The sequence below is a fragment of the Alligator mississippiensis genome, chromosome 5 (assembly GCF_030867095.1).
Source record: "Alligator mississippiensis isolate rAllMis1 chromosome 5, rAllMis1, whole genome shotgun sequence".
Taxonomy (NCBI): Eukaryota; Metazoa; Chordata; order Crocodylia; family Alligatoridae; genus Alligator; species Alligator mississippiensis.
The window spans coordinates 156,632,005-156,748,570 of record NC_081828.1 but is presented as its reverse complement, the minus strand read 5'-3'; the positions used below and the strand labels follow the sequence as shown (position 1 = coordinate 156,748,570).

General features: G+C 43.5%; 1 protein-coding gene and 3 long non-coding RNA genes across 4 annotated transcripts; 2 read left to right on the top strand and 2 right to left on the bottom strand.

Moving 5' to 3' along the window:
* Nucleotides 1–8,487: 8,487 nt before the first annotated feature.
* On the bottom strand, nucleotides 8,488–25,869 carry LOC109285831 (uncharacterized). Its single transcript, XR_002093707.2, has 3 exons — nucleotides 25,721–25,869; nucleotides 25,069–25,145; nucleotides 8,488–10,345 (listed from the first exon to the last, which is right to left on the bottom strand). It is a non-coding gene; the product is annotated as an uncharacterized LOC109285831 (long non-coding RNA).
* A 71-nt stretch (nucleotides 25,870–25,940) lies between these two features.
* Nucleotides 25,941–98,688, top strand: SNX10 (sorting nexin 10). The gene is made up of 7 exons (XM_006265355.4): nucleotides 25,941–26,012; nucleotides 61,415–61,467; nucleotides 82,442–82,528; nucleotides 84,865–84,965; nucleotides 86,067–86,165; nucleotides 95,518–95,733; nucleotides 96,174–98,688. Exons 2-7 carry the CDS (start codon nucleotides 61,444–61,446, stop codon nucleotides 96,253–96,255), a joined length of 609 nt encoding a protein of 202 aa, XP_006265417.1. The 5' UTR covers nucleotides 25,941–26,012; nucleotides 61,415–61,443; the 3' UTR covers nucleotides 96,256–98,688.
* LOC106739569 (uncharacterized) lies at nucleotides 92,589–100,673 on the bottom strand. The gene is made up of 2 exons (XR_001372844.3): nucleotides 100,578–100,673; nucleotides 92,589–95,675 (listed from the first exon to the last, which is right to left on the bottom strand). It is a non-coding gene; the product is annotated as an uncharacterized LOC106739569 (long non-coding RNA).
* Nucleotides 100,674–100,730: 57 nt separating this feature from the next.
* On the top strand, nucleotides 100,731–115,005 carry LOC109285836 (uncharacterized). Its single transcript, XR_009462618.1, has 3 exons — nucleotides 100,731–100,802; nucleotides 105,399–105,572; nucleotides 114,912–115,005. It is a non-coding gene; the product is annotated as an uncharacterized LOC109285836 (long non-coding RNA).
* Nucleotides 115,006–116,566: the final 1,561 nt, after the last annotated feature.

Sequence of the window (116,566 nt, the reverse complement as noted above, 5' to 3'; positions counted from 1 at the left end):
AGAATAGATTTTTATTCCTTTTTCTTGTTAAACAAATGCTGAGTATTGTGGAAGTTTAGTGTTTCCTATATAATCAAGTGTTTTGCTGAGCAAGATACCAAGTCCTGAAATGAGAAACTAAAGGGGGAGGGTTTCCCACTGGCTGGTTAGAGCTGGAAAATGGTTTTTCTCACTTCCAAAGGCTGCCATCCTTTTTCCAACTCCTTTCTCCTGTTTCAGCACTCTTCTACCGTATTTTCAATTATCTATATTCAGTGTATTCAAGCCCCACCTACATGTGTTCTCTGAAGAGCCACTCTGCATGCACATCAGTATATTCCTACTACTTCCTTTTTGGTCCCTTTCCACATTTACCTGTTTCTTATACCAGGCTGTCTCCTGAAAGCACAAGTAGTCCCTAAGCTTCCCTGAGCCAGCTTGGTTTCTCTCTCTGTATGGGAACAGTGGGAAATAGTAGTCATTCTTGTCTAAGTGTCCCTCCTCACTGACTAAAGGGGAAAGGTTTCATGTATTCTTTTGACCAAAGGTAACCTTTGTTTGGCTTTCACCTTACTGAGGAAAAATGGGAAACAGTAGCTATTTTGAAAATGCAGGCTTTTTTGTTTCATTTACTTGGAAACTCTTTTGTAGTTTTTGCTGGAGTAAATTTAAAAGTTATGAAAGTTTTTTTTTATTGATTTAAGCAAAAGGCTATTTGTACCAAACTCCTTACCACTTCGATGTAGACCATAGGTGAAAATGTACCATAGATTGGTTTTAGATGGGTCGAATTTCAAATCCTTTCTCTTCCTTATGAAAAGATAAAGAGCTACACAGAATATAAATTAGTAGCTCTAATAACATCATAGCAAAATGCCACCTATGCCACTTGTATTATGATGTCCCAAATCAAACCTTTTAAGTTTCAACCATAATTTATGTAAAATAATTACCAGGACATTGAAACGAGGCCCAGCATATCTTAAAAGACTTCAGACATTATACAGCAGAGAAGGATCCTGGTGATACAGTGGGCGGTAAGCTGAACATGAGCAAATTGTGTGCTGTTTTTTGCACAAAAAAGCAGCAGCCAACAGCATGCTGGTTTGTACGAAAGGGTACTGCTTGCAAGTCAAGGGAAAGGATTCTTCCCCTCTAGCATTGGTGAGGCCTCATCTGGAGTACAGCATCCAGTTTTGGGCTACTGTGGACAGATAGGAAAAGAGTTCAGTGCAGAGCAATAAAAAATGATCAGAAACCAGGAAGCATGACTTATGGGGAAAGGCCAAAAGTACTAAGGTTATTTAGTCTGGAGAAGAGAAGACAAATGGGATTTGATAATTAGAGAGAGGATTGGAGATGGGCTTTTCTCTGTAGGTATAGAGGAGAGGACTAGGAGCAATGGCTTCACACTGAAGCAGGGAAAATTTAGGTTGGAGATTAGGAGAAACTTTCTGACTATAAGGGAGGTCAAGGATTGGAACAGGGTACGTAGAGAAATTGTGAAATTTGTGTTAAACGTTTTCAGGAGCAGGTTGGACAGACATTTAGCTTCAGTGTTTTAATTTGAGACAGTCCTGCTTTGAGGTAGAGGTTGGACTAAATGACCTTGCAAGGTCCTTTCCACCCTGCCTACCTATGATCCTCAATTATCTAAGTTTGGAAATACCTAGGAAAAGTAAGTCTTTATGGTATGCAGTGGTATGCAGACAACCTGTCAGTGTTAACAGATTTATTATAATTACTTTATATGATGAAAATTTGCTGGAGGTACTTAAGGTTGTATTGTTTTAAATTGATGGTGCAGAGTCTGTCAGAGTTTGGGAACCGGTGGAATATTATGAAAGTCACCAAATGGGCTCTTGTGAATTAAGTATGAAAAGAACCAAATGTGTGTTTAAAGGGGGTTTTTTTTGGATTTGTTTTTGTTCTCTTACCTAGGTGGTCTCACAGGTGTTTTTCTTTTTATTTATTTTTTTAATAAAATAAAATAAACCTGGACTTAATTCTAACTATAGGAGTTAGGAGTCATTTACACCAGTGTACACAGAGTTTGTTAACATTTAAATAAAACTAATATTTCTGTGGTTATGCTAATCCTTTAAATTGTATTTCTATTCTGTAATATGCTTCCATGCAAATCTTTAGCACTTTGTCGTTTTTTCATTTGTTTTTGTTCCTTCTGTCACAGATGGTTGAGATCCTGCTGGTGGAGACTTGCCTGACTGCTCTGAGGGGATCCATTCACTGAATCCCATGTGATCATACAATGCTGTGTCTGGGGAAAGTTTAGGTTCTTCCTGGCTCTGGGCAGCAGGGGGCCCCTTGCTCTTATTTGCACTAGTTTCAGAATATAGCCATCTGCCCTAGCCCTGATTGGGCCTCTTGCCCATTTTCAAGATTCCTGCCAGGATGCAAGTGTTTTGCTTCACTGTTTTGGTCCTTACTTGATTGCTTTAATGTAGGGATGTCAAACTAACCTCAGTCCTCCAGGCTGCTCCCACTGTGGTTATGTCCAGATGTAGCCCATGAAGAACCTTGTGGATTAGATTTGGATCACAGACCAGATGCTGACATGGCAGCAGTGCTGTGTCCAGATATTAACACAGCTGTCAGTGACCCCTTGCTGCTGACATACATCCCCAGTGGGGCTCCATAGCCCAGACTTCAGTGGCAGGCCCTGCCTCTGAATTTCCTGCTCCTCTGGGGCCAGGTAAATTCCCACACCTCAGATGACGTAGCTCTGCAAGCCAAATCTGGCTTTCAGGTCATACGTTTGACATGTCTTCTTGTTTAACACACAGAATATATAGGCTTCTGAAATACCAAATATAAGAAGTAAAGATCTGGGCAGAAATAGTAAACTTACATGCATTTCCCTGCCTCAATTTCATCGCTGTTTCGGAATGTTCCCTAGGCTGGGTTCAGGCTTCTTTCATGTTTGGGATCCTTCTATAGGTCATGGTTTGTCTTTGGACCAGGGAGAATATCCATCATAGCTCACCACCTCTGACCTTGATACTGTCAGACTGGTATTAAAATCTAGTCAAATATTTAATTATCAAGCAAGCTGCCTTGACTTAAAATAATTTTGTTATTTTTTTTGTTTTACAGTCCTTCCTAGCAAGATGTTGATCCTTGCTGGTCAGTAACCATTACAATAGGTGGATTTGATTCTATGCTGAGCTTTCCTATTAAATTACATATTATTCTTTCTACCCAGGAAGACATGCTGCCCATATTTTAAGCAGATACACAATTCAACAAACATGTTTATTCACATTCTTAATTCTATTTTTATATTTTATGATTGGTCAGTAGAACATGATAACTGACATAGGATCATAGGGAACATAGAACTGGAAGAGATTTCATGAGGTCATTAGTCCAGTTCCCTGCTTAGAGCAGGATGACTGTAAATTAAACCATCCTGGTCAAGTGTCTGTCTTGCCTCCTTGGAAATTTCGCAACTTCCCAAGGTAGCCTTTTCAAGTGATTGGGATAAAACTCCTCAGATCCCATTGTATGTCTGCTGGCACTTGAAGAATCCAACAATGGGGAGAAGCTCCCTCATGCTGGGTTGTCCACACGCCCTTTAAACTTGCTGGCATATGGGGACTTAGGATCAGGAAGAGATTTCCTGATCCTAGGTTCCCCATACACCCAGACTTCTAAAAGCAGCCCAATTGCAGCCCAGTTGCACACGTCCCCTCTAAACTGCAGCACATGGGAATCTCCATATCTGGGAAGCAGCTCCTCCTGTGCCCTGTACACCAGGAACTTTAAGAGGGTGTATGGGGGAGCAGCTCCTTGCATGCCCTTTAAATGAAGTGATGTGCCACACATTAAAATTGTTGTGAGGTGCTTCCACATCAGAAAGTAGTTGCTGATTTTAATAGGGAACTTCTCTGAAGCAGATCTGCCTAACTCCTCATCAAAAGTAAACTTGTTTGATCAGCAAGCACTTAATCTGACCCAGCCCTTCCTTAATAATAAATGCAAACCCTCTCAACAGATCTTTACTGCCACAACAATCAACATTCCCCACAACAAAACCATGGATCATGCATGTGTCTGGCCCAGAATGTGGTATACCTCATTCAGTGCACTAAATGATCATGTGGTGACTTATGTGGGCAAAGCTAGACAAAAACTATGCACTAGACTCATCAAAAAAAGATAAGATGGAGACACTAGAACACAGGTAGGAGAACATTTTTCATAGAGGATTTACTCCCTGTTTGACTTCACAGATCTTGTGTTCAATCCAACATAGGAATAGAAATGCATCAGCCTATTAGATACTAAGTATCAGAGACTTAACCTAGACAATGACTTCGTGGTTCATTATAGTCAACCTCTGCACTTCTGAATGACCCTCCTGGGCAATCTTTTACACAGTATTTTTGTTCTATTTGCTACTTAGCTCGGCTTCCCTTGCAGAGGCCTGATGAAAGGTAATGTGATATCTGAAAACTTTCCTATCTATCCCAGCCATGCAGTTGGGCCAATTAAAGATATCACTCAAAAGAATTCTTGCTTCTGTGTTTTATATATGCTTATGTTTACATATTACATGGGCTGCATGCCATACCACTGGCGTCACTCCCTCTTGCAGGAATCCCCCCTCCCCACTGCATTATACCACCTGCATCTCCCACCCCCATACCATACCATGCTTTCCTGAGTTCTCATGAGCCAGGGCAGGGGCAGGTGGTGGAATTGGGAGGAGGTAGAGGGAGGGAGTCTGATGACTCCAATAACAGGAGCAGGAACATGATGGGGAGAGGTTCCCAGGCTGATATCCCACAAGTTAACCTCTTGGGGACTGCATGTGGCCCATGGGGTTCTCAGTTGGACATCCCTCCTGTAAGCCAATTATTTGTTGTGAATATATGGACTGACTTGAACATTTTTTTTATTCTTATCTCTGCATCACTGAATAAGCTGGTCATTCATGGATTTATAGATGTTAGGGTTGGAAGGGACCTCAATAGATCATTGAGTCCAACCCCCTGCATAGGCAGGAAAGAGTGCTGGGTCTAGATGACCCCAGCTAGATGGTTATCTAACCTCCTCTTGAAGACCCCCAGGGTAGGGGAGTGCACCACCTCCCTTGGGAGCCCGTTCCAGACCTTGGCCACTTGAACTGTGAAGAAGTTCCTCCTAATGTCCAATTTAAATCTGCTCTCTGCTAGCTTGTGGCCATTATTTCTTGTAACCCCCCGGGGGCGCCTTGGTGAATAAATACTCACCAATTCCCTTCTATGCCCCCATGATGAACTTAGATCTTAGATGAACTTGGATAGCCCAAGATACAATAATTGCTGGATTTAAACACCTAAGCAACTGTGTTCATGTACCTCAAATATTATATTGTTCCAATTATAATTCAGCCTTGCATGTGTGATGACACCATATTTTCTGGATCCATTTTACAAAGCAGCTTGTTCCCTGAATGTAAGTTGATAATTACAGATAAAGTCTTTGAATGGTTATGGCCCTTATAAAAGCTCACAGGAGAATCAAATAAACATAGGAAGACCCAAAGAGTTAAATACATTAAAGATGCTAAAAAAAAGCCCTGGAAAAATTTCTGACTTGGTATTTTTATTGCAGACACAGAACTATCTCAAATACAAAAGTCAAGACTGTTGGGACCATAATTATAGGTTGACTGCATATAAATTAAGTGTAATTTTTATGATTATTTTGAAGGAAATAAAAAAGGTAGATTTAGAACAATACAGTATAGTTCTTGATTTAAAAGTTCAAATTTCAAAAACTTTTAGCCAAATAATTGTGATGATTCAGTAGATGGCGCTCTACCTTAGGGTCATAGAATTTTCTGTTCCCGGAGCTCAGTTGTTTCTGTCTCCAGTAGGTGGAGTATCTACACTTATCGGCTAACGAGAAAGGCTTGAATAAAGTATAAAATGGAACAAGCCACAGGGTTTTTATCACATAAATCTGTGCTGTATCTCCTTATACAACAGAATAAGATATATCAAGAATTTGCAGATTCTTGGTTTCACTTGCAATGAGTCAACCCATAAAGTGCCATAACATGGATGACTTTCAGGACCTGTAAACCCGCTCACAGTCAGACTTCACAGAAAGTAAGTCTCTATAGCTCATTGCTCTCCTTCCTTAGGCAGATAGAAAGTTTGGAGATATAAAAGGGAAACATCCATACATAATTTGTTCTGTGAAGAAAATAGAGAACCCTGTCCTGTGAAGAACTACTAACGTTTCTCCCCATCCCCAAAATAAAATCGCTGTTAGAATGGTTCCATGCTTTACTGAAGATAACAGCACCCTTTCATCTGAATCCTGATACAGGATTGCTTCTCTTCTTCCCCAAACTCAGCAATAACACAGAAACAAGATTTTCGAGTCTGAATTGTGTAAGGATACCACAAATCTCTTGAATTAACTACTTAGAACAGATTCTAGAACTAACTGCCACATCCAGATCCATTCTTTCTAATTACGTAAAGCTTCTAATCAAAGGAATTTGTATTCAGTTACACTAAGTTTTCTCAGTGTTTTCAAAGTCCTGATGTGAGACAAGTAGCTGTGTCGTGGGTGTCATGCAAATCAACCATCTAGAATACTACTTCAAGTATGTGTCAGTGTGGGACCCAGTGTAGTGCATTCAACCCTATGCATGTGAGACTGAAATCTTTTGAGCAGCAGTGTATCTCATGGCCATGTATGTGCCCTGTTCCTCTTTCTCCTTCCATCAGGGCATAAAAGCCAGGTACACCATATTTTTACCAGTATGTGTGATCAGAAACCAGCCTATTCTTAGAACAGAAGTTCTGCACAAAACTGGTCTATAACAGAACAGAAGTTCAGCACACACAAACTGATTTAAAAATGGCCCCCATTTGCCCCACCCCCACCGCCACCAAAGGGCAAATGTATGTTCTGTTCACTACTGATCTAAACTGCACCACTTACAGAAAATCACATGACTGAGATCAATTCCACCTCAGGCTTTTTGAATGTCTGTACCTAGCCAAAGAGCTGAGACCATTCCTCAGTTCCCTTGTAACATCTGTGAAGTAAAATGGAAACTTGATAGTGTTGGACCTTCTGTTTGTTCTCAACTTTTTCACCTTAGTATTTTTCAATTTCTTTGGAGAAGAAATTCTTCATTTAATGATTTAAAAAATGGACATTAAAAAAGAATACAGTAATCACCTATAAAGCCTCCTGTACAGTGAGGGGAGGCACCTCTGCCATCACGGCAGAGTCTAAACTAAAGGTTTTAAACCTTGTTGCCTAGGCAGTTGGCAGTTAACTCTTCTGCCTTGCGAAAGGATGCATCTCTGACGTCCTTAATCTGTTGAGTCTCCCTTCCTGTACCCAAAAATCAAGAAAGACAAAGCCAAAATTATATTTACTTGAGCATTCATTGAAAGTCATGTTTGAATCTGAAGAGGTGAGAACCAGAACTGAGGAAGCTATCCATGGCAAGTTATTCAGCACCTATGCCGTGTATTAACAGGGAGAAGAGGACATAGAAACATTATCAAAGCCACTGACACCAGGTTGCCTGCTGTTGATCAGTTTGGCACTGGACTATTAGCATTAGACTTGGTGCTGATAACATAGGCAGCAACTCCAAGGTACACAGCCTGTAAGAAGAGAAATCTTCCAAGCCCCAGTAGATTTCAAGGGTTGGGGACACGGCACCAATTGGGAAGAAGCTTCAAAAGAATGCAGCAATGTTACCAACTTTTATGACAAGTCCTGTACTGGTCCTGATCAACCACCCCTCCCTCTCTGATACTGAAATATATAACAAAAAAAGAACCATCCTCCCTTCTCATTTTGGACCTAGGATAGATATCAGCAAAGGCACCCATGGCACCAGCAGTGCCAGGCCGTCAAGCAACAGGTCTAGGACCAGCAGTTCCAGAGATACATTTCTCATCACTGTTCTCTAGTCAGGCCTTCTCTCCTACATCAAGTAGCAACTCTCCTCAGTCTGGCCAGGAAAGGACCCCTGAGGAAGTTCCAAAGTGCAACAGGGCACTGTTTGTCAATTATTCTTATAATGATTCTATATCTGGGAAGTCAAAGGCATCTAGATTTGCACAGACAATGAAAGAGGAGATGAGAAATTTTCTTGTAATTTTAATTTTTCCAAGTATAGTATGCTCATCCAAGTTCCCAACCTTCAAGATTACTGATATGGTTTATTACATTTCAGACTTGGTGATATTACATGTTTAGTTCCCAGTTCTTCAAGTGAGAGTTTTAAGGTCTCAGAGCTTTAATATATTTTTAGTAAACATTATATGACTTGCTTATGAAGATGCATCTCAGCTTCAGACACCTGTGAGACCTCTGTAAGCAAGGACTGACATCATCAACAGATTAAAATATAGCATGTACACTCTCTGCCACAAAGGAACAGTATCAAGTATGTGAACTATTGTAGAAAAACAGGAAGAAAGAAAATATGCAAAGAAAACTGAGGTTTTGGGGGGGGGGGGGTTTGCCTAATGACGTTTGTCAAATTGTGTGGCATAACCTATATGTTGAACCTAGCAATCTTCTGAAAAAAAACTCCTGAGGCCCGTTTTTCTGGCTCCCTGACCTCTACCATCACTGTCATTCTTCACAGAGTCCTCAAATTTTATTTTTTTTCATACATGCATAACAATGAGCATAATGCATGATCTTCCATTAAACCTCCACCTTCTAAATTCCCTCTCTTTGCTACTGTTTGCTGTAGTTGGGTCTAATTTGTTGATGTAACTACAGCAGGAAACCTTCCTAACACAGAGGAAGTTATACTTGCTGCTGGTCTTTCTATCCAGCTACCATAGTTACAGATTTTTCCATTATTAGGCACATAATATGGCCTGGTCTCTTGCCCAACAATGTCTTCTACTGTGCACAGTTTTTCCAGGACATGGCAGGCTAACAGGTGTGTCCATGTTCAGTGTTTGACTGCAGTCACATGTGCCTTGGTCTTCAGAATAAGCCCACCTCTGCATATTATCTTTTAAGATGCTGACTCTTGTTCAAAGGCAATTTAAACATCTTCATATTGACCAATCCTTCTCTGTGCCTGCAGGGCACAGTGATGTCTGTGCATTTTGGTGCCCTCATTAAGTGTGTTGAGCTGTGCAAGCTATGCAGCCATTGTTGACTTTAAGGAGTTCCCTTGAGGCAAGAAAGCTTTTCCATGATCTCAGGTGGCTAACAGCTGCATTTGGTCACATAGTGTATGCTTGGTGTCTTTGACCTGTCATGATTATTCCACCCTTCTGGAGTCCAGTGGATAGATTCCAGCAAGCACATAAAGGTATTTTCACTAGTTGGTTTTAGACATAAAGAATAAGCTATACATATACAGTATGAGGCACCTTTACACCAGTATAGCCATGTCAATACTAAAAACTGTACTAATATAACTATTTCAGTAAAAAATTAACCTCCTAAATATAAAATAAATATGTTATTCTTTATATTGTAAATCACTATAGAGTAACCCCATTTTTCCCCAGGGAAAGAACAGTAGCCTTTACAATTGTGTTAAGTACTCAAATTACTTGTCAGTCAAGCAGCCAATCAAGGTAAGAAACCTAACAACGACAAGCCCCTGTGTGGTGCTATATAATTAACAAAATACTACTAATAAGCATTTATAGCAACTTTAAGGATGCTTTAAGGATGGGTAGATGTGTCCGCTGTGTTGAATAATTATAGCTTAATATGCTATGCTGAAGAGATTCTTATTCAGAAGGGCACTTGTAGAATAAATTTACAGTTTCCTTTTCTTCAGACTAGTAGATATCATCCTACTAGATACCAAATTGTATGTAGAATTATAGTCATCCAGGAACAATTTATAGTCATCAGGTCATCAACATTTAAGTCATTTAAGTCATCAACAATTATAGTCATCCAGGATTTATAAAACTGGATTTTTTAATGTAAAAAAAACAAACAAACCCTAATAAGATTTTTTCAAAATATAAGACAAATGTCTTTCATGATGCCTTTATAAAGTATAAAAAAGCAAAATAGGATACAAACCTTTTTTTTCCACTGCATCTTTAAGGATGCATGTACATGGGCATTTCATGTGAAAAACGAATTTGGATTCTGAAGCTTTTGTTCCAGTTCAGGGTATCTTAAAAGACCTGCTTATTCTGTTTCTTAGTCTAAACTCCTTCCAGTATTCTTACAGGCAAGAACAAACCAAGGCCAGAAGTTTCATGCCTCTGACAATTTTAGATACAGGATTGTCTGTCAAAAAGTTTGATGGCATTTGTAACTTGTGGTTAGCAATACTTAAATATTATCCAATTGCTTTTTCTTTCTGCTCCTTTATATATTTCTGAAAAAAAGCGATAAGAAATACAATAGGATGTGAGCAAGGAGTAAACTAAATATGCTCAGCTAATTTAACACTTCCTTGTAAACAAAAAGCAACAACAGGCTGTTTGCCAAATGCAAAAGGGCAATATAGTAGAGGGAAAATGGTTGTTTCCAACCACTGAAAAGGACTAAGCAGTAAAAATTATTTGACAACATCCCTTTGAATAAATCAAATTGCTATATTCTCCTCTTTTCAGATATTTTTTACTATCCTCATCATATAGTATCTGAATGCCTTCAGGAACTGCATTAGACAATGTGAGTATAATTACTGCTTGTATTGCTGTAGTACCCAAATGCATCATTCATGGACTAAGGCCACATTGTGTTAGACTCTCTAAAAATAAAGACTAATGGTATTAACATTTTAATTATTGTGTACATATTCACTTGGTAATCTTAAAGTGTGCGTATTCTACTTCTGCAATGCTGGCTAATCTTTCCTACTGCCAAACCCAAAAATGAGGCTGTAAAATTTCTAAGGACATCACCAAGTGCCACTGCCAAGAGTGTTAGTGGCTGTCAGACTACCGCTAGGGTAATGTCCCAGCCTCATTTCCAGCTTTGGTACACATGGAACAGAAGTGGATGGGTAAGACAGGTTTCTTGGCCACACAATCAATACTGCCCTGGAAGCAGCATAGACATAATCTGACTATACCCAGTGGCGTAAATCCACATCTGCTGTAAATAGCATGAAGGTAAGCTAATTAGGGATGTCACTCAGCAATCCTACTCAGCTCACCTTAAACACTGCATAGACATAGCTATGTTGTAGTGCTCTTAGTTTATGAAGGGACTCAGATGGAGCACCTCAGTATGCATGAGGGCATCACTAATTAGGCTTGGGAAGCTTACCATGTAAATATGGTGGAAGTAACTTTATTCTGGAATAAATACTCTGAAAGTAATTCTATGTGGCAGTGTGAACGGTTAGCCAGTCTCACAGAAGCAATAAATGAACATCCTAAGATTAACACGTAAATATAACCGCAGTTAGTTAAAATGTAAGGAATTCTCCTTAGGCCAGCGTGTTAGATAACTGAGGGTAAAAATGTCACCAGCTGTTCTACACCATTTGTACTGGTGCATGTGTGAGATAATGTCACAAAAACTTCAAGGAAAACAGTCATGGGCATCATAACCACACAAAAACTGTGTCTCTGGTGTTGCCAAGTTGGATAAAAATAACATCAAAATTACAGTAAGTTTAAAGCTGCTTCCTCTATGCAAACTTTAAACATATCTACAAAATCACCTCATACCACTTTCTTTTTCTGTCAACCCCCAACTTCCCCCTTCTGACTTTACTTTTCTCTCTCAGTCACAGTCAGTTAATTTACCCTCCTCTTTCAGTCCATGAGTCCTTCTCCCACGCTATAGTTTTAATTCTCATATCTACCACATCCTCCATAAGCTCATACTTCAGACACAGCGTGAGTTGAGGTTCTTGCTTAGTTAGAAGCTGCAGCTATTTCTACCTTTCTCACTCCTGTCACAGTCCAGTGACTCCTGCTCTGAGCCCCCCTGAGAGAGCCACTAGAGAGAGCCAGCCCTGACTAGAGAGCAGGAAGGAAGCCTGACTGATTGACAAGAGAAGGAAGAGAGGGGATTTGAACCAACAAGTAAATCAATTTGAGCCCCATTCCCTGGGAGATGGTCAAACACCCATGGCTGAGCAGCTGATGGTTTGAGAACAGAACATAAAAGTGGGAAGCACTGATGACTAGGAAATGGTATTTAGAGTACAGCTGTATAAACAAAGTCAGTGCTGAGAAGTTACTCTGAGCAGGAGGAGATAGCCTGAGAAAAAAAAAACACAGGTCTTATCAGAGGTGCCTACTTTTTTCTGCAGGCACATGCTTTTGAAGTTCTTTTTAGGACTGAAAGGTTTTCCAGAAAAACTGTGTGTGGTTTGTGACAGGCTATAGAAGGGTAGCGGCTTTGCTGTCAGACAGTCTCAAAGCTATGCTGGATTGGAAAGCAAAGCCAGCACAGATTGTGAAGCCTGCAGCCCAGAAAGGATATGGTTAAAGCAGTGCCATTAGAGTTGTAAGGGTCTATCAAAGGAAAGAGCAAGGCCCAGCCAAAGTTTGTGAGAGCATAGAAAGTCAGGAATTCACAGCTTGAAAGGTGTGTGAAGCAGAGTCAGTGACTTGTGGCCCAGGAGGGGCCAGAAGAGACTGAAACCAGATGGGTCTAGAGGCTCAGAGTGAAGCCGAGAGGGAGGGAGAGAGAGAGAGAGAGAGAGAGAGAGAGATCTGATGAGAAGTCTGATAGCCCAAAAGGCTCTGAGTATCAGTGGGGCTAGAGAGCCAAGGGTCTGCAGACCAGAAGAGACGAGTGTTAGCAGGGCCAGGTGCCAAGGTCTTACTGGCCCAGCAGCAGGGCCAGGACCCAGAGAGGGGTCAAAGTCTGGGGGACACAGCTGGAGACCCAGGGGGTCCAGGAGCTTGTAACCCAGAGGGGTCTGGAAGAACCCTGAAAGACCAAGTAGTCTGGTAATCCAGGGGTGGAGTCAAAAGGGGATGATTTAGTCAGCGACCTGAGAATTGAGGGGAAGCTAGGAGACAGTGACCATGAGTTGATCACTTTCTCTATTCACCGCAAAGGTGGCAAGTCAGTGAGCAATACAGAAGCCCTCGACTTCGGAAAGACCGACTTCCACAAGCTTAGGAGGCTAGTTGTTCAAGCCTTGAGAAACCACAATCTGGCAGGGAGGAATGTCCATGATGAATAGTCGCTCCTCAAGAATGCAATCCTTGAAGCACAAGGGAAGTCCATTGCAACCCACAGAAAAAGTAGCACAAGGGCTGGATGACCCCCTTGGCTCAATAGGGAAGCTTATAAAGGATGGAAGATGGGAAACATCACTAAGGAGGAATACTCATGCTGGCCTGGACCTGTAGGGAGCAAACTAGGAAAGCCAAGGCTGAAATGAAGCTCAAACTGGCCACTCAAATTAAAGACAACCAAAAGTCCTTCTTCAAATATGTGGGAAGTTGGAAAAAGAACAAGGGTAACATTGGACCCTTACTAAATCAGGTGGGGCAGCTGCTAACTGACACTCAGGAAAAAGCCAATCTTCTTAATGACTACTTTGTGTCGGTCTTCCATCAGCCCAGCGGGATCACCCTGCCTGACAAAAGGCAAGATCACCAGGGGAAGGATGAACCTGCACCCACCATTACCACTGATCTTGTAAAGGAACATCTTAAGAGGCTGGACATCCACAAATCAGCTGGCCCAGATGGAATGTACCCAAGAGTGCTAAAGAAACTAGGTAACATTATAGCACAGCTTATGGCGAGGATTTTCAAGAACTCATGGCACTCGGGCGAGGTGCCTGACAATTGGAAGAGGGCCAATGTGATGCCTATCTTCAAGACAGTGAGAAGGGAAGATCCAGGGAACTACAGGCCAACTAGCTTGACCTCAGTCCCTGGAAAGATCCTGGAAAAAATCATTAAGGAAACCATTACCAACAGCCTAACAGAAGGTAATATTCTGAGAGAGAGCCAACATGGCTTTATGGCAGGTAGATTTTGTCTGACCAACCTGATCTCCTTCTATGACCAGGTGACACATCACCTGGACAAGGAGAAGAGATGGATATCATATTCTTGGACTTCAAGAAAGCCTTTGACCTGGTGTCCCATGATGTCCTTATGGAAAAATTAGGGAATTGCGGCCTAGACAATTTCACGGTCTGATGCCTGGGGAACTGGCTCTGCAGACGGACCCAGAGAGTGACAGTTGATGGAACCAAATCAACTTGGTGCACTATAACCAGTGGTGTCCCTCAGGGCTCCGTTCTTGGAACTGTACTCTTCAATGTATTTATAAATTATCTGGACTTGGGTGTTACAAGCAGACTGGCTAAATTTGCTGATAACACTAAACTATAGAGAAGTGCAGCCAGCCCAGAGGATAGACTGGCAATCCAGGCCAACCTTGACAGGCTTACAAGGTGGCCGGATCAAAACCTCATGGCATTCAATGCCAAGAAATGCAAGGTGCTCTACCTTGGGAGGAAGAACCCACACTACACATATAGCCTTGGCAGTGCTACACTAGCTAGCACTGCATCTGAAAGAGACTTGGGGATCATGATTGACCATAAAATGAACATGAGCCACCAATTTGTTGCTGCAGCCAGAAAAGCGAACAAAACTCTGGCCTGTATCTTTTGATGCATCTGAAACAAGACCCAGGAAGTCATTTTCCCACTTTACTCGGCCCTGGTGAGACCACAGCTGGAATACTATGTCCAGTTCTGGGCTCCGCAATTCAGAAAGGATGTGGAGAAGCTCGAGAGAGTCCAGAGGAGAGCCATGCAAATAATTAGAGGACAAGAGGGCAGGCTTCATGAGGAGAGGCTGAGAGGCATGGGACTCTTCAGCCTGATGAAGCATAGGCTCAGGGGTGATGTGGTGGAGCCTATAAGTATATAAGGGGTGTACACCAGGAACTGGGAGAATGACTGTTCATCAGAGCACCCCATGGGAAGACTAGGTCCAATGGTCATGAGCTCTTGGAAGACCGTTTTAAGCTGGACATAAGGAAAAACTTCTTTACTGTCCAAGTCCCCAGGGCCTGGAATAAACTCCCCCCAGAGGTAGTGCAAGCAGCTACTCTGGATTCCTTTAAGAAACACTTGGATGCCTATCTTGCTGGGATCATTTGACCTCTGCTGACTGCCTGCCCTTTGGGCAGGGGGCTGGACCTGATGATCTTGCGAGGTCCCTCCCTGCCCTAATGTCTATAAAATCTATGAAATTCTGCACCGCAGTGTTGTAATGGGGAAATGACTGGAATCCAGGTCCTTTCATAGCATATGAGTATGAAGGAGCACAAAACAGTCTTATAGGAAAGTTTGTGAGATTTACAAGTATATTCCGTAGCTCACTTTGTAGTCATCTGAGTTAGTCCTGATGTTTCCAGTCTCCTTTCCACCCTGAAAAATGTCTGCAAGCCATGTTTTAATGGAAAGATATAGCACATATGGTTCTTCCAATTCAGCATGATAATGCAACAATATAAAGAGCTGAATGAGGAAGAAGAGAAATAACATTAAAATCCTGTAAATGCTTAAAATATTTTGAAAGTGGCATTGAAGAACAATTGCTCCAAGTAAAAAAGTCCTTTTCTTAAAAGCATTGCAAGGGTTTCTCTTTCCTCAAATGGCTTAAATCACTGAGAAGATGGAGGAGTTTTACACTTGAGCTTTGGGCTTGTGCACGCTGCAGTGATACAGTTAAAGAAGTAGAACTCTGTTAGCATGGATTCAGTCATACTGTTAGAAAATGCTTTATACTTGACTCTGTTTACACTTAAAGTTCTTTACTGCTATGGGAATATGGATAAATAATACCAGTAAAACATTATTAGTATGGATGCAGCTATCCGAGCAGAGCTGCATTTTGTACTGATATATTAAAAGCTACTACCCCTGTGACCAAGACATACTACACTCAACAAGAGCAGTTTTGAGGGTGAAGTGTGTCTACTATGTTTGCCAACATAGTTATGCTGGTTCAGCATCACCCTTTTTTATCCTTCTGATCAGCAAATTGTGTTAACAGAAATCTAATACATAGACTTGGCCCTAGTATACCTTTTTGCACATACTTCAGTAGAAGAGAAATGCTTTGCTGGTATAGTATATTGGTTTTCCTATGCTGGTTTTCCTATATCCTCCCAAGGATTGCAACCTTGACATGGTGGAGAGGTTTGTGTGCTACCAGTGACGTCAAGAGATGCCAACTGGAGTTTCTCATCATCACAAACTCCCTATTCTGTCAAAGCAACAAATGGAAATCATGGATGCACCCCTGCTCAAAACACTGGCACCTAACTAAGTCACAGTGTGTGTCCAGAATTGTCAGAGCTATAACCAGTGCAGATGACTGCTGGACGGATCATTATTTGGTATGTTCTGTTACGTCCATTTGTATCACCTCAAAACAATGTAAACAAAAGAAGCAACCAAAGAGCTTCAATATTCAGTGCTTGAAAGCCCCTGCAGTGCTAAAGTTTTAGTAAGAAACTCTCTGACCTCCCTGATGATCTTGATACCACTGATAACTGGGAGAACCTCAAGAAAAGCATCCATGAGGTGTGTGAAAAATCTGTAGCCTTCTCCACAAAGAAATATCAGAACTGGTTCAATGAGAAAGATAGAGAAATTCAAGCTCTCACTGACAGAAAAAGGAGAGCCTTCAATGACTTCATTAAAGCCAAGACCCAGAGGAACATTTCAGAGCAAAAAAACAAACTGTGGAAGGACAAAGCAAAAGAGATACAAAAGTTTGCCAACAGTCATGACATGTAGTTTCTTCAGAGTAACCAAAGCTATCTGAGGTCCAGAGATGGAGCAACACTCTTATAGACAGCTCCACCATCAATGTATGGTGGGAAGAATATTTTCAAGAGCTCCTAAACTACGATTCTAATGTTGAAGGCAATACCACTGAAGCCATTTCACAATACCCCATTAAGTACTACCTTGCAGATCCACCAACTAATTAAGAGGCCTTGGAAGTCATTAAGCAGACAATGACGCGTGTGGTCCTGATGGAATACCAGCTGAAATTTACAAGCACGGTGGAAAAAAGCTCTCTCACCAATTACATGCCATTATTCTGAAAATCTGGAAACATAAGCAGATTCCAAGTAATTTGAAAGATGCCAGAATCATAACCATATTCTAGAAAGGTGATAGATTAGATTGTGGCAATTACTGTGGTATTGCACTCCTGTCCATAGCTGGGAAGATCCTTGCTGGCATTTTCCTCAATCGACTCACTCTTCTTGCCAAGTGCCAGTGTGATTTCAGACCACTCACAGGTACAATAGATATGATCTTTGTTGCTAGATAGCTGCGGAAATGCCATGAGCAATACCAAGATCTTTACATGGCCTTCATTGACCTGCCTAAGTACTTTGATCCAATCTGCGCGGGCCGGGAGCGGTCTGAGGCTTTCGGGGGCGCGCAGCGGGCTGTGGCCAGCAGCCCTGGCACGTGGGTCGGGGAATGCAGGCCGGCGGACTGGAATTAGGCACGGACGCGTAGTGGTTGATTAAAGATTATTTTAATTACACCGTAGATGGTTGCGGTGCAGGCAGGAGAAAATTTTGCTTAAGTTGCAGTTACAAAACTCGTATGAACAAGACCCGTAGAAAAACTCAAGCCTCTTGAAATAACTCGGGCAGAGCTCTGGATACACACACACACAAAGTTTGCTAGGCTCCGTGGAACAAAAGCGCGCAGGGAAGGGTTTGTCGAGGGATTAGGCGGTGACGGGGAGAGGATAGAGGTTGATCAGGCCCCTATATCCTTCTTAAGGCACACGCTGGGTCTGTTAGGCTCCGCAGCGCTCAGAGTTCTTCACAAGATGTGAAGTCCTCCTTCTCCTCCTCCAGATGGTTGTGGAGTCCTCCCTTGCGGGGTTCTCCTTGGAGTTCTCCAACTTGGGCGGAAACCGCTCAAGCCTCTTATATGGCTAGCAAGCCAATCGCTAGCCGCCACGTGGGAATAATTTAGAAACAGCCAATAGTGGGGAAAAAATTTGCATGCGAATGGCGGGAACTCCTTTTCCCCGGGGTTTTCTCTTTGCAACTGAGAATTGCACCGTGCAAAGAAAGCTCCTCGTGGCGGGAAATAATTCTGCAGTGCCGAAGCACACACAAAATCATACCCTTGGGTTATGACACAGTCAACAAAGAGGTCCTATGGAAGATCCTGATGAGATTTGGATGCCTGCCAAAATGTGTTACCATCATCAAACTTCTTCATGATGACACGATAGCAATTGTCCCAAGCAGTGGTTCAGAAACGAATCCCTTCACTATTAGAACTGGAAGGGATTTAACAGCAGCCTTCAACTACCTGAAGAGGGGTTTGAAAGAGGATAGAGCTGGACTGTTCTTAGTGGTGGCAGATGACAGAGCAAGGAGCAAAAATAGTCTCAAGTTGCAGCAAGGGAATTTTAAGTTAGATATTAGGAAGAATTTTCTTACTAGGAGGGTAGTAAAACACTGGAACAGGTTACCCAGAGAGGTGATGGAATCTCCATCCTTGGAGGTTTTTAAGACCTGGCTAGATAAAGCTTTGGCTGGGATGATCTAGTTGGGGATGGTCCTGCTTTGAGCAGGGTGTTGGCCTAGACCAGTTTCTCAACCTGTGGGGTTTCTCAACCTGTGGGCAGTTTCTCAACCTCTGGGGGTACGCAAGACACAGGCAGGGGGTATGTGGGTGCAGAAAACCCCTGCAGCAAGGGGGCACCACTGCTCCCCCTGCTGCTGCCAGGTTCACGTCCAGCTGCTTGCCCCCAGCTCCAAGCCGGCCAAAGGCTGCTGCAAGAGGAGGAGGGCGAGCACACAGATACCCGTGCACTCCCTGCCAACAAGCAGGTAAGTTTTCTTTCTTTTTTATCCTGCCTGGGCTTTGGCAGGGAGAGGCAGACTGAGACCCCCAGAGTGCGGGAGGGGCAGGGCACTGCCCCGCTCCCTCCTGCACTGTGGGGTTTGGCCCCATGACCCAGCCCACCCAAGCTCCAGTTCACTGAGGGCAGGAGGCTGGCAGTGGCACCAGGCTCTTCTCGGTGCTTGGGGCAGGCTGCAGTGAGGGGAGGGGGGCTGCTGCCTGCCCCACAAGTGCCACTGCTGCTGAACACAGGGAAAAGCCCTGTGCTGCTGCCAGCCCCAGCCTGTAGCCAGCTTAGGCTCTGGGGCAGCTGCAGCAGGCAGCAGTCAGGCTGCAAACAGTTGCATCGGGCTCTACAGCCCCAGCATCAGCTCCATGCTGATGTGCATGCGCATCCATGGCTGCACGTGCCCCTCAGAGTGGAGCAGGTTTATCCCTGCTCTCTGCTCTGAGGCACGTGTGCAGTTGCCACCAGCGTGGAGCTGATGCCAGGGCTGGAGTCCGGTGCAGCTGTTTGCAGCCTGCTTGCTGCAGTTGCCCCAGAGCCCAGCTGGCTACAAGCAGCTGCACTTGGCTCTGGAGCCCCGTCATCAGCTCTGTGCTGGCAGTGACTGCACTTGTGCCTCAGAACAGAGAGCAGGGATAAACCTTCTTTGTGCTTTGAGCCGCCTGTGCAGTTGCCGGCATGGAGCTGATGCTGGGGCTGCGGAGCCCAGTGCCACTGTTTGCAACCTCCCTGTTGCAGCTGCCCAGGGCCCAGGCTGGATACAGGTGGTGCAGGCAGTGGCACAGGGCTTTTCTGGGCTGCACTGCCTCAGGGCCCCACCCCCACTGTCTGCTCAGAACTGCAGGATGCTGGAGCCTGGAGCAGTTCCTTTGCAGCCCCCTGGCTGCAGCCAGCCCAGCCTCTGGGTAGCTGCTGCCAGCCACAGAGCCTGGGCTACTTGCAGCAGGGCTTGCAGCCTCCCAGCCGCCTGCTGGGAACAGCCCAGGCTCCATGGCTGGCAGCACCTACCTAGAGCCTGGGCTGGCAGTGGAGTGCCAAGCAAACTGGCCTTGCTTGCCATGCTTGGCACGCAGGTTCCAGGTGTTGCCAACCCCTACCCTACAGACTTATCATGCCAAGCAAAATGGCCTCGCATACCTTGCTCGGCATGTGTGCCCCGGGGGTTGTTGACGCCTGCCCTACAGACTTACCTCACCACCGTGCGGGCCTCTGCTTCTCCCCATCACCCCAACCCCTGCTGCAGTGGCCCCAGAAGCAGCTGACACTACTTGCCTGCACCACCTGCCTTGCTACCTGTTCCCTCTCTCCCCCCTTCCCTCTCTCTCTTCTCCCTCCCCCCTTCCCTGTGTCTCTCTCTTTTGCCCTATATCCTTGTCTGTCTTTCTCTCCCTCTTTTCCTCCCTCTCTTTTGCTCTTGCCCTCTTTCCCTGTCTCTCTCTCCCCTTCCTCCTCTCAAAACTATGGCAAAAAATTTGGTGTGCTGCGCATTGCGCAGCACTTTAAACTCCCCAGGATTAATTTGGTGTGCCACGCTTTGTGCAACACTGGGTTCAGCCCTCCTAGCTTTGGCCAACATCAACTGTAGTCCAGGTACATTCTTGAACACCCCTGGTGTAAAAGGTAGCAACCCTACCCACCTCAGCTCAGACATCTGTCATATCACGTCCTTATATACACAGCCCTTCTTCCAACATATGGCACGCATTAGTCTGTAAATATAAAATCTCCCGGAAAATTGAGTGTTGGGGTACTTATTAAAATTTTCAGAAGTTAGGGGGTACTTGCTACTTAAAAGGCTGAGAAACACTGGCCTAGATGACCTCCTGAGGTCCCTTCCAACCCTAATTTTCTATGATTCTATGATTTCCACAACTTGGGTAGCCATTTTTCCCAAAAAATAAATAAAGATAGTGATATTCAACACTGGATAAAATCTGCCAGCGCTGTCTTTGGACATCTACAAAATCATGTCTTTGATAATCATGACATCAGGACCCGAAACAAACTTCTTGTCTACCAAGCTATTGCCATTCCTACCCCCTGTAAGAATGTGAAATTTGGATGACATCAGAAACACCTGAAAGCTTTGGAATGTTACCATCAGCAATGTCTTCAGAAAATCTTCTGTCAACTGGAAGGAGAGAAGAAACACCAGCATTCTGGCTCAAGCAAACACCACCAGCAAAAAAGCCATGTTTATATGGCATCAGCTCCGTTGGATAAGACATGTCATAATCATGCCTGACAACCAGCTCCTAAGTGGTCCTAGGCTCCCAACTCACTGATGCTCACCACCCCAGAGGTGGGCAAAAGAAGAGATTTAAGTAGATCTTGAAAGCCAATTTAAAGAAATGCCTGGGAGACTCAAGCACTGAGTCATCCCCAGTGATGATGTACAACAAAGCATTAGTTCACTATGGGGGTGGATAGATGAGAGAGACAAAGGGAAAGAGCTGTGATCTGACATCATCAGGGTCTACATCTTCCTCCCAGAACTATTTTCCATGTCCGCAGTAGGACATGCAGGTCTCAGATTGGCCTTCTCAGTCATCTCCACACTCACCCATGACTTCCCTATTCCCTGGAAGACTGTCATCCTCATATCAAGTGGCTGCTGCCCCCATCACTGCCTGATAAAACACTTGTAAGGTAAATGCAGTTGTTTCAATATGAGGTATAAGTCCCCTACCTTACCTGATGCTCTGCTTCCTGCTCCCTGCCCTATCTCTCACTGTGCTGCCTGTCTCCTCCCTAATCTCCTGCCTTCCACACACAGAGGTTGCCTGTGTCCTTTGTAGCACCCATGCTGCAGTTTGGCCACCCCTGCTATAAGTCACCCCTACTCAGGTATAGCTATGTCCCACTATGACATTTACTAGCATGCCTATGTTGGTTAAAGAAAATAATCACACTCTAACCTATATAAATACAAGAACATTTTGGCACTTAGAAGTGTAGTAGGTTGGGACTATACTAAAAACTTACACAAGTATACTAGCAAGGTGCTCCTCACATGACATATGGATGTCACTTATATTTGCAATGCCATGCTTCTACTAATGTAGCTTATACCTGCTCCACTCTGCAATTGAAATAAGATATACTGGCAAAAGCAGAGTTTTGCCTGTGTAACTGTGTCTATACTAGGGGCTTCTGTACTGGTCACAAATTATACCTTTTTATCTCTGCAGCCAACAGGTTATGCCAGGAAACATTTGTAGAGTAGACCTGGTTTAGACAGGGTTTACTGGAAGATTGGCAGGCTCATCTAGTGAAGACATGGCTCCCCAATGAAATGATCTATCCCAGCAAAAGGACATTTTTGTCTGTATAACTGTATTTACACTGGCTGGCAAAGCTATGCAAGGAAAGGGTGTAATTTCTCTACCCCCCTTTTCCCCCCAAGCTACATAGATAGGTATGATAAATGGTATGAAATTAAGAGTCACTATTTCTACTACTATTCGTGCAATACATATTCAAAAGGATCCACAGGGATGACTGAAACTGAGTCAACCCTGTTTTTATTTATTAGGACCTGATCCTGAGTAAAGCCAGACATTTGCCTAAAACTCTGGTCTTCAAAGATTTACGTCTTTAAGACCCTGGTACTAGTTTCATTGGTTTTGATGGGGCTACTAATGGGAATAAAATTAAGCTCCTTCAGTATGTTTTGCAAAATCAGTGTGGACTACTTATTTATAAATTGCCCATCCCTGTAGTGTGTGGGTCCTATTACCTAAGTTTATAATTACCCCAAATCCCTCTAGAAGGAGAAATTTACTTCTCAGCCCCTTCTTGACAAAACAGTCACAAACTCTCCAGGACTATAACACAGGTGATGTCTATTTTATCGCATGCAGATGTGGCCATTTTGCAACTAAGTTCTTAGGAAAAGGTATGCTGGACTTTCATCCCAGAACTGACAAGACTGGGACTGCAGAGTGTATAAATTCTCCAGCAGAGAATGCTGAGCCCCATAGCCTAGCATTCATCTTAGCTGTGCTGAACCTTTTGAAACACGTGCTGTACCAGTGTGGAGGGGAAAAACAGGCATTTAGGCAGCAAGGTTCCTGTAGTGGTTCTAGACTCAAGGCACCCTTTGGAAATGCCAGGTCCTAGCTGTCGCTCATTATTTGACTATAGAAAATTAACAGAGTAGATCTTCTGTTGCGAAGAACCCTGAAAGACCACAGCAGGTCAGCATGTTGTTGACATTGTGGGTGTTTTTAAGCCGTCCTGGGTGTTTTTCAGCTTGGGGTGTGCCAATGCTCCTTCTGGGACCAAAGCCAGAAGTTCCTGGCTAGAGAGTTTTCCCCCTCTGCTCAGGGTCAGACCAATCACCATATTTGGGGTCAGGAAGGAATTTTACCCCACAGTCAGATTGGTATGGATTGTGAGGGGTTTTGCCTTCCTATGTAGGGGGGAGGGCTTGTGTCCCTGGATCTTTTGAGTGTAGATTAACCACCTTTTTATAGAACCAGGACATTGGCTGCTGTGGCCCCCCTGCTTTTCCTGTGGCAGGTTAGGGCATTATGTCTTGTCTCAGGGTTGGTGACACTTTTATGTACAGTTTAAATGATGGATTGTATAGGACCTTTTTATTATTAATATATTTTGTGTTCCAGGTTGAATCAGCCAAATCAGTTTTAAATCATATTGATTGAGTACAACTCAATTGTTCCAAAAACCATATCGACTGGGCAGGCAGAACTCAGTTGTTTTAAACACCATGTATGGCAGTACAACTGGCAAGCATCCTCTGTCTCAGGCTCTCACCCTTACTTCAAATACTCCAAAATCCATTGGCAGGCACCCTACTGAAGGCCCAAGCCCAGAGGTCTTGGGATTCAGATACCCCTATTTGATCTTAGCCAGAACTGGATTAACCCTTTAGTGAGCCCTAGGCAAACAAACTTCTGGGCCCCTACCAGTGACGACATGTAGAGGGTGCACAGGAGTGCACATGCACCCCCTGAGAGCACCGGTGCAGCCCTTGTCAGGCCACGCTCTGTGTTTAGCCAGTGGGCAGGGGGGCAGGTGGGAACACCAGTGCCCCCCCTGTAAGCGCTGGCCAGGGAGCAGGGCTGCCAGCAAAAGCGGCCATGCCACTTCCAGAAGTGGCCACAGAACTTCCAGAAGCAGTGCGGCTGATTTTTGGTGAGTGAGATCTGCCGTGGGACCCCTCCCCACCAGCCAGTGAGATCGGCCACCAGGGGACCACCCCGCCCTCCCAGTTGCTGACTCAAGAGGCACCAGTCACCCATGGAACCTTCTCTCTCTCTCTCTCTAAATCCACACGCACACTGGTAGGCTGGGGAAGTGTTGGACTTAGCCAGGTGCTGCCTCTAAGCCTGGGCAGCCCCTGGCCTGCTAGCCACCTGCCCAGGGGGTACTGCTGCCACGGAGAGAAGGACCAAGACACTGGGCACCTCAGGGCCCTAGGCATGTGCCTAGTTTGTCTATGCATTAATCTGGCCCTGATCTTAGCCCACAAATCACCAAGACACTTGATCTGAGCCGAAATGGACTGTAGAGGATGGTTTGGATAGGGATGATGCCGGGGTTGGACTAGATGTAACCTTTGTAAAGGTCCTTTCCAGCCCAACTTCTTTATGATTTCTGTGATTCCTATTGGAAATTGCTGGGTTCATCTTGTGAATGGTGTGTAGGTGTTTGCAGGCCTAGCATTGCTTCTTGTATGTGGCACCCCACAGCACTGCTAACAGGAGCTCGCGGCACCCCGATTGAGACTCAGTTCCAGGTGAGGAGTTCTGCACCCCAGATGCAGGGCCTTCCCCTTTTCTACTGTCTCCTGGCCCATCATGCAGCCTTATCATCAGGGATCCTGATTTTCTCTAATAACCCCCCCCTAATTTTCAGCTAAAAAAGTAACCCCAAATACACACACACACACAGAGGTACTCCTCACTTAATGTCTCCTTGGTTAAGGTCGCTTTATTATAATGTTGCTGAACTATCAGAGAACATACTTGTTTAAAGTCGTGCAATGTTTGGTTATAACGTTGTTTGGCTGCTGCCTGCTAGTAGGTAAGTACTGTGACAACTGGATTTGCTTAACATTGTTTAGCTTAAAGTCACATTTTTCAAGAACATAATTACGATGTTAAGTGAGGAGTAGCTGTGTGTGTGTGTGTGTGTGTGTGTGTGTGTGTGTGTGTGTGTGTGTGTGTGTGTGTGTGTGTGTGTGTAAAAGCACTCACTTTCTTTACTGAAGATGACAAACCTTTATTACGAAGTGTAGTTAGTGTTATTCAGCAGGCTGGTTGTCCTGTGCCAGACTATATAAAACAGTTCTGTAAACTGCAAAGCAAACAAAAGAAGAAATGTATTAAGAAGCCACTGGAGAGGGAGCACATTCGTACCATGCCTCAGTACTTCTTAGAAAAAGCAGATGATCCAGAAAAATACTAAGAAAAAGAAGAATGCTACACACACACACAGGTTTCCCTCACTTTATGCTGTGGAAAACACTGTATAACTTGAATTTGCATAAAGGGAACCTACTTTACAATGTAACAAAGACCTTGACTGTACTGATCCCCAGACCCATTTCTACTACTTTTACAAGACAATTTTGGTACTTGCCAACAACAGACAGTACACACAAGCACAGGGCCTGCATAAAGTGAGGGAAACCTGTATGTGGATTCGGGGTTACTTTTTTTAAACATACAGGATAGATAGCTAGAGCACTGTCTGTCTGTTTGTGTATGTGTGTGTAGATAGTGCCATTTCTATCTATATATATAGGTATATATTAGCGGAGTTTCATTTTGACCACGGAAAAAATGTGGATTTGGGGTTACTTTTTTTAATCCGAAAATTGGGATTTGTATTTATTTTTTATATCAGAGAAAACCAGGATCCCTGCTTACCATCCAGGCTCCGACCTGCAAAGGGCACTGCCACTGGTCGCCCAGGGACAAGCTCGAAGCCGCTAGCCCAGCCCGGCGGCAACGCCGGACCGCCCGCCCTGTTGCAGCTGCGGCGGGTCCGGGACTCGCGCCGGCTCCTGGGCCGCTCCGGGCTGTTGGGACCGCGCTCCGCCCCAGCTGAGGTGCAGCTCCTCCCTCGCCGCGTCACAGGAGCGCCGGGGCCGGGCTGGGCTGCAGGCGGCGCACGCTGAGCCTGTGCTGAGGAGCCGGCGGGGGACTGTGCTCGGCTGCTGTGAGTACCGGGGCCGGGCGTGTGTTCTCGCGGCTCCCCTGAGCCCCCCTGGGCGCTCGGGCTCCCCGGGCAGGGGTCTCCACTCCCGCCTCCCCGCCCCGCGGAGGGGAGCGGGCGCCGAGACCCTCCCTCGTCCGCCGCCTGGCCCGGGGGTGGCCGGGGAGGACACATCTGGAGCATCCGCTCCGCCCCGGTGAAGCCCCGCGGCTCTGAAGTGTCCGGACCGGTAGCGCCCCTGTCTGGGGGAGGCTGCACTCCCAGCTGCGGGCATGGCAGCCACTGCCCCGCTGCCACCGGAGAGAAATGTACCGGGGGGCATCAAAGACGCCTCTTCCCCCCTCCCCTCCCCTCCCCCACCCCCCTCATAATTAGATCCTGTCCGTGGGGAGTGAGAAGAGAGGCATCCATGCATGTGTTCATCTTTTGTCCCGCTAGGGTGTCATCCGTGGAGGGGCCACTTGAATTCCACCCTCCCTAAGCTGCAGGGGGTAGGTGGTGTGGGGGGTGGGGATTAGGTATTGGGGGAGTCAAGTGGCCTAACCTTCACCTTTGCCCCCCACTTTGTCCCCCTTGTCACCTGCCCCCACCCCCACACCTGCTCCCCACTTGTGGTACTTGCCACCTGCCCCTCAGCCCCTTTACCCGCAGCCACCTGTGTTCCCCCCAGTGCCTTTTCTTGTGGTGCTTGCAACCCCCAATGCCTGTCCTCCTTGCCATTTGCCGACCCTCCCCCCTACTTGGCTTCCTCTGGTGCCTGTCTCCTCTTTGCCATTTTTCCTCAGGGGTCTGGCCCTGCTGTAGCCCAGGGCGATGGAGCACATGGTGGCCCCTTCCAGCCCCTTTCTGGCTTGGCAGCAGTGTTGGCAGCTCAAGCCCTAGGACCAGAGCTGGAGTTGCAGCAGTTACCTGTTCCCCACCTTGTACTCAATTCCAAGACAAGGGATTTTATCCCTCTGTGTTGAATGGTGGGGGGCACCTTGTCTTGGATCCAAGGAAATAGGGTAATTGTCAAAATTAAGTCAGTTGCATGGTTCACATCATAGTCTAGTATTCTGGACTCAAGCCTTATGTCCACGCTGGCAATTTTAGATAACTCTCCAGACATTGTACATGCAATGATAAGAGCAAAAGGGTAACTTGGTAGTGAGTACTCGCCACTAATCCATGTTAGGAAGGAACCTCTTAACCACTGATGGGGATTACTACTCTTATCTGTACAGTTTTATCAGTGTGTGTGCAGTGGGCAGGTTTTCATAGATTTCATAGATTCATAGTTGGTAGGGTTGGAAGGGACCTCAATAGATCATTGAGTCCAACCCCCTGCATAGGCAGGAAAGAGTGCTGGGTTCAGATGACTCCAGCCAGATGCCTATCTAACCTCCTCTTGAAGACCCCCAGGGTAGGGGAGAGTACCACCTCCCTTGGGAGCTCATTCCAGATTTTGGCCACTCTAACTGTGAAGAAGTTTTTCCTAATGTCCAGTCTAAATCTGGTGTCTGATAGTTTATGGCCACTATTTCTTGTGACCCCCAGGGGCACCTTGGTCAGTAGAGCCTCACCAATTCCCTTCTGTGCCCCCATGATTAATTTATAGGCATCCACAAGGTCGCCTCTCCACCTTCTCTTGCGGAGGCTGAAGGGGTCCAGGTGCCCTAGTCTCTCCTCGTAGGGCTTGGCCTGCAAGCCCTTAACCATACGAGTCGCCCTTCTCTGGACCCTCTCCAGGTTATCCACATCCCTCTTGAAGTGTGGCACCCAGAGGTTATTTTAAATAAAAACACAGACATGGCTGGAAGAGACTGAATGAAATGTCACATTTGGCATAATTACTGAATTGTAATTATAATAGGATTTGGTCTTTTTAGTGCAGGCAAACCCAAGCCCTGTTATAACAGTTAAGTCACTACCCTGTATAAACACCTCTGTTGGGAGGTTCAGGTGCATCTTCACTGGGGATTTGCATTCCCTGTTGGAGCAGGTTGGACTTCTGGCTAACTGGAGCGAGGGGAATGTAGGATTTTGTATCGGAAAACTTACTGGGTGGGTGCCAAGTAAGCTTAGGTGCCTAAGACCAGTTGAAATCAATGGCAGCTTGGCACCCAACCTACTTCGGTACTTTTGAAATGCACCTACCTGCATTTTTATGTGCCTAAACCTTTGTGAAAAATCTAGCACTGCATCTTTCATGTTTTTAAAATTAGTAGATTTCAGCCTCTCACTTCTTTCTTTTCCTTTTCAATTAAACAACAATACAAGTTCCCAGTTGCTTTTGCACCTTTGAACTTGTCCAAATCAAAACAATAGTCATACTGAATCTACTACCTAAAGAGAAATAAAAAAGAATTAAGGCAAAAACCTTATGTTTAAAAAAACAGACATGCTAGGACTTGCCACATCGTAAAGGCTGATAATAATGTACATAAAACAGTGAGTGACGTTGTGACATATTTTAAAGTTTCAGATGGCTTCAAGGCTAGGAGCGGAAATTACACACAAACTGATATAAGTGATTGGAAACCAGGTCAAATCTGTAACACAGAAGTTCAGTGCACATAAACTACTTTTAAAATGGCCAAAACTAGATTAAGATAAACCTGGATGGCTGCAGTATCAGACTTAAAGATTTAGGTTAAATTGGTTTATTGAACTTCTGTGCCAGATCTCCTCCAGATTCAAATTAACTCAGTCCTCCAGCATCCCAGGATGGTTTGCATCTCCCTGCAACCCCCTCTCTCCCCCACCCCCAACAGGGTGGGCAGGCTAGCCTTGGCCCAAGCTGTCTGCTCTAGCAGAGCAAGGAGGCATGCTCTAGAACAGGGGTGGGCAAAATATGGCCCATGAGCTGGATGTGGCCTGTGAGGCCATTCTATCTGGCCTGCAGAGCCCCTAAAAAAAAGTTGAAAATTAAAATGTATTTGTCCTTGGTTCCTGTCAAAAATGATAGGAACCAGGTGCAGTAGGACCCAGGGGAATCCTTGGCAGGCTTCTGCAACAGTAGGGCCCCCCTGGCCCCGCCCTGCCCCCCCCCAGCCAGAAGCCCCAGGAGGGGTTTCTGGTCTGGGATTAAGTGGCTGCCCTGGCACAGGAAGCTCGGGAAAGGGCAGGGGAGGAGCTGGTGCAGAGCATGGGGAAAAGCGGCCTCTCCTTTGCCCCATGGCCCACGCTTCCTGCTGCAGCCACTCGCAGCCTGTGTGGAGCTGTCCTGAGCAGACACAGGCAGCCCCACACGGGTTGTGAGCGACTGCAGCAGGGAGCGTGGGCCATGGGGCCGATGTTTCCCCCCACTCAGAACCAGCTTGTAATCCAGCCACGCCAGCTCTGGGCTCACCCATCGGGGTGGTGCTGCGGCAGCAGCAGCTGCGGCCCCCCCCCCCCCCCCCCCCCCCCCCCCCCCCCCCGCTTGCTGCACTGGGCAGCATTTGCTGCTGCTGCCCGCCCAGAGCTTGTGCCACGGTAGGCTGCAGTGAGGCTGCCACTGCTGCTTCTGGGCTGCCCAGCGCGAGGCAGGTTACAAGCCGGTGCTGAGTGCAGGGGGGGAAAGCGGCGCTCCCCTGCTCCGTGCCCGGTGCCCTGTGCTGCAGCTGCTCACAGCCCATGTGGGGCTGCCTGTGCCTGCCCAGGACAGCACCACATGGGCTGTGAGCAGCTGCAGCAGGGAGCACCGGCCATGAAGCGTGGGAGGGGCCGCTTTTTCCTGTGCTCTGCACCAGCTCCTTCCCTGCCGGTGAGCAGGGGGTCGGGGCTGTATGCTGCCCCTGGCCTGTACTGCAGGGCTGGGGGGCCGTGGGAGTGAGCGGGCGTGGGAGCACAGGGCCCGCACTGGTGTCCGAGGGCCAGTGCCAGCAGGGCCTTGAGCAGGCTGGCAGGGGCTCTATGGATCTGGGCCAGCTCCCTGCTCTCCCTGCTGGTGCAGCCCAGCCCATTGCCACAGACCCCTTCCAGCCTGCGCCCTGCTTTGGGCCCCACCGGTGCTGGCCATGAGACATCGGTCCCGAGACATTGGGACATTGGTCCCAAGATGGTGACGAAGGGGCAGGGCACCTGTCAAGGGGCGGGGCTAACCATGCGGCCTTCGACAGCTTGCCAAAACTGGGTAAGTGACCCTCCGCCCAAAATAATTGCCCACCCCTGCTCTAGAATCCCCCAGCATCTGGCCCGGGCCACTGCAGGCATGTGGTTGCATTTCTGGAATCAAAAGTGAATTTCTATTCACTTGCTTATCAGTTCAGTCTACAAAGCTTAGACTAACTTGCAAAGACTGAATCGATTCAGCCTTGGGCTTTCTGACTGTCTGTATTTAGCCCAAAAGTTAAAGAAGTTGACTCCAAATTTGTATAAAGTAACAACTTTTAATCATTGCAACTCAAGAAGGACTTCTTGATGCAGCATATTTTTATTTATTTAAATATATTATAATTTAGGTTTTAAGATGGATTTTCATTATTTCAGAGGGTAGAATAATTTAGTCATAATAAAATATCTTATTCACTTTTCTTAAGCTTTGTCCACGCTAAAGCACAGATCAGAATAACAAAAATATTTTCCCCTTTTGCTAGACTGTTTTTATTGCCATAACACTCAGAGTCTTAGTCATGGACCAACATTCTATGGTCCTTGCCCTAAGGAGTTTGGGAGGAGAAGATATAATATGGCTATAGAAGAAAATATGTTCATTGCTTACTATAACTTAGTCTCCCCTCCATGAGTGTTTTATCTCAGCATACAGGTTTCTGATATCTTTTATTTTTTTAACAAATATGTACATTTATATAAATTCATAAAACTATTACTTACTGGTCTGTCCATTTGTTGTCAGTCCAGTACTGAGCAATCATAGTAATTGATTTTATTTATCTATGGTGTATTATATGGCTATAGATAAATGGCATATTGTATTTTAAGGGTTCATAAGTCTGACATTTTCTTCTGTGACGGAGTTTTTTAGGTGGCTGGCATCTGATAAATTACTAGTTAGAGATTTATGTTTGTATGAGAATTCAAAAGAGCAGTTCCCAGCTTTCAGGTGTTAAAGGACTGCTTTTCAAATCAGGATGTTTTGAGATTGAATCAGCTGTAATTATGAAGGGTCTGTTTTAACAAAATAATTTAAATAGTGTGAGTTGTTTCCCCCTTAATATACCCTGCCTTCTGACTTCAGACTAACTTGGTTAATTCTCTCTCTTCTAGGGCTTGAGGGCAATATTCCAGGGCAATGTGTCAAGGCTATCCTGTGGAATAATATTATTTCACTGTAGACCTTGTGGTTCATTAAATATTAGCTAGATTCCTTCTCTTTAGATATTCTTTTCCCTGGTCCATCCTTGCTTTACTCTGAGGCATGACTAGGTGAATACTATTTTTGCCAATCAGGGTTTCTCTCTCAGAGCTTGTCTGTACCAGAAAATTGTCTTAAATGACCATATTTACTTGAATATAAGATGACCCTCCAATAATTAGATTCTATATAGAGATAAATTACAAATGTATTATAATTTTCCAGGTTTACCATGTAATTATTGGAGGTTTGCCTTGAATTTGTTCCTTTCCTTCTGCTATAGCAGGGAAAATAAATTTGGGGGATCAGGTGGTCCCCTTGTTCTCTGCCTCCCAACTTGATCCATGTGCTAAGCAGCCCCCCACTCATGGCTGGAACTTGGTGCTCTTGTCACAAGTCCTGGGATCCTCCAAAAATTTATATGCAGATGAGGCACAGGGAAACAATCTGGCATGGAGGATGGGGCTACACTAATCATATCTAACAGGCTGAGAGAGGAGAGAGTGGAGGGATTCTGGATGAACTGTGTGTTTCCCTGTTTGGTGATGGTTGCCAGACATTTCAGGATGGTGAAGAAACTGGAATCGTTGGAAATAGAAAAGAAAGGTGCAGCTTAGCTGTGGGAATGAAGAGGAAGTCAAAATGTGTTTAATATAGTGGCTCACCATGAGTCAGCACTGGGAGGGAATGAGTACAATGGGCACTACCATATGTCTTATTCAGGTGGGCTGCACTCATTGGTGATGCGTCGGGGGTGCATGCGGGTGCATGTGCACCTCTGAGATTGACTGTGCACTCCCTGGAAGCACCAGCTGCAAATCCGGAAGTGCCAGTGGAAGTGCACTTCTGGTTTCACTGCTGACAGTTTCAGGATTGGCAATCAGCCGCTGGGGGGGACCCCACGCGTCAGCCAGCTGGTGCCTCCCCAGACTTGGGAGGTGTGGGGGCTGAGGGGGAATTGAGGATCAGGAGCCCTCGGGAACGCTAGCTGGGGTTGCGGCTGCGATCCCGTGACGGGCAGATGGGTACTCTCTATCACCGGAGTGGAATTAGCCATAGACGAGACACGTATCAATTGGGAAAACAGAGATGGCTTTACTTACACTGTAGAGTCGTATACAGCGCAGGCAATCGTAGTTGCAACAATTCTAATCTCTAGTCACTAATCGAGGAGCTCTTGTAGACCGGGTAGCTCGGGTCTAACTCGGGCATGCAACACGGAGGATACGTCGCAAGGCTTTGCTGACGGGGAATCATTGGCAGGTGATCAAACTGCCGGAGTTCCACTCCAGGGGGAATCGCGGAGTTCTCCAACTAGGGCGGAAACGCCCCTAACCTTTTATACGGCTAGCGAGCCAATTGCCAGCCACCACGTGGGAATAATTTAACATCAGCCAATCGTGTTAAGCAAACCTGCATTTCCTCAGCGGGAACTCTATCTACGCCGGAACTCTTCACCATGCCGAGACTTCCCCTGCCTTACCGTGCCTTGTGCTGGAAAGTTCCACTGTGTCGAGGCACTAATTCAAATCAGCTCTGACAGGAGGCACCAGTTGGCCATGGCTGCACTAACTTATCCTTATGGTAGGTTCCCATGGTCATACCATGAACATCTCAGCCTTGAATGACTCAGTGTAGTTAGAGGTTGAAGGCCTGTCCCTTGCACTGCAGGCAGACTGATCCCTGTGTGAGTCTACAAATGCCTCCAAATGCAAGGATCACAGCTACACAATTTATGGTGACGGGGGATTGTTCTTGGGCATTCCCTCTTGTTTGCCTTTTCAGCCTTTTGGCTAGGGGCAAGTGAGACTAGGGGCAAGTGTAGCCAGGCTTGGGGCTTGCACGTAGAATGCCTGCCATGGATTTGGAAGTATCTGAAGCCCCAGATTGAAAAGCGTGGGAGGTAGGATACTTGCCAGTGTTAGAGCCACACAGACTTGAATGATTGAGCTCTGCTTAATTGAAATTTGGAACTTAATTCAGAACTGATTTGGCCTTGGAAACAATTATTTAAAAAATAAATCAGCATTTTCAGTATCAGGGAGGGTGTTGGAGCTTGCTCTTGCCTCTCTGAGTGCCAGCCTGTTATTGCAGTACCTCCAGGCCCTCCTGGTGGAGCAACTGACCATTTTTTAAGGGATGGATACACACACATGTTCACATACACACACAAAAAAGGTTCCCATGAGCACATTTGCCCAATGTGGGCCATGTGTTTTATAGTTGTGCTTAGTGTTGGCTTTATTTAATCAGCTTTATAGTTGATTTCCATTATTGAGCACGTGCTGCTTTTGGCATCAGTTTAATGATAGACAATGTATTTAATGCAGTTTTCTTTTATACTGATGTAAGACAAGGAGCTTCCTCACACAGATTGGTGGAGGGAGACCTTGTTTTTTATTAGAGTAAATACAGTGTGTTTGTCTGCAGTAGGTTATCATGCACAACTATTCCAAGGTAGGTAGACAAGGTTCTTGGGTAAATCTGATATCTTTTATTAGACCAACTAATAATTTACCCAAAGGACCTTGTCTGCCTATGATTTAGACCAACACAGCTACAACCTACACCCCTATTCTAAGGTAGTGCATTCATACTACTTTGTTAGGCTGGCTAAGCTGTTTCCTTCTGGGATCATTGCTTTATTTTGTTTTTCTGAGTAAGTGCACACGTTCTGAGCAGACATTTGATGGTGCAATGCTCTGTTGCTAGGTGCTAAGCATTCTAGGATTTTTCTCACTGTGTATTGTGAAATACCTACTAAAAGCCACTAGAACCATTGGAATTCTAAGTCTCAGGATCAAACTAAGTACTTTTTCCCATTTCATCCCATCATTCATCCCTTATTGTTTTGGAAGCCAGCAGCATTTTCTAATTAACAAAGAGTAAACACTGTTGAGTTTACTGATTCTGACAGTCATTAATCTGAACAGATACATGTATTAGCAGTTGTGCAGCTACATAGATGCAGTTTTGGATGATTTGAGAGACAGCAATAGTTGGTGACATGGGACTATTGGCATGGGAGGAGGCAGCTGAAACCTAGCAGTATTCTGCAGGAAGGATTCACTCAGTGAGTCCTTCCTTCTGGACTTCGCTATCTAGCACTGGCTTGTAGTACAGGATAGGCCTGTAAGCGGGGGGTGAGTGGCAGTGATCCCGGAACTTCAGGATGACAGCAACTGCTTTCTTAGAAATCTATGCAGAATGTACCCTAGAGATGCAATGATGAAATTCTTACACAGAGTTTTCCTTGGGATGAAGTCTGTGACCACTACATGGAAGTTTAATGTTAGTAGAAGAGCTGGCAGAGCTGCCGCTATAGATGGTGTGGTTCTATCAAATAGAAGCTGGTTTCTTTTAGGAGCCGTGAGTATCACCTTAATTCTTTCTCTGGTTACCTGACTGAGATACCACAAACTCTTATGTTTAAATCATGTATCTTTGTAATTTTTCCGTATTTGGGGGAAAGAAGAAAACATTTCCTCAACAGGTTGATTTTTCTTTTTCTTTTTTCATTAAAGACCGTTAAGAGTTGCTCTGAATGTGGATTGTTAAAAACAGTCCTGGCCCACTTGCAATAATCAGAGGAGGGCAGGTGACAAATTCAATTTGTTACATCTCTGCAATGCCACATGCACACAGGAAATTATAATCATGTGACATGTGTAACATGCACAGGCTCTTAGTTTTGTAGTCTATGAAAGGTGACACATAGTTAATCTAAGATTAGTTGTTTTATTTTCCCTACTTTAGCATTCTAATAAACCTCTTTTTATCTCAGGAAAATAATTCCTCCACTTGGGTTTTTCTGAATTTTAAAACATGAAGAAAAACAATAAGCAAGGCATTCCTAGCTTCTGGGCAGAGCAACTCTTAACAGTGATAGCTAAATCCTGCTCATCTTACTCAAAAGAGCCCCAATAAAGATAAATGGAAACTTGTGTAAGCAGGATGAAGAGTATTTAGCTCTGAACCTGTATATTAAGGTATTTACATGCCCTGATCAACAGTGTCTGAACAGAGTGGATGTTATTCTGGACTGTTTTGAACAAATACTTACCTATAGAGGAGACTGGGCTCAAATGTTCCAGGAAGCACCTTCCAGTGCTTTGTCCTTACTTGTCCTAGCTAAGAACAAACAAACTGTTTTTTGGTTGTGGAGATCATATCAGAAGTTCTCTTGACTTACTCTGAGTGTAAATTGAGATGAGCAAGGTGCTGTTTATGCCGGGTAGTTTGAAGGAAATTCTGTGTTTCAATATTTTGTTTTTTTCTGGGTTAAAGAAGTGAGGGGTGGGGGTGAGTTCTGCCTACCTGAGAGTTGACTACCAGAGCATGTTCATTCTTAAGTGGTCTAGATCAGGGGTCAGCAACCCCCTGGCCAGCATGCCAAAGTGTGGCATGCAAAAGCGTTTTGCTCCTCACGTGTGCCTTGGGCAGATGGTGGGGAAGAGGCTGGGTCTGCTCTGCCACAACACGGGCCAGGCCCCTCGTAGCTTCCCTGCTATCCACACCCAACATACCAACATTTTACAAGTCAAGGCTGTGGGTGTTTTTGGCACTTGGCCAAAAAAATTGCTGTACCCTGGTCTAGATGTAGAAGGAGATGAGAAGGAGAGAGCAAGAGATTGAGTAATTTATGGGAAAAATTCTGTGACCTTTTATATGCCTGTACAGGCAACCAGTTTTTGAAATCCAACTTCCTTCTGCTCTTTTGCTTCAAGGTCCAAATTCCAGGTCATCTTCTCTGTATGCACAATAACAGTAATTATGTTATGATTTGGTGCCTATTTGGTGCCTCCTGTAACAAAAGGTTTATTGTTTTCAATTGTGCAATAGAAGGTTATGTTTTTGGATTAGTCATAACTTTGGTATTTGCTGTAACAAACTCTTGATCATCTACTGAGAGTGGAAGGCTTCCTTTTACCACCCATGTTTTATTTGGACAAGGAAGAAAGAATCAGGCGGAAGTTGGTTGCTTATTCCCAGTTCCTCATTCCCGGTTCCTGGTTCCTTTTTCAAAGCTAATCTAGACTTAATAAAACCTTGTTATTAATAAATTACACATCCTAAAAGGAGATAATTTTATTAGCTATGCATATATACTAATTATTATGTAAAATAATATCCATGAGCGATTTATGACCCCGGCGGTTTTGGGGGGGCACGACAGTGGCAGGAGTGTGGAGGTGGAAGCATGGCGGTAGTAAGCGGGGGAGCTCCTGCAGACACCGCTGACGCTGTCAGCAGTGGTGGGGGGTGGCGATGGGGGGAGGGACGGATGGTGTGTGCCAACCAAAGGTTGGCAACCACTCACAGCTGCCACTGGGAGTGGTGCTGGCGGTAAGCAGAGATTGTGGACTGCCCGCAGGTGCTGCCATCGGTGTTGGCGGTGGGGTGCCAAGTAGCCACTGCCCACAGGCGCCACTGATAGTGTCGGTGGAGCCATTTAGTAGGGGGTGAACTGCCATGTTCAGGGGGAGCATGTGCACCCACGTGCACCCCCTACGTGTCGCCCCTGATAATATCCCACATCAAGTACACAGCCCTAAATGAAGGTCAGAATTGGATGGGATTATGGGGCAAAATACATTTTAGGCCACCCCAAACTTCCTGTTGATGCCACTGGGGGACTGTCCCAAAGAATCCTGACCACAGTGCCGCCCGGCCCAAAGCACGGTTTGGCCGTGCCAGGCTGCCAATTTACAACCCCCGCGCCCACTATACTAAGTATAATGGTTTGAATAAGGAACTCACTTTTGGGCTGGGATTATGGCTAGAAATTCTGCTTGGGTCACCCATCAGAATACCTCTGCACCACTGGAGGACTCTCCCAGACGTATCTGACCAGAGTCTTGCCCAGCGCAAACCATGGTTGGGCCACGCCAGGCTGACAACTGGCAGAACCCTTGCCATTGTGCCGAGTATCTGGATCCGAATAAGGAAGTGGATTTTAGTCTGGGATTATAGCTAGAAATCCTTCTTGGGCCACCCCACGCCATGCCTCTGTGGCACTGGGGGACTCTCCTGGACATCTCTGACTAGAGACTTGCCTGGCCTAAACTGCAATTTGGCCATGCCAGGCTGCCAACTGACAGCTCCTCATACCCACTATACTGAGTGCATAGGCTTGAATAAGGAATTGGCTTTTGAACTGCGATAATAGCTAGAAATCCTTTCTGGGCCACCCTGTGGCACACCTCTGTGCCACCAGGAGACTCTGCTGGACATCTCTGATCAAAGGCTTGCCCAATCCAAAATGTGGTTTGGCCATGCCAGGGTGCCAACTAACAGCACCACTGTCACTGTGCTAAGTATATGGACCTGAATAAGGAACTGTATATTGGGCTGGGATTCTAGCAACAATTCCTTCTTGGGCCACACCACGCCATGCCTCTGTGGTGCCGCAGGACTGTCCTGGGCATCTCAGGCCAGAGACTTCCCCAGCCCAAAGCGTGGTTTGGCTGTGCCAGGCTGCCTAATGACAGCAGCCCAACCACAGTGCAAAGTATATGGACGCATATAAGGAACTGGATTTTGGGATAATACCCAGAAATCCTTCTTGGGCCACCCCAGACCATGTCTCTGTGGACCCCAGGGGGATGCTCCTGGACATCTCTGATGATAGACTTGCCCGGCCCAAAGCGCAGTTTGGCCATACCAGGCTGCCAACTGACAGCACCTCAGCCACTGTACTAAGTATATGGAACTGAATAAAGAACTGGATTTTGACTGGGATTATAGTTACAAATGCTTCTTGGGCAACCCCACGCCATTCCTCTGTGGCCATGAGGGACAGTCCTGGACATCTCTGACCTAAAGACTTGCCTGGCCCAAAGCACTGTTTGGTTGTGCCAAGCTGACTACTGACAGCAGCCCAGCCACAGTGCAAAGTATATGGACCCGTATAAAGAACTGGAATTTGGGCGGGGATCATAGCTAGAAATCCTTCTTGGGCTACCCCATGTCATGCCTCTGTGGCACTGGGGGACTCTGTTGCACATCGCTGAGGACAGATTTGCCCGGCCCAAAGCGCAGCTTCAATGTGCCAGGCTCCCAGTTGACAGCACCCCAGCCACTGTGCTAAGTACATGAACCCAAATAAGGAACTGGATTTTGGGCTGGGATTATGGCTACAAACACTTCTTGGGGCACCCCACACCATGCCCCTGTGGGCCTGGGGAACTGTGCCAGCAGGGGCGGACAATTATTTTGGGCAGAGGGCCGCTTACTGAGTTTTGGCAAGCCATTGAGGGCCGCATGACAGGCAGCCCAGGGCAGAAAAATATTAATTTTCTAAATTTTTTAGGGGCCCTGTGGGCCGGATAGAATGGCCTGGCGGGCCGCATCTGGCTCCCAGGCCGCGTTTTGCCCACCCCTGCGTGCCAGGCTGCCAACTAATACCATCCCTCAGACACTGTGCAGATATGTCCAGAAGAGTCCCCTGTGCCACAGAAGCATCGTGTGGGGTGACCCAACAAGGATTTCTGCATATAATCCCAGACCAAAATCCAGTTCCTTATTTGATTCTATATACTTAGCACAGTGGCTGGGGTGCTGTCAGTTGGCAGCCTGATATAGCCAAACCATGCTTTGGGCTGGGCAAGTCTCTGGTCTGAGCTGTGCAGCAGAGTCCCCCTGTAGGACAGAGATGTGGTCTGGGGTGGCCCAGGAAGGATTTGTAGCTATAATCCCAGCCCAAAATCCAGTTCCTTATTCAGGTCTATATGTTTAGCACAGAGGCTGGGCTGCTGTAAGTAGGTAGCCTGGCATAGCCAAATGGTGCTTTGGGCTGGGCAAGTCTGTAGTGAGATGTCCAGAACAGTCCCCCAGTGCCATGGAGGCATGGAATGGGGTGGCCCAAGAAGGATTTGTAGCTATTATCTCAGATCAAATTCCAGTTGCTTATTTGAGTCCATATATTTAGCACAGTGGCTGGGAGGGTGTTGTTAGCTATCAGTCTGGCATGTCCAGAGCGCCCTTTGGCCAGAGATGTCCACGAGAGTCCCCCAGTAGCAAAGAGACATGGTCTGGGGTGGCCTAAAAAGCATTTGTAGCTTTTGGGCTGGGCTACAATCCCAGCCCAAAATCCAGTTCATTATTTGGGTCCATATACTTAGCACAGTGGCTGGGGTGCTGTTAGTTGGCACCTTGGCACAGCCAAACCACATTTTGGACCGGGCAAATCTCTGGTCAGAGATGTCCAGGAGAGTTCCCCAGTGGCACAGAGGTGTGCCATGGGGTGGTCCAAAAAGGATTTCTAGCTATAATCCTAGCTCAAAAACCAATTCCCTATTGAAGCCTATGCATTTAGTACAGTGGTAATGTGGGGCTGTCAGTTGGCACCCTGGTGTGGCCAAACAGCACTTTAGGCCAGGCAAGTCCCTAGTCAGAGATGTCCAGCAGAGTGCCCTGGTGGCACAGAGATGTGGTCTGGGGTGGCCTAAGAAGGATTTCTCGGTATAATCCCAGCCCAAATTCCAGTTCCATATTCGGTTCCATATATTTAGCACGTAGGATGGGGTGCTGTCAGTTGGCAGCCTGGCACAGCCAAACTGCACTTTGGGCCTGGCATATCTCTGGTTGGAGATGTCCAGGACAGTCCCCCAGTGTCAGAGAGGCATGGCGTGGGGTGGCCCAAGAAGGATTTCTAGCTATAATCCCAGCCCAAATTCCAGTTCATTATTCGGGTCCAGATACTTAGCACAATGCAAGGGTTCTGCCAGTTGTCAGCCTGGCATGGCCCAACCATGGTTTGCACTGGGCAAGACTCTGGTCAGATACGTCTGGGTGAGCCCTCCAGTGGTGCAGAGGTATTTCTGATGGGTGGCCCAAGCAGAATTTCTAGCCATAATCCCAGCCCAAAAGTGAGTTCCTTATTCAAACTATTATACTTAGTATAGTGGGCATGGGGGCTGTTAGTTGGCAGCCTGGCACGGCCAAATCGTGCTTTGGGCCGGGCGGCACTGTGGTCAGGGTTCTTTGGGACAGTCCCCCAGTGGCATTGACAGGAAGTTTGGGGCAGCTGAAGAAGTATTTTGCCCTATAATCCCATCTTAATCTGACCTTCATTTAGGGCTCTACTTGATGTGGTATATTATTTTACATATTTATTAGTACATATGCATAGCTAATGAAATGCTCTCTCTTTAGGATGTGTAATTCATTAATAATAAGCTTTTATTGGGTCTAGATTAGCTTTGAAAAAGGAACCGGGAACCAGGAATATGGAATAAGGAACTGGGAATAAGGAACCAACTTCAGCCTCATGAAGAAAGAGGTGTAAATTTAGGGATGAATAGAAGGGGGACTACTTCCATGGGGACAGAAAATAGCTGGAAAACCTACACATATTCTTCAGTCTTGTCTATGAAATGCATTTTAGCAATGTCAGCATCCCTGGTATGCGTGTGACATGTTGGTCATCCACCCACACAAGCGATTGCAACAGTGCACAAGCATTCATTGTGCCATTGTGATTGTTCGTTTTAAACAAGGCTAAATATTCTAACTTTATCCGTGTTAGGAAAAAATGGTGCCGTTCTGCCTTACATTCCATCCGTTTATTGTTGCAAGGGTTGATGACTGTAGGATTGTTTCGGGTTAAATCAACAGGACTTTTGGGAAAACAAACAGGGAGGCAAAATAATGACTCTAGATAAGGAACTTTCCAGAAGGAGGTTGTGTACAAGATGATAGGAGAGTAGTTGGCCAAGGAGGAAATTGACTCAACCAATCTCCCTCCCTTTCCTAGAGCTGAAGCTGTCTTTGGGGAGCAGGGTAAAATCCTGTATGTTAGGGAGAAAGGAATTCTGTCATAATAGGCGACTTCCTCTTTAGGATTTCTTGGGAAGCCATTTGTGAGGCCAGTTGGAGACACAGATATGTTGGGGTGCCTGAGACCGTTAGGCTTTCCTAGATTTCCACTAGGGGAACAGGAACATTTAGATATGCATGTAGGCCTAAGTAAAAGAATGGACTTCATCCCTTTCTTTAAGATTAATAAAATTTGTTATGACCTTCTGGTCTCTGATAATTTCTCATTTTTAATTTGTATCATGTTTCACCTGGGTTTCTTAATTTTAAGAACAGTAGCCTGTCAGATCTCAAGTTTTTGAAACCCTTCAAAGCCCTGTCAGCAGTGCAGGATTTTCCCTAGTGAGCAGCAATCTGGCCCTTGGGTTAATAGTTGACTAGTCCTCAATTGCTTGTGAAATAGAAGACCATAATCTATATCCAGAGTGATACAGATACTGGGATTAGCATCCAAAATAGCCATTCTCTTGCTTTCTGTCAGGCTGTAACTGTACATTGCACTATCTTTTCCCCTAAAAGCCCAGCTAGGCTTGATAATACTTTGCAGATCTTCATCTTGCTGAGCTCTACTTCATTCTCTCTTTAACAGATAATAGTACAGTTTAAAGCAGGTAGCTGGTAGTAGCCAGTTTATAAATTACATAGACTGTGGAGCTTCTAGAGATAACAATGCTCTCTCCCCCCCCCAGTTCTCCCTCTAATCAAACATTATCTTAATGCTAAATACAATAGCTGCTGGCTCTTGAGGTACATCAACATGTTCTGCTGGTACTGACAAGTAATCCTTTAAGTGTCTTCTGTTCCTCCTGTAGACATTACCGCTGGGGGGTTTTACTACATAGGTCAGGGGTAGGCAACGTTTTTTGGCTGGAGTGCCGAAAAAAACCACAATGCCTACCTTGGAAGGTGCCGGAGCGCCAGCATGCCAGAAAAACAAAATGAGGGCAGGGGGTACATGGCAGGATGCCCTGCTTGTGCCCCTTGCCCTTCACCCAAAGATCCTGCCCCCCAGCCCTGCTGTCCCTTGTCCCCCACCCAAACCCCCTGCCCCCAGCCCTGCTCATGACCCTGCCCCCCCCAACCCAGGCTCTGTGGCTATCAGCAGCTACCCCAGAGCCTGGGTCGGCTGCAGCCGGGAAGCAGCAAGCAGTTGTTGCCTCCCGACCCCAGCCGTGGCCCCAGCTGCATCCCAGCCCCAGATCCGGCCCCGGGGAGGCAGCAGATACCAGCGATGCTCCCCACTGTGCTGGCCTCGCTGTCGCTTCTGCAGAGCAACGTGTGAAACCTGGTGTGGCAGGACACAGTGAGGGGTGCAGAAAGCTGCCTGCTGCTCTGAGCTCCCTGCTGCCCTGACCACACTTCTTCTGCAGGCGGGGGCAGCAGCGAGGGGCACAACCCTGCATGCTGTCCACCCTGCTCCCGTGCGCACAGGGGAAGTGTGACGCGGGCAGCGCGGAGCTTGCTGCTCTGGGTCACACATGCTGTGCTCTGGAGGTTCATCCCTTTTTGCCGTAATGGACTCCGGTGTCCAGCATGTACTTGTCTGCATTCTTATTTTCTCCCCTTCTCCTGGAGGTGTCAGGAATGCAGCCGTGTGGTCATAGTGCTTCTTTTGGCACCTTTGAAGGTTCCGCAACTTGTGGGAGGCGTTCAGTGGTAGCCCAGGAGTTAGCACCGCCGTTGTAGCAGAGAGGGTACTGCGCAAAAGTCTCCCCATCAGAAGCTGTGCTGGGTGTGTTCCTCAGATGGATTAAAGCCAGATATAGATCAGAGCCGTCCTGCAAAGTCTTCTTAAAAATTGATTTGATGGTCTGAACTGTGCATTCAGCCTGACAGTTGGATTGTGGGAAACCTGGGCTACAATGGGTGATAGTTATGCCCTGGTCAGTCACAAATTGTTTCATCGTGTGACTTGCAAATGGCAGGTGATCACGGACAGTTTTTTAGGTATGCCATGGCAAGCAAACACAGACTTCATTTTGGCTACTACAGTGCCAGCTGTTTTGTCTGGCAGGTGCAAAACTTCAGGGTACTTGGAGTAATAGTCGACTATGATCAAATAAGACTGTCCCTGTAGGTCAAAAATGTCCACTGCCAGTTTTAGCCAAGGCAGGTCTGGGATCTCATGTGAGATCATGGGCTCTGTTTGATTACTGGGTTGGAGCTCTTGACAAGGTGCACAGTTCGCAATCCATTGCTTGGTGTGGGCATTCATTTTAGGCCAATACATTGATTTGTCGAGCTCGTACTTTTAGCCTTTGTATGCCTTGAAGGGGCAAGTGAAGCAATGTCAACATGTTGGTCCTCACACCACTTGGAATGATTCTTTTTGGGCCAATCATAAGCAAATTATCCATAAAAATCCAGACTTGGGTTCTGAGAGGCCAGTAGGGCTTTAGTTCAGGTTTGACTTGTTTTTGCCTGCTTGGCCATCCATTAAGATGCTGCACTCTAAGGGCTTATAGTTCCTTGTCAGACTTCATGTGCTCCTGTAACTGCTGGAGTAACTGGTCACTGAGTGGCTTTGTTTCCGTCAGACCGTGAATCACCTTTTCTGAGCGGAAAAGATCAGGTTCAGGAAGAGGAGTGAGTGTTGTGACTCTAGAAAGTGTGTCAGCCACTAACATGTCTTTGCCTTTGGTACAGTGAAGAGGAAATTGGCTCAAACCTTCAAAAACGTCTGGGTATAGTTTGAGAAGGTCCGCCTTGGTGGCAGCTGCTGTCAGAACCATTTCATTGACTCGTCTGATAAGGTCTAAGGTGGTGCAGTATTGGTGGGTCACTACTGTCTGTTATATAAAATGTTAAATCAGATTTATTTGCACCAGATTTGCCGTGTGCAATGATCGCACCTTGTGGTTTGATGCATGCACCACCAAATGCAACCAATGTAACATGAGCTGGAGTCTTCCGTACTTTGCCTTGCAAAGCCTTTGCTACAGCTGCTGGAATACTGTTTGCTTCTGCTCCAGTATCTAACTTAAAAGCAACTGCAAGCCAGCAATCATTACTGTGCTATACCAGGCGTTCTGGTTATCAAAGGTCTGACAGTGCTGCTTTGGAGACAATGCGCCCATATATAGGGTACTCCTTTTGCAGAAGTTCGAGCCTCTCCCTTGGATTAGCAGATTTTTGCAAAGTGGTTCACTCCTGAGCATTTTTAACAAGTTTCTCCAAAATCTGGGCAGGACCAAGGCTTGTGTGTGCTTCCACACCTTCTGTAATCTGCCTTTGTTAGTTTGATTGCCCACCTGTGGAGCAAACTTCAATGATGGCTTGCTTTGTTTTTGCGAAGTGCTCTGGCAGATTTGCTTTTGCTCAACTGTATGCAAGCTTGCTTCTGCAAACATAACTTGGGCACCTGAGCACTTATGAGAGCCTTTGCTCTACAGATATCCATAGCCTGTGCTATGGCAAGGGAGGGATTTTCCAGAAGCCTTTCTTTGAGTTTGCAGTCAGTTACGCTGAAGACAATTTTGTCCTTCAACATAACATCCTCAGCAAGTCCAAATTCACTATGCTGTGCTCTGCTTCTGAGCTCTATAACACCATCTCTATTCCTGCAGCCTCACTGTTGCCAGAACTGATACCTTTCAAAGACACGGTTCTTTCTGGGTTCGCAATAGTTGTTTGAATGCTGCAAGCATCTCTGTAAGGGTTTTGTTATTAGGTTCTTCAATCACTCCTTGCATGTTGTTGTACATTTCTAAGGCTTTATCCCCAATGCAGTAAAGCATGACTGCAATTTTATAATGATCTGCCTCTTTCTCAGCCTTTGTGACTGCAAGGTGTAATTGAAACTTCTGTTCACATCTCCAATTCTCCCCAAAATTTCCAGTAAAGGATAATGCTGGTGGAGGTTTGAAATGCTCCATTTTTTTTCTTTGAACTTTCATTTTTTTGCTGTAACCCCCTTAATCAGGCTGCCTGCCAGTGACTCCAGTGAGAGACAGGTCACTTCTGACACCATATAGTGTTTACTCTATGCCATTGGGTTCCAGGGCCCAGACCTCCATGCCTTTGGGGTTCTGTCCTCGAGTTACCATTCAGCAGAGACCGATGGGGTGGTAAACACCTTTATCTTTATTAGGAACAGGATTCAGCAACTCACATGCTCACAGTTTGCAGGCAGAACTCCCACTACCCACTGTGCGGGCCGGGAGCAGTCCGAGGCCCTCGGGGGTTTTTTCACGTGGTGGGCTGTGGCCAGCAGCCCGGACACGCCGGGTCGGGGAAGACAGGTCGCACGCTAGAATTAGGCACGGATGCTTAGTGGTTGTTTAAGATTGTTTACTTACACCGTAGATGGTCGCGGTGTAGGCTGGAAAGACTTCCAGGAAAAGCTTCGCTTAAGTCCCAGTTTCAAGGACTCGGACCCGGGTAGAGCTCTGGATTCACTCACACGAAGTTTGCTAGGCTCCGTGGAACTTGCGCGCAGGGAAGGCGTTTGTCGAGGGATCGTTCAGCGACAGGGAGAGGCCAGAGGTTGATCAGACCTCTATAGCCAGCTCTAAGGCACATGCGTTGGGTCCGATAGGCTCCACAGCACACCTAGAGTTCTCCTCAAGATGTTTACGGAGTCCCCCCCTTGCACGGTTATCCTCTGGAGATCTCCAACTTGGGCGGAAACCACTCAAGCCTCTTATACGGCTAGCAAGCCAATCGCTAGCCGCCTCTTAGGAATAATTTAGAACTGACCAATAGTGGGGCACGAATCTGAATACAAATGGCGGGAACTCCTTGCAACGTGCATTTCTATGTTGCAATGAAGAAATGTACCCTGCAAAGAAAGCTACAAGTGGTGGGAAATAATTTAGCAGTGCCGAAGCACACACAAAGAAAAATCACACCCTTGGGTTGTGACACCCACCACCACAAACCACACCCACAGGGCATCAGGTGGGGAGACTGGGTCATCCCACTGCTGGCCCCTTAAAGGTACATTCCATATACCACAGCTATGGCTAAATCAGAAGCTTACTATGCCTGATGGTGCTGCCTTCCATCATGCTATGTGGTTTAGTGTGTGCTAGCTCCCAGGTTGGAAGCACTGTAGCCCAGTGGTGGGCAAAATGTGGCCTGCCAGGTCATTCTATCTGGCCCGCAGGCCCCTAAAAAATTTAGAAAATTAATATAAATTTGCCCCTGGCTGCCTGTCATGTGGCCTTCGATGGCTTGGCAAAACTCGGTAAGCGGCCCTCTGCCCAAAATAATTGCCCACCCCTGCTGTAGTCACATCTATATGGTGCTGACCATAGCCTAATTCAGGGGTGGGCAAAATGCGGCCCACGGGGCCCCTAAAAAATTTAGAAAATGAATATTTATCTGCAGTAGGACCCAGGGGAAGCCCAGCCGGCTGCCACAGCAGCAGGGCCCACCCAGCCTCACTCCCCCAGTCGGAAGCCCCAGCAGGGGCTTCTGGCCTGGGAGCAGGTTGCTGCCCCAGTGGCACTGGAACCTCAGGTAAGGGAGAAGGTGGGGGGGGGAAGGGCAGGGGAGGACCCCGGGCAGGGAAGGAGCCCGGGGAAAAGTGGCTCGGGGAAAAGCTGAACATTGGGGGGGAGGCTAAAGCAGCCCCACACCCACCTTGTGGCCAGCACCCCATGCTGCAGCCGCTCACAGCCTGCATGGGGCTGCCTGTTCCTGCTCTGGACAGCCCCACAGAGTGCAGGCAGCTGCAGCAGGGGGTGTCGGCCATGGGATGGGGGAGAGGCCGCTTTTCCCCATGTTCAGCTTTTCCCTAGCCTCCTTCCTGGAGCAGAGGAAAGCGGCCCCTCCCCCACCCTGTGGGCAGCGCCCTGCACTGCAGCTGCTTGCAGCCTGTACGGGGTTGTCCGGAGCAAGAACAGGCAGCCTCACGTGGGCTGTGAATGGTTGCTGCGCGGGGCACGAGGCGGGCGAGGGGCTGCTCCCCCCCCATGCTCAGCACCACCTTGTAACCTGGCCTCACTGCCAGCCTGGGTCCCGTGCCGGCTCTGGCCTCGCCCATTAGGGCTGCGTGTGACAACAGCGTCTGCGGCCCCCCGCTGGCCTCCCTGGCAGTGTTTGCCGCCACTACCGCCTGTGGGCTGCCCAGCGTGCGAGCTCCGGGCGGGCAGCAGCAGCCAGCACTGCCTGGCACGGCAAGTGGGGGCACCACAGCTGCTGTTGCTGGTGGGCGAGCCCAGAGCCGGCTTGGAGCCCAGGCTGGCAGCAGGGCTGGGTTACAAGCTGGTGCTGAGCACGGGGAAAAGCGGCCCCTTGCTTGCCCCATGGCCAGCACCCTGTGCTGTAGCTGCTTGCAGCCCACGTGGGGCTGCCTGTTCCTGCTCCAGACAGCCCTGCGTGGGCTGTGAGTGCCTGCAACAGGGAGTGCCAGTCATGGGGCGGGCGAGGGACTGCTTTTCCCCGTGCTTAGCACCAGCTTCTTCCCTGCCAGCGAGTAGGGGGTCAGGGCTGTGCACTGCCCCCCGCCTGTACTACAGGGTTGGGGGGGCACTGGGTGTGAGTGGGCGGGGAGCCAGTCGGACCACGGGGCCCTCACCAGTGTCCTGGGGCCAGCGCCGGCGGGGCCAGGAGCAGGGTGGCAGGAGTGCAGGGTCCCAGCCAGCAGGGGCTCTATGGAGCTGGACCAGCTCCCCTCTCATGCTGGTGCAGCCCCACCCGGCTCCACAGACCCCTGCCAGCCTGTGGCCTACTTTGGGCCCCACCGGTGCTGGCCCTGGGACATTGGTCCCAAGATGGTGATGAGGGGGCGGGGCACCTGTCAAGGGGCGGGGCTACCCATGCGGCCCTCGACAGCCTGCCAAAACTGGGTAAGTGGCCCTCTGACCGAAATAATTGCCCACCTCTGACCTAATTGGTTCTGTCTTTCTGACTTTGAGATAAACCCCTAACCTGGAGTTCAGGATTCTTTAAACCTGGGCTAGCAGTATGTTTGAAGGTATAGATTTGAGGCTGGGTTTTGCTTCAGTCCAGGCTGGCAGCAAATCTGTTCTGCAGCAAGCAGAACTGAGGCTAATCAAGCATGAGTGCTGTTAAGTTTTCTGGGGTTTGGGTTGTAGCCGTGTTGGTCTAAGGACATAGGCAGACAAGGTTCCTTGGGTGAATTTGATATCTTTTATTAGACCAACCTAAATGGTTGGAGAATAGTTATTAAGCAAGCTTTCGGGTTCAAACCCTTCGTCAGGCTAAGGAAGCTGCAGCAGTTGGTGTGTGCTCTTCCTGGATGGAATATATGAGAATTTCGTAAGCCAATGGCTTTTAGAATATTTTTTCTTTTTTCTTTGTTTGATAAAACAGTTCCCAATAGTTCAGATGAATGCAGGATGATAAAATGGCAGTCTTGCTTGATTGGGAAAACTAAAGCATCATAATCTTTAAAGAGAACTCTTTGTAACTGTTGACCATAAACTGAGCATTTAGTAAGTAGCTGAAGTAAAATCTTGCCTGAAAGAGAGTGATTGTAAGTCAGCGTCTTTACAGGTGCAGGGCAAAGTTGAAATTTCAGGTGGGGATGTATAGCTTTTTTTTTTAGCACATTTTACTACAAAAGCAGTTTGGAAGTGTCTCATATAGGTTTATTTTCTGGCTGTTCAAAAAAATGCTAGATGAGAATGCTCTTGAGATTCCCTATTTTTTAAATCACTCCAGTGGAGTGAGTCTCATAGTGGTGCAAGCTGCTGTTGGAAAGTGCATATGCACAGCCTGGGGCACAAGAACAGATGGTTCTCATGGGTTTGTTATTTTTGTTAAATTTGCTAAACACAGAATTAAGACAAAGATGCATTTGTTTTTTCTTTAATTTTGCCCCCCTCCCTTCCTTAGTTAGTTGCAAGAGTTAACCTTATAGTTTGCATTACACTTCACAAAGATATAAGTGACTGGGGTAATTTTATGATGCAGGCTCTGTCCTTCTAGCAGAGCTAGCACTCCAAAGGAACATCCTGATTTAGGCTGAGAGGTCAAAGTATCATCTTAGTCTCATGCCAGTATTTTAGGCCATAAGAGAAGAGTAATTAGTGAATCTACTTAAGTGCAGGTGGTTGGTCAAGTTTAACTATCTATAACCAGCACCGTACCTACACTCTTGGCAGCCCCGGGCAAACTTTTAGTATTGGGCCCCCCTTTGCCAGAGATAAGGATGATAATAATTGGACAACAGAAAAAAATGACCATTTTTGGGCTCACTTTCTGTTCAGGCCCCAGGTGGCTGCCCAATTCACCATTCCTGTGGCTGGTCCTGTTTATAACATATATTGAAGTTAAGAGTTGCTATCTGATTAGACCCATGATGAAGATGGGTTCTAAATTGTCTAGAGAGGTCTGCTGTAGAAGAGCAGAAATATGACTGAGAAAGGATATGAAACTGAAATAGGAAAGCTCATTATAGCATGACAGGCTGGTTAGAACTGTGTGTATGGCATTAAAATATGTAGTACATCTAAGAAGTGTTAGATTGACATAATTGGAGTTTCTATTAATCTCTTCAATAAACAGAGATAGCTCTTTAGCTATTAGCATTCAGTTTTTTCCATAATTTCCCTCCAAACCCTTTTCTCTTAAAAGTCTCCAAGGTCCACATCCTTTGTGTCTCTACTGAAGCTAGTTGTGATATGAACAAAGACCTCCATACTGTTTTAGGACTGGGTGCCTCCAGTTTTCACATGTACAGTACTTTGTAATGAATTTCCAGGGGAAAAAAGTGGAATCCATTTTCTTCAAATGTTTGCTGCAACTCCAGCATGGTCCTGGGTTTTTGTCTGTGAATAATAAATGATAGTTCTGTCGTAGTCCATATATTCCAATTAAAGAATTAATAGTAATGTGATTAGTTCAGCCTTATAAACTGGCTCATTTTTTAAACCTAAGTACATTTAGGTACCTACATTTAAAAAAAATTGGACACTAAATAGCTGTGCTTGATAAATTAGTGAAGATGTTTCCCATTTCCTCAGATGGAACATCTGATCTATACACCTCACTGATCTATGATACTTTACAAATAGCCCTGAGTCTATGGCAGAAGTGATAGTCACTTCCAGAAAGAAGCTCATGATACCCTGTATTCTATGTGCATTACCTCTGACTCCTTCCAATAAGGAAGGAGTCAGAGGTAATACACATTGAGTATCAGTCTGTTAAATACCATTATTTGAGAAATGCCCGAATTAGTTGTCCTTTTATTGATTTTATTTTTTTTAACTTTTCCTCTCCCTTTCTTCCTTTCTTTCCCACATACTTACATTTTCTTTACTAAGGTCCACATAAGATCCTACATTCTGGAACCTAGTGAACTCAGTATGCATTTGTGAGTTCTAGATGTTGTTTGTAATCCATATGCTGTACAATTCAACTTTTTATAGATTATAAAAACATTCTGAAGACTGTATTTTCAGGAGCTCAAAATAACTTATTTTCCACCTTATAAGTTTTGAACTCTGGCAAAAAGGAAAATAGCATACTTTTTTGTTTGTTTAAATACTTTTAGAATTGTGATTATTACTCTGTCACATGAAACCCTTGAAGGATTATTTCATGCAAAATAAATAATAGCAGCAGCAACTCTGAAAAGGTTTGAGGGCTTTACTTGCGATTTAATAGAATTTTTCAAATATTAATGTTTGAAAGTGAATGCTAAAGAGATCCAAAGGTGGATGATTAGTTGTTGAACAGAAGATTGGTTTATATTGTTCGAGTGACACAATTTTATTGTACAATAATTCCAGAATAGAAGAATGCAGTAGGAGGTGCCACCAGCTAACAGATGTCTATCATACAGACTAAGTACAGACAGTCAAAAAGCCTGAGACTGAATTGATTCAGTCTTTGCAGAGTAGTCTAAACAGAAGAGATTAAACTGAAACAGAAGTGAACAGACATTTACAGCCACATGCCTGCAGTGGTTCCGGCCAGAAGCTGGGGGGCACTAAAGCACGGCTCTCTGGTACATAGCCAGCATGGGCTGTGTGTTTGCTTCTTCTTCCTGCTGCCCCTGAGGGCTCTGGGATTTGCAGTCCATAATCACAGCAGCAGGACTCCACAGGGTTGCTTATCACTTCCTCTTCCAGCTTCAGGTGCCTCTGGGATTTGTAATCCACAGTCGCAGCCAGCAGTAAGTTTGAGTGCAGGAAGGAGTGTTTAACCCCCTTCCCTGGCCTCAGACCCCAGCTGGGATTTGCTTGTGGGGGTCAGTCCCCCCTCCTCTGCAGACTGGGCTGCATACCCAGCCAGGCATGACCCCCTGCCCCCTTGTCAGCCAGCCCTCATTGCTCTAGCTAGGGAGTAGCGGGGCGGGGCCAGCACTGCTCTCAGGAGCAGACAGCCCAGCCCAGCCCAGGGCTGGAAAGCAAGTAGGGGACTGTGGTTTAACTTGAACCAGGAAGGAGTCTGGGACAGAAGTTTCATAAACCGATTTGATCCAGATCAGTTAAGTCTGATACTATACTCAACCACGTTTATCTTAAACCAGTTTCAGCCATTTTGGAACTCATTTATGTGCACTGAGCTTCTGTTTTGTTACAGGTTTAAACCAGTTTCTGATTATTTAAACCTGTTTATGTGTAACTTCTGTCCCTAGCCACAATATTAGTACAACCTTAGCTTTTGGAAAGATCAAAAGAGTTATTTGTATTCCATATTCTTTAGCTACTAGTGTATATAGAGCTGGTCTTTGAGGTCCCTGGCAATCCTTACTCTTATGATTAATGATAAGTAGTAACTCTTCCACACACTGAAGGAATTAATGAGTTGATAAAATGAGAACCCAACCATACAAGTGTTCCTCGTTAAATGAGTTGTGGGGAGATCAGGATTTGTGGGGCAAGTAAGTTAATCAGCAGGGCTTGTCTCTGCCTAACTGGGCTCCTGGGTGTGGTGGGGGAGGATTAAACTCCTTGGCAGGGGGAGCCCCTTGGCCTCCCTGGATGGGAATCTTGCTAACTCCCAACTGGGTTGCAAGGTTCCTGTTGGCATGATTGGGATTGGTTCTCAATGCCAAGAATCACATATCCTGCCATGCATGTGTGGCATACCAGGATGCATGATTGTTGGGATTGGGGATCAGATCCTATTGCACCATTGTTTAAATTTTGCTAGGGTGTGAGTTGCTGAGTTTGGATGGAGTGCATGAGCAAAAAACAATTGGTTCTTTGCTCAAAGCAATCTTGAGTCAACGTAGTGGTAGTTTTTGCATATATAGCATTGCTTTATGTTAAACTCACCCCCAACCAGACACAGATCCTAGGGGCTACTGCTGAGCCAAGTCAGTGGGGCCCCATTTGAGTGGCATTGTGGGTCCAGGGGGCATGTGGCTGCATGGAGCCACATTCAGGCAGTATTGGGTAGAGCCAGGGTCATTCATTGGCAGGGAGCCAGGGATGTGTGGTGGCCCAGGGCTCCATGCAGCTACACAGAGCTGTGGTTGGGCAAAGAAACAGAGTTGAGCCAAGGGTGTGTAGTGGTGTGGACCTGGATGTGACTATGGGTGCATGCCTCTAGCTCCATGCCGTTGCCTGCCCAGAGCTCTGCATTGCTGCGCACCCCAGCTCCTTGCTGGCACATGGCCCACACTCCACAGTGCCTGAACACAGCTCTGCGGCACCACATACCCTTGGTTGTGCACTGCCATGTACCCCTGGCATTGCCAACCAGCCAGAGTCCCATACAGCTGCATGGCCTCAGATCCGTGCTGTTGCCTAGAGGTGCAGAGCTCTGGCCAGCATGCCAGAAGCATGCTGTAGCGTGGAGCTAAGTGTGTGCACTTCTGGTAGCTTACCAGACTACCGATGGGCTGAATACAATGGTTCCATGGGCTGAATCTGGCTTTTGGGCTGTATGTTTTACGCCCCAGCTTTACATTTAACTATCATTGGTAATGTAAGGTAGTTGTTAGATACCCAATTAATAGCAAAGCATTTAATTTTCAAGATACAAGCCTAGCCCTAAGAATTTTCAATAGGATACAGGTACAAAATGTAAGGGCGCTTTTCCCTGTGCTCCAGGGGGGACAGCACTGTAATGAGAGCTGGTCCTAAAACCACTCTAATTAAAGCACTGCAGCGTCTCGTGTATTAGCATTCCCACGCTTCAAAATGGTGGTGGGGACATTTAAACTAAAGTTTGTCAAGTGCCCCACTACCATTTTGAAGCATGGGGATGTTGATACACGATATGCAGGAGACTGCCGGAGCGTAGTAATTACCACACTCCAACAGACTCAATTAATCCAGTCTGCTCTTACACATGTTGGAGCAGGCTCCATGATCATGTACAGGCACTAAGCATCTGGACTGGCATCTCTCCAAGAGAGCGTGTCAGCTTTGGACCTTGCTTTTAGAACTTAGTCAGGCAAATTGCGAGGCCTGTTTGTTTCCCACAACTGTAAGAGACTGGGAAGTCTTTTGTAAGTCTCAGATTAGTTTTTGCTGCTGGTTTTTGTGGAGAGTTGATTAATTGTTAAAAGTTGTGTATTTATTAATTGTCAAGTGGCACCCATAGCACTGATTCTCTATCAGGGTGCCATGAGATCCTTTTAAGGGTGCCGAGGGGGGAGGGCGCACACAATATTAACACTGTCAGAGGTGCACGACAAACCCAGAGATTTCTAATTATTTTTGATGCTATGGATTCCTTTCTAATCTGTGGTGGTCTTTACGTTCTTTGCAACAGAAAAATTGCTGTAAAAAATTACTAAAAGCTAAGAGCTGACATTTTCTGAGGGGTGCTGTGAATCTTGCAAGGGGTGCCTTGAGTTTAGAAAGGTTGAGAAGCATTGACCTAGAGCAAGGGTCTAGGTACCCCTATATAATGGATGCCCACTTGAATTCTAAATATATTTAAAGCAAGAAAAATTAAATGGAAACAAAGCCTTCAATTTTAAATCACTAGGGTTTTTTTTTCCTCCCACGTTAGAAACCATTTATCAAAGCTGCTGTTCTGCCACTGTCTCTCTTGATTCTTCTTCCCAGCACCTGAACCCATTCTCTTTTGTGCCCTACTGTATCATTTGAAACTTTCTATAATGAGGAAGAGAATTAGCAGCCTTCTGCTTTTAATGAGGAAGAGTATTAGCTTTCTGCTCTTTTTTCTGCAGGCCATTTTTCTCTCCAACATCTGTGAAGGGGTTTTTTTTTTTTAGAGGATGTTTGCTTAAGTAAACATTTGAAAGGCTGATCTGCTTCATTGACTCATGCGCCTGCTAGAAAATTAGAAGCTAATTTCTGTATCTAGTTACAAAGAAGAATTACAGATGTGTTTAGTAAGTGGCTAAACTTTTATAGATACAGTCTGGGCCCAACTGAAGTCAATAGGAATGTGGCTAATTTCAGTTAAGAAAGAATCTTGCCGTACAAGAAGGAGCTGCCTTGATAGCCTGAATATGTAATTTGTGAAATAGGAAGTACCATTTGCTATTTTACAGTAAGATATATTTTTAAAATTGAGGCAAGATTTAGTATCTAAAGTTTCTAAAATGTAAAAGCAATTACTGTAAAATTAATTAGTAATAGTATTTGTATTGCAACAATCTGGGAAGTTTCAGTTTGTTTCTCATGCACTCAAATGCCAAAAGCTTAGCTTTGCTTTGTAAAGTCAAATGCTCTGACTTTATAACTTTATGTGATTTTTTTTCTCTTCATGTCAGATTAGTTTTTCTGGTAATAACATATTAGTGTATGCAGTGAAAGAGCAAAAGTAATATAGTTACTCTTGTAAATTTATTGTTGACTTAAAGATTTCTAATTCCTTAACATTGTCGGATGGGTATCAGCTACTTTTCAGGACCCCTGGGCCAAATTAATGGAATTCAGTCTGAAAGTGGGCTTCCAGTTCCTCTGCCTGCCACTGAAATGCTGCTGATGTTCTGGTGTTGTGGGCCAGGTAAAATCACTTGGTGGGCTGGATCTAGGCCCCTATTGCCAACCCCTGTTTTAGGGGGATTTTTGTAGGTGTCAAAATGTTGAACTATTGTCAGTGCTGAAGTACCAAGGGTGTACCACCTGGCATTGTAACTTCCTAGTCTTGCAAACAAATTTTTTGCTCCACTTCCAGTCCTGTTAGTCCATATATTTAAACCTGAGTTTAAAAAGCAGAGACTGAGGAAGGAACAGCTTTCTCAGGTTCCAGGTTTTTTGAAATCTAAACTATAAACTGCTTGTCAGGAATCTGGTCTTGGAGTAGGGAATGAATTCCTATCAGAACAACTCCAGAATACCATAAAATAAATCCTACCAGTTTTTTACCCAGGGGCAAGTTCACTTTTTTGGCTATTTGTTTTCTCTAATATAAATACATGGTAGTGTGTACCTGTTTATGTAGGTGTAAAATCCAGCCAGTGTCAGCCAAACACTACATTGTACATGCAGCTTCCCCTGCCTTAAGTAAGGATGTGAGGGGGAAAAATAAGTGTGCATGACAAAATCTAGTCCTATTTCTTAATACTATTTTCAAGTTGTTCTGATATTATGGGGATGAGGGTCATATGTAAGACTAAAATATAATTCAACTTACTGATTTAACCAACAGAAAACTGAGGAAGAAATTTAGTAACATTTTTCACCATGTTTCCCACTCCCACCTTTATTACTTGAAAAATTTTGCCCTGGTTCTCATCTTAAACAATTAGGCCATTTCAGCTTAATGAAATAATATACAGTTTCCTCTCAGTTAAGTTGGACACATTGGTAGGCAGTTAGATGTGTTACTTTGTCTGCTTTAAGGACAACTTTTTTCCTTGAGAATGGTACAATACTGTTTTCTATGCAGATGCTGATAAACCTGTACACCAAATCATGCTCTTGTATGTTCTGTGTCTACCACATCTTACAGAGAATATTTTTGAAATGTTATTGAGAATGTATTTTTATCTCTCTCTGCTTTATTAATGTGAATCCAATTATACAGGACTCAGAGAGGTAAAGGGTCTTATCTTCTTGAAAACTGGAATTGAAATAATTAATTGTAATTTTCAAGGGAAACTTGTATGTTGACATTCTTATTTTGTGGTAAGTGGGTTCTAAGTTTGACGTGACTTAAATCAGTCTAAAAAAAAATCATTGTGTATCAAACTACGGAATTCATTCCAAAACAGGCTACTAATCTAACAAAGACTTGTGTACATTATTTTAATTTGAACTATGATTTAGTCTCATTGGAATCTACTGACTCTACGTGGTAGTTAAGGAAGGATGTAGGTTGTATCAGAATTAAGAATGTTCCGCATGCAGATTTGTAACTGTATAATTTAAAGTATAATTAATTATTATATGCAGTTCATTTATTTTGACTTCAACGTTTGCATAGATAAGGTCGAATAAATGTCAAGTACTTATGAAAATGAACATAAGTATCTTTCCTAGACACACATACATCACAACTTTACAGTCTGATAGCTCAAGAGATTCCAGATTTAGATGCAAATTCTGAGCACTCCATTTGGAAACTGGAAGCCTACTTTCTCAAGCGGTATAGGTTCCTAGTTTTGTACTTTAAGGGTGGGAGACTTGGACTTTAAATTAAACCTTTCACTAGGGTACAACTAAATGTTGCCCACTGCAGGCCTTCAGTCTGTGTAATCCTCAGAAGGTAAACTGGTGGTGAAAGGAGGACACCTCTATCTGTTTGTTGGGTTAGGAAAGAGATGGCTAATACTTTGGAGGTAATTTAGACTGAACCTTTTTAGACTGCTCAGGAAGTTGGAATATCATTCTGGAAGAGACTTGCTGCTGAGTGGAGTGCTGGTAAGTTAGTCAGAGATGCATGATACATGGCAAATCCATGTGACTGTGACAGAGTGCTTGGCATGCACCTGTCAATTTAAGAGGAGGCTGAGGGAGAAAAGCTTGCCGATGTGACAAGGGCCAATTAAGGAGACAGCTGACGAGAAGGGGGCTGGGCTTAAACCATATAAATCCAGGGCCTGAGCTGGTCTGGCAGTTTAGCCCTGGAAGCCAGCAAGAGAGGAGGTCCTGGCAGCAGGGCTTCTACCAAAACAGCTGAACTGGGGTAAGAAGCAGAGAGCCTGGGAACAGGGTGGAGAGGCCCAGAGGTTTGGGAGCAAGGCCAGAGCCCAGAAACAGCCCAGGTCTAGGAACAAATAGGCCTGGAAACGGGTGGGTGAGCCCATAGCTTGGAGAGGGGCAGCAGAGAGTGGAGGGTCAGGATGCCCAAAGCCCAGTTAGTGAATAGAGCAGAGCCCATAGAAGGGCAGAATGTGGGGCCCAGAGAACAGCGTGTGTCCGCAGGGCCAGAAAGGCCAGGGGTCTGGAGCTCCAAAAGGAGAGAGCATAGTAGGGCCAAGGGAGCCCAAAGGTCTCAGCTGGCCTAGGAGCTGGGGCAGGAGTGGGCAAATTCCAGCCCATGGGTTGGATCGGGCCCACCATGTACTCCATTTCCCAGCAGCCCCTGCCCACGCTGCTCCAGCTGGTTTCCTTGGAGACCCCAGGAGTGGTGGGGCTGTGACAGTGCGGCCCCAGGGTCTCTATGGAGACTGGCCCGAGCAGTGCTGGCAGAGCATGTGGCTGGGTGGGGAGCTGCTCCAGGGCCAGGGCTGGGATCTTGCGGCAGTGACAGCATGGGCCAGAGCCAAGGCAGAGATGTGATCTGCTCCCAGCTCCGGCCTGTGCTGTCACCATGATAAGATCCTGGCCCGGGCCTTGGAGCAGCTCCCCACCCAGCCACATTCCCTGCCAGCACTGCTCAGGCCAGTCTCCGTTGAGACCCTTTTGCTGCACTGTCATGGCCCTGCTGCTCCTAGAGTCTCCATGGAAACCAAATGAAGCGATACAGGCAGGGGCTGCTGGGAAATGGAGTCCAGCCACCAGCCAGATCTGCCATTATGCCCACCCCTGGTTTTGGGGGACCGAAGGTCAGGGACCACTGCTGGAGACTGCTGGGGCCAGGAAGCCTGGAGGTCTCAACTGGCCTAGAAGTGGGGTCAGGGTCTAGGGAGACCACAGATCAAGGACCGCAGCCAGAGACCGAGGGGACCAAGGAACCCATAACCTAGGAGGGCCAAGGACTGGGGCTGAGAGTCCATAGACCAGGAAGGGCATGTGTCAGCATGTCATCTGCAAAGCATTGGTGTGGGTATTGGGAGAGGATGGCGCCCATGTAAATAGCCATTAAGACAATGACCACAGACACCTGCAATCTTAAAATTGAGATCAGGCTTGGGAAACCCTGGATCAGTCCCCCTTTCCTCAAAAGTTAATAACATCAAGGCTTGGTGGGCAAGTGAAGCGGAGAGTGCCTAAAGGGATCCAGGTTGACAAGGGTTGAGCGGCCACTATGGAGCATTGTGACTACCTTTGGGAGGAGCACTTGCTACAATGGTAAATTTATTTTTTAGATGAGCATCATTTCCCCGATAGGTAGTATGTGCATGTACATGTGTATAAACCAGCCTGCCTTTTCAGGGACGGTTCTCTATCCTGAATCCATTCACTGCTTTATTTAACTTGAAAGGATGCTTAAGAAACAAACAAAAAACAATAAAACAAACAGAAACCCCCCTGAGTACTCACTCTGCAGTTTAAACAATGGGTTTAAATCAGGTTGGCAGCATTTTTGGATGAGTGCCAAAAAACCCTGCAACCTGGAATTTAAAGATGTTGGTGTGGAGAAGCTGCGAGCGGCTTAACCCTTGTCATGGCAGTGCAGCCCTGGCCCCTTCCCCACCATGCTCCCCAAGGCACTTGTGCAGCTGCTACCAGCAATGAGCCAGGCCATTGCTCTAGACCTCACAAGCAGCCTCATGGCTGCCTGCTGCAAGCCGCCCAGGCTCTGGCTGTATCACCACCTTCATGTGTAGAGGAAAGGGAGCTTCTCTAGGGGCTGGTTGTCTCCTCTGGAGGGCTCATCCGGGCAACAGCTGCAGAAGCCTTCAGTGTTCCTCTCTCCCTTGATTGCAAGGCATCAGCTGAGCAAAGGGGCAAGGCACACAAAAAATGGCATGAGCTGGGGGTGGGGATTTGCAGTCACTTCCCCTCACAGAGTAAAGATTTACAATCCAGAGCCACCATTTAAATTAATGTAACCCCCTCTCTACCTCACCCCACCCCCAGCCCCAAATGCACAGGGGTAGCATGTTACAAGGGAGAGCTGCTGCTGTCATGGGCACTGCAAGGCAGGGAGCATGGGGCATCCCCCCAAGGGAAGCCCATGCAGTGGGCACATAACCCCCCACTGCAGAGAAATGGCAGGGGAGCAAGGCTGGGCTGCACAAATAGCCTGGGCTGCTCATAGCAGGCAGCCACAAACCTGCAAGCGGCTGCACTGGAGTCCAGAGCCCCAGCCCACTTGTTGCTGTGAGTGGCTGCACACACACCTTGGAGAATGGTGGGAAGGGGCTGGGACTGCACTTCCCCCGGCCCCTTTCCCACCTGCCATGTGCCCCGAGGTGCACATACAGCCACTATCACCATGGAGCCCATGTTGCTTGCAGCAGGTGGCAGGCAGGCTGCAAATGGATGTACTGGGGTTCAGACCCCTGGCCCAGATCCATGGTGGCAGTGGCTGCACATATACTTCAGGCATCATGCTTTGGATAGCACAACCCTGGCCTCTTTTCCACTGTGTGCCCCAGAACATGATTATAAAGAAGTCCTCCTATGATACAATGGATTGAACAGCATACTAACTTTCAGTGCAGCTGAAATATATAGATTATCTATACATATTTGTATGAGATAATTAATTGGCATTAGCTGTGCTCTAGGTTAACTGTAGCACAATTCTGTAAATTCACAAGAAGGGGGAAAAAGTCTTACCACCATTTAAACATTTTTGTTTGCACAAAAATTACTGGAATTTTATCTGCTTTGAAAAGAATTAGAGATACCATGGCTAGAAGTGGGTGAGTGAAATCTTATTTATTACTTGTCATGGAACCTGCACTGCTACCTGACTCTTGTTTGTATGATTTCACCTGTAGCATGGGCAGGATCTTGCTACCCTACTAGTACAGTAAGATTGGGCATGTTATGGTTTGATTCACTAAGTAACGCTTCAGACACTTATGAAACAAGCTATCCCAATGAGCTTTGTACTTTCTCTTTGTTATTTCAAGTAGACATGAAATCCTAGTGAAATGTTATGCAAAGAGAGTGGATAAGGCAGATACACATTTTGCATTCAGTTTATGGTGGGTGAAACAGGGGTAAGCCATCAAGAGCTGTTCTCACTGCTTGGCATCTGCTAGCAGGAACAACTACTATACAGTACACTCTAGTCCAGGGGTTGTCAACCAGGGGTACGTGGGAAGGCCCCAGGAGGTACGCGGCAGCAGTGCGGAGAAGTGGGGGGGCACTTCCGGTTTCACTGCCGGCACGTTCGTTTACCCCCTGGCACTTCTGGTTTCGCCACTGCATGCGGAGGAGACCACCCCCACCCCGGCTCGTGGATTGACTGCTGGGAGACCTCTCCCCCTCCACCCTCCCTGCTCATTGGCTGGGGGACTCCCTGCTTCTTGACCAGCTGCTGGGGATACACTAACTAAAAAAGTTTGAAAACCCCTGCTCTAGTCCCTCCAACCCCCAAATACACTCATACAGGACTAATGCTGGAGCTTTGAAAAGGCACAGACAGCCCCCACACTGGAACATGGGACTAGAAAGACCACTTGGGTCAAGGTGTCCAGTCCTTGCATTTTCAAAGAGTCCTAAAAATCATCCACTCCACCCCTTGCATACACCAGAGTCCTCAGACCATCTAGCTTAAAGTTTCTAAGTACCATCAGGAGCACCAAAGCACCCCAGTCAAAGCTCCTTCCTTTAACTGTGGCCAATGTCTGCATGCCTTCAGAGAAAGACACCCCCTGCCCCACACCCCAAGAAGCCACTAAAGGAGACAGAAAGGGATAAAAATCTGTCCTGGCCTCTACAGGCAGCTGTCAGAAACTATGATGCGTGGGATTACCAGACACCATCCACACAGTTACATCACAAACCCTACAGGGGATTACAGACACTTGAATTTTGTGTATCATGTGTACTGTTCCCATAAAGGACTAGTCTGTGCCAGAGGAATCCCCAGGAAGAGACATGCATGGTGCTTCTGGTAGAAGCAGGTCAGAGTATTTTTCTCACTATGAATCTAAATGTTGCTGTTAATTTATACAGAAACTGGCTTTTTTTATCTGAATCATAAGGTTCTAAGCGGAAGTCCAGAACAGCAATTTTATTTTCCCAGGGACCACAAGCGGTAACCACCAGTACCACACCACAGCATGTTGAGCCTACCCTGACTCTTTCTTCTGTTTATTGCATGACAGGAAAGATGCATATCCTTTAACTCCTACATGGCTAACACATTTATCCATTTTGTTTTTCAGATTGGCTATTTTTATATGTACTTTTAAAGATGACGCCAAAACATGAAAAACAAGTAAGTAACATTTTAATTTTATTAGGGAGGGAGCCAGGTTTGATGACAGATGTGCATAAAATTTTACTGTGCAAAGGACCTACAGGCTGAGAACTTGGAAAATCATTAGATAAGAGCTTGTTGCTGTTGTTGGGTAGTTATAATGGTTGTATGACTTTGTATGAAAAAGGGGGTGCATTTTTCCCCACTGTTTCATATTACATAGAGAAGTTGTGGAATCTCCCTCTCTGGAAACTTTCAAAAGCAGCCTCTGACACTTGGCTTGGATGATTTAGTCAGGGATGATCCTGTCTTGAGCACAGGGCTGGACTAGATGACCTTAAGAGGTCCCTTGCAGCCCTGCTTTCATATGATCCTATGTAGCTTTATTAAGCATCTTTGCATGCGTGCGCACACACACCCCCCCCCCTGCATTGGGATGAGAAATCAGGTTGAAGAGTTTAGGGGAAAAATTATGAAGGTCAATGAAATTTCTAGGGGGTTTGATTCAATATTTTGGCAGCAGGAATTTCACTAGTGTTCAGGAGTTTGGGCAAATATTCTGCTACAGAACTGGGGTCTATAGCTGTGATCCTCGGTCAGGGTGCTGTGGCACCCTGGGATGCCTTGAGATCCAAGGGTGCCACGCAATGTTAGCACAGATAGATGTGCAAACATGATTCACAATATAAACCCAGTGATTTCAAATAAGAATACATATTGTTAAAAAAATTCTGACATTTTGGGCTCTATAAGATCTTTGCAAGATCTTTAGAAAATCACTCTATTCTTTTTCTGCACTTAAAAAATGAGCGAAAGTTTAGAGCTAGCATTTTCTGGTGGGTGCCTTAAGTCTAGCCAGTGGAGCCTTGAGCCTGAAAAAGTTGAGAACCACTGCTCTATATAACCTATTATATTTCTGCACAAGACCTTGGCATCCTAGGTTAGAATGAACTTTCTTTAGGTCATGGAAAAGCAGAAGTAACATATTCTTCATGAGAGAACACCAAGTGCCTTTTCCTTGGTTGTGTTCCCTTTGCTGAACACTCAGCAAGTTGTCCCAGGGTCGGAGTACATGAGATACTGTCCCTTTCCTTGGCCTCTCTGACAGAATTCGTGGGCAAAGGAAATGTTACACTTTCATGAAAATGGGACCACACAGCCCAGCTGTCCTTTACCCATGCTGATCTATCAGTCCCCTCATAGTTTAAGGGGACTGATGCCAGTCTTGGGGATGCTGTGAGTTCAGTTCACCTGACAGGTGAAACCCACCAACAGGCTTTGTAAAGGTTCTATAACACAGTTGATTTTTAGTTAGCACAAGAGAGAGACAGATCCAGACACAATAGTAAACACACCTGTATGCATTTTCATACTTCACTTTCTTCACTAGTTTGGATTCATTGGCTTAGATCTCAGTTCCTATTTCAAGTCATAGTTCTTGTCTGAATCTTTTCTCCCTCTGTACCCAAACACCTTCCTCTGATATTATCCGGTCTCTCTGTTTAGACAGAACTACTCTGCTACCAAAACATGTCTCTTTAGTCCTCTTTCCTGGCCAAAGCTTCCTGTTCTCCCAGAAGCCTGAGTACTTGTTCTTTTGTGAGTCCATTTTAACCCCCTGCTTTCTCCTTCCCAATAAAACCTCCAAACTGGGAATCAATACCAGATATTGGTGAATTGTACAGCCATAATGCCAACTATGTGGTATCCTAACTAGAATAATTTCTGTAGCCACCAATAGATAGAAATGAAACTCCTGTGATTACAAACCTGTATTTTAGTTATATAATAAATGCTGTTTCCTTGCCTCTTTGTCACCTGCTTCTGTGAAATGCATTTAAAAGGAATGCCACTCCCGTGTGTATTGCTGAACACTTACCAAAGAGTAATTGCTGGAGTGATTATTCTCTTGTGGGTGTTTTAAAATTTCCTTCTGCTGGACACTGTTGCCCAGAAAGTCTTAGAGAGCTGGCTGGGGGCATTTTTCTTTTAAGTAGCCAAAACGGGGTTATCTACATGACATATTTTTTTAGTCATTAATAATATGCATAAATGTTATGAATGTTCCTGTAAGTCCTGTTTGTGACATTTTTCTTTTGAGGGATTTTTTGGAGTAAGATAACAAGGTCATTAACATCTCCATCTTCTGCAAGCAAATTATTATATATGTTAAAAATACCTTTGCACCACTTGCAACCTAAACATTGCATTCTGTGATTGAACAAGAATAGTAACCCAACTAGTTGTGCAGAGGGAGAGAAATGCAAAAATTTAAATTGATTAATTTAAATAATAATACCAGTGATGAATGCAGCTTTAGATTTTAATCATTCTTTCAATTTAAGTTGCAGAAAGTAACACTAACAGAAGGATGGAAATTAAGCAACATACACATATTTATATTTAAGTCCTGCCTGGTTCTGCTCTGAACTGGTTCTCTAAAAGTGGTATTGTGGAGTTTCTTGTTTGCCTGAGAGCAAGGTGAATTTCTTCAAATCATAATTTAAATCAGCAAGTGAAAAGCCCAATTTAAATAATTGATTTTTATCAATTTTCCCATTGTGTATATTTTTTGTTTTTTAAAGAAACATGTATTTTTATTGGCTGCAATAACAATGAGAACATGTTGATTTATTACAGTTTTTACAGTAGATTTAGTACGTACATTTCCTAGGTACATAAACTATATATATTTAAAAAAATATAGCCTAATATATTAGATTGCTAGAAAGCCTACATTGTAGTATGCTATAAAATGGTGAAATATATATTTCTTATTCACTAAATGATAAACTTGTTGCTTATATTTGTATTAAGCTGCATTAAGATGGCAACTTAAATTTAATTATTAAGCACAAAAACAGTGCTTCGGATTTATTTAATGTTTTGGATACAGAAACTTTTGTTATCAAAATGTAGTGCACACTTACAACTAACTAATTTATTAAATGCTAGTATTAACTGTTACAGTAGTAGAATTGTGAACTATGGTTAGTGAATTAAACCAGTTATTTTAGGTCACCCTGAGGAAAATTTTCTAAAATGCCTAGGTGAAAGTAATTTAAGCTTAAGTTCTTACTTGCATAATTCTCTTGAAAATTCTCCTTAAAATGGTCCTTTCTTCTGTACACACTGCTCCTAACTCTGTTCCCTCTCCCTCCTCACACACAAGAAATTAACAGTAAATCAAGCCTCCTTCTCTCTATGACAATCTACCATGCCCTTCACCCTCTCCTCTACCCTGCCCCCCCAAAAAACCCAACAAAACAGATTAAAACCCTTCCCCCTAACAATCCATGATATCTGCTATTGTAATCCCCTGGACTTGTGTGCTGAAGTATTTTAGCTTGGAGACATGGATAGAGCACTTCAGAAGTGCTCTACATGTACAAAAGGACCAAGCAGCGCCCTTTAACTGAAATATCCAGAACCCTTAAGAAGTAGGTGTTGGTAGTTACTGAGCAGATGGTTGCTCTTCCATGAGCTGGAGAATAAGCCTCCATTATGGGTGCAGAATCATAAATGTTTGTAATTTGAGACCTGAGTTAATTAGGTAGAGAGAATAAAACAGGAGTTTGATACTGTGCAGGTGGGCTCAATTAATAATCCTGGTCAAGGAGTACACATTATGGTGTATATCCATAAAATTCTACAGGTTTCAATACCTGTGATGACTTGGCTGATTCTTTGCACTCAGTAGCGTAGACCCTGCGTCCCTTGCAGGGTCAAACCCCTAATATACGAAAGATTTAATAGATTTCATAGATATTAGGGCTGAAAGGGACCTTGCTTGATCATCAGGTCTAGCCCTCTGCCCAAGGGGCAGGCAGTCAGCAGGATTGTGCCATATTTTTGAAACTTGACCTCAAAAGTTAGATTTTCTCCCTCATTCTTAAATAGAAGAAAATCAGCCTTTAACTTCAGAATTTTTAGTAGAGGCACATTGATTCAACACATTATTTTATTTAAATTATGTTAATAAATTATATAACATTTATGTCTTGGACTATATTATATTATATTCAAATTTCATTGTAAGCTGGTTTATTTTTACAAAGGAAAGCTTAATTATAATTTAAATAAAAATAAAAAAAACTATGTAAATTTAAAAATCCATTTTTTTTTTTTGGCTTAAAAATAATCATGGATTTTTATCCACCCTGCCTAACGGCTACTTCAGCATAAAATGGGCAAATAGATTATTGTTTTGTTTGATTTTTTTTTTTTCTTTTAACTTGCAGCCTGGCTATCTCAGGTTGGTACAAATGTGGCCTCCTCCGATCCCACCTCTGGACTGCAACAAGGAATGCTGCATGGTATTCTGGCTTCATGTGTGCTAACACCCAAGACAGATGTCATATAGCTGCCTTAGAGTGCTGCTGGATTTATGCTGATAAACACACCTGAGATTGAAAGCTTATTTGTAAAACTCCAGTGCTTCACTAGATTGGCTATATGACACTCTGTTTCAGGATTCAGTATACATAGAGTGTTTTCCTGTGGCACTCCCTGTTGGAGTCTAGAAGCAGTGGAGACATACTTGGAGAGTTGGCTTGGGGTCTTTATGGCCTATCAGCAAGTATAAACACTTTGCAGGCCAAATCTGGTTCTTGCTCATACCTGAAGTGTGATAATGGCTTCTGTGTGTTTGATCAGGTGTAGCCACATATTATCATGTCATTATTTTTGTTTTTACTGTGATGGAAACTAGGAGCCTTAGTCAAAGACCAGGTTCCCATTGTGCTAGGTACTGTACAAGCAAAGAAAGCTGTTCCTTGTCCCAAAATGCTTATAGCGTCCCAGGTCAGGGGTTGGTAACCTATGACCCATGGGCTGAATCCAGCCATTGGATCTGTCCCACAGCTGTGGTGTTACCATATTTCCCCATTACATTGGGGTGTGCTCATTTATTAGGGACACGTTTCTAGGGTCTTGGTAATTCTATCACTGTGCTGCTTGTGTTACTTGTGTTTCTGTACGGAGCTGTATATCTCCCTTCTGCAAGTCCTAATCCCCAGTGGAGCTATCTTGCAGGACTCAGTTTCACTGGGGCTGGGTTCCTCCAGTCACCAAATCAGTCTCTCTCTCTCTCTCTCTCACACACACACACACACACACACACACACACACACACACACACACACTAATGTCACATGCCTGACCCGGCCGGGTTGATCAGCATGGACAGGCTGACACCCTCATATGCCAAGAATCAGTTAATCAGAGCAACAATAAACTGCAGTTAGACACAAGCACACAGGTGAACAGAATACCTCTGAATCCGGCTGGGTGTCCAGATGATACCCTCATGGGCCAGCATGCAGTTCATTAGGGCACATCTGAGCCAAACTGGGTCAATCAGCCTGTACAAGCTGATCCCCATATGTGTTTCAAACTCAGCACGTCCCAATCTTTAGCCCCTTGATGAATAGACCCCACAGTATTTTTGGGCTTCACGGGGATCTTTAGCTTAGGTAAAAGAAGCATTGCTGCAGAGCAAGTGGGGAAGGAGAAGTAGAGAAGGAAAAATGTACCCAGTTACTACGAGTTTGACTATAAAAGTTATTTATTGCTAAGTATATGAAATATATTATGGTAATAATAGTAATAGACATGCAAAGGAAAAACAAACACAAACAATTACAATACTACCCTGGTTTCACTAAGTATTTGGGGAAACTTAGCTCAAGCTTAACTAATACAGTTCAGGTTCAGAAATTTATGCCTAGAGAGGAGAGAGAGAGAGCGCTGGGATCTCACCAGTCCAAGGTACTCGGGTTGCAAAGCTGACAGGTAAAGTTTGTAGCACAATCCTTGAAGGGAGACGATATGTTTCCTCCAGCCTCTCGAGAAAAACAGTGGATGGTATCAGAGAGATTTTTTCTTTTTGAAGCACACACACTGCTGCTTTTTTTACAGATTTTTATACCTTCAGTTCAGCTTCTTCAAAGCATTTTCAGTAGTGTAAATCATTCTTTTCTATTGACAAGGGGTTATCTGGTTTGGAACATCTCAAGAAACTGATTGATAATCAGGAAACACATAAGGTTAGGGAGTAACCAGATACTTGGGAGCCAGCTTGAAATTCCTATGGATAGCAGATATACTGATGGGATATCTCATGGTTTCTTCAGAAACAATAGATAGTGTGCAGCATCTGGATTTTGGATTTTTACTTGTTGTGAACAAGCCTCAGCTTAGCATGACTTTTCCAGATCTTACTATAGTCTTTTAACAGACTTAAGGCAATTATTGGAGTGTTTATAACCTTTGGGCAGGAGGACTTCCACCAGTCATCCCGGGAAAAGTATGACATCACTTGTGGTCAGGACTCCAACGGGCTGGACGCTTTACCATTGTTCAAATGTTGCCCATACCCCCTCTGACTCGGTCTCTTTGCCTCAGCATTCCCTAACCCAGCAACCGAGTTTTAGCCAATCAAGTTTAAGTAGGCCTCCCATAGTGGGACCGGAGAATGTACGGCCCGAGATGCCTATTACACTTAGAGGTGGGGGGGTGTGTGTGGGGGGGGAAAAGTCCTTTGTAAATCCAGATTAGAACTGGTCTGATAAATACTGAGCTGGGTGTCAACATGGGTTGATTAGCATTTGGAGCACAGATTCCTCATCATGCAGTGCTACCCTGCTTTTCTGATCCCAGAATTCACTGCAGTCTCTGCTTCAGGCTTTCTGTTCTCCATCTCCCTTGTAAATGAGTTGTCATCTGGTTCCATCTCAGATGCAAATGAGACCTAGGGCAGTTGTTTCATTCTTGTCACCCTTATCTGGAGGGTTTTAGGTGCGTCTCCCACTGCATCTTAATCAGTTTTGTTGGTGGGGGGGGGGCGGGATTCTTTGTGAGTCAGACTGTGTCCTGTGCCAGGGTCCCCCAAGAACACACAGATGAGAGGTAGCAGTGGGGCTTCAGTGGCAGGGGGTTTTGGCTGCACACGCTGTCCCCACGCCACTGCATGCCCTAGTGCCCACTTTCCCAACCTGTCTCTGATCCAGGATGAGTTGTTCTGGCTTGCAATCAGAAATGGTTGCCCGCCCCTACTCCAGATTAGAAGAGTTTGAACCTTGCCAACTTCCTTGTCTTCTGCCACCGGTGGAGCAAGGCTAGTAGAAAACTTGGGGTGCAGGTTTTCCTAGTGCAGTTGCAGATGTAGATGTACTCACCATGAAGTTTTGTTCCTACTAGAACTCAATTTAAGGAGATTGCAGTAAAAAGTTCTTTTAAAATTAATATATTGCTCTATTTGCGTACACATTTTAAGTTACAGTTGTAATGTATAGATATGTATCTGAATGAAAATTAATTTAATTGTCCAAACTAAATCAACTCTTGCATATACAGCGTGTAAAACCCAAACCATAGAAAAAATATTTTTCAGTTGGGGGGGGGTGGAAAAAGCAGGCAGTTTTTCTGTATGATTCTTTTAAGATGAATGCTTATTATACTCCACCCTTTGTGACTCACGTCCTGAAATACCATGCTGATATAGCTTTTTGTGTGGAGTGGCTTGCCTATTGAGTTTATTTTAATGAAGTATTAATAACATACATAATAATAATAGGGTTGGGTGGGGGAATATCAGAATTTACCTACTTCAGCTATCTGCACAGATGAGGATTTACTGTTCATAAATCATCCCAAAAATATGTCCATCCAGCTTCTTCTTGAAAACCTCCAATGAATAAGATTCCACAGTTTCCATGGGTAGCTTGTTGCAATATCCTACTGTTCTTAGAGTTAGGAACGTTTTCCTGAGACTGAATATAAATACGCTTTGCTCTAATTTAAACCTTTTGTCCTGTCCTTTGTACAAGGGAGAACAGCATTTCTCAATCTTCTTCATGGTAGCCTTTCACATATTGGAGAATATGACGTGCATCTCGGCCTCACCTTAATTTTTTTTCTAATCTCCAGGTGGCGGGGCCTGGCAGTGACAAGGGAGAGGTGGCTGCTTTTTCTCTGTGCCCAGCAGTAGCTTCTGCCCAGCTGCTGCCATTGCTCATTATGGGTGGGCTGGTCTGGAGTAGGCACAGGGTGGCCCGGGAGTGGGGCTGTACACATGGGTCCTGGCTGGTCTGGAGCTGCTCCACTCCAGTCAGGGCTAGTCTGGAGTGGGCGCAGAGTGGGCTGAGCCAAGGTCAGAGCTGGGGCTGCATGCATGGGTCTCCACCAGTCTCCATGGGGCCAGGGTCCGGCATCAGCAACTGCTGGAAGGAGCCATTCCCCCCAGGCTACTTAGAAATGGAGACTTGGAGCCTCTCCAGCCCTGCTGCACCCCTGGGGGTGGCAGGATGCGCCACAGGCTGGATGGTGCCTGGACCAGGTGGGAGCAAGGGACCTTCCACAGGCCAGACCAAGTATCTCCACAGGCTGGATCCGGACCGTGGGCTGTATTTTGCCCACCCCTGGGCTAGATGCACAAAAGGATTTAGGTACCAAAGTCCTGCCTAGCTGCCCCTGTAAATACCTACACCCAAAATAGATCTATAAAATTCTAACTCAGCTGCTACCAAAATTTGACTGGATAAATTCTGCAGCTGATTAGAAGTTTATCAGTACAGGTAAGGTGTACATGGCACAAAAGATCTGGTCCTGGTCATGATAAAACTGCTCAGTTCTTGACAGTGTTGAACAGCTAAGCATGAATATTGAATTTATTGAATAATTTAAGTTAATGACTAAGCCCATACCTAAGCCCCATCAGGATCTACAAAATAGTAGTTCCTCACCCATCTCACCTACTAGGCCTCATTCAGTAGGTGCTTCTAGAGCACATCTGTTGTACCAGGCCTAACAGAAAATGTGGTGGAAGGAAAAGATGCCTCCTTTTATCCTATATCTCCATGGTTAGAGAGGGCACTTACTTAGGATAGGAGAGATCCAGGTTCAATTCTGTTTCCTGTCTGAGGGGATTTGAAACTTTACCTCCTACCTTACATGTGAATAAGGTAGGCCATAGGACATTCTGTCAGGCCATAAGGCATCCTAGGGTGAGATCCTGCCGGTTCTTTCTCTTTAAATTGTTCCATGTTGTGTGGAAGAATTAAATTTGCAGTGAGAGTAGTGAATTATGAAATTAGTGAATTATGGCACAAAAAGCTTGCCTTTAATGGAGTGGGGTAACTACCTAGCCTTTCTCCTCTCTTTCAAGGTTATAGGACTAACTATGCCTTTGACCTCTTTCTGGTATCATGCACCCCTAAGGTATCAGGTCTCAAGGCTTCCCCATGTTCCCACATGTAGATTTGGCTTCAATCAACTATATTTCCAGGAAATTATTTATCTGGAGTGATAGCACTGCCTTCCTGTTTTGTTTTGTTTTTCCCTCCCTAACAGCCCTGCTACTGAACTAAAACAACATGCATTTAGTAAATGTTCCCATAAACTTATAACCATGCAGAAATTATTCTAATCACTTGACCACATACACTGTTATTGTTTATAAATTATTATAGATCAGCTCTATTGCCTTCACTATCTTATTCTAATAACAGCAAAGTGACAGGAAGTTTGTTTTTTTTGGTCAGGAACTTTGTGGAAAATGACTAGACTGGAGCCACTGAATAATTGGATTTGTAACAGTTGTGGTTTGGGGCATTCTGAAACATGAGGTTGTCACCTGATGATTCCCAGAACACAATGATTTGAATGCAGGCACAACTGACTAAATGAAGTGAATGGCTAAGCATTGTGAGATTATTCCCCCCCCCCCCCCCCCCAAATCTTTGCAGTATTTTTTTCCCCATTTTAAAAATAGTTGTTTTTTGGCAGATTTACTACTTTACCATTATACGTGTTTAAAAAAAATCTCTTCATGCTACTTATGCCTTCTCCAAAAGCTGGAAAATTATTATGCCTGTGTATGAAGCAGCTATGACTTCTCTTTATATTCCAGGCTATTTCTGTTTGCTTTTCCTGAAACATTAGTTAGTTCTGCAGAACTTTTTCAGGTAGGAGAGAGTAAGCTAGCGTCTATTCATCAGTCACCATCTACAGAATTTTTAACTAAGTTCTACTGGTAGAACTTGTATTGCTGGTAATGGTGCTTGAGCCAGAAAACCTTGAGATTGACCATCCCAGGCTAAATTGGGATGTTAGCTGTGAAAGAGGAAAATATTTTTGCTTGTTAATATAGCTGGGGTTTTTTATTGAGTTGCAGAAAGAAAATAAATATGGAACCTCCTGACACCAATACTTTGTTATGTTTGTACATAGCTTGTGGGGAAGCTCTGTGATGTAGGGTTTCCAGATATTACTACCTAAGCAATAGCAAATATTCTTTTAAGTGAACAGCAGTACTTGAAGCCTTTATTTTGGAGATCTCTATGATTTACTAATCACAAGATGGCCTCTGGGTCACCCACATGGAGATTCTGTCAGATAGATTTAAACTGTTACATGCAGGTTTTGTGGCGGTGTAGGATTGGTTAGTTATGCTGGTACAAATCCTAGTACAGTAGAATGCAGTCACTTTGCAGGATTAAATACTTTACCCGTCACCCCTGAAGTTGAGGGTTTGTGAATTAGGTGGGAAGGTAAGGCAGTGGAGGAGGGTTAGAGCTACAACAAATACCTGTGAGGAACTTTTGATGATTTCTGGCTGATCAGAGAAGCCAGCAGCCTTTGAAGAAAAAGCCAAAACGAACAACTGAGCATTTTATCCCTAATTTGGAAATCTGCCGTGAATTAGGCGAGTTGCACACCACCCAGATACCAGTGTTCCAGGTTCTGCTGTCAGACACAATTATATGGGAATAAGCTCTAATGGCAAAGACTCATTATTATGGCATATCTGTATCTACACTGTGGGACTTACTGCTTCAGCTATAGCAACATAGTTAAACTGGTGCAGCTTTCTAGTACAGACAAAGCCTAGGAGTTAAAAGAGGGCAACATTCAAAGCATTTATGACCATATTAAGACCAATAAATTAGACACCTGAACAGAATTTAGCAGACTTAAACAGAATGTAGGCCTCTAGGTAAAAATAAATAAATAAATAAAATCCGGACTAACTCCTCTTCGTCAGTCTCAAGACTCTTTAGGCACTTAAATTCATTCAGCACTTACATTCTGAGCTGAAAACATTCCTAGGCAACTAGGAAGTGCCCCAGATCTTGCAATTAGGTGATTAACTCCTACCTAAACTGCACTGCAATCCAGGAAAGAGATTCATAGTGGTTATGTCCCCAGACATACCTGATCTGTTAGGCATGCCAAGAGTGCCTATCTCATACTGACAGCATGGAGTATAGTATAAGACTTAGCACACATGGCCAATTGTCACTAGGAAGACATGACAGGAAGAAGAGGTTAGGTGGTGGAGCCAGAGAGCTTTATGCATGTTACATTAAATGGTTATTAGATTAAAAAAGGAGAAATAACCTTGATACCCTGATTAGAAATGAGGGCTTGACCCTCCCAGGGGAGTGTCCTCATCATTGGGGAATGGAATCATGCTCACTATTGCTTGTTCTTCTTCTGTGAGCCCATGACTCTTGCATTTCTTTCTGTTTAGTGGCCCAGCTTCAGCAGGAAGTATGGAGAATGCCTGTAGTCAGAATGTTACATAGTGTGGGAGTTTGGACAGTCTCCTGGGAGATGTCAATGTGAGACCCCCTATAACTGAGTAGGTCCTAGAACCCAGGTCTCTTGCTTCCTGGGTGATAGCTTTGCCCGTGAAACTGGTATGCAAAAGGTGGGCACCAGTGGTAGCAGCAGCATCCACTACTGCCACTTCTGGGCATCTACCCTCAGTGGAAGCCTAGATGTCCTAGATGTCAACCAGATAGAAGTGCCTAATGTGCAGCCCTGTGTTAGGTACTTAAGCATCAAGGAAGAGGCAGGAGTTCAAATACCCCATGTTAGTGCTTCCTCTTGGTTCTCTTTAGCTGATCAGCCCTTTGCTCTAAATCCCCTTCTGAAAGCTGCTAAGCACTCTCCATTCACTGTATATGTATCTTGGGTTCCTAACCCAGTCTGTTTGAATCACCTTCCAGGCACCTCTTCTTAAGACTTCAGAATTCCTGAAATGTAGGAGCCTGTGAGACTGATCTTGATCTGGCTCTTAGTTGCTAGGGCAGGGGAACTTACTTGATAATAATAGAAGTGGTAGTGGCTTAGTATTTCCTTGACCCAAAACAGCAATAAGGGAAACTTCAACCGAGCTTGAGAAATGCTGTACATTTTTTCTTCTTCCAATTACTCAACACTTCTTTTGCTTCCCTCCTGTCTCACCACAGTTTCAGTATGTCTCCATCTACATACACAATGCAGTATAGAGGCATTTGTACTAGCTTTGAATGAGAACGTTATTCTGAGTTCAGCACCATGCTAATGTGGCTGTGCTACTTCTGGTATGAAGCTTGCTCAAGCATCTGTACATGGCCCTGCCTTCTTTTGTGCAGACATACCCTTAGGTATAAGAGAGTATGATGGGCATCTAATATGAATAAAGGCAAAGGTCAGGTTACAGAACAGGCCTTGCAACACTTTCACTATGAGAACATTAGCTTTCCATGGGAAGGAAGGGCTGTGGGTTGTCCTGATGGAGTTACTTTTCTTTTAGCTACCTGAAGCAATTCATTTGAGGTTGGGGAAAGAAAGCAGACAGCTTTGAGGATTGAGCGTTGTAAAAGCTTATGTGGCTGTAGGGTAGAGCAGAAAGCAGATATATAAAAGATCACAGGAAGTCCTCAAACAAGAGAAGACAGAAACAGAGAAACTATAGAACAGAAAACCTAGCCGGAGAAGAGCAAAATGATGAAGAGCAAGTTATGTTAAGTGTAACTGGGTCAGAATGGGGATGAAAATACAGTAGAGACCTGGAAACTGACAAGAGGAAAACTTCCCTCTGACATCCTTTGCTTAGCATAACAAGTACATCCATTCTGGAGGGAGAAAGCCCACATCTTTTTATATATACCTTTTCAGTCTAAAACTCTGGTTACCCCTCAGTGGTAACCAGTCTACAAATGAAAGGTCAGCCAGCACTTCACCCAATAGCAATTACTGTAGCTCCATTGACTATGGTAGAACTATGTGAGCGTATCCCATTTGAGGGTCAGTCCCCAAAGATAAAAGAGGTGCCTCTGTGTTTAGCCAACTATGCCTATGAAAGTAAGTGGAAATCACTATAAAATCAAGATAGTAATGTTTTTTGAACACTATGCACTGGTGTAAAAAGCTATACAAGATGCATGGAAGTGGAAGATTGGGCCCTAAGTATTTCTCTGGTGCTGAAAGAGGCAATAGATTCCCCAGGAAAACAATTATTCCATACATTAAATTATTACATCCAGACTACATGTTCCTCTGCCACTGCTGATACAAAAATGCCTTTTGTGCTTGTGTTCTTGTTTAACTGTTTAAAAGTTTGCTGTTAGGGGTTCATGAACTGGAGTGTGGAGGGACTTTCATTGGAAATACAAGCAATACTTCTGGGTAGTTGTGGTTTGGGCTTAGGGAGTATTCTTGAGTGCTTTCTGTTTCAATACTTCTGGTTTGTGAAAAATATAATTTATTCTGCAAATAACATTGAGTTATTGAGAACACCAGAGTAGATTCTCAGCAGAATAAATCGGTCTAACTCTGGTATAGTTAATGGACTCATCCCATTTATGACAGCTGACTGTCTGGCCCCTCTGTATGCAAACAGCAATTTGTCTAAATCTGTGGCTGTTTTTTTTAACAATGAATCTTTCTAAAACAGGGGTGACCAATATCCGGCCTGTGGAGCTATGTCACCTGGCTGCAGCAATTAACACCCCCCTCCCCCCAATTAATTTTACTACTAAGTGTCTGGATTTGTGGGGAGCCCCATGGGCCAGATCTGTGATGAGTAGCCATGCTATCTGGCCCACAGGCAGCCTTTGTGGCCAAATGCTTGGTGGGCCAGGTGATGCAGCTGCAGTCTCCAGATCTGGCCAGCAGACTGGCCCCACACCACAGATCTGGCCCACAGGGCTAGATGAGTTGACCACCACTGTTCTAAAATAATGTAATTGGTCAGTGACTCTGCCTCTACTCCCAGAGTTGCCCATGTAATCTTCCTTTGGTCTCAAGGAAAACAAGTATGGCTCTCAGTGATTTATCTCAAAGCATTTCTGAAGTATTTATCTGCTTCTCTGGAGTGCACTGGCCATGACCAAGTTTTCAACCTAACACAGTCTTTGTATCTGTTTTAATAAATTAGTGTGGATGCAGTGATACCGGTCTGGGTTTATTGCAGTTCAGTCTGTTGTGGTACAGTAGCTTACATCAGTAAGCTTGTGCGCACACGCACAGGGAGAACTGCACAGACTTAATTAAGCAATTGCCTAATCTTTGTGTACACAAGCCCTAATGTATTTTATGTACCCTGCCAAGATTGTCTTCTGGTCTGATGCTGTCCTTTGGGCAAGGTACACACATTACACTTTTACCAGCATAAGTGATCAGAAATCGGTCTATACCCGTAACAGATCAGAGACTTGGCATACACAGACTGGTTTAAAAATGGCAGAACCCAGGCTAAGATTTGACCCCTGCCACCAAAGGGTGAATTTGTGTTCTGTTCACTACTAATCTAAAGTATGCAGCTTACAGAAAACCATGTAACTTAGATCGATTCCGCCCTGGGCTTTTTGAATGTCTGTACCTAGTAGGTCTCTGCTAAGCTTCAGTCCCTGATTCGATGTGGTAGAGATGTGACTGAATCTCTGCATCTGAATCGAATCAGAGGACCCTTTAATCTCTCCAAATCAAATTGGAACCCTCTGAATTGATTCGGAGAGATTTGGAAAGAGTCAGCGGTTTGGACATAGACACAGCTTTAAATTTTTTTTTTTTACATACCTCTAGGTAGCAGCACAGCTGGTGAATGCTGTGATGCTGGGACGCATGGAGCATGCCACAGGAGCGCGGGGGGTCCTAGCGCGCTTGGCAGCAGACCCGGAAGTAGACCAGAAGCACTTCCAGTCCGCTTCCAGGTCCGCCAGAGAGCGCGCAGGGGAGCCCCCCGGCGTCCCCCAGCTCTGGTGCCTCCTGGGTCTGAGGGGGCACCCAGGGTCCTCCTGCAGCCAGTCGCTGAGCCAGAAGGTAAAGGGCGGCCCCTAGCACGCTCCCCTGTGGACCCAGAAGTGGACCAAAAGTACTTGTGGTCCACTTCCGGGTTCACCACCGAGCATGCAGGGGGGCCCCCACGTTCCTGTGGGATGCTCCATCCACCCCAGCATTGCAGCGTTCACGAGCCATGCCTGGCACCTTAAGGTATGTAGAAAAAACATTTAAAGCTGTGTCTATGGCTTAATCACTGATTCTCTGAATTGGCATTGAATCTTCAGATTTGGCCAAATCGAATTAGGGACAGTGATCTGAATCAACTAATCGAATCCGAATTGAATAGGGCCCACTTCGCCCACCCCTAGTACCTAGCCATAATGGAATGATTTGACTAAGCAGGTGTCCTCCAATAGTTGAACTTGAACAGATTATTGAGTTACTGTGCAAGTACTGGGCTTCACTCTCAGGGGTGTTTCCAATATTTCTATTTTAAAGAAACTATTTCTACTTGAATGTTCTCAGATGTATCAGGTTCCTCAGCATGACATAGGATTTCCCAGAGATGATAGGGGAAATGTTAACATATAGCTGTATTCCTCCGGTCTGACAGGAGGTAAGGTAGAGATGCACCTTTATATACTGACTATATCTGCGATGCATAACCTTTCATGAGCCCAAGTTCACTTCATCAGGTGCTAGGCAGCTCTGATTCAGTTAGACTATGAACTGCATCTCCACCCTGTCTTCAGCCTAACTTGGCTAATTATCTCATAGATTCATAGATGTTAGGGTCGGAAGGGACCTCAATAGATCATCAAGTCCGACCCCCTGCATAAGCAGGAAAGAGTGCTGGGTCTAGATGACCCCAGCTAGATACTCGTCTAACCTCCTCTTGAAGACCCCCAGGGTAGGGGAGAGCACCACCTCCCTTGGGAGCCCGTTCCAGACCTTGGCCACTCGAACTGTGAAGAAGTTCTTCCTAATGTCCAGTCTAAATCTGCTCTCTGCTAGCTTGTGGCCATTGTTTCTTGTAACCCCCGGGGGCGCCTTGGTGAATAAATCCTCACCAATTCCCTTCTGTGCCCCCGTGATGAACTTATAGGCAGCCACAAGGTCGCCTCTCAACCTTCTCTTGCGGAGGCTGAGAAGGTCCAGTTTCTCTAGTCTCTCCTCGTAGGGCTTGGTCTGCAGGCCCTTGACCATACGAGTTGCCCTTCGCTGTACCCTCTCCAGGTTATTCGCATCCTTCTTGAAGTGTGGCGCCCAGAATTGCACGCAGTACTCCAACTGCGGTCTGACCAACGCCCTATAGAGGGGAAGTATCACCTCCCTGGACCTATTTGTCATGCATCTGCTGATGCACGATAAAGTGCTATTGGCTTTTCTGATGGCTTTGTCACACTGCCGGCTCATGTTCAACTTGGAGTCCACTAGGACTCCAAGATCCCTTTCCACCTCTGTGCCACCCAGCAGGTCATTCCCTAGGCTGTAGGTGTGCTGGACATTTTTCCTCCCTAGGTGCAGCACTTTGCATTTCTCCTTGTTGAACTGCATCCTGTTGTTTTCTGCCCACTTGTCCAGCCTATCCAGGTCTGCCTGCAGCTGTTCCCTGCCCTCCAGCATGTCCACTTCTCCCCATAGCTTTGTGTCATCTGCAAACTTGGACAGAGTACATTTCACTCCCACATCCAAGTCGCTGATGAAGACATTAAAGAGTATCGGTCCAAGGACCGAACCCTGCGGGACCCCACTGCCCACACCCTTCCAGGTCGAGACCAACCCATCTACCACGACTCTTTGGGTGCGACCCTCTAGCCAATTCGCCACCCACCGGACTGTGCAGTCATCCACATCACAGCCTCTTAATTTGTTCACCAGTATGGGGTGGGATACCGTATCGAAGGCCTTCCTGAAGTCCAAGTATACGACATCCACCCCTCCTCCTGTGTCCAGGCGTTTCGTAACCTGGTCATAGAAAGAGACTAGGTTGGTCAGGCACGATCTGCCCGCCACAAACCCGTGCTGGTTTCCCCTCAGCATAATTTGCCCTGCCGGGCTCTCACAAATGTGAGCCTTGATAATTTTTTCAAATACTTTACCAAGGATGGAGGTGAGACTGACCCGCCTATAGTTGCCCGGGTCCTCCTTCCTCCCCTTTTTGAAAATGGGGACCACGTTAGCCCTTTTCCAGTCCTCCGGGACTTGGCCCGTGCGCCACGAGCATTCGAATATTCCCGCCAGTGGCTCTGCAATGACGTCGGCCAGTGCCTTCAGCACCCTCGGATGGAGCCCATCCGGGCCTGCCGACTTAAAGGCATTCAGTTCTTCCAAGTGACTCTGCACCACCTCAGGATCTACGCGTGGAAGTCTGGCGCCTTGCTGCTGCCTCTCTACAACCCCAGTGAGAGACTTGTCGTGCCCCTCGCTTAGGAACACTGAGGCAAAGAACTCGTTGAGGAGTTCAGCCTTGTCCCCCCTATCTGTCACCAATTGCTTCTGCCCATTTAGCAGGGGTCCTATTCCTCCCTGGGCCTTCCTTTTACTCCCTATATATCTAAAAAACAATTTCTTGTTGTCCTTTACTTGGGTTGCCATCCTCAGTTCCATGGTAGCTTTGGCCCGCCTAACTGCCTCCCTACAAGCACGAGCAGAGGAGGTATATTCATCTTTAGTGATCTCACCCTGTTTCCACTTTTTCATCTCCTGACAGTCTGAATTATTAGCCATATAAATTTATTCAATAGTAGTGTTTAAAGGCCTCAGTCTTGATTAAAACCCCATTGTACTAGGCGCAGATAGGATCTGTTCAGTGTGCCAGCACAAATGAGCTGGAGAAAGGAAGGGAACATATGGAAGCTCTTTTCTCCTTTGGACCAATGCATTTCCAACAGAGCTGCTACATTCCCCTCGTGTAGATAGGTGAAGAAGAGCAAGAGACCTTTGACACTGCTGCTTTCCAGGGTGTCCAGTTTTGGGGGCTCAGGAAACTAAGGCTGTTAACAGGTAGAGAATGACCTGGTACAACTTCCTTCTTTCACAGAACAGCAGAGATTGAGAGGGAGACAGTGACTCCCCAAAGCAAAATCTATTTTATTTTATTTTATTTCTCTGGAGCACTTATTAGACCATATTCAGCAGCCACTACTCATGCAAGCTTCTTCTCTCATTCTCTGCAGTATATCACGTAGCGCCTTGCCCAGTCTAAAACATGAAGAACCTTATTCTGGACTGGGTTATTAGCAGGGATCTGGGTTTTTCATTTGCCATGGAAAAATGCAGTAAAATGTGGATTTTTCATTTTTAAGAGAAAAACGCAGATTTTCTGTTTTCAAGCAGCAGGTATGGTGGTGTGGAGTTGTGCCCCCACTGCTAATGGGTGGGTAGGGGGGTACCTCATCATGGCAGTGTGGGGCTCCCAGTGGCGGCACTGAGCCTCCCCACCCCACTCTGGCCTGCCACACCAGGTCCTGCCTACTGGGCTGCGGAGGCCCTGGGTGGAGGGCAGCAGGGCAGGGAGGGAGCCCTGAATGCACAACTGCCAGCCCGCATGTCGTATACTTAGACTTCAGGAAGGCCTTTGATACGGTATCCCACACCATACTGGTAAACAAGTTAAGAGGCTGTGACTTGGATGACTACACAGTCTGGTGGGTGGCGAATTGGCTAGAGGGTCGCACCCAGAGAGTAGTAGTGGATGGGTTGGTATCGACCTGGAAGGGTGTGGGCAGTGGGGTCCCGCAGGGCTCGGTCCTTGGACCGATACTCTTCAATATCTTCATCAGCAACTTGGATGGGGGAGTGAAGTGTACTCTGTCCAAGTTTGCGGATGATACAAAACTGTGGGGAGAAGTGGACACACTGGAGGGCAGGGAACAACTACAAGCAGACCTGGACAGGTTGGACATATGGGCAGAAAACAACAGAATGCAATTCAACAAGGAGAAATGCAAAGTGCTGCACCTAGGGAGGAAAAATGTCCAGCATACCTACTGCCTAGGAAATGACCTGCTTGGTGGCACGGAAGCGGAAAGAGATCTTGGAGTCCTAGTGGACTCCAAGATGAACATGAGTCGGCAGTGTGACGAAGTCATCAGAAAAGCTAATGGCACTTTGTCGTGCATCAGCAGATGCATGACGAACAGATCCAAGGAGGTGATACTTCCCCTCTATCGGGCGCTGGTCAGACCGCAGTTGGAATACTGCATGCAGTTTTGGGCACCACGCTTCAGGAGGGATGTGGATAACCTGGAGAGTGTTATCCACATCCCTCAACCACTCATATGGTTAAGGGCATGAGGAGAGACTGGGGCACCTGGACCTCTTCAGCCTCCGCAAGAGAAGGTTGAGAGGCGACCTTGTGGCTGCCTATAAGTTCATCACGGGGGCACAGAAGGGAATTGGTGAGGTTTTATTCACCAAGGCGCCCCCGGGGGTTACAAGAAATAATGGCCACAAGCTAGCAGAGAGCAGATTTAGATTGGACATTAGGAAGAACTTCTTCACAGTTAGAGTGGCCAAGGTCTGGAACAGGCTCCCAAGGGAGGTGGTGCTCTCCCCTACCCTGGGGGTCTTCAAGAGGAGGTTAGATAAGCATCTAGCTGAGGTCATCTGAACCCAGCACTCTTTCCTGCCTATGCAGGGGGTTGGACTCGATGATCTATTTAGGTCCCTTCCGACCCTAGCATCTATGAATCCGCGCCCCCGCCATAGGCTCCATTCCAGTCGTGCCACCTGTGGGGCATGGGGAGCTAAGCTCCATGCTCCACTCTGGCCACAGCAGCTGCTGCTTCCCACTGGCAACATCTGAGGCTTGGGCGCTGCTGGGAGGGGCAAGGGGCTGCAGACCTGGGTCCCTGGCCCCCTCCAGCAGGACTGGGAGCGGGGGGAAGGCAAAGGGCTTTGGGTAAAGAGTGAGGGACACTGGCGGGGTTGGGGGGGCCTGTGGGTCAGGAGTGAGGGGCAGGGGCAGCGCTATAAAGACAGTGGGAGGGACAGCCGGAGCTGGACCCACATTCTGGTAAGCGAAGGGGACGGGGAGCTTTGAATTTCCAGGATGAAATGCCCAAAATGAAACACCAACATTTATAGATATTTAGAATGTATTTATTATAGTGATTGAGGCACTGGTAAGCTTCCAAATTGCTTTAAAATTTGTAAATTTATCAATAAAACATTGTGTTCAACTGTGTGTGTGTGTGTGTGTGTGTGTGTGTGTGTGTGTGTGTGTGTAAAAACAGCATTTCATTTTAATCGTGGAAAAAATGTGGATTTGGGGGTTTTTAATCAGGTAATTTGCAATTTTATCAGAGAATTCGTGATTTTTAAAAAGAGAAAATCAGGATCCCTGGTAATTACATTACCAGTTTGTCCATAGAAAAGAGACAACCCTTGCCTCCATTTAGAGCGTTTATTATGATCATTATTCCTGAAGTATTCACTTTAAAGAAAAACTGCACGAAGAGTGTGGAAGGAAATACAGATACAGCACCCACTAATAAAATATTGTATGTAGGTATTCCATACTACAGTGGTTTTGCAAAGCCTCCTTTTATTTCATGAAATTTATTGACGCTTGAAAAATAACTGCATAATTTTATTTTAAATCTCTGATGTTGAGTCAGAGAATCAGCTTCTGATCATTGAATTCACCAAATGCCCATTGAAAAAAGTATTTGCAAATTTACAGTATTATCTCATTTGAAAATTTCCACATATAGCTGCTAACTGTTTGGTAAAGAGTTTCCTGGACATGTGGTGGAGCTGAGATGATTCACTGCTTTCTGCTTCTCCTTTAAAAGAATTGCAACATTCGATAAACTAGCAGTTCAGCTTTTACTTTGAATGCTGTCATTTGTAAAGAAGCAGAATAATTGAAGAATCTTTCAAGCTCTGTTCTTTCTCTAAAATTAATTGCTTGATTATTATGCGCTTACAGGAATTTGTTACTGTCTTGGTACGAGACCCAAGAATACAGAAGGAAGACTCCTGGCATTCATATATAAACTATGAGATATTCATTCATGTAAGTATTAATAGAGTGAAAATACTTTGTGTTTCTGCAGCACCCTCTATAATGACTATTAACATTTAGCAAATATTATTGAAATGAGCCTTGGAACACCACACTTCTGGGAGGTACAAAGGTATTATTCTTCTTTCATAGATGGGTAAACAAAAGAACAGATTTGCTGCTTGACTTTGGCCAAGTTACTCAATCAGGGATGGAGGTGGGCGTACAGGCATGTCATGTTGGCTCACATTTGTGTGCTCAGCAACCAATATCCTTTATTTTTCTAACTCTTAAACAGAGAACTCATGTGGCAGACATGGTATGCTCGGGGTCTTACTATAATAAGAAAAAAACATTGGGCATCATGAGTTCCTGTTTATGCAGCTTTCTTTTCAACTAACCACCCATTATTTGCTTCTTAAATAAGATTCTTGACATTCTGTTTACCAAGTTACCGTATGTGGCTGCTGTGATAGTATATATTTTCAGTGTGTCTTGATATTTATATTGTGCCTAGTTCAGTGCTACCTTGATAGGTCAAGTGATTGTTTTAAAGCTTTATAATTTTCATGTACCACATCTGAATAAGAATACATTTGGAATTACACTATTACAGCCTAATTGTGCCACATATTTAATTATTTTTTTGTTGATTTGTATTCAATGGCAATACTTTTTTGGGTGAAATGTTACAGAGACTATAATAATGTATATAAACTAATTGAGATGGAGGATTTTATTTGCTGTTTGAATGGCATTTTGCAAATATAATCAAATACTTAGGTGAAAGTTTGAAAGCACAGTGCTGACATGACTGGCACAAGACTAAATGTTCATGCTTTCTGTGGGTGGGGGGTAATTTATTCTCCATGATGAGAACAAATATTCAAATGCCTGGTAACAAAGCATCCAGCCTGACAAATGCTTATTCCCCAGAAAGAAGTGCAATACTCTAGACCTCTTGGTTCAGAGATGATACCTTTTATGAGACCAACTAAGACATTGCAAAAAATATATCTTTCTTTGCAAGCTTTCATGCAAATGCATCCTTGCAAAGAAAGATATATTTTTTGCAATGTCTTAGTTGGTCTGATAAAAGGTATCATCTCTAAACCAAGAGGTCTAGAGTTTTGCATTTCTTTTTGTCTCAGACCAACATAGCTACTAAATACACCCCTACTCCCCAGAAAAGAATGAGAAGTGGTTGAAACTTGAAATTTCCTCTTTCCAGAAGACTTGACATTTTTTAATTTGGCTTAGTTCTGATTTAAAACATAGCCTATTCTTTTTAAGTGGTGTGGGAAATGGAAATTGTGTATATTTGTAATTTGTAGCTGTGTTGGTGTTTCATGTATTTGTGTTTCTGAAGAGAAAATGTGTCCCTTGGCACCTCAGCATCTGCTGACTGATGGTGATATGAATTAATTTCACCATTGGTATTCAGTCATGGGGAGCAGTGGATCTGACAAGAATTGTTAATTGTTAGGAATACCTCATGTCCAGGGATCCCAAGTCTGCAAGGCTTCTGACTCTCAAGGCTGTCCAGTTCTTAGAGTAACTAGCTCCATGTTGATGAGAACTGGATATCTGTGGGAGTCAGTTGGCCAGAGCTCCCTGGTTTGGGGATATCCAGGTTCCTGGTTTCCTGCTGCAGAGCAGGCTACATTCTGGCAGCCTGGGGAGCAGCTGCCCAAGAATAGGGGATCTGAGGAGTCAGCTGTCCAGAGGCAGTCTGCATGGTGTGGGCTGTGCTAGATCCACTGACCTTGCTGGGCTGCTGAGAAGCCAGGTGGGCAAATTGATAGGAAAACAGGCAAAATGGGAAAATGTTGCTTTGAATGAATTGGCATCTTCTGAGGAGAAAAAAACATCTCTCTGCTGGAAATTTCTGATCAGCTCTAACAGCAATAAGCACTCATACTAGTCCCTGCAATTTAAGTGAAGATATGTTTGGAAGAAGCACATCTAGGATAAATGTTTTGAAGATAATAGCTAGAGCTGGTAAAATATATATATATATATATATATTTTTTTTTTTTTTCCCTACAAAAATCAGTTTCCTGTTGGAATTTTTTTCTGATAAACTTCAGTATGCTGTAACTGAGACTTGAACGTTGGTCACCCCTTGCTTTCGTAACAAAATTACGGGAAATTTGTTCCCTGAAATGTAAAGATCTTGTACTGGCCTGGTGTAGATACAGCCATTTGCATTGCTCTTCTATGAAACTGTATTGACATTTGTCCCTTAGTTTTCAGGAATAGAATTATTTTTCCTCCAATATCAAACCTGTGCTGTTTTTTTCAGTTTAAATGACTTGCAAAGTAAACTGAGTCTCTTTTCCCAATAGACAAATAGCATGTGTTTTACAAGGAAAACATCATGTGTTAGACGACGCTTTCGAGAATTTGTATGGCTGCGACAGAGGCTTCAGAGTAATGCTGTGTTAATGTGAGTAACCTTTTTCTTATTGTCTTTTGCCACTAAATACAGGTTTCTTGTCTGTTCTTTAACTCTGCTTTTAGAGAATCATAAAAACTAAGTTAAATAAGGCTAGTTAGACTATATTCTGTAGTCCCTTTCCCTGCACAAGTTCATTCTCTACCGTATACATATATGAGTGCTTTGCATGGTCTAAAATTAAATGTTTAACAGATGAGGCCTAACACATCCCAAAATTATGAAGTGTTATGCACGAAGTTTGGGGCTGTGCTGAAGTCACTAGCTAATTTAGATACTGCTAGTAGTGTAACCACAATAGCCCAGAGTTCAGGTTAAGCTGACTATTGAAATATTTAATGAACTACTGAGGCAAATTTTGCAGCCCAGACTCAGTTAAAAAAAACCCAAAAAACCATGAATGAGCTGGAGTAAGAACAGAAGGTGCAAATTGTGGAAACAAACATGGAAGGAAGATCTAAGAAGCCAACCATATAGATGAATGGGACCAAAGGCTGAAATGAAAGACACAGCTCAGATCCATCCAGCCATGGCTAGACTATTGCTGGCATCCAAGCTAGTTTAAAGTTAGGTTTGGTATATCTATGCTATACTATAGTATACAAAGCCATGATATTTTCAGCTTTTTTTCCTCCCCTCTATTTAGTTAGGGACTGGCTTTGGTTTGACTGTGTCCAAATACAAGGAGAGGGGGTGCATATCATTAAAATGATGTTCCTAAAATTAGATTATTTCAGTTTTGCCAACTTTCAAGATTTTATCCTAATCTTTGGTGTATTTTCTCAGATCCCCAGTTCGGGAAGCCAGGGAATTACATAAACATTTTAGCAGTCATTCTTTTAAAAAAGTAAAATTTTAGCCTTCATGGTTGCTGAGCAAAGCTCAAAACTTGGACCCTGAAAGTTTTAAAACTAAACAAACACAAAAACAACAATTTGCTTTTAAAGAAAATTCTAATTTGTAAGCCAATCTCTTGCTTTGTTGGGACCTGACACAGCTTTTGAATGCTTGGGGTTGGCAATGCTGTCATTTACTTAAGCAATCTTTCTAAGCCACTTTTAATTTGAATTATTATTACTTTTTTTTTTAAAGACAATTACCTGAACTTCCATCTAAAACACCCTTTTTTAATATGAATAACCCTCAGCATGTAGATCATCGTCGGCAGGGCCTTCAAGAATTTCTTGAGAAGTAAGTACAGTATCTTTTAGAAGTGTTGATTTTGTACTGTTCAATGATGTCATTCTTTTGCTTTTTTTTTAGCACAGCTCATCTCTTGTACATGAGAGCCATCTTGTGGCTTGCCTTATGAAATGCACTTTTAGATTTACCCTTCTCATGAACACGTTTTCATTTGCTTGCATGTTGCAAGAGAATTTCTGTTTAAGCTTTGTGTGTATATCACTGTTTTGATGTTAACTGTGATACAACAGTGAGTTTTGCTGTAAGTATTGTTGTAAGTATTGAAGTATCTAAATTATTTCATGGCTTTATTGGGGTTTAAAATCCAACTATGGTGAAAACTGTTTGTACCTTTTATTGACCAGCAACAAAGAAACAAAGTAATAGGCCCCCTGCTGCTCTCTTTATGTTGGTGGGGAATCTAGCAATTAACACTTTTCTCACAAACAGTTAAGTGCTGGGGGTTAGGGAAGCTCAGCAATGAGGAATCTTATTAGACATGTTTTTCACTAATTCTATCTTCCACATAGTGTATGGATCTCCTAATGTAATGTAAATGAAGCTGTTTCTAACAGCTGAAATAATTTTTACTGCTATGCCAGTTAGCTTTCTTTCAGTAGTCATTACTAAACTTATAGTCAGTGCTTACAGCTTTGCCTGTATCAAATCTTCCACTTGTACCAATACAATTTTACCTGAAGTAGTACTACCACTGATACCAACTTTCTTGTGTAAATTACCCCAGTGCAGACATGGCCTGTAAGGAGTTGGGGCCTGTCCCTTGTATGGGACCTTGAGCTTGAAAACACTGTATAAAAGGTTAGTGCGAATGAGCCCAAAGATTTTTTTTAAGTGGTTGTCTGAGCTAGGCTGTAACCTGAATTAAAATGTGAACAGGACATTAATTCAGTACTTAGACTGTAAGGGCATTTTTTTACATGCTCTGGGACATGGTGCCGGGTGCTTTAATTAGTAAGTTGTAATAATTAAAAGCAACTGCGCGTTGTGTGTATCAGCATCCCCATGTGTCTTCACACAGAAAAAATGGTGGCGGGGTGCTTTGAACTAAAGCTTATTGAACGTGTTTTATTTCAAACACGCTGCCATTTTTTCAGCACAGGGATGCTGATGCATGTGACGCACGGAAGGCTGCCGGAGCTCATCAGTTTCTGTGCTCCAGCAGACTCAGTTAATCGGGTCTGCTCTGACATGCTAGATTTCCAGCACATAAGAGGAGGCTCCCTGAACATTTATAGGAGCCATAAGGTACTACCCTGCCCTACTTTCTACCTAACATGGTTTAAGGAGGTTCAGTGAAACATGAGCTGCTTATTCTTAGCTGTACTCAAAAGGACAGGTTAAAGGCCTGCTCGTGCCTCTGAAACGCTGCCCTACCTTCTGCCTGATTTCAGACTACTATGGTTAACCACCTTTCTTAAACCATGTTAGAAACTTTTTTTTTTGCCAGCAGGAATGCTTGTAGCATAGTCATCTGTTTACTTTTTTACAATTCTTAATATTTTTTGCTAGTGCGATGACTGATGCATTTGTGGTTGTAGTGATGGAACCATTGCTGAAATCAGGCTGTGACCAGCTTCCTGTTTTTATTAACCATTGTTTTGTGTATACAGTATTTCCTTTGAGCATGGTTAGAAGCCAAGCGGGTTGGAATCCTAGCCTTCTGTTGACTTCAGCATGTACCAGCACTGGAGCTCTATCAGTAATAAAAAGATGGGAAAACTTTAAAAATTTGCTGTGCTTTGTGGCACCTGAGTGCAGTCATGCTGGGTATATCTACACGAGATGCTAAATGCTCAGTAGATTAACTCTACTGCGCATTAGTCACTGTGGTAAAAAGCTATTGTGCAGCAGAATTAGTATACTGAGCATTAGTGTCACTAACAAGGCATATACCAACACTACTGCGGAGTAGTGCCAGTTACTGCACATTTAGTTAGTACCTATAATAACAGGTACTAAACTCAACGTGCAGTAACTACAGTGCATTAATGCACATGTAGACATGTCCACTGGTTCTCTGGTCAATGTGCTGTATAGCTTTGTGCTTAATCCTTTGCTATCAGTTTGGGATGGGCTGAGGGAGATCTGTGTTAGTATGTTTAATAATTGAGGAGGGCCAGGGAGAGTGTTAACCCTTTTAACTACATTTTAGCAAAAGTCATGTCTGTCCCTGCATAGAATTGTGTGTAGCAGTTCTTGGCAGCAAGGTCAGTTGACAGAGTGTGGCTTGAGTACACTAATCACACCACATTTGGTGGGCTTAACTTTCAGACAGCTCCAGAGCTAGGAACACTGAGAGTCAGGACAAAGCTTGTGGGCACTGAAGTATCCATGTTTGAGTTCTCCACCCTTTTCTGTGCCATACTGTGGAGTATTGTGTTTCCAGAAGCACTCTCTCATTTTTTAAAACGAAATGTTGAGAAATGGTGCTGAACACTGTTTGGGCCTCTGAATTTTATTACAGGAAAAACGGTTTCTATCTAGGGGTTGTGCCTCCACAAGTGGGTATGGGTAGGTGTAAGAGAGAGAGGTTTCCCTTTAAAGAGGTTGGCTTTCCAGCTTTTTGAACACCTCTAGGTTAACTGGATATTGTGAGAGTGGAAAATGACAACATGCTGAGTATTTCAACCTCATGCCATTACCCTAAGAATATTAAGATGAGTATTGTACACCAAAGTTTTAGAAGACGGATTTACTCTTTGATGTAGCAATTTGAATGTTTGCTCTTGGATGTTGCATGAAATGTAGCACCTTTTTCTCAGCTCTGGGTAATGCTTGGGAGAGTTATGTTTTGGTGACTTGGCTTGATGTCTGTGTGCACTATTATTGCCCTCTGCTGGCTGGAATGTCAGGCATGATTCTGTTTCTAGCAATGTTCTCTTAGTTCAGCAACCTAGTTCACCTTTATCTGTGAGCTTGAGGGGGTGGTTCCTTTTCTTGGAACCAAGGGTTATTAATTCTTTCCCTGAGGTTGCATTTTATATGACTTGCTGACAAGTGTGTTAAATTGTATAATAACAGTGTGAAGTCACTGCTGACTTTGCAGTATAAGAAACTCTGTGACTATTAAAGATGAAGTGTGGTTAATCTGAGACCTTTCTAATTCCTTTGCCTATTTTTTAAGCAGTTGGCATCATTTTACTCTGTGGATTGAAATTCTGTGCCCAACACTTTCTACAGCACTGGTTCTTCAGCAGCTCCAGGGGTTGGACAGGCCATGTAGCCCTGAGGGGGAAAGAGCCTCTTAGGAAACAGTAAGGTATAACTGAGGCAGGCATCCATCCCTCATCATTTCTCATGCAACAGTCTAGTACCATGGATGACCTGAGGAACAGGGATTCCCCATTATCCAGGATTGGGTGGGGTCAGTCTAGAAGAAACTGACAGGGGCTTTAAAATCCAAAACTATAAAAGTGAGCAGTTAGCCAGAGTGAGGATAGCTTTCTTCCAGGCAGAACAACACACTAGCCTGGCATTAGCTTATGGGAGTGGACAGAATAGGGATCCAAACCCACATTGTCAATCAGGCTGAGGAACATGAGTCATAGACAGAGAAATAGAAGGACCCCCTCTAAATCCAGACCCCTTCAATCCCTTATTGGTCTATTGTAATATTTTGATATACTTCCAAATTAAATTGGAGCAGAAGTATCCATTAACTTTCAATGAGTCTTAGACTCCTTGTGTCAGGGGCTCCTGAAAATCTCATCAGGTGCTTTTAAAAATCCCAGCTTCACCACCTCTACATCTTTTCTGTTTGTCTTCTCCATCCACCTTTTTGTGAGGAGGCTACTTGAGCAAATCCCACAGCACTAGCAGAAAAGAGAGAGAGCAGAGCACTTGTGCTGGAAGTAGGGGGAGGAAAAGAATCTCATTTGCGTGAGTTTCCTGGCCCTGCCATGCAGGGCATCTGTGTTTCTTATTACTGTATAAACCAAGGCAAGGGCTTGGCTTTCAATTTCAAACAAAAATAAAGCATAATAGTGTGTTTGTTTTTATTTGGGTTTAGATCAGGGTATCAAACTCACTCAGAGATGCTGCATGCAGGGAAAGCTGGTCCAGACCCATATGCAGCAACCAGGGCTGGATGGTAGGACTCCATGGGCAAGATCCAGACCATAAGCCATACCTTTGACACCTCTGGTTAGATTAATCTGATTTCATCATATGTTCATAGCAAAAAATATACTTGTCTTACAGATAAATTATCATTTTGAATTAACAAAGAACAGTAAAACTCGGTTCTTGTCACTTGTGTAATTTTATGTTTCAAAACTGTACTTTTGTAATAGCCATGTATCAGTGTGGTTACAGTTCCTTTTTTGGAATAAGGAAAACTACATTTCCACTTGGAAACTTTCCTGAAGACGCTGTTTTTTCATGCTCACGAATGTTTCTTTAAATTTATTCAAGAAGCTTGTTAAAATGGAGAGAAAAAGGTCAAAAAATTTATCAACACTACATTTTATAAATCCTCTTCTCCCTCATCATTTTTCTGCACAAAATTTAATGTGGAGGTCAAAAACCTTCTTAGAACAACGATTTGCATACTTGTTTATTTTAACTGTACATTTAGTTCCCCAAACCAGTTAAATTTAAGTTGCAGACAATTATATCATTACAGCTACAGCCTTTAGTGACTATAATTGGAGGCATTCTCTCAGAAAAGTTTGGCTTAAGAAGAGAGTGTAAGTATCTACTGCTAATACCCATTAGTGTGACTACTGATGCTTAATATTTCAGTTAGCCATTACATGCGTACTATGACAGTTTATGACAAAATTAACAAGCAAACTGGTTTAAAGATTCAGTCCAGTGCTGATTTCCCAAATTGAGTCCTGCTTTCATCTCCTTACCATGTATGTGTAAAAATTGTGAATAACTTCATTGGGCCAGACACAATGTTGCCTTGCACCTAATCATTTTCAGTAGTGCAGAGTGGGTGTAAAATATTGCCATTGTATTTGTAGTGTTTTGCACTCTGCATTGGTATGTGGTCACATGAGATTCTGAGCATGAGTGGATTGGACTGATAGGCTTTGATCAGTCTAATCATATAAGATTTACTTGGATAAGTGACAGATTCAGAATCAGGCTCTATCTTTGTATTAGAGGTCTTGTGAATAGAGTAGCTAAAATTGTTCTTATTTGAATATGGAATGTCATGTAGTGTGGTGTGGTGTCTAACCCTTCATTTCTGTTTACTATTTTTTAGTTAAATTCTCTCTCAAATTCTTGCCTTTTGCCTGCTACTTTCTAACTTGCTTGTTTCAGTAAGTCTTCTTTTTTAAAAAAAAAGTATGACAAGATTCACTCTACTTTTAAGGGGTGGCAACTGAGTTTTGTTTACGCTGGGCTGTTTTCCCCTTACTTTCTGTATTTGAACCTTGAGTGTATGTTCGATAGAGGGCACCAGAACACAGGCTGTGATCAGTTGTTTCTGGAAGATTTTATTTTTTCTCTCCCCCATGATATGATGTAAATAGGCAGAGTAAATTTGCTGAAAACGAAATCAGAGTGTTAACCTTCCACAAGCATAGAAGTGTGCATCTGTCATTGTATTAGGTTACAGTAGATACAGGAAATCTTTAGTTAGGATTAAGTTGTACTGTTCAGCCATATGTTATTCTCCTGCAGCAGAACTGTATATAATATATCTAATAAAATCATGTTGAAGAAAACCAGATTTTGGCCTTTGTCCAAATAAGACAAAACACATGTTTTTGTCTTTTGCAAATGGTCTTGTTTTAACTGGGGGAGAGGGCATATTCCTCTCATATCCTATAGCATGTCTTAAATCTACCTACTTTTGTTGCTATTTCATGTTCTCTTTCTGCAGACATATAGATATCAAAAATATTTACTGAAACTGCTTATATTCTCATAACCACAAATAAAAAAGGTTTGATTGTCTCAAATTCAAATCTAGGGCCTGACCCAGCAAACCAGTACTCATGTAGGTATTCCTTATGTAAGTGAGCTGATGCATGGCATGAGTGAGACTTTATTGTGGGAAGAATGACTACTTGCATGAATAAATATTTGTAGGTTAGGGATTCCAGTTCTGCTCTAGAGATGCAGAGGAAAAATCTTGCTTTTTAAAGCTGTCTAGTCATTATTTTTAGTCTCTGCTAAAACACCCTCATTTGGTGTTACCATGTTTTACCTCCCCCGTGCCTTTCCACCTTCCTTTTTTGTTTTTTCTGCATGTCATGTCTTGCCTTTTAGATTGTAAAATGTTTGGAGCGATCATTTTATATTTATTTGTACAGTACCTAGCACAGCAGAGCCACAGCCATGAGTACTACCATATTATTAATATTTAATGATAGCAATAACTTCTGGTGACAAAGCACACGTACTTTTTTCAGAGGAAAGAATATTTTGAACATGAAAACATGAGGCTAGAAATTAATCGCACATACACTTTATTTTTCATTTTGATTGCTTTTTAATTACATCCTTCAAGCAATGTAACTTGCTGGTAGCAGAATAAAAAAGGCAAAAGTTGTTATCCCTTAATTAAAGGGTAGAAGAGAAGTTTCAAGGGCATAAACTATGTGAAGAGTGCTCATATATCTGCTTACAAGCCAGTTTTGCAAAGCATATAAATGTTTTTTTTCCCCCTCAGAGATGTACTATCTCTGATTAGTTTAACGAACATCTTTTCTCTCTAATTCTTCCTTTCAATCTCTCTTCACTTGTTTAACCTCCAGGTGGCACTATTAAGCAGAAAAGAAAATTACTGTGAAATAATGAGTCCAATGTAAAGTAAAATTGGAAATTGAATTATAGCTGCAGAAAAAGGACAGTAGCCTTGAGGTCCTGATCAACCTGTACTCTTATCACTTTTGTTTGCTGTTCCCATGTGTTAGGTTACCAGCAAGTTAATAACAGTGCTTCAGCAGTTCAAGGTTTAGTAGAATTGCACTGGACATGAAATAAAGCTAAAATGAATTTGTGTCCAATATCATTGACATTAGTGCTCATTACTTCTGTGGTGTAATGCCTCAAACCATCTAAAATCAATTTTAAAGATTACCCATTATTTTATAAAGAAAATAAAATACATTTCAAACAGCAACAAAGCTGTAAGTATAGTGTAATCTCATGAGCAGTTAGTTACTTGTGTGTTGGCTGAGTGGCAGGAAACTACTGAAGGTACAGAACAAGAAAATCTGCAAGGAAACTAAAACCAGTGTACAATGAATTTAGTAGGCCAGCTTTTATGATACTTCTCTGAATATGACATGCAGAAGTCAAAACTGCAAAAATGTGAATTTCTTCATGGTCACGTTTGTAAATCTGGAAAGCAAACTAAGATTTATTTAAAGGGAAAAAAGAATGAGTTTACTCCTACAAGTGCTTACACTGAAAATCTGGATTTATTGTGTGGTATGATTCTTTTTCTTTTTGTCATGATGTTTGTCTTATTTCTTGTTTGGGATTTTACGTTTACCAAGAGTCTGTGCTGAAATCCCTTTTCTGTGGCCCGTGAATGATGGCTTTTCAAACTGTATTCATGAAGCTGCTGTTGTTGAGAAAGAAGGGAGGTGTGGGTTTAAGTTCTGTGTTGTTGCATGCTACTGCATGGCTTCTTTGGGGACACTGAGAAGTTATTTTAAACATATTGTGCATTAATATGTTGTAGGCATGAATGTTAAGAAGATAAATTATGATTGGTGGTTATTTTTAAGTAAATTAGGAGGGGGTTATAGGAGTAAAAAGCTGGCTGTTATCAGAGTTTTAAAAATGATTTTATCTTAGCACATAGCTGAAGCTAGTCACTATTAGAACTCTACCATCTTAAATAGAATCTCACATCAAGTATAGGAGAAAATTATAGCCACATTTTTCATCACTGTAAATTTTTAAGTTGAATTATTTTGTGTATGTGTACAAGCACTTACTACACATGGTTATATCCCAAATTTACAATTATGTTTCTGCTCATGTATTTTGCTTTGCAATTTTATAGGCTCTAACTGAAAGCCAGAAATCTTTTAAACCTTTTTACATTAAATACTATTGGAATGTTTTCTATAATAGACAATAGTTTTAGTGTACTTATATCTTAAAATGTTACAGTTCAAGCATGTGTCTAGTCTTGTGAAATACGAATAACCAGTCTATAATAATTTTATTTTAATTGGAGTATTTTTATAATACACTTGGTTTGGGGCTTTTTTTGGTCTTCATCCATTCTTATGTTAATGTTATCGCTTGTATCCCATTGTACAGTGGTAAATCTAATAATTAAAGGGAAGCATATTCATAAATAAAGGTAATCTAAATATTAGTAAGTAGGAAAATGTTGTCCCTTAATATCTTAATCTTGCTTTGAAATATTTTAGTAATTTTTGTATTCAACATTAATCATTAGCAAAGTAAATTTTTGCTAATGTTGAGCATTTCCATTAGATTCAATAGGACTAGTCACATCAGTAAAGTTATACACACTCAAAACATTTGACAGAATCTGGCCCTTATTGTCTCCTGCTAATCATGTTAGATTAGGCATATTGTACGGTTCCCTCTTTCTTAAAATATTGCAGTAGTACTGCATATTCAGAGTAGCAACAATGATGCTCAGATTTCAATCCTTCCAGAGTAAACTGACTCTGACTTTCCGTATTTCTTGAATATTGTACTCTGATTACACACTATTCATGAAATAAAATAGTTTATGCTGAGTGTATTTGACCACTTATTTTTATAAATAAAAAGGCTAAGATGAGGGGTTTTGTCTGAGCTTCCTGAAAACATTTTACCATCACATTTGTCAATGTGGCTCAATGGCATTTTTATTCTACTTTTATATAAAAATTTGTAGAAGTGTAAAATACTTTGGCTGAGATTCAAAAACATTCTACTACTCATAGGTATTTCAAAGTCCAGACATTTCATGTTTCTAAACTACTCCATCTTCTTCAACTCCCTCAAAAGAAATGGGTGAATTATAATGTTAGAACATTTTAATATTTTCATAATACAGAAACAGTTCTTGAGTAGACATCAACATTTCCAAAGTGTATATGATTTCACACTCCTTTAAAAGCATTAATTGATCCACATGGTAATAACAGATGGTTAAATGGAAGAAATGTCCTTGAAGTTATTCTTATAACAGATGTTTTTAACTATTTGCTTCATGTTTTTACTCACCTAAAATTCCAAATAATATAATAAGAAAGTAGCATATACCCAGTCATTTTAGTATGTCCAGTACTGACTTGGGATTAATTTAAAGCATTTGAAAACATGACAACATTGAGAGATTGTTCTGGTAAAACAGTTGAATATAATATAAACATTTGTTTTTCTTTCTTTCTTTTTAAAGGATCCTACAAAACGCGTTATTGCTTTCGGACAGTAGGCTTCACCTCTTCTTACAGACTCAGCTAAGCCCAGAAGATATCGAGGCTTGTGTGTCTGGACAAACAAAATATTCTGTGGCTGATGCGATTCTTAAGTTTGCCTCTCTGCATCGACGTTTTCCTATTGAAGATGGAGAGAGGAAAAAAGGAAAAATTGATGCAGATTCTGATTCAGAGAGGTTACTTCCTTACTTTCTTACATTCTGAAATTTTATATATATATATACACACATGCATATACACACGCTTCACTTTTTTTGTTGATGTAATACTAAGATAATGAAAAAATTAATTGACTGAGATTTTATTGAGCTGTGACAGCTCATCATAGAAGTCTTCACACACACCTCCACACTGAATTAATGAATGCAGCAGAAATTCAATTATCTGCATTCTGATTATGTGAATTTCATTTAGTCAGACTTGAATTATTCGCGTTTAAATTATCTTGCTAAAAAAATATCCAACTGCACTCCAAATGGCTAATTAAAAGTCCAAATTTCCTGTCTCTCTTTGTGACTGGAGATAATTAAAGTTCTCCTCTGTTACTCAGGCTTTGAGTGTGTTGTGAAAACCAATTTCCTCTTTTTATTTTTTTTTTCTTTCCCCTTTTCTGCAGTTCATCCTCGGGGCTTGGACACAGTAGTGATGACAGCATTTCACATGGATGCAAAGCAAGCCCAGCTTCTGAAGAATCCTGAAAAATCATTTGTATATTGCCATCCTAGTACAGACAGAATGGCTCATGTTACGTTTGCTAGTTACAGCCACATGTATTTATGTAAACACAGTTTTGCAATAACATGTACCTAAAAAGATAACTATTCTTCCTCTGGTTTTTTAACATACTGTGATAATGTTCGTTGGTTGTTTTTTTTATCAGAGTTGCATGTTACTTATCATATTTAAGTTTATACAACCATTAGAATCTCAACCAATATTAGGATAGTGATGCTCTGTGGCAAAATATGGCTGATACAATATGTCCCTTGATTATATGTTTTAGATCTTAAAAATAATTATATTTTATTCACTTAGTTTAGAACTATGTCAAATTAAATATACTCAAAGCACCTTTTGCAGTTTATATCAGAGATGTTTCACTTCAAACAGTCATTTGACATTGATGAAATTATACATGCCACATGGCATTAACTTTTTAAGGTAGCATGGCAGCATAAGCGAACAATAACTGTACAAGGGATATGCTGTTGACAATTTGAGATGGATAGTGTCTTCCTCTAGTCTTGCTCCAGTGCATGGAAAACTTGCTTTTATCACGCACAAGAACTAGAGGCCAAAAGTTTCAAGCACAGTCACTTAAGTCAGGCATGTATATAACAGTGACATGATTTTCAGGGGTGTTTGACACCCTCAGTTCACATGAAAGATGGTGGGAGTTATGAAGGTTCACTCCCAGTAAAAGTCATGGGTGAAATTTTGTTTTCATTGAAGTCAATGGCAGAATTTCCCATTGGCTTCTCTGGGGTCAGGGTTTTGCCCTAGGTGGTCAGCTTTTAGGCAGCTGTTTCAAACTATTAGTGAAGGTTCTCTATTTAATGTTTTAAAAGAAGTGCAATCATCTCTCCAGTAAGTTGATAATCACATAATTATAACAGTACAAATGCAGACCTCTATGAAGTCTTTAGTTACAAACTGGAATATCTGGAACCACTGATTTCACCTTTACTATAGTAAATGCACTGGAACATTGATTTTTTTTTCCACAAATGAAAGGCAGGGCTGAACACTTGTTAACTACAAACATTTTGTTTTAACTAAGTATCTGCTGTGCTCTATATGTTCACAGTAACAGAGAGGTATCACCCTGAGTCTGTCAGTAGAACTTGTTTCAGTGTTTTGTTGTATTTATATTTGTTGTTTTTTAACTACTACTGAAAATAAGCCACTGGTTTTGATTCTGTTCCCAATGAAATAATGGCAAAAATCTCATTGACTAAAGGGCTTCAGGTTCAGGCCTAATATAGATTTTTGCCTCTGAAGGATACTTTGGCTAGTATCAGGGAAGAGATGTTTTTACCCTGTGCATTAAAGAAAAAAAATAAATGTTATTAAATGGTCAACTAATAAAAGTTAGTGTAGACATGTATGGGCCTGTTCTTAAAGTATCCAGCTGGGAATCTGTGAAATTTCAGAATGTGTGTTTTAATAGCCTAAGGATAACATCACTTAGGTAACTACTTTGAACCACTGTTTTCTGTTGATGGTAGCACTTTTTTTTAGACCAGTTTTATTGAATTGCACAAATGTATCTAGTCACCATCTCTGCTTGGGTGCAGAAAAGCATTTTCATGCGGTGATAACATTTAATTAAAGCAACAAGTTATCACTACAAACTTAACTAGAAGAAAGCTGTTATTGCTAATTGGTGACTTTCATTTGATTTAACTTTTTCTTGTTTCTTTTACCTCATCGATAGACTTGGTATTTAGCAAATTTGAGGTATTTAGCAAATAGTGAAAAATAATGTGATATGCAAAAACTGGAATAATGTCCTTGGAAAGGGAATTAGATACCTTTTTTATTTTCTTTACTACACTTCTTGCTTGTGTATGTGTTTTGGGGGGCTGTTTTGTTTTTTAACATTTAGGTAGATCATTTAATGCACTTTACATTGTGTACTCTGCTAACTTGTAATCTAAATACGTATCTAAAATTACAACAAATTTAAGAGGTGGAGGAATCCTGTATCTATTTTTAATTCAGGGAGCTTCTCTTTTGTGTATTAAAGTTTTCAAGGCAGCCTGTGTATCAGTAATACTTGGATGTGTAATAACTGTATGTTATTAGCTTTTATCTCACTCAATACACTTCTATACTATAAAATCCGTTCCCTTATTTTCTTCCTGCTCTTTGTGGAAGTTAATGAAGAATGTTGTTCTTTTCAAAGTTGTTGGTATACCATATATTAGTGAAATTTTTCATGTTAAATGTTAATGAAGAATATTTTCTGTTCCAGTGTTTGCTTAGTATGTTCCAAAATATTGTAAGCAAGTGTTTTAGGAAATTGTCCTAAATTTGTGAAATTTAATATAAAAATTGTAATTTTGTTTATGACTTTGAGTTAGTAATTTTAGTACTATATTAAATATTGTTTTAATTTCAAGAAGAAACTCTTACCAGTGTTTTCTCAAGTTTTTTGTTGCAACTAAGCAATATTTCAGTTTAATTTTCAAATAGATGTGATTTATTATTATATTCTGATTCCCCACTTCCAGATTCAGAATTCTTCTTTATTTTTGCTGAGAATCTACCCTTTATAATCTAATCTCTTTGTATCTAAAAAACCTTTTATATAAAAGAACATTCGCAAGTAACAAACAGAGAAAAATATAATTTTTATCTCCTATTTACACTGATGTAAATGTAAGAGTAAAAAAAAATCCCATTTCCTACTTTTTTTGTTCTTTGTCATGACTTTATATTACTTAGTACAATTTACTCTTTTTTAAATTAACTTTTTTGTTTGCTATGGGTTTTTGAGCAGTATGTAAACAAACAAAATCTTAGTTTACACTTTTGTATATTAATACACGTATCATCAGAGTAACGTAAATTTGTAGTCAACAACCTGTTACTTGCAATGCCACTAAAATGAAGATAACAAAAATCCCCTGTTAAAAGAAAACTGTTCATTTAATAACAGTTCACTTTTTATAAACATTGAATATTTAGCCACTTGGCTTTCTTCATTCTCCCAACACATAACATTTCAAAATTCTGTGCCCAGTATTTTTTCATTTTGGTTCCTTGACACTTTTATCAATATGCTAAAGGTAATTTTTCAGAACTATATTAAAAAGTATCTACATTTATATTTGTTGACATGTTCTGCTGTAAAATTCAAGAAGCACATAGCAGCATTTTCAAGAAATGGATAAAATAAAAGCCTTGTTTAAGTAGATGCTCTTATAAGTAGTATCAATAACGATGATCATTGTCTACCCCGAAAAGGGCTTTTTGTCACTACTTTCTACGTTGCTGAATCCTTCTTTGTAAGTGCAAAAATGTAAATCAATATTTCCAGTATAAAGACTATGATTCCCCTCATGAAAGGCCTAAATGATTAAAGAAAAAACAAGTATTTTCCCTTTAAAATATTCCTTAACATACTCCGTTTTACTTTGTTTCCTGAAATAAATCATATTTTTAAATTAAACTGAATTATCTTTCATAACAGAAACCAAAAATACCCCTTTTGATTTGGAATATTTAGAGTTCATGTATATGTATGTATAATATATATATGTATATTTATATATATATATGTTATACCTATCATACATATACATAACACTGACTTACAACTTTGCTATTTTATTGTATATTTGTTTGTCAAAAGTTTTTAAATAACAGTTCCTTGTTGATATAGCAACTCTCTGGTCTAGGTCTGCAATTACAATATACACTACTTAAAATTAAAATGATTATCTACAGTTTGGCATCAAATACAAAAAGGAGGAAAACTCTTGCAAGCTCGGAGGCAAAGCTGAGCACATTTCCTGCAGATCCTCTTTTAGAAAGCTGCAAAGAAAAACTTCACCAACTCAAACAGACTTCCCAGAACCTTGCGATCTCTCTTTGTAGCTGTCCCTCAGTACCAGCTTCCCCTTGCCTACACACTGCTCCTGCCTGCGAAGCTCTCACCAACTGCTGGAAGCTGCAAAACTTTTGCTAATTGTTAGGACCACAGTTCCACCAGTTTTGACATTTGCCACCAATTGATTTAGCAGCACAAGCTCCTCTGGTGCCTGAGTCTTGCCTTGCCTTTCACCACAGGCCAGGCTGACGCTTTTAAACTGCATCCTTCCTCCCTTGATTTTGGTTTTTTGGTTTTCCTAACTTTTGTCCATTCCACTCACTAACCATCTGGCTCCATGCTACGAGGAAAACAGTTACTACCAGAAGTGCCTAGTCGTCATCAGCCCCCCTAAAGTCTCCTGCCTCTGCTCCTGGAGGCAGCACTGGCACCACTTGCAGTTGAGTTTTGCTAGTTTCTTACCTCAGGGCCTTCATCCTCTCTTCCCCCCCACCCCACTTGCTGTAGTTTTTCCTGCAGCTGCAAGCAGAGACTGACTGTGTGTGCAGGGGGCTCTCTCCGCAGCTCGCTCCCTCCCTCCCTCCCTCCCTCCCCGCGTGTGTGTGTGTGCGTGTGTGTGTGTCTGTGTGCGCGCGTGTGTTCCCGGCGCCTCCATGCGCCCAGGCGCTGCCGGGGGCTGCTTGTCAGGTACAGAAGCCAGGCGGCCTTGATCCGGTAACTCGTAGCAACCGCAACCCATGGCAACAGCAGGGGAAAGGGAAAAAAAAGGGAGGGGGATACAAAGCCAAGGGGGCGGGAATCAGCCGTTTGCAGCTCATCCACCCCAAGCCTTCATCCTGAGGGTTGGGTCCAGGGGGAACCAAATCGTTTGAAACGGGAAGCATTGGGGGGCGCGTGCATGCGTGGGGGGTAACATTTCCCCCTTATCAAAAAGGCAAAGTGGGGGGGGGGGTCCTGCCCTCTGCGGCCCTTTTGGAAGGCGCAGCTGATGAATGCTGAGCTGTAGCCCGTTTGCAGCGGGTGTCACACAAAGGGTGCGTGTGAAACGCCCCGGCAAGGCGCGGCTGCCGCAGGGCCGGGCTCATGGCGCTCTTTGTTATGCAAAGCCCCCGGCGCGGCTCGCGGGCGCGGGGCGCAGACAGGCGGCCCCGGGCGGGCGGGGGGAGCTGCAGCCTGCCAGCTGGCGCCGGGTCGTCCGCCCCGCTCCCCCCGGCCCGGCGCCCGCGCCCGCTTCTCGCTGCATCTCGCGGCGGTGACCCTTATGGCCGCGCGGGCTGCCCCCGGGCCGGCCAGATGTTTCCACCCCTGGACGCGGCTCGCAGCATTTCTCCCCGCGCGGGAAAGCAGAGCCTCGGTCCTGCTGCAGCCCGGGGCGGGGAGCGCTGCCTCCCCGCCCCGCGTTGTGCCTTGCGGGGCGGCGGGGGGGGTCGCGGTGCCTTGGCGGGGGGCGGCCGGCGGGGGGCGCTGCGGGCCAGGGCGCTCGGAGGCGCGGGGAGCGCGTCCTGCCGCGCAGCCGGCGCCGCCCCCGCCCCCTCCCCTCCCTGCCAGCAGCTCCAGCAAGCTGTTTCCCAACCCCTCTTAAAAACCTAGTAAATCTCCGCGGTGGGTGACAGGGCCCTTCTGTTTTCTATGGGAATTTTCCCAAGAGGCGGAGATTATAGAATATTTACCAGACACAGAAAATCTAATGGTTTTATTGCTTCCCATCCCCCACCCTTCCTTTTTTTTTCTTTCTCCTTCCAACTCCCTCCCTTTCAAGCCCAGCCAGCCTCCCAAGGCCCGCGGGCACATCAGCCAGGGAAGGTGAGCGATGGCTGCGAAAAATCTCACCAGATGCCCTTTCCCCCGTGCGTGCTGGTCAAGTGTTGCTGGCCGGGGCCTGAGGCAGTTGCCTTTCCGTGGGTCCCACTCTGCCAGCCCCTACTTCCTCCTGGTGGCACAACAGTGCTAAGCTCTTTAATTTAATTTTTTTTTCTCTTTAACAAAAGCAATTACAGAAAAGTGCAAATCTAACGTGTGACATTTCCCACTTGGCGGTGGCAGGCAGGCTGTGCTTAAATGGGGGCCTTTCTGAGGAACAACAAGAGCCAAAAGGCCTTATGTCATGGAGTAATGTAAGACACAATCTTGCCTGAAAATGCACAATGAATCGGGAAGGATTTATGTAATTAATTGACCAGTCTTAACCTGTTATCGTGATGTAAGGAATTTGGAACTCATTAATTTGGGCCCTGACAGATTTCATATTAGAGCTGGCAAATATGGATTGAGCCTCTTATTCTTGTAGCAGCTGGAATTTCCATGACAGTGAGGATTAGTGAAGAAGACCTATTGCTGGAGTCAAACTGCCTCTTTTGTAATCAGCAGCCCTGCTCTGCTTTAAAGGGATAATGGGAAAGAAAAAAAAAAAGAGAGTGAGCCTGTGCATGTAGGGAAGGGGGGGAGGATATTATCCTGGTGATGTAGGTAGGAAGGGTGGTTTTGCTTGCTCCGCTAATATTTAGATGGAGCCCAGGCATTCAGCATCTGAAGGAAAACATTGGTTGCAATTAGGTGAGTGCAGTTATCTTGAGGTAAAGAGGGTAGGGAGAGGGCCATAGTCCCAACCCGGGGCTTCATGGCCTTGTCAAAGTTTGAGGCTTAAAAAGTGAGGTCTGTGGATCATATTGTGTATGAGCACAGGGAACCTAAGAGTCAGAGGTTACTAAAGGATATTCTAGTTTTATGAGGACAAAAGGGAGTTGGGATAACGTTTTAATTGTAAGAGACCGTACTGGGGTAACTCATAATTATGTAATGGAGCCTGGCCTTCTCTGGAGCATACTTACTATCTCTTAGACAGGTTTACTTGGTGGGTTACATGCCATCCTATACAAAGATAATGAATCCTTTGAGATCATCTGTAATTTAATCTGTGTCCCGGTCACGCTGTACATTACTTATGAACCCTCCTCTCAGGAGAGAGGGAAGACATGTAAACTAGGCTCAAGTCCTGCCTTGTCTATGGATTTCCCCAGTAACCTTGGCTAGTCACAATCATTCCATGCCTCAGTTTCCCAGTTGGAAAATGGAAGACTATATTACTCTCTCTTCTCTACTTAGAGACTATTTCTTACTATATATGTGTGTACTCTCCATGGTCATTTTTGGGCACTACCATTATAATAATAAGATATCCTGACTGTCAAGAAATGGCCTTAGACCATTTTTCTTTCCTCATCAATTTGTAAATTACTGCGCTGAACATGGATAAAGTCCTCAGAAGCGCCATTAAATGTTTTAATGAGACCCCCATCAACTTAAAACTCACATTTCTGCCTGTAAAGTTATGTACTGCTGTAACATGTATAATCTACTGAATGAGGTTAGAGGGGAAAAAAAGATTGCTTCCTTTTCTTCCTTTTTGGTTTTTCAAGTTTTCGTGTCTTGCACACTTGATGCATTTAGTACCTTGTAATCCGTCCTTGATAGAGTCCATTTGTGAGCTTCCCTTTGTGTTTGTGTAGGTCTTCCACACTATAATAAAGGAGGAAAAATATTTAAAATGGGCAAATACGACTGTATAAGCGCAGCATTTGACAAGGGTACTCCAGAGCAGATATGGTACCAAAATGTATTAAACTGTAAGCTCTTTGAGGAGGGCTTGTTGGGATAGTCTTGCACAATGGTGGCCTTTAAGCTGCTGTTATAAATGTCAGATAATCATACAGATAATAGTTTTAACTATTGCTTTGATTAAAAAAGAACAGATTATAAGTTGATCATGCCCCTTGAAAGAATATCTTTTTCTCATTGCTTCCTGATGAGTTAATCTTAACATATGCTATAGAGATCATATTTCCCCAAATGTAGAGAGTCATTTATCTTTCACAATTTTGCATGGACCTGTCCCAACAATCGCCTCACAGATTCTGTATTTGCTTTGCTTAGTGATCAAGAGCAGCAAACCACTAAGGTTATACTGTAACTAAACATTTTCCCCAAATGTTCCTCTTGTTAAATGTTGATCAAGCATAACTAAATTCCTTGTTAAATTAAATGTGCTGACATATGTTCAAGCTTAACATTGTTTAAAAAACACCAAAACCAAGCATTTTTAAGGTTTTGTTTATTTGTAGGTACTGTGTTTATAACTATTTTCACCCTCTTTGATTTCTTTCCTGTGAACATATTCAAAATAATTCACATTATTTTCCTAACGCTATCCATTACTTTGGATGGTCACTAAATGGAACTTAGTGGTTATAAACAGTAGCAAAAGGACAGGGTTTTTATAAGTGATAGTTAAGCCCCCCCCCAAAAATCACCTGGCATAAAAACTTTAAGGTCAAGTTCTTATTTTGTTTTAAGATTGTTAACATACAAAGGATGGCAAAAAGAGTGTGTAAGTTAATTAAGTCTTTTAAACTTCCAAACAAATTCATCTTTGCTTCAGATATATTATAGCCAGAGAATACAAATGTATATATGCCCACAGTTATAATTTGTGCGCAAGGGGTAATACAAATACGAGTATAGAACTGGTTAGGGAATACAGGATGAAATCCTGGGCTAATTCAAGTCAGAGACAAAACTTTTATTGGTTTTAATTGGACTGGGATTTTGTTTACATTATGGATTGTCACCGTTTTGTTAGAGTCATCTTGTACATCATTTGCATGGGAGTTGAAAAGGTCTGTTTCCTCAGGGTAAAACTTGCTTTCTTGTTTGAACAAAGAGGTGGCCTGTTTGAATGAAATTAGTTTTTGCCTGTAAATAGACAAAAGTTTATTTTGAAGTGAGGAACATTTTCAAAGAATGAACTTCTAATACAAGGAAAATGTATTTTTATTTATGCAGTGGTTATTAGATGAACTTTTGATTAATTATTTATGATTGTAATCCACATTCATCTAAAATCACGCGAAGAGACGAATTGGTTCATAGAGCTTTGATAAGCAAAAATCTACTTTGTTGGATGCTGTGGTCAAATGGACCAATCATAGTATCTGACAAAAGTAGGTTGCAATGAAGTGGCATACTTAAAGGTGCTACTTTTTCTTTAGGTCCTCAGTTCTTGAATGTACAATAATGAATAATAATAATAATAAATCAACCTATAGACATTCTCATTTTCAAGCAGTGTTCAAGGGATATTGTATCAGTTAGGATCCAGGAAGAATGCTCTACATTCAAAGGCTTGTCTAAGTCTGTCCCAACCATGGAGTTGGTGCAATAAAAGATATCACCCACAAAAATCCTTGCCTGTTATATACTCATTTTCATTTTTTCTCATATTTCTAGATTCAGATTATACATATCTACAGTTTTAAAAGTTTTCTGATTGATTCTGACTACAACACAGACACTCAGAGTGAGACAGTCTGGGCATGTCTCCTGAAGAATACATAGGAAAGCAAATTCAGGCCACAAGAGTTGGGGACAGATGAAAGAGGAGAAGATCCAAAAAGATGCAATGTAAGATGCATATAAAATAAGATGTGTATAAAATAAGACTTGAGAAAAAATGTACTATTGCAGAAGAGATGGTGATGGACAGTATTTTGTGGAGAATGAGGATTTGAAAAGTTAACCCTTCTCCCAGTGGCAGTCATGCATGGAAAAAGGTGTTCACAGGAAAGTAGGGCTGGAAGGGACCTCACAAGGTCATCTAGTCAAGCTCCATTCTCAAGGCAGGATCACCTCTGACTAAACCATCCCAGCCAAGTGTCTGTTCAGCTTGCTTTTGAAAATGTCCAGGGATTGAGATTCCACAATTTTTCTAGGTAGGCTGTTCCAGTGCTTAACTACCCTTATAGTCAGAAAGATCCTTTTAATCTCCAAACAAATTTTTCTCTGCTGCAGCTTGAATCCATTGCTCCTAGTCCTGTCCCCTAAAGCCACATTGTAGATATATGATAATTAGATATTTGGAAAGAGAGCCCCAAAACCATAGGTACTGACTCTGTGGGTGCTCCAGCTCCAGCGCCCACCCACCAAAAAAATTAACAGGTCCTCAGCACCCATGAGCCACATTGGGCAAACCAGGTTGAAGTAACACGCTGCCTCTTCTGGGTATACACAGAGCTCAGCATGGGAACACATAAAGCACCCCCTGGCAAAAATCAAAGTCAGCTCCTATGTCCAAAACAACTGTAATAGCACTGTACCCCACATATAGCAGTTAGTTGGTTGCACAGTATAAGGCAGGAAAATTAATTATATGGACTGTTTGTGTTAATCTTCCCTGTTATTACCATTACTTGCCAACTTGACTAATGGGTGATGCGAGGTGATGAGTTTTTTCCAAAACTCTGGCCCCCCATTGTGGGTGCTGATTGCTTTGTAAATGTGATAACATGAGTCTTGGGTTTTTATGCCCAGCTTGAAGTCCTTGTTTTTCAGAGAGCATCAAGCACCTGCCCTTGAAGAACTGGGCTTCTTAAGTGCATCTCAACATAGTTATTCAAAAGTGAAGGCACACAGAATCACTAATCATAATTGTAAAAAAAAAAAAAAAAAAAAAAAAGCTAAAGTATTTTTCAGGCTGTGGCATCCAGAATGGAGATTTTTTTTTTTGGGTGGGGGGAAGAGGGCAGCATGCTCATCTGGCTGATTTTAGTGTCAGAGGCAAGAAGAGGGAGGTAATTAGAGTAGCTTGTACATACTGGTTAAATGGGCAGCATTGACAGAATTTTCTTTTAGGGATGCATGTAGCAGTGTTGTAGTCTTGTTAATATCAATTGGTGTTATCATTGGAATTGGTGCCTGAGAAAGCAGGATTGGTGTTGATTAGCAGCTGTAGAAAAGATATTGATTTTAGCCTGATCCTGTAGTCTTTACCCATTTAAATAGTCCTTACTTATGTGGGAAGTCCTATTAAAACTCTCGGGACTACTTGCCTAAGTAAGGATTAGTTGCATAAGTAAGGGTTGCAGACTCAGGTCTTAGATTTGGGTGTAATACACCTGAGCTGCATTGTGCTGTAAATTTGTAGGCAAAATCCTCCTGCACATGGGAATTCAGTTTCTTGGAAGTTGCACTAATATAGCCATATATTACTAGTTTTTAATAAGAAAACCATATCTTGAAAACTACCCAAATTTAACCTTTAGAATTTTAGATCTATAAAAGGTTCTAACATATGCCAACCAATTTAACTAATATATTGAACATTTGCTGAAATCCAGATTTTGACCTCACACATACTTCTGAAGTAAAAATGTTGTAAATGGCTTATATTTAAAAGCAAAGCAAAATATTGTTGCTTATTTTGTATGTACACATTTTCATGAAATTACCTGGACTAAGAGTACACTGAGAATGAGAGGTTTTTGTCTCCCATTGCTAATACAGTGGCCATTAAATAATTATAAAGAAAAACATATTTTCATGTCCAGTATTTAAGGCCCATTTCTTCAACGTTTACTCATGAACAGTCTATGCTCCTATGACTAAGACACATGAGAAATTTTATTGGATTAGTCCTGATTTTGAATTGTTGCCATAAAGCAAGAAAGGTTTTTGATCATTAGCTAAAAACTATGCTAGGGAGCATAAAGAAAATCTGACAGTCCAGGAACCATAGCTAATTTCTTTGTGCCTAACCACCCAGGGCAACCAGGGGCTGCATCTGATGGCCTCAGATGCTCTGTCTTCTATAGCTGGTTTGTTAAAAGATATCACTCACAACAATCCTTCCTCTTTCATACCTACCCACCTATCTTTTCCATGCTGATCACAGTGGCATCTGAACTATTCTCCACCTTCTCCAAGAGCCAGTTGTGAGAGGTCCCTTCTTTTCCTTCCCCAAACCTATCTAGCATTCTTGTAGACCCTACCTTGCCTTCCAAAGATAGTGAGATTCAATAATTATTCTAATTTTTTTCTGGTAACTATAAACCAGCTACTGAGAAATCTCTGCCCCTGCACTCAAAAGTCTCCTCATCACTGACAGTTCCATTGTTCCTGATAATTGCAATTATTTTGAGTAGGTCCTGGTAACAAAGGAGAATGGTAGTCTCAGGGCTAGCTTTGATATGTGCCATTTAGGATTTAGGTGCTTGGGCCGCAGGGTACTGAGTGTTCCAGGCCTATCTAGCACACCAAATGTTGGCTTAGCATATTCTTAAGTGACTTGCTGAATCAGGGCCAGAGCACTCAGCTTTTTTCTGGATTGAGCCCATAATGATCAGTCCAAAATTGGTTGGGTTGGGAGATTCAATACAACATGCAGAGAGTGTTGAGAACAAGTGCTTCCATTGACCTATGTTGCTTAGCCAGTTGCCTGTCACACTGTGCACCACCTAAAGTTTTTCTGAGGTCACTGAGGCAGGAGGTCACAAATGTGTGGAGATAGGGCATTTTAAGATTAGGTTTAATCATCTTGCTACCTGGAATGAGGTGGGGTTTTTTGCAGCTCACTCTTTTTGTGCATATAGGAAGAGTGAAGAATATGGAAGGACCCTCAAGATTGTGTCCTCTTGATGAATGCAATACCGACACTGCCAGTTGTAGGTGAGGTTATGGTTTTGGACAGTCCTGCAAACCTTCTCCCTATTCTACTTCATTTGGCTTTGGTTCAGCTTTCACCAGTTGTCCTTCAAAGGTGTGCTATTCTGGAGATAGCTGAGATGTAGGAGTGTCTGGGATCTAGGTGTTGTCTGCTTATTTGTGGAACTTCAATCCATGATGTTTCACAACCCCCCACAAAAGATGAATTTCCAGAGCTCTCCTGTTAGGTTGGTAGGTATTAGTAGCATATGGCTGTAAAAACTTCAAGTGGAGGGAGATAAAGGACTTTTACTTGTCTGTGATCATATGCCAAGAGCCAAATCTTTCTCACCCTCCTTTCAAGATGAACACCCTAGGGGTTAAAAGGTAAGAGAGGCCTGAGATGTGCCAAGATTATGTTCAGTGAGAGCTGAAGTTGCTCAGCTGTTCCCAGGAGACCCTGAGCATCTTGCAGGGTCAGTTGCATAAATTGTACGTTCTACAGGGCAAAGACCTTGCCCTCATCTTTGTCTGTGAAACACACATTTGGTGCTACATCCTGCAAATAATAAATAACAACTTTAGATACTTGCTGGACACGGGATTATGAGCTGATTCTCCCTCCTGATTAATTTCCTGTTCCAAGATGCCAACTGTGCAGTTTTACCAGAATATGTCAGTAGCTGGTATGACTACCTCTGCTACTTCCCTTTACACTATACAGCATTAACTGTTAGGGTACTGTCATCTGCCTTATACAACATACTTTACAGCACAGAGGAAGAATTTTAATAAGACCTCTGAAGGGCTTGCTGCCACTTTTAGTGGAAAGGTTTCCTACAAAGGGAGTGCAGTGAAACTCCCAAGAGACAGAAGGAGAAAACACTCCCACCGAGAAGAGCCTGTGTCATCCCATTTTATTGTCTATATGTCACTACAACATTCATATGATTCTGACAAGCTGCTCTTTTCTGCTGTAGCTAGTGCTGCTTAATGTCATTTTCTTGGTTGAACATCTTTATTTCAGACTTGTTACAAGGTATTAACTAGTTTCTAGGTTTCTACAAGTTAGCTATTTGTTTCTTTGAATAACATTCTCCTTTCCCTTTCATATTAAGGTAAGTCAAACATTCACTAGTTCACATTTGTCTTTGTAGCATGCCACAGAAGAAAAATTCTGTGAGGCTTATCTCCATCCAGGTTAAGAATTTAGGACACACATAAATGAACTGTACAGGCAAATGAGATAGCACTCATTTTCAGTGAGTTACAAACAAATTTAGCCAAACATCTAAGAGAATGATCCTCAACCAGGGTGCCATGGCACTCTGGAGTGCCTTGGCATTCTTTCAAGGGTGGTGTGGGGTGCTACACAATATTAGCATTGTTAGGTGTGCAAACACAGTTCACAGGATAAACCCAGAAGTTTCAAATATGCATACCATAATGTTACAACCATTCTGACTTCTTGTGAACTTTCTGAGTTCTTTGCAATAGAATAATTGCTTTTTATTTTTATGTCGTAAACAATGAGTGACAACTATGACCTAGCATTTTCTGAGGGGTGCTTTGGGTCTAATGACAGGTGAATTGCTTCTGACAAGGGGCGTCATGAATATATCAAGGGGTGCCTTGAGTCTAAAAAAGTTTGAGAACCAGTGGTCTAAGAAAACTGTACATGTGATGATTCTAAATACAGTTTACTGGAGAAATTTTTTATTGGTAAAGTACCAGCTGGTCAATTTCTTTGAGCAAAATTTCTCGGACTACACTTCAGGAAACAATGGGCAGCTTTGCCAATATTTTCCTTATTTTTGCATGTATGAAGTTACCATAATATAGGAATACTGGATCACTTTGAAAACTGCTTATCAAACTGCAAATGCTTACTCCAATGAGTCTTTGAGACCTCTCCTGTAACTACAGGCAACCCTCGCTTGGCGCTCTTCATTAGTTCCAGAAAAAATGAGTGCTGAGCGAAATCGCACTAAGTGAAACCCATTTGCCCATAGGAATGAATGTAAATATAGGTAACTGATTACCACGGCTCTTGCCACCACTTCTCTCCGCCACCGCCTCTCACCATGGCCCGCTGGCTGCTCCAGTCCCGTGTGCCAGCCCAGGCCTTCATTCCTGCTGCCTCACCTGGGCCCCCGGCCCCGGGCACCAACGCAGGCCCTGTGCTGATGCCCATCCCCCCCATCCACTGCTTCTCACCACCGCCACCTCTACCCACTGGCTCTCCAGTCCCACGTGCTGCCTGGGCACCGGCACTCCTGCTGCCCCACTCTGGGCATGGGCCCTGCCAGCCCTGGCCCCGGGCCCCACACTCCTGCTGCCCCACCCTGGGTGCAGGCCTCTGCTGGCCTTGGCCCTGGGCACTGGTGGAATCCCTGCACTCCGTGCTGGTGCCACTGCTTCAGCTGGTGAACTCAGGTGGTGGAGCATCTCACAGGAGTGGGGTGGATATTTGCAGTCGGCCAGGAGCAGGAGGGTCTGCAGCGGCATCCCTGCTATGTGCCCGGCCAGCTGTAAACCCCACCCTGCTCCCGGCCAGCTGCAAAACTTCATCTGCCTCCCATGGGACTCTCCACTGCCCCACAAGTCTGTATTCAGCAACCATGCCTGGCTTCTCCCCACCCCTCCCATGCTCACACCCACCCCCCACTCGCTGCCACTCACCGCACTTGCTGCTGCTGCCCCCACCATGCTTCTCCCTGCCTTCCCACCAAAACTTGCTGATTCCACTGAGCGCTATAGCAAAACTCGCTGAGCGCTCAGTGAAAGCAGGTATCAATTTTAAATGAGTGCTATAGCGAAATAGCGCTAATCAAAACTGCGTTAAGCAAGGGCTGCCTGTATTCATCACAGGGCCATATTCTGATACCTTTACTTGTTTAGTCACTTTTACTCCAACGTCAATGGGATGGCTTGTAGCATAAGATAATGTTGAATGTAAATAAGCATAGCAGTTTTTGGTTCTAGATGAGTAGCCTCATTTAATTCAATAAGATCATTGGTGTGAGTACAGATTTACAGGATCCAACTCTAAATGATAGGGTAGGCTGTTAATGAGCCTAATGCTGTTAGTTTAGAGAAAGACTTGCCAGCAACCCACCGTGCTCTTTATTGGCAAGAGTAGCTGAGTGTACTCAGTACCTCTTATGCATAGGCCAAATGGTTACAACAGAGATTCGTCTAATTGGGAGGCCTAACCCTGCAAACTCTTTCAAACATCAGAGTTATCTTTTGAATTCAAGGAGTTATCCTTTGAATGCACATATAGGTTGCCTATATGAATAAGAGTTTTCAGGTTGGGTGTGTATTCCTGGATGGATATCACTTGACACCTTAATTGGATTTAGTCTTGGCAAGCAATTAAATGGGTAACCAACCAAATTCTCATAATACCCATTCAACATCAGTCATTTGTATCTTACACGTATATAAAAATATGTTAAATACTTCAGAAAGTTTGACCCAAACTTGCTAAATGCAGAGATAATTTCAAAAAGAGTCATGCTCTATGTGCATTCAAATAATTATCCCACTTTACTGCATAAAGCATGCTGAGATTTTGTTTCACTTTACAGATTAAACCTGAGAAGCTGATGTACATGAGTTGGCCCATTCTGAATCTTTGTCATCTGAGACAGCCCTGCTTATTGCCAGCTCATTTCACAGAGATCTATTTCGAATCAACTCATAAATTATTAATATTACATGTGTAGGTCAGAGAGACACTAACCCTGACAATCACACCCTAATATTCTCTCTTTAGCATCAGAAATAAGAAAGGAGATGGGAATAATCAATATTCAACAACTGAGATACATCTTACACAGATATGGTATATGCACTTAGGAAAAAAAACCCCAGATCTTTACAAAACCTGTCAGGCTGGCATTAATCTTGCATGATGAATAATGTGGCAATCTATGAATTTTTAATACCTTTCAAATGATGAAATCGTGGGATGTGATATCTACAAGTAAATTTGTTCAAATATGAGAATATTTTTGATCAAATTGAGATATTGAATAATGTGTATAAAAATATTTAAATACCAATTTGGATCACACAGCAAGCAAGAGAGTTTATACGAGTATGTGACTGGGTAGAGCTTTTGGTCACTAATAATTTGCCTGAAGCTTTAATTATATTTCAGAGCTGAAGGAGAAGACCAAATCCTGTAGGATGCTGAGTACCTCCTGTGACTTACTGAGCATTTTTGATTTCATGTAAGTTAAAGCTACCCAGCAGGAGGTAGGCTGTACTTTTTTATAGGGTTATGAATCTGATCATGATGTTTTGACATCCAACACAGTACTTTATTCCATAGAAAACCCCACTTTTTTCAATGGGACATTTTGCATTGTAAGTAAGGGGGTGAGGGCCAGAACAGGGACAGACGTTTGCCATTTATTAATACTGGGGCCCAAAGTTCAAGGGGTTAAGGACTTGCAGCTCCTAACAGCATCACTGTGGGTGAAGCTAAATTGTGGTGCCTAGCATTGCACAGAATTGGTCTTTTGCTCTGATGAAACACTAGTGTATTGGAGATTTTCTTTTTTCAGGGGGAAGCAGGGTAATAAACTTTTAGTGCCTTATAACAAAAACTCAGCCTAGTCCTACACCAAGCGAGGTCAGTGGGATTTTACCATTGACTTTCAGGCTGTATTTGATATCACCTGCCTTTGAAATTGCCTAAACCAAAATGTTTAATTTATAAACTGTCAAAAAGGAATTACTAAGCTTTTACTGTTCTTAAAACAGTTAATGTGCTTTCCAGTAAAGGAATGGCAGAACAGTGGGACATTTTAATTTTCATTATAAGTAAGGTAAAAACTAAGATCAAGAACTTTACCTAGTCAGAAAAAAGTAACACACTTTCTGATTAAAACATTTTACTTAATTCTTGCTGGACAGAAAATAAAATGTGTTTGTTTCCCATGATTTGAGGAGAATTAACGTGTATCTGATTGTTAATATTTGATCCTTCTTTAATTATTTATGATATCAAGGAATGAATCTGTCAAGTAAATAATGAAATGCGTACATGCAGCATATGTAATTAGGTTAGGTGCATAAATCCAAAGTGCTCACTTTATAGCTGTCAGTGCGAAATTTATTAATAATGAGAAATGCTAAGTGAAGAAAATCCCTAACAGTCTACTCATTTAGTGTAGGTTAGCGCAGTTGCTGAAAGAGAAAGTTAACATTCATTCTCTGAGCCATATTTCATCATTTAAGAATGTTAGTAAACTACTGTACATTTTGCTCTTCTTTGCTTTTAACTTGTCATAAGAACATTGTCCCCTGATGCAGGTGTGTTAAGAATGAGTATTTTATCTCTGTTTTGCAAATAAATTCACAGAATATAGCAATGCATAGATTTTCTGCATCTATCTGCCATTTTACGCCAACAGTACACTACATATCTGACTATCATACGAATTTAACTAAGATGAACCTTAAAAAAAAGATCTGCACCATATTTGGCTATTAAAATTTTAGGATCAGAAATGTGGCATGCTGGCACCTGTCTAAAAAATAAATGCATTGAACACATACTTATATGTGTAGTGATACATTTGTGCTATGAATTGATGCATACCATGTTATGAAGATGCTTGCATTGAGAATGTGTGCCATCATCCTGAATTGACTAGAATATGTTACATATGGAGTTATATGCCTGTGTAATATATGTGTAATATGTGTAACTATTAATACTAAAGCTAATTAAATCTTCTTTTAGCTTGCCAGTTAAAGACTTCAGTCTGTAGCCATTTATTACCTGATTCCATAAGCTATAGTTAGTTAATTGTAATGTCTAGATATATGTACTGGGCCTTGGGTAGTTTTTTTGTTCACACAGCCAAATACTTCAATATTTGACTTTATTAGATTTTCATTATCTCAACATCTAGCCGCCTTCACCTTTTGTAGATGAAAATAATCCTAGTTCTATTTAATAAAAACAACAACAAAAATTAAGCTATGATTTCATGCCTTTTGGGGTACAAGAAGAAAGTAAGAGAGAAATGAAACACCTGTTTGAGACAAGAAACTGTTATTGTGGGACTCAGTGTGAACAGTGATCAATCCCAAAAGGTATTTTTGGAAGCAGGAACAGATTTGATCGCTAAATTTATATATAAAAAATCTTTCAATATAATTTTTAAGTACATAATTAGCATATGCATATAATAAGGGAATAAAGTATACATAAGGTGCTAACATGGCGATTTTATTCTGTTTCATTTTAATATATAATTAGTTTATATAATATATACAAACCTCTTTCTTGTCTTAATTTAGATTGCAAGATCCAAAATAAAAATGATCATAGGATGATCATAACATAATTCGGAATATTTGAGCCAAGTTATATGACCACAGCTACAGGCATACACGTAAGTGGTCTTGCCTTTTCCAGTTATCAAAATATTAGAGCCAAGATGGGTAGACAGCCATTCTGCTTTGCATTACAATGTTAGATTTATTTCTGTCCCAACTTGATATAAAAGAATCACAAATGCCCTAAGAGTTACTTCCAAGACTAACATTTCTCTGTCCCACATCAGATGTTTTAATATTCATATAATCTAGTCAAATCTAGGAGTTCATTGAGTTGTCCATCCAGAAAATCAGGAACAGGCATTTAGTCATACAAAATGGTCATTCAGCAACCTAATGCCTGAGGGGCAGATCACTCACATCAGACTCCCAGTTCTGCCTGAAAAGACCAATTAAGTTATTCTGTCTATTCCACTATCAATGCTGGATTGCTCCCAAAAGAATATTCTCCAGTGCTTTACCCAGTCTAATTTTAAATTACTCAAGTGCAAGGACTTCTATCACTTCCCTTGGGGGACTATTACATAATCTAAGGTCTCCCTGTTAGGAAATCTTTTGTTATATTCTGCCAAAATTTTCCTGCGCTCAGTTTCATCCCATCGCTCCTAGTTATATCTCTTTGGTTGACCCTAACTTCTTTAGTAGTTACACCATTACAGAATGTAATGACAGCTACTCTGATCCTTTGCAAAATTATTTGGGCAAGGTATTTAAGTTCTCTTTAGTCATTCTATTTTCTTAACAGGAGTCAGTCTTTCCAGTCACTTAATCATTATTGTTTCTCTCCCCTGAAATCCTCCTCAATTCTTTCTGCTGAGGAGGTGCACAGAATTGTGTACAGCCTGGTGTTCAGTATATAACATCCTTTGTGCTGTGGTCATATACAAGTTGGGGCCAAACACAAAAGCAGAAGTACTTATATTCTGGAACTAATTTGAGGCCTTTCATACAGTTTACTATTCTAATAAAAGGTGCTAATGGCTTGCATATAAGGGACTATTAATGTATGAGCATTTAGGATAAAATTCTGTATAGAATGAGCTTAAGGCTTCAGCATAGCTATCTTGGTCAGAGGTGCATTTTTTTTCCCCCCAATCTTGACTGACACAGCTATGCTGGCAAAAGTGCTAGAGTAGACTCGGTTATACCATAAAAAATCCCAATTTTAAGTTACATCAGAAAGCTGCATCTTCACTATCAGGGTTGCCAGGGCAGCTCTACTGGTATAGTTATACTGGGAAATTTTTAAAGCATAGACAAGGCCTGATGCCATAGCATGTCTGCACTTGGAGAGGTTTAAAGGTATCATGCCTCTTGTAACATTCTCCTTGTCTGGCATTAGAAGTTCTCAGTTTCCTTTGTGTTGCAGAGTAAGAAGCTATGTGCCCATGTTCATTTCTCAAAGCCACCCTGATATGGCAGAGGGAAGAGAAAAAGGGCTCCCGGGTTTCTTAAGCAGTTAGACAAGTCTGTTATCTTGGGCAGAGACAGGAGCACAGGACCACTCTTTCTAGGGACCAGGCAGTGGGAGTTGCTCTTTGTCACTGCCCCTGTTTGAGGAAATAGGACTTGTGTCCATTTTTAAAAAATACGAGCTGACCTACGGAAATGCCTCC

What these genes read in the sequence shown, in the direction of transcription:
- SNX10 (XM_006265355.4), top strand. Translation starts at nt 61,444, where the DNA reads ATGACGCCAAAACATGAAAAACAA. An exon ending in ACTATGAGATATTCATTCAT is followed by an intron (nt 82,529 to 84,864) that starts GTAAGTATTAAT and finishes TTTTCCCAATAG; the next exon opens with ACAAATAGCATGTGTTTTAC. An exon ending in CTTCAAGAATTTCTTGAGAA is followed by an intron (nt 86,166 to 95,517) that starts GTAAGTACAGTA and finishes TTCTTTTTAAAG; the next exon opens with GATCCTACAAAACGCGTTAT.